The sequence below is a fragment of the Haliotis rubra genome, unplaced genomic scaffold, assembly GCF_003918875.1.
Source record: "Haliotis rubra isolate DU_JTF1 unplaced genomic scaffold, ASM391887v1 Scf410, whole genome shotgun sequence".
NCBI lineage: Eukaryota > Metazoa > Mollusca > Gastropoda > Lepetellida > Haliotidae > Haliotis > Haliotis rubra.
This window is the reverse complement of record NW_025767092.1, coordinates 2,010-146,188: the sequence shown is the minus strand read 5'-3', so window position 1 is coordinate 146,188 and position 144,179 is coordinate 2,010. Positions and strand designations below refer to the sequence as shown.

The 144,179-nt window shown below is 40.9% G+C and overlaps 4 protein-coding genes and 1 long non-coding RNA gene across 5 annotated transcripts in view; all 5 read right to left on the bottom strand.

Annotated features, from left to right (window-relative positions):
• Positions 1 to 15,192: 15,192 nt before the first annotated feature.
• Positions 15,193 to 20,422, bottom strand: LOC124288057 (ras-related protein Rap-2c-like). The gene is made up of 2 exons (XM_046724627.1): positions 20,018 to 20,422; positions 15,193 to 15,237 (listed from the first exon to the last, which is right to left on the bottom strand). Exons 1-2 carry the CDS (start codon positions 20,420 to 20,422, stop codon positions 15,193 to 15,195), a joined length of 450 nt encoding a protein of 149 aa, XP_046580583.1.
• Positions 20,423 to 56,177: 35,755 nt separating this feature from the next.
• LOC124288056 (circularly permutated Ras protein 1-like) lies at positions 56,178 to 112,332 on the bottom strand. The gene is made up of 12 exons (XM_046724626.1): positions 112,287 to 112,332; positions 110,997 to 111,183; positions 110,340 to 110,560; positions 107,471 to 107,549; positions 106,770 to 106,973; positions 100,116 to 100,302; positions 99,079 to 99,324; positions 97,544 to 97,660; positions 90,441 to 90,536; positions 89,848 to 89,939; positions 87,936 to 88,059; positions 56,178 to 56,374 (listed from the first exon to the last, which is right to left on the bottom strand). Exons 1-12 carry the CDS (start codon positions 112,330 to 112,332, stop codon positions 56,249 to 56,251), a joined length of 1,725 nt encoding a protein of 574 aa, XP_046580582.1. The 3' UTR covers positions 56,178 to 56,248.
• Positions 58,656 to 59,698, bottom strand: LOC124288055. The gene is made up of 2 exons (XR_006901364.1): positions 59,539 to 59,698; positions 58,656 to 58,714 (listed from the first exon to the last, which is right to left on the bottom strand). It is a non-coding gene; the product is annotated as an uncharacterized LOC124288055 (long non-coding RNA).
• LOC124288054 (circularly permutated Ras protein 1-like) lies at positions 62,791 to 71,494 on the bottom strand. Its single transcript, XM_046724624.1, has 9 exons — positions 71,450 to 71,494; positions 68,364 to 68,465; positions 67,784 to 67,969; positions 67,402 to 67,584; positions 65,752 to 65,980; positions 64,911 to 65,208; positions 64,254 to 64,474; positions 63,470 to 63,548; positions 62,791 to 62,978 (listed from the first exon to the last, which is right to left on the bottom strand). Exons 2-9 carry the CDS (start codon positions 68,463 to 68,465, stop codon positions 62,906 to 62,908), a joined length of 1,371 nt encoding a protein of 456 aa, XP_046580580.1. The 5' UTR covers positions 71,450 to 71,494; the 3' UTR covers positions 62,791 to 62,905.
• Positions 112,333 to 127,619: 15,287 nt separating the features above from the next.
• The window catches only part of LOC124288050, a gene marked incomplete at its 5' end in the record, with an annotated part of 16,987 nt that continues 427 nt past the window's right edge, over positions 127,620 to 144,179 (bottom strand). Inside the window, 4 exons of the mRNA XM_046724621.1 lie at positions 127,620 to 127,709; positions 130,509 to 130,634; positions 139,512 to 139,627; positions 142,851 to 142,941. Of these exons, the coding sequence (XP_046580577.1) occupies positions 127,620 to 127,709; positions 130,509 to 130,634; positions 139,512 to 139,627; positions 142,851 to 142,941 (423 nt within the window). The remainder of the gene's footprint in view (positions 127,710 to 130,508; positions 130,635 to 139,511; positions 139,628 to 142,850; positions 142,942 to 144,179) is intronic.

The window sequence follows — 144,179 nt, the reverse complement described above, 5'->3', positions numbered from 1 at the left end:
AAATGAACTTGTTCGGTTTTTTCATTTCTCTTGAACGACAAATTAAGTATGATATTGGATGATAAATAGAATCTCACCCGAATGTCTTTTGATTCCAAATATATCACTCGTTGATAAAAGTGAGAAAACTCCGAGCCAAGCTTTAGCCTTCTATATACATACGTAAATACATTACGCTGGAAAGTGATTGATTGAGTGAGTTTAGTTTTACGCCGCTTATAGCAATATTCCACCAATATCACGGCGGGGGAACATCAGAAATGGGATTCACACATTAAACCCATGTGTGGAATCAAACTTTCACTACTCGGCTACCCGACCGCCCCCGCATTTCATTTTATCGTAATGTATTAACGTATATGGAATGATATGAATGTCCAATTCACTTTGACCATTATACACAATATATACACAGAGAAACATCGGTGGATGTATCTGTTTACGGCTGGCTATTAATTACATCTATGTGTACATGGTATTTTCAGTCTCATTTGAGACCTCTGTCTATGAATATATGGTATTGCCAATAATATTTTATTGCGCAAATATTTGTGTAGCGCCAATACCCAGCTTAGCTATTTTGCTTTTCCCTCGATCATTGGATGTCAATCTCAAACGGCACAGCGTATTATCAATCTCAACTCTCTTGGGATCATACAACTCTTGCAGCCATTAGGCGCACCGAGTTAATGTGGCTTTCCCATCCTTCCGAGCTACCCATTCACAACTGGGTGGACTGGGGCACATAGTCACAGTACTTTGTCCAAGTTTTACTGCACGGGGCGGTGGGGTAGCCTACTGGCTAAAGCGTTGGCTCGTCACGCCGAAGACCCGGGTTCGAATCCCCACATGGGTACAATGTGTGAAGCCCCTTTTCTGGTGTCCCCCGCCGTGATGTTGCTGGAATATTGCTAAAAGCGGCGTAAAACCAAACTCAGTCAGTCAGTCAGTACTGCAGGTTGCTGTACCCGCAACTAGGTGTTTGCAAGTATTCATGTGGCCACCATCTGGTCATTTACCATTAAGTACAGAGGGTTCTGTACTGTACATTAGGGGTTGTGAAAACATTGAAAGAGTCTGCACAAAAAGTTGACTCCAAGGTTTTTACACCCGGTCACAGGTGGGCTCGATCCCGGCACCTGAAGCTCTCCGGATCACTCGCCCACCACGTTCATTATCGTATACTCTGGGATTAAACAATACAGTCAATATTTTACCAATATGTGTCGAAAGATTACTTTCAGTCCCTATGACAGGTGTAGGAACAGTGTGTAAATACATGATAAATAGAGTGAGAGAGTGAGCATGGTTTTACGCGGCTTTTTAGTAATATTCTAGCAATATCGGGGACACGGTAAATGTATGATAAATAGAACACCATCGTCAGTATTCTCACTCGTTATCACTGCCAGTGTCAACAGAAAATACATCATCTTACCTCCTCGCTACGATCAAGGATGAAGGTCTGTTTATCTTGACATTGAGGCTCCATATGGTTCCTGTCTTCCGCGATAGAGCAAAGAAGTTCCAGTGGACAGAACCAAAATGTTCGACAGCCAAATATTTGGCTACATCGATCCTTACACATTTCATAACCTAGCGGCTGATAATTGAGTGCTGCGGCGATTCCAGACAAGACGAGAATGGTAAAATGACTGAGCATTGTGGTATTGGGATATGATGCTGAAAATAGAATTTATGCCTGTGTCAGCAAGGCACTGCATGATTCGACATTTATAGTTACTAAATATATACAGGGACAATCATCCAGCATCACCAACATTTTTATAATATATATTTTTATATACAAGTACGAAAATACCTCTTTTTGTTTTATGATTTGAACAGTAAAATCCACGTACTTAGGTGGTGAGTGTATCATATTTCACTCTGATTAAAAGAAAACTGAACTTGAAATTTGGTAACAATTTATTTGCAATGTTAAGGGAAGACACAAAATTGTGATGTCCCTCTGTACGCGACAACGACCGACGGTAACGTGTAGATGGTAGCGGCTTTCATGACACCAAGGCACCCTTGGGGTGAAACGGTATACCGGTAGTATTAGAACCGCGGTGTTTTGCCTTCGGTTCGGTATACCGTAATAAAAAAATTAAAATCGGTATTTTCGGTTTTCGTACCGTCATTTTATTAACCCTTTAACCTCTGTAAACCTTTTCTAAAATTCTAGAAATCAAATTATTTTGTCAAAATCTATGTAGGTTTGGCTCTTGTCAATTTTCTGCACCATGATTATATCTCATATACCGAAACGAAACTGACCGAACCGTACCGTGGTAAGAGCGTACCGTTTCACCCCTAATCAGAAGGAGGCTGCGGACCGCTGGTCTGAGGGAACATCGTCCGGTGAAGCGTCCCCCTTTCGCAGAACCAGGAACGTATGGCGTGGTGCAGAATAACAAATACAAAACTTCATGACATGGCGTAGGGTGCAATGCGGTACAGGTCACTGGTGGAGAGTCGGGACACCCGCTCTTCACTGTTGGCGCAGTTCGTCGACATGGGTCACGAATTGGGACGCCTTTATCACGCTCACTGGACTTCTTCGGTCTAGCAGGTCTTGGACGACCCTTCACTTCCTGCTTACTCTCAAGTCGACTATTAGGGCTTGTAAGTCTCGCGAGGCGCTACTTCCGGTACTAAGCTAGTTCCTGGCTTCCTTTGCGCGCGCCAAATTGCGATATGCAAGATGGGACCCAGCTTACTTCCGGTACCCAGTTTTCTGGTTACAAGCGTATATTCAAGAACCACTTCTCATTATATCCTCCAGATTATCATGGTCCGCAGCATGCAAGCAGCTGGCTTTGCAACCATCGAAAGCCTTGATTCTCGTATATAAGGTTTTTATTTTTCGCAGTTGTTTCTAAAATATTTGACAGAAAAATAGCACCAATTTTTCTCTATGGTTCCGAAATATGGGGAGTTAAATATATATAATGATTCCACCGAAAAGTTCATTCTTTAGGTGTTGGTAAGTATGCCTCTAACAAAGGTATTTTAGGAGAAACTGGTCGCACCAGTCTCTTTGTTTCATCACACTTAAGGGCTGTCAAATATTGGATAAAGCTACTTCGTATGAATTCAAATAGATTTACTGTTCAATGTTATACCATGTTAAACAGATTGGATGATAAGAAAGATTCTTGGGTGTCTGATATAAGAAATTTTCTTTCTATGTGTATTTTCCCTTGCTTGGATATCACAAGATGTTGGAAATGATGAGTTATTTACCTTTATCCTTAAGCAAAGATTAGATGACATATTTTCACAAAACTGGCACTGTCAAATATCATCCTCAAGATTTCTGTGTCATTATGCAAAGATAAAATCATTATTTGTTTCTGAAAAATATGTATCTGAACTACAGGATAGAACTTTAAGAAGCGCTTTCTGTAAATTACGAACATCAGTACACAATTTTAATGTTAATAATTTTAGACAGAAAAATGTACGTGATAAAAAAATAGTTAAGAACGTAAGAAAGTTTATGGATAACAACTTCTTTATTATATATCCATAGTTGTTATCCATAAACTTTCTTACGTTCTTATTAGTCACCAACTTCTAAATGCCAATCAAACAGATAAAAAAATAGTTTATGTCATTTTTGTAATGAAGGCTATGTCGAGTATGAATTTCATGTACTTTTCATTTGTAAACATTACCGATTTCTTAGAAACAGATACCTCCCTATGATCTTAACTGTGTACAAAGATGACCAACAAAGGAAAAACTTGTTAAACTCAAGAAATATCAATATCATATTATCTGTTTCATAAATGAGGTTTGAAATTAGACGGTAATATATGAATAAAGGTTTTGGTTTGAATTTTATAAATATCGATTAAGCTCTACAATAATTCTCTGTTGCACACCTCACAACTGAACACTTGCAACAACAGTTAACATATCTTTTTCATGCAGTCACCTTCCCTCCAACCTGAGGCGCCCTATCAAACGTCTAGTGAGCGAGTGAATGTCATAGACGCCATATTCAGCTATATCACGAGTTTGTAAATTAAATTGTATTTTAGGCAACCATATGGTTCGTATCGGTCAAACTCTTTTCAAGTAAAGGCCAAAGTTTGTGACAGATATCGTTACCAGGATGCGATCGTTGTCAAGAAAAGAGGATGTGAAGCAGTATTTAACATAGATCTCAGACAACTATCATGTTCGGATTGGTCACGCTATCATCAGTTAAAGGCCAAAGATGAGCAGATAAGATTATAATTATTTTTATATCAGATTTTAACTTTTGGGACATGATATCCTTATCAGGATGTTGATGTTGTGACGAATATAGCATATGAAGCAGTACTAATGGGCATTATCTGCTTGCAGTTAGCGATATAGCTGATCTAAAGATTCTATGGTCCAAAACCTATTATCATTCTACTTTTGGAGGCAACATGACCGCGATGTGCTTGTCCATATTTAAATCCTGAAAAGTTAACCGCCTTCAACAATCTCTTTGGGAATGTTACCGTTTCTGTTTTCTAAAAGTTAAAACGCTGTAATACTGAAATATACATAGTTAACCATTTTCTTTTTTCAAAAAATGAATAGCTCAAAACTCTTTGTTTTATGATAAGAGTCCTGCTTGACTGTCTTGATTATACCATCACAAGGGATAAATATTTCAGGGGAAAAACATTGAAGGATCTTTTTAACCATGTAACTATTACTTGATAATTGATTTTCTAAAGGAAATAAAATTGTTAGATAAATTTTGAACAACATTTTTTGTAAATAGATAAGTGGTATTTTAAAATTGGTACTATGAATAAGCAACTGTGATTGTTAGTGGCGGTATCCTCAAAGGAGGTTGAAGTACCGTAAAGTTATTGTCCTCCTGAGAGGGTAGATAAGACCACGTCTTTCAAAGTACGTTTATTTCTACCACATGTTTATTCGTAGAATTTGTGTTTGTTTTTCTTTGGCTGTGATTGCCATATTCGTCAAAATCTGAAGGGACGATGTAAATCTAATTAGGGTCCATGCAGGTAGCATGAAGGGACGGTGTAAATCTAATTAGGGTCCATGCAGGTAGCATGAAGGGACGGTGTAAATCTAATTAGGGTCCATGCAGGTAGCAAAAGCACTGTAAGTCTCCATGGTCCCTTGTGTGGTGATCTACCTTCCATGTCTGGCGACCTATAGCCTGTATTTATATAGTAAACATGTTTTAGATTTACATGCTCGTTTTAATCATCTGTTACACTCTAGCTTTTTTACAGTCCTTGGATGACTGTTATATTAACAACGTGTATGTACTATGTATGCAAAACCTTTCTCGTTACTATATGGCTGAAATATTTCCGAGGTGACGTTAAATTTTAACTCACATTTATGATAAAAAATCAAGTCCCTTACTCTAGTTCAGATGTTAGCCAAAAGGTGAGCGTGTCCTGCACCGATTACATTCACATAACACACAAAGAGCGTTATGCACCTGTACATACAAGGAAACCCATGCTGAACACGTCACGTCAAATACACACGGACTCATTTTGAAATTTGGTACATGATTAGTTTTCAATTACAAAGGCCAAATATTGTAACCCTGGCCAAACAAATATTAGGCTAGACTCCTTCACGAAGGATGTTCCTTGAAATCATCGTTGCAAGAGACAGCTTGAATATGCCTCAAAACTGTAACACAAAGTGGTGCCTGTTATTTCTAGCTCGTGTAGCAAATCAGTGGAAGGGAAGTGGTTATTTCAGCATTATTGAACTGTTTGAGATGTACCTCAAGATTACATGAAACGTCTCGGTCGAATACCTTCGTTTTGATTTTGTAATGCGGGCAACTAAACTCACGGGCGAAAGAAACGTCACCTCGCTTTTTAACATGTCACAATACAACAAACTCAGATTTTGGAAATTTAACAAGCATATGGAGAAAATTAATGCAATTACTAAAATCTGAATTATGAATGTGTGAACTACAGGTATGAATAATCACTTAGTGTACGATTAAAGACAAAAAAAATAATTTTGGTGACGTTTCTTTCGCCTGTGAGTTTGTGTCGATTTATATGCATAAAGAAGCCGAGTGTTATCCCAAACTCATCAGGAAGACTAGTAACTCTCCGTACATTTTAGATGACATGTGGTCTCCTTTTTGACAATATGTCGTGAACCTTTGAACACACTCAAATGGATATCACTGTTTCTATGGTCATGTTTAGTAAAAAATGCCCAATTAAGATAGAATTGAAGTTTTAATTCTATTACTGAAAGATACAAATAACTCACAAGATTTGAAAGGTTTAGGGTAATGGTTTGTTTTTAAAAAGTGAGTGAGTGAGCTTAGTTTTACGCTGCTTTTAGAAATATCCCAGCAATGTCACGGCAGCGGACACCAGAAATGGGCTTCAGACAATATATGTGGGGAATCGAATCCGGGTCTTCGGCGTGACGAGCGAACGCTTTAACCATTACGCTACCCCACCGCCCCGTTTTTTTCAAATATATTTGACATAGATTCTCAAATGTGTACATATGAATAATCGAATGATGTTATATTGTCCTTCGTGATATAGCTGGGATACAGTCTCAGACATGGATTGTGTATTTATATGCAACTACAGTATAAATATGTATCTGTTTGTGAGAATTAGATGCGAGCATGTAATTAATCTGTGTCATGTCATCACGAGACGTCTACAATCCATTCTAGACTTTTACAGTGTCAAGTGTTGATTCCAAAGTTGAAACTGTACGTTAAAGGCAATGATTAAAAAAGATATATGTGAAACATACATACAACAGCGACAAATCACTTCAAAGGCATTACGAAGACAGTGCAAAACAGAGTGGTAGTACAGATTCAGTTGCAGTATAAATACAATCGACATACAGCCTTAAAGCAGAGATTATAACAACAAAGACGATCACAGTCATTTCGCTCCTGGTCAAGGTTCCTAGGAAAAGGTGGGATAGCCTAGTGGTTAAAGTCCCGGGTTCGATTCCCCACATGGGTACAAAGTGTGAAGCCCATTTCCGGTGTCCTTCGCCGTGATATTGCTGAAATATTGCTAAAAGCAGCGTAAAACCCAACTCACCCACCCACTCACTCACTCCCAGGACAAGGCTGCGAATCCAGGATGAAAGTGATGTACACTGATCTGCTGGTTTGCTTGTAAAGTGAGAAGATGGCAGAGACACGACTGTTAAATACATAACAGCCGTTCTGGAACATTCTATAATATTCTGAGTTTGACTATACTGGAAAGGCCATCGTGGGTTTAGTTTGTTGTTAATTCCATATAGCTGGAATATTGCTGAGTGCGGTCTACAAATAATCGAATCTGGACCAGACAACCAAATGATCAAAGCCATGAGCATCGACCTACCCAGTTGTGATACGATGACGTGGGTCAACCAAGTCATGAGACTTAGTACCTTCATGAGAACTGGTCTTTCAAACTAATAAAAAATTTTTACGTCAATATCAATATATGACTCGTATTGTCACTGATAAATGCTAACATATACTAAAATCCATGGCTATTCATGACAGGATAATCATAATTGGGCAAACTCACCAATGAACAGGTTGTGCCACCACTTCGCGTGAATGTTGCCAGTACGCGCCTGTCCAACTAAACAGTGAGATGGTCACGTGGGTGTCATGTGGATGAAGCAAGTTCGCTGATGAAAATAAGGATCAGATTTAGATCTTCGAAAGACGTCTAATCTGTAGACGTCAAAAGACCTGTAGATATCCGAGATTAATCGACTGTTCCTTTATCGACGTTTGAATGTGAATTAACCTTCAGTATCACAACCATTAATAGTTCATATATTTTGATGTTGAGATATCACTAAATCTAAAAATGTTTTTCCTTCAGTATTTATTCATGGTGTCTCTGACTTTCTTGGAATATAAACTTTATCATTTTTATGATCATTTTCGTTTTTGGGTAGAGTGCTGCAGAGTCCTTTTCTATGAAACAAAGAAACCCTTGAACGTGAAATAACTGAAAGGTACGATATTTGCATCAGGATAGATGGGGTTTTTGGTCTGTATTCTGAAAGACCCACATCAGTAGATCCAAACATAGCAATACTTTGTGTTGTGTTGTTTTATTTCTTTACAAGGCGTTTTGTGGTATCACTTGATAGTCTGATCTGATCATCGTCTGCACGTTTGAACCATTTTGCGATGTGTTGCCGAAGGAAAACCACAATACCGCCTCCACCATCCAGAGATAGGTGGTGTGACATAAACGGCCGTTTAATTGAATATACCCTGCATGCCAGAGAAAGTCAATAGAAAGTACATTTGTTGGGAGAAAAGGCCAGATTTGTGGATGGACAAGGTGGACATCATGCATAAAGGGAGATAGCTCGATCCCTAGGTGTCAGTACAATGCCGCCTGCAAATGGATAACCTCTCTTTTGGACCCTTTACAAATGAACAAACTACTCTTTCTGCCTGGACCCTGAGCATGCTTGGACCCTGAGTAGACATGTGTTGATTAAGGCTTTGCCATCCATCCATCCATAGCATAGCATCCAAGATAATGCCATTGTATCAGACAGACCTCATGACATTTCACGGTGTTGATGCTCATTAATCTTACTGTAGTTGTTTATTGACTGAATGTTTCTGTGACCTGAGAGCTGCATTATTTGCTTTGGGGAACATGATTGACCGAAAGTTTTTGGATCAGATATTTCCTGGCGTTATGGTTGGCCAGGCGCTTGGACAGTTCAAGTGCGGATTCTGACATGGATTTCCTCAGGGAGGACAACTTTCGATCACCGATAAGCTGGCGACGAAATCAGATGGTTGTGTCAGTGTGAACCGAATTCGGGCCAAGTGTGTTTGTTGCAATGTAGAAGGGATCACAAGGTTCAGTATAACCACTCGGACGCTTGGCTGCACATTGCTTGCAGATACCAACAACACATCTACTTGGATCATCAACATTTTGCCACATGTTTGGTGTCACATCCCTGTCCCATCCATTTGATTGGCACCCGACCGTGTTTTGGTCTGTTTTTCATTGAACACCACGTATTCGTGGCCATTAGTGTCGGATTTTAAGGAGACACCCCCCAACACATTAAGCGATGATCGTCGACACCCCTGAGTCCGAAATGCACTGTGTTAAAAAACTACAATGTGTTTATGGAATGAGGAGTGTAGCTCCCAAATTGACCACTCTCCCACAAATTGTTAACTTCGTCTGATCCATATGGGATCTGCACGATTTGGTAAGTTACCTCTCATATTTTTTTTCAAATCGAATTGACGAGAAACTTTTGAGAACTCAGTTGAATGAGAAAGGGTGAGGCCATACTCTTTCGTTTTCTTTCGTTTTGAGGTATCTGTCCACACTAGTAAAATGTGATCTGAGAGTTAGTGGTTCGGGGTCTGAGCCGTTCTTTTTCGTGACACCAATAAGAAATTTACACATGAAAGTGGAGAGTTCATTAGGGGGTATAGTTTCCATAGGATGAAACTCGTTCTGTGTCGACAGGTAATTGGTCAAAAGGTTCATAGTTTGGGTAGTCGATTTAGCAGCATTGTTGTTTTCATTGTGCTCAATTACATTCTCAATGTCATCTACTTCTACGGTACGAAACCTGGATTCCTGTGCCGTCTGCTCGCTAACACTGACAGTCGGGAACTGGTGTTGGTATATTCGTAAACCTATGAATTTCTATCGTCGCTTCATAACCCACTCTATGTGTCATTATCAGACATGAATTTTCGTGGATCAAAGCACTGACAGTACCGTAACCACGGCCCTCAATCTGGACACGATCGCCGATAGATGGGCGTGACGCCCTGTTTGTTTACACAATGAAAGTAGTCCCTAAAATTTGCATATGACATCTCTAATTTGCATCGATATCCGTATTATGACCTCAACGGATACCGAAAATGTCCTGCCGAGAACGTTATCCATTGTATGATAAAACGTCAAATCAACTAAGACACTCTTTACTTTTTATGCTAAATTTTATTACCAAAGTGTGACACAGAGTTCATTATTTTCAAAACAACAGAAAACTGTAATATTGAATTAAATATTCAACATGCGAAAATGGAAAGCGTACTTGATGAAACATATTTTGAACAAACAACACCAAATATTCGTATATACTTACAATAAATGACAATGACAATTTAATTTGGTATAGCGGCCACATGGCCTAAAATACATTTAGGGTAGAGAATTATTGTGCACAGCGGTACAAGATAAGATCAAGTTATAGTACTGTTGAAAAGCTATTGTTCATATTGGCAGATTTCTTTTGAGATAAATACTTGAGGATAGTATATGCTCCTCATTAGTTGATGATAACAATTGATAATACTTGACAACTGATGGGTCTACATGGTAATAACGACAACAATAATAATAAAGACAAATACGCAGAAAATGATACTCATCTTCAATTTTCTGTAACTGACACTTGGAGCAGACTAATGCGTTTCTTTCAACATTCTTATTGAACCGATACTGCTGAATATTTAACTTATGTGAAAGACAACAAAACTTACATAACATTCTTCTCAATTTTTTGGCAAGCAAGTGAAGATATGTACATTTCTAGAGTTAACAATGAATTTAACTCGGAATATGCACTGAGTGAATTGTTAATCTTACAATCTTTACAACGTTGTTGAAACTGCTTGATGAATATTTGTCAACATGCCCACAGTCCTGGGAGATAAAGACATATGAAAAACCAGTGTAAAATAGCAATAAACCCTTGACACCCAATCTATTTTTCCACTATCATCATAGACCTTAAGCATTTCATAGCATGACCTTGGGTATCTACTAGATTCCAAACATATCAATCGACACCAGTACTTGATACAGCGAGTAAAATACCTGACACATAGTGGGTGTCTGCCTCTCTCACCGAGGATGGCATTTCTTGAGACTGTTCTACTGACACCTATATATCTCTTAAAGACATTTCCCTGTACTTTCTCTATTACCTCCCCTGGCATAAAGCCCCCAATTTCGGACCCATACAACAAAATTTGGAACAATATTTTTCTCAAAAATCTTTGTTACACTATTAAACTGAATAGCTGGGTATTTTCTCAAAGTTGCTGTATTGGGAAAAGGACTTGCTAGCTTGCAGAGATAATGTTTCACAGGCTTTAGACCAACATAGTCTTGATGAGAATATAATTCCAAGATATTTATAATAAGTTACTATCTGCATTACAGATCCCCTATAATACCATTTTCCGATTGATCTTTAGTAGCCACCATTTCTGAACACAATAATATTTGAATCCGTGAAAGTCCGGGTTAGAATGTGCCTTCAGTTACCCATGCTTGTCCTAAGAGGCGACTAACGGGATCGGGTGGTCAGGCTCGCTGACTTGGTTGACACATGTTATCGGTTCCCAATTGTGCACATCGATGTTCATGCTGTTGATCACTGGATTGTCTGGTCCAGACTCGATTATTTACAGACCGCCGCCATATAGCTGGAATATTGCTGAGTGCGGCGTAAAACTAAACTCACTCACTCAATAATATTTGACTTTGACTAAATTCACCTAAAGTCCCCATTTTCTACAATAACTATCAAGGGTATCAAATTTTCTCTGTAAACAAACGGCACTTAAGTCAATCAATGACATGTCATCAGCGAACATTAACATGATTATTTCTTCAATACTTTCTGTTACAAATATACCTTGTAATCCTAACTGTTTGAGTTCGTTAGAGAGTTCATTTATGAAAAAGATAAACAGTGCAGGACTAAGCATGCATCCTTGTCGTACACAGGAAGGTGTGTCAAACATGGTTGATCTCCAGTTCCCTGATCTAACGCAGGCTTTCACCTGGCCATACATGCATTTTAATATATCAAAGAATTTACCATGCACACCCCGTGTGTGCAATATATATATAATCATTTATGTCGGTCTACGAGGTCAAAGGCCTTACAAATATCTATGAAGGCTGCATAAAACCGGTGTTTCGGTTTTCTTAAATAGTTCTGACACAGAGATTGTAACACAAATATATTATCAAAGGTTGAATGTTTTTCTCTAAAACCCGACTGTGCCTCACACATTACCTGGTTCACTCCGTGCCAAAACCTCAGCATTGCTTCCAAAATAGATGTAAATATTTTTCCCATTACACTTAGTAAAGATATTCCCCTGTAGTTATTTGGGTCATCTGCTCAACCTTTCTTATGTAGGGGAATAATCATACCAATACTCCAGTTACTTGGAAACACACCTTTATCCAAAATAACATTAAACAAAATTTGAAAGTAAGTATGTTGATGAATAAAGAATATGATGACTATCAACACGTTGTTAACTCGTATTTTAGGGCACACGGAAGATCATTCTCAGGTTGAAAAAAGAAAAGTTCTCTAAACCGGCATACCCTCTATACTGGCATTTTTGCTAGGTCCATCCTAATGCCGGTTTAGAGGGCTTCTACTGTACTTACCATAAATGAATGTTTATATAATATAAGGTGGAATGAGTGAATTAAAATGTATCGTCACTTTCGCAAAATTTCAGCCATATCGTGACTAAAAAAGTGCATTCTTAAATATTATAATGTTATATTATAAAATCTTTCGCCTATTTACAGTAAAACAACTAGTGTATCACAGGCATGTAGCTTAACATTATATACTATTTAGGACATTACAACACACAAACGGGCTATCGATCACCAGCAACTGAAGTTTGATCGTCATCCTTGGGACTATGGGGACTTACAGTACGTTTGCTACCTGCATGGACCCTAGCTGGATTTTATCAGGATTTCAAAGAGCGTCAAGCCGCTCTTGCTCGGAAGTTGTTTGATCAAGGTTACAACATTCAAGGCCTCAGTAAAGTTTTCAAAATTTTTATGGTAGACATGTGGAGCAAATTTCCGAATTTGATGCATCAGTGACAAAAATGATGTCCGATGCAATTCCCTGTTTTGACTCATATTATACGTTCCCGAATTATTTCAGGTAAACAAATGTCTAGATTAGGATGCTTACCTTTTCGCGAAAACCTGGTATCATCACTATTTCATAGTGATTCATAAACACATGCTCTGTCATCGTATCGCATGGTGACAATGACCGGCGACCCGTCATAATTAAGCTGTACCTTCAACCCCTGATGACCACAGTGAATACTAAACAGCAAATTGAGCATCAAATTGTCACAGTAACGTAAACATCGGTAATATGTATAACACATATAGTATTTATAATTTGTTTCAACAACGGAATCATTGAGAAAACAATTGTGGTCGGTTGAGTAAATATGAACACAGGTAAGCATTTGGTGCCCAAAACATTCACCAATAATATGTAGTAATAAGCTTTCAGAGTAAACGAATTTATGCAAATACAGGTAAAGCAAATGCAGGTTAAATTTTGTCATATGATAATTGTAAGCACCGCTAACACACCTGGGAACGGGAGACACAGGTACATGTCGATGTAGCATTAACATGAACGCACAATTCCACGAGACATAAATGTGTAGTTTAAAGCGAAATGCCAGCTCAGTCCCTTGTTCCTTGTGAGTGAGTTTAGTTTTACGCCGCTTTTAGCAATATTTTAGCAATATCACGGCGGGGAACACCAGAAATGGGCTTCACACATTCTACCCATGTGGGCAATCGAACCCGGGTCTTCGGCGTGACGAGCGAACGCCTTAACCACTAAGCTACCCACCGCTTCTAGCTCCTTGTGAGCAATGGAAACAAAAAAATGACTAATCCAGGTCTCTGTCAATAGGGTACTGTCCTTTGAACTGGATGGATCGTGACAACAAAGGGTGCAACCCATTCTAAAATGTTACTTATCACGACTACTGTTCAAACCGATCTTAAATTGTCCGGTATGGACAGAATGGTTGTTGTTGATTTACAATCTTGTGTCTTGTATTTTCTATCCCAGATACTAAATTGCTGACGTTTGTTGTTTATGTCCATTTGATCCCATTGTGGAAAAGGTTATTAATTAGTGTCTTCAACTTAATCAAGTTTGTGTAACGATAGGACATTTGAAACAAAAACCAAAATTCCATCCACATGATTACAACAAACTGTTCACGGAATCGTCCACAAGACCACAGTATCCTTTTACTGCCACGAACGTGTGAAAAATTAGTCATTTGACCTACAAAGAGACATCAAACCTTTGCGGAATTCTTTTCCGAATGAGTAATAGAATATAAAGTTCATGGAACAGTTGAGCGTTATCAAAAGGGCTGTAGCATGTGTCAAGTATGTGAAAGCTGCATTTGACACTCTATCAGTTAATACGAGGTGAACTGCAGTTGTGACGTGGGTTATGACAGAGAAGGTTGTAATTGAAATAACGACCATGGTCAACTGGTCAGCTCCTCTATCGCCCGCTCTGTGGATTCCTTGGCCCATTCTTCGCCTTGATATGATCAGAATGATGTTGCTCATTATGAGAATGATCAATGGAATGATGCATCTAAACACCAATGTCACTGGTCCCATGTAAGTATGGTAAGCTCTTGTACCAAATGGAATAATTTCGCATTTTCCAACCTCGAACAGCATCATGTCCAAACGTTCATTCCAATAAGGTCTAGGGCAATATATAAGCCAGAGAGGGATGTTATAGGCAATAGTAAAGATGGTGATGGCACCAAGAATCTTGTTGACGACCGAGTCACGCATGTACTGTTCAAACTGGAATGGTAGAGCCAAAGCTATACTTCTCTGGATAGCTATTAGGACAGTCAGGTAAATCTCAAACATATAAAACGTCATTCCTAACAGGTAAGGAAATGGATCCAGTACCCAGTGTATTGTGTCCATCATGTCAAACCCGATGCTCATCTGCGGCAGTGTTGCTGCGAAAAAACAAAGACAATGACGACGATGTCTAAAAGTGCAAGGTATTTCAGCAATCTCAGACCTTTGTTTATTCTCTGCATTCGATGAAGAACAAAACTTCCCAGAATGTTTCCAATGAAACCGCAGATTGCAATTCCAGTTGATACTGAAGCCAATATTTGAATGGAGAAAGGATCTATGATGGAGGTGGAGGTTTGTGTTTCATTATTGGTGACGTTTTCCTCTTGTGTTTGGTTGGCCATGATGCAGTTCAGTTACAAATGACATCAACGGGCGGTGGTTTGATTACGAGACGTGTTCTTCTGTTAGTTCACGACCATGATCCTGCTCTCGATTGTTTGTGGAACGTGGCCTCCTAAAACAACACTCGCAGGTTATTAGTCAAATAACATCAACGGGTGTTGATCCGAATAAAAGACGTGTTCTTCTGTCAGTTTATGACCATGATCCTGCGCACGGGTTTTATGCACCGTGACCTCTAAAGCAACACCAGCAGGTAACTGGTCATAAAACATCAACGTTTGTTTTTCGAAGACAAAAAGACGTGTCCTTCTGTCAGTTTATGACCATGATCCTGCGCACAGGTTTTTATGCACCGTGACCTCGAAAAAATAACACTAGCAGGTCACTGGACAGAAAACATCAACGTTTTCTTTTTTCGAAGAAAAGACGTTTGTCAGTTTGTGAAAATGATCCTGCTCTCGCTTGTTTATGCAATGTGGCTTCCCTTAAGCAACACCAGCAGGTTCTTGGTCACTATACACGATAACAAGAATCACAATATCCACAACGCAGACACTACACTGAACTCCTCAACATCCACAACAATATGGCAGCGATGCTCGTGATATAGTTACTCATAGTCATCCTCATCCTCATCTCACAATATTTTTGTTATAAATATGTTATTCATTTATAAATATGGCAATGTACTTCCATTTGGTTAATAACATTAGCATAGACGTTTCAACTCCTTTGTGAATTACATGTCGACAGTCCTGATGGAAAAGAAATACATGGGTTATCACTTCAATCAAGTTAAAGTGAAGCAATGTGTCAAGCGTCTGAATCAGGTTATTCAAAACTCTGGAACGAAGTGTTAATGACAGCATGTGTACTTATCCCTCAATACTGTGAGCGTCAGTGGTATGAAAATAAACGTGCGAAATACATAACAATGCAGGAGAGAGCCCCAGAATAGCTACCGTTTGAACATTACCCTTTTAGTGATATTGGTTCTGATGATTCAGGATCGTGTGACCAATATTCATATTTTAAAATATGATGGGTGACTAATGTTTCTGTTGGATTTGTTTCAGTGATTTATCGCCGCTTTTTGTAATGTCTAATATCACCGTGTGGTACAACACAAATTGGAAAATACATAATTCCTGTTTGTCCGCAAGGCTGTAACCTGACAGATAATATTTTTTGCATATGACAATTATGATTTACGAGGATGACGATGGTAAACACTGCGGTCACGATGCAGTCACCATGTCGATGGGCGGTAAGCTCCATAAACATAACCGGGCGCCAAAAAGTGACCACGGAACACGACTCCACACGAAAAGTTCACAGAAATTCAAAATCATAACTTCTCCGGCGTTAAAGGTGTGAGGTGAGGTGAAATTGGGTTTAACGTCGTGCTTGAGAATATTTCGCTCATATGACGACGTGCATGCGTGTGTATGTGTATGTACGGCTGCTTGTACTAGCCCAGACTAAAGCTGGATTAATAGTGCTAGCCCACTGAGATTCCGCAGTGAAGCATGAATATCCCCCACAGACACCTTATACTGACTCCGAGCCGACCAGTCCTTGATGTACCCATTAATGCCGAGCGCCAGGCAGGGACCAACAAGAACCACATTTTAACGTCTTTTGGTATGACTCGGTCGGGGATCGAACCCGCGACCTTCCGTTCTCCGGGCGGACGCTCTTACCACTACACCACGGAGGAGGTCCCGGTATTAAAGGTGTTGGACGCAATGTACATTTACACATTACTATAGATCCAAAACACCGATATGTTTCTTATTTATAAGTATTATGTATGTTGTTCATAAGAATGGTATCATTTGTTGAATGGATAACAAACATACAAACCAACATTTGTTGGATGGAATTACGAGTGCATGACCGGATACTCACTATTGTGACAAAGAATGTTTTCATTAAAATTCAACAGGAATTCGTGGATTTGAACAAAAGAAAATGCCCAAAAGGTCGAAAATGCGCGACAAAGCAGTTGTTCAAATTGCTCGAAATTTGCATGTCATATATTCGAGAGGAATAGGCCAGCCATGTTCACTTTTAAGGTCAGACAACCAGACACGTATTTTTCCACTCAATGCAGTCTTCAGAAGTAAGAAAAACGCCTCTATTCATCGATCTGGAACATGTTCGACAATCCACGCCTATGGGAAAACGACAGTTGACAACGTTCATACAGACACCATCTGGCATTTGTGGCGACGTTTTCATTAAAAAAAATCAAGTTATACACCGTCTCTGTAGGGGCCGTCTACCAGTAACAAACCCATGTCAAGACCAATGGAGTCAAACCACACAATTCTCAACCCTTACAACCCTTACAACCCTTACCATAGACATGGTCTTCAGCAACGTATGCGACTGACGGGATCGGCCGCTCATGATGTTGGATTACTGGATTGTCTGATGCTGACTCGACTATTTACGGACCGTCGCCATATAGCTGGATGGGATTGTAAGTTCGGCTTTAAACAACCAGCAAATAAACAAATCGTGAATCGATATTTTGAATATATTATTTTGTACTGTTAATATGCAATTAGCAGTTAATCAATCACGTTGCCAGGGGCGATTCGCACCTCTCGGTGTTTATAACTTAATGTACATTGCCTTGGTCTCCAGATCTGTTTAGTGATTAAGGCGTACGATTCCCTACATGGGTACAATGTGTGAAGCCCATTTCTAGTGCCCCCCACGGTATTGCTGGAATATTGCTAGAAACGGCGTAAAACTAAACTCATTCACTCACTCACTCAAAGATTGGATCATACTGAAGACAGCTGTCACTGATGTTCTTGCTCTTACTGTCCAATACAATGTCCTACAATGACCAATGTGACTGAGCTACGGATTGAAAATGGAACATTATCAACGATTACGGACATGAGACGCTTCGTACTTGTCTAGGAAATCTTCTGTGCCGCATCACCTGTTCTCTGTGAAATGCTCTGTGTCCACGCTTTGGATGTGACAACACTTCCACCTTCTTTGGACTTAGCAAGAATACAGTCTACAAGGCTCACACGGAAAACATTCAAACCTATCAGTGGATGTCTTAATCCTGAATACCATCAAGGAAGGATTTTCCGATACTCACAGAAAGTATTTGAGACAAGCGTTGTGTTTATGAATCACTTTGAAATAGTGATGTTACCAGGTGTTGGCGAAAAAATTAGCGTACCTTGCCCCATCGGTGGCACCCGTCATAAACATATGCTAAGTCTTGTCAATTGTTCACTTGAAATAATTCGGGAACGTATGGTATAAGTCATAATAGGGAATTGAATCGGACATCATTTTTGTCACTGATTTGGAAATTTCCTCCATATGTCTACCATAAAACTTCTTGAAAGCTTTACTGAGGCCTTGAATGTTGTAACCTTGATCAAACAACTTCTGAGCAAGAGTGGTATGACGCTCTTTGAAATCCTGATAAAAAGACCACGCTCGAGTGTACCTCAAAGTTGTGAAACGCAAGTATGAAAACTGAGTATGGATGTCTTCCCATATTGCAAAACCAGGTGTAAACACATTCATATGTTCATTACATAGGCCGGACCACAAAACATTCTGCACTTTGCAGATATTCCGTTCTTTTTCTAAATGAAACAAAAAAAGCTATCTTATTTCATTCGAGAAATGCATGTATCAGTTACAGACGTAAGTGTATTTATAGGAGATGTTCTTATCATAAAGCACAGAAAAGCTTAACCCAAGAAAGTTAGTAAGTACCGATATAATATGCATGTGGGTTGACTTCACACTTAAAGTCACATCTCAGACTTACTGCCCGAACTTCTAAAAGACTAAGTTAAGTCATGCCTTGATAATAAACAAAGTTATATTATATAATCTGTCGATAGAGGACAGTAAAAGAACTACGCTATCACAGATAACGATTTAAAACTGGCATGCCACTTTAAACTTATGCCATTGTTCAGCACAATACACTATAATTTTCATCTTCACCAGCAGCTGAAGATAGATAACCGTACTTGGGGCCATGGGGACTTTTGGTAATTTGGCTACCTGGTAAACCCTTGCTGAATTTATATAATTCGATCAATTGTTTGCGAATTGTGTGCAAATTAGTCATACAGGAAAAGAATATAGATTTTACGATTGAAATCACGGAGAAAGAATGAAAAAAATGAAAATTTGAATCTCGCATACACAGATTATGGAAAAATATGTTTACGATTTGTTGAAAATGTATTTGTGTTTTAATAATTACAATGAATAATATAGAGTGGCATTACTGTTATGATTTCTCCAAGTGAATTACTGTACGTTTAAGAAACAACAACTTCCAGTGTAAATGCCACGTGGCCTCAATGTGTGTTTCAATGGCTCCTCAAGCTGTAAAGTCAAATTTCACTCGTTACACACAAAAAAATAACCCAAAATCTGACAGCATCATGCCTCCTTTTTGTGTGTCCATTATACACACATGAAAATGAAATATAACGAAATCAAGACTTGTCTAAACATTTTAATCCATCTCTTAACAACAAAGTTCTGCAGAATGACCTTTGAGGTAGTATCGAGGTAGCCTGTATCTCTTTAAATGACATTGAAAGTGTCTCTATTATTAAAACACATATACATTTTCAACAAATCGTACACATATTTTTCCATAATCTGTGTATGCGAGAACTGTGGCGTCTGGCTCGGGCTCTTAAACGTAGTTGGTTAGAAATGAAAGAGCGGGCCATGTTCCCAATATCTCTGAAAATGTCAGAAATGTTAGAGTCGTCTGAGATTTCCCTATACTCGTTTTGCCAAACCGTTGTTATGGACTGTGCGCTGTTCGTCGACATAAAGCGAGATGAGACTGGAGTGTCCGTTTTGTTGCCTACCACTATGATAGGAACACCAGGCGGCTTCTGTTGAACTATCATATCTCTGAGTATGGCCAGTGTCTCGAAGGAAGCCTCGTCTTTAACAGAATAGACCAACACAAAGGCATCAGCATTGGCGATGGCCACCTCTCTCAAATAGGAAAAACAATACCCTCCTGGAGTATCGAAAATGTCAAGGACGACGTGTCGGCCATCAATGTCCATGTGTTTGGTGTAACGTTCTTGCACAGTTGGCCAGTAACATGTCGGGGAGGTACCGTTGATAAATTTGTTGATAAGGACACTCTTACCAACCGCAGCAGCTCCCATGACAGCGATAGTGAAAGAGTCATCTGCGTCGGTGTTGAACGATGTGAAGATGTGAGACGTACCCACAAGTGAAGGACGTGTCACTTGCTGCATCTTCAGAGGAAATAGAAGGCGAGAGCTTCTTGTGTTCTAAAGAAAGCAAGAAACCTTCTATAAAATGGAAGTCCACGTGTAATTTTATATAGATCGCTGCCTTCGCCCTGCGTCTTTCCTGATTGCTTGGCCACTATATAAACTTACAGTTTGCAAAGACACTTGTGTGGTATACATCCGACAGTTAGTGCGACACCACCGGTGATATATGCTGAGAAATGTACGAAATGTGCTAATTTTCTTACCTTTTTAAATCATTTTGCTTCGGGATAAAAAAGTATTTTCAATAAGGAAGTAACCTTGCTAAGGTTTGGTCGTCCCAATCTGATAAATCATCAGTTCATCAAAACTATGTACTCGTGATATTTCTGAAGTAGTGGCCATAGCGTGCTCTTTTGATCAGGATTTCAAAGAGAGTCATACCACTCTTGCTCAGAGGTTGTTTGATCAAGGTTACAACATTCAAGGCCCTAGTAAAGCTTTCAAGAAGTTTATGGTGGAGGAAATTTCCAAATTTGATGCATCAGTGACAAAAATGATGTCCAATGCAATTCCCTGTTTTGACTTATACCATACGTTTCCGAATTATATCAGGTGAACAAAAGGCTAGACTTAGCATATGTCTATGACGGATGCCACCAGGATACGCTCCCCATTTCGCCAACACCTGGTATCATCACTATTTCATAGTGATTCATAAACATATGCTATGTCATCGTATCGCATGGTGACAATCACTGGATTGTCTGGTTCAGACCCGATTTGTTTACAAACAACATCACACAGCTATGATACTGCTGAAACGAATATCTGCTCATGATACAGTCACAATTGTACAATCGACTCTTTCTTATGAATGTGGAAAGGGTTTTGTCGCTTCTATTTAGATATACGTATCTCTATCATAATATACAGCAAGTGACTGGCCAAAACACCAGTTCGTTACATCAATCGTTTCGTTATAAGCGTGTACCTTAAGACATAGTTTACAGTATGGTTAGTGGGTGGACAGGTGAATAAAGTTTACCTTCTGAATATTGGTTGAAAAAACACGAAACGGCTTCCGTCTGGATTCTAATAGACGGGGCTCCAAATTAGGTGACCGTGAAGATCCGGGTTAGAATTGGTCTTCAGCAAACCACGCTTGTCATAATGATATTCGAATACTGAAAGGATCAACGCAAGAGGTTGAAGAGTTCGTGACATTATTAGTGACGTTTTCCAGTTGATTTATTTTGTTAAATTGTCGTGATTTTCAATGGCACAAATCATCAATGTTAAACTGTTTCACCAGAAGTGTTCTGCTGACATCCACTGATGATCATCAAGCACGGTGTTTTGTAGAGAGGTAAAAGAACCATAAGAACATTGTATAAAGTTCATTATATTCCTCCACATCCAACTCATCTCTGGTAAGGATTCCGCTGGTACAGTTACACGTATTCCTGATCATCCTTATCTCACAATTTATAGCAATATTTCAAAATCAGATGGCCTATCATTAGCATTAAATACTGTCTGCTATGAAGAGAGAGGTTGTTGGTTGACGAACGAACTCGTTTTGTCGTGTTTTCTTCGCCATCCCAAACACAAATTTGTTCACACACCACAAACATCCTCATTCTTCCGATATCAGTATAACTATAGAAATAGGACAAATTTTCACATAAACATCTTTAAAGGATGAAAACTAACACTGATGGAACCGTCTTCATGAATATGGCATCTCTCCGCCTATTAGGGGTAGATAAATGTCACTTGTTTCTTCTTAGAAGAGACATCAAACCTTTACGGAATTCCTTACCGAATGAGTAATAGAATATGAAGTTCATGGAACAGTGGAGCGTTATCAAAAGGGCTGTAACTTGTGTCAATGATGTGAAAGCTGCATTTGACACTGTGTCAGTTAATATGAGTTGAACTGCAGTTGTGACATGGGTTATGACAGAAAAGGTTGTAATTGAAATAACGACCATGGTCAACTGGTCAGCTCCTTTATCGTTCGCTCTGTGGATTCCTTGGTTCATTTTTCGCCTTGATATGATCAGAATGATGTTGCTCATTATGAGAATGATCAATGGAATGATGCATCTAAACACCAATGTCACTGGTCCCATGTAGGTATGGTAAGCTCTTGATCCAAATGGAATAATTACACAATTTCCATCCTCGAACAGCATCATGTCCAAACGTTCATTCCAGTAAGGACGTGGGCAATATATAAGCCAGAGAGGGATATTATAGGCAATAGTAAAGATGGTGATGGCACCAAGAATCTTGTTGACGACCGAGTCACGCATGTACTGTTCAAAGCGGAATGGTAGAGCCACAGCCATGCTTCTCTGCATTGCTATTAGAACAGTCAGATAAATCTCAAACATATAAAAGGGCATTACTAACAGGTAAGGGAATGGATACAATACCTTATGTATTGTATCCGCTAGGTCATATCCAATGCTTAATACGTGTAATGTTGATGATAAAAACACAAGTACAATGACGACAATGTCTAAAAGTGCAAGGTATTTCAGCAATCTCAGACCTTTGTTTATTCTCAGCATTCGATGAAGAACAAAACTTCCCAGAATATTTCCAATGAAACCACAGATTCCAATACCAGTTGATATTGATGCCAATATTCGAATACAGAATGGATCGACGCTAGAAGTTGAAGAGTGCGTGATATTTTCAGTGGCGTTTTCCAGTTGATTTTGTTCAGTCGTCATGATGTCCAGTGGCATAAATCATGTAAGGATGTTTTGTTTTTACAAGAAGTGTTCTGTTGTCATCAAATGACCACCATCAAGCACATACGATGTTTTGTAGAGATTTAGAACACAATGCTATCAGATTATCGGTTATTGCACAAAATCGCCAGTAAAGCCATAAGCACATTGTATGAAGTTCACTATATTCCTCCACACTCATCCCTGGTAACGATTCCGGTGGTATAGTTACACATATATCCTGGTCAACCTCACCTCACAATTTATAGCAATCCTTAAAGTTCAAATGGCATTTCATTAGCATTGTATCCATACATCTATCTACAAGATAATAACATTAGCATAGGCGATATAGACCTGTCGTGACATTTCAACTCCTTTGTGAATTATATGTCGACAAGCCTGATGGAAACCAATATATTGCTTAGCTTTCCAATCATTTAGTCATTTGTCAGTAACATAAACTAGGTGATCCAAATGTGAACAGTGTCTGGTGTCACAACAATGAACCTATTCGTCAATTGTAGGATCATCTCCGGAATGTATGAGTGGACAGATGCCAAATACCAAGTGGTGTAGGTAAAAGGCATTAATTCTTACACTAAAATGTTTTCTGCATTTGATGAGCTGGGTTGAATGAAATATCTATCACAAAGGTGCCTTTTCCGTATATGTATCTCGTTGATTGGTTGTTTGCCTGCTTGAGTAGTTGAGCGACAGTTGCTTAGTTGTTTGGGTCGTTGGTTGGGTGCGTTGGGTGCATGAGTGGTTGGTTGAACGTGTGGTTACGAGTGGTTAGTTGGTTTTTGGGTTGAATTGTCGAGTGGCAAGTTGGGTGGGTTTTTGGTTGAGTGGTTTTTTTTATGGTTGTATGGTTTGGCTACCGTGCATGCAATATACAGTCAATACTACCGAGGGGTAACCTCAGCTAATGGCTTCATATAGTGTACAAGTGGGAACTGAGACAAGTTCTTTGGCGCCAAAAGCTAACCATCACTTTGCTGTTCAAAGACAATCAAGTTCCAACTAAAACAAAATATGTTGGACAGAATTTTGGCATATTAGACTATTATTTTGACAATGATGACAAACATCGGATTTAACGTCACAATATATACTAGCCACATAAAGAAACTGTGCACACAGAAAATTCCTTCAGAATTAGAATACAACACAGAAAAGACGACATGATGTAGACACTTTATAAGCTGAAGTATCGGGCCTCAACAACATGTCAAAAGAACATGAACAATATCCGTAACGATGACGTTAGAAGTTCAAAATTGAGCCGGGGGTCACACGTCGAAGTCACTAAGTCAATAACGGGTATGACCATCGACGACGCATAGAGGCTACCAAATTTTCCAAATGAAGGCCTGGGGAATGGTTTGGGACGTGGTCACTGCCGTCTGGAACCTGTGTCTGAGATGAGTCACCCGAATCCATCTGTCCTGTCTTGGCGCCATTACTCGTGGACGCCCAGAACGTGGGTGGTCGGCGACGTCACTACTGTTTCCATAACGCCTGACCAATGCAGATATCGTGTTACGATGGCATTGGGAATGTGCTGCCACCTGTTCTTGGCTCATGCCTGCTCGAACCATTCCAATAGCTTCATGACGTTGAGCAGATGTTAATCTTGGCATGATGTGCATGTGACTTCTCATGTGAATTTGTGAACGTTTGAATGACCAAAGATCAAGCTTTCGACAGTGACAGCAATTTCTGAGTTTCACATGTTTTGTGCAGCTGCACAGGCTGCATGTGCAGTAACACATTGCAAGTCCATAGGCCACCATCAATGACGTCACGTCGCCTGGCACCTGCATGAGCGTTTGATTGTCTCCAATACTTCCTATGTTCACACCTATATTTATGTATAAAGGCGCTGTCTGCCTATATTTATATTTTCTGTGTGCACAGTTTCTTTATGTGGCCAGTATAAAAAACACACACAAAACGTCAGAGGTTTGGAACAGTTTCAATTGAAACTAGTTCGGCAAATGACACTAACGGATATCCTTGTAACCCGTTAGCTTTACCACGGACAAAAACTAATGAATATGTGATTTGGAGTATTTCTTTCGTCTGTACCTTTTCCCACTTTCTTTATGTCGTTATCATATATAACCTCGCTAATCCTGACCTCTGTCTTATATTCGGTCTACTACTCCGTTTCAAACGGATTACAATGTATTTGTTCATATTGTACTGAACTAGCAAAAGGAGCCACTTAAGGCTGTACTAAGTCAAAGCATTTTTAAAACTCAAAAAAGCCATGCCATAATCTACTTGAGATGCATATCTAAAATATTGAGTGTGAGTGAGTTTAGGTTTACGCCGCTTTTAGCAATATTCCAACAATATCAGGGCGGGGGACACCACGAATGGGCTTCACATATTGTACCCATGTGGGGAATCGAATCCGGGTCCTCAGCGTGACGAGCGAACACCTTAGCCACTAAGCTACCTCGCCGCCCCTTAAATGTGAAACATAGGAGCCATGGGGATTTACTATCGAGAGATGCACACATAGCTAGAGGAGTAGGGTCAGGATTTACTCCTGGGAGATGCATCCTTAGCGGAAGGAGTAGTATCAGGATATACTACCGACAGTTACGCACTCAACCAAAGAATTTGTGTCAGAACATACAGCACACATACGTCCCTTAACGAAAGGTACCATGCAGAATCAGGTGTGTATTATATCTAGCGCCCTCATTGAGGATCTTTAGTAAGTTTTCATTAAAGTTTGAAAAGGATAAAGAGGTATTTTTGTGTTTTTTCCATGTGTATTCCTTTCCAACACCATAAACCAATGAGGAACGTCCCACCACACGCAATAACCCAAGTCTCCGAGCGTGATCATCCATTGCATGAAATCACATCTCAAGGCAAGTTGATGCTTCAGACGTTCCAGTTGTAACCGAACCCACCAGGGAGCTCCACCTGTTGATGGTGGTGCGGAAGCACTGAATGTAGTCTGTCTCACAGGCCCTGGCTGAACCATAATATTTTCCCTTGCACCCAACCCTTACTGTAATACAAACACCCTCAATGAGTGAGTGAGTCAAGTGTAACAATAATCCAGCATTATCAGAAGGGGGACACCAGAAATGGGTTTCACTCATTGTATCCATGTGGGGAATCGAACCCGGGTCTTCGGCCTGGCGAGCGAATGCTTTAACCACTTGGCTACACCAAAACCACCAAAACCCACCCACCCACTTCACCACAACACCTCTATATGATGCAAGTCCACATTTCCCAAAAGGTTCTGAATCTCCGACCACTCCCGCCTTTTCACTTCCTGTGGAGTTCGTCTTCTATCAAAATTATTTTCAAAGACAATGTGTTAGACCGAACTGATAGATAAACGAAAATGCACGCAAATTCCTTGGTTTATCATATAATACCAGTTCAAATAGAAACCACTGTTTTGCTATACAATATTCAAGTCATATTGGGTGTAGTGGAGTAGCCAAGCGGTTAAAGCTCTCACTCGTCATGCCTAAGTGAGTGAGTGAGTTATTATTTAACGTCACATCGGCAATATTTCAGCCATATCGTGACGAGAACACTTGACATTGAAATATAATATATATATGTAACCGGGACGTGAATGGAAATACTGAGGACTAGACACTGATTACGGGTTGTGAGATCTATTCTTTATTGACAGACACCGTGAAACACATGTTTACAAAATAAGTGCCAATTTAAGGGCAAACATATAAATATATACAATCATTGAACCTCTGATATCATTTCTAACATATAAGAAATGAGTGTAATATCAATTAATGTCAACAGATGCACATTAGATAATGTTGTTGTGGTAATAGTTACATTGCCATTAACACGTTGACTGAACCACCAAGAACGGTAACTCCTTGGTATTACAATAACGTTTCATATACGTCGTACCAACGTACACATTATGATGAACGTGTTAGTACATTAGACATGAAATCTATCAACTATGTGATAATATAATAACTTTATACATATGACACAATGATAACGGTCATACCCTGTGCGTAACACTGGGGTGTAGAAGATCTACGTCTCCAAGATGAATATACAGCTGCTACAAGAACAAGCAAACCAAAGTCTCAATATTCTAAATATGTATATATACAAATCACAACAATCTGTAGCTATGGTTCAGTACGGGCGTAACTAAGTGTAAGCTATAACAGGTCATACTTAATCATTCGATCATTCTGCATCGTAACTATAATGTAAATCACTGACTGAGTTTAGTTTTACGCCGCTTTTAGCAATATTACAGCAATATCACGGCGGGGGACACCAGAAATGGGCTTAACACATTGTGCCCATGTGGGGAATCGAACCCGGGTCTTCGGCGTGACGAGCCAACGCTTTAACCACTAGGCTACCCCACCGCCCCATAATGTAAATCAAGTGCGTTATGGTTATAATGCACAGTAAATGCACACCTATGCATAAACGTCATTAAATATTTACAAATAAACAAAGTAGCATAGGTTTAAGCATTAGCGTTATTTACTATATCACTGCAAGGTAGTCTGCTTAGCTCTGCATGATATTTACAGTTGCACAAATATACTTTAACCTATTTTATTATCATGAAGAACATTTAATTAGCACTAATAACATTGTTATTTAGTACAACATATATAAAATACTTAAAATATTGTTCCTACCTTTAGATCTGACGTGTTAGTTGTTTGTGCTCGGAACTGCGATCGGATTGAAGTGAAGTGCAATGGCTGACGTGCAAGTAGTGTTTAGTGTTTTAAAAGAACCAATCGACACAAGGGGCCAAGCAAGTCAAAGGGCACAACACAAGCGATGACACAATCTCTTGACACCCCTTATACCCGTAATGGACTTGGCAAGATCTAAAAATAACCATAGACTTACGCTTAAAAAATGATACTGCTTGCGTTAAAACTATAAACAATGACAACTTCAAATGAACCAAATCTTACATGACTTCATACCTGCCACATATAGATAGTACAAAAACCTGCCGACAAAGGACAGTAAAGCAACTAGAGTACCACAGATATACATGTAAAACTAGTAATTGAATCTAAAACATTTTATCTATGTAACCGGGTTTTCTTGGCTTTATCTATTATTTTATACAGATGACACCAAGACAGCTACGGGGTGTGAGGCTTACGTTTATTATATACGATAGTCACCCTGTAATAAGAAACAACAGATAATATAGTATATGCATATTAAACATAATATAATATTATATATCATATCATCATCAAAGCAATACAATCATTTCTGTTACATTACTTACAACTATGTATTATTAGATGATACGATAGAAAATGCTTACAGTACATATTAAGTAAAATGGTTACACATACCCCATGTGTGGCACAAGGGTGAAAAACGTGATACCCTTGAAATGTCACCATTCATGATATGTCCTGCAGAAGAAAGAGCAGGAATAAATACTTAGAGTGACTAAATACACTGAATAACAAAAATGCACAGCTTATGCAATTCCATTAATGTAGATATACTAGTAACTTAGCATGTATACAAGATAATATTAAAATACAGTATTGCTTAGGTTTAAAGTTCAGCCTCTAAACCACATTCATTCAAAACATTAATAGAAATATATAATTCAATGTAAATATAATTACTTCTTAGATGCTTATTTATAATGCATAATCTTTGATTACTATTTAATCCTATTTAGAAATAAAGATGAATTATAAACTAACCTTTTGTGGTGATCTGTGAATACTCCCAGTGCAGTGCATAGTGAAATGGCAATATGGAGTTAGTCAGAGCAAGAAGGTAAAGTTTAAATTTGGCCAATCACAGGATCGCTTGGGGTGTGATTGATCAGCAGAGGGCTGGACAAAGAATGTAGTGGAGCTTGGGTTGTGATTGATCACTGAGGCCTGGGCTTAGAATGACAAACACACACCCTCTGTTGAATAAAGTTCAACAGAAACAAACTTGAAATATATTTATTTACAAAAATAAGACTAAAATACAAATATATACACCTGCTACACACTTCCCCGGGATGAAAATGATGTCCTCATCATTTGCCTAAAACAAAGGAGAGAAATGCATTCTGTACATCAGTACTGTCGTTGGCGAGCATTCCAGCGTTGATAAGAGAACTGAGATACTCAGCTCTGATCTTCCAGTCGGGATGTGGAACTGCAGACATTACATACTCACCGCTAGACATCCACCGTGGCTGTGTCCGAGTCCTCCCTGATCTTCTGGGTTGCTGTGCCGGCACATCTTCAACTGACTCCAGGATCATCTTCCACATTGGCAGGTTCTTCTGGGGGCTGCACCCAGGATCTGCGTCAGTGGTCTCCACATCTGATGTCCTCTGCAGCAGGATCAGCCTCAGCTGAAATATCTTCAGGCTGATCTGGCTGGCTCCCAACTGCGTCTCCAACTAAATCGTCTTCGTCCAATGCAAAGTCTTCAACTTCTGCTCTAGCCTCAGTTGGCCTATCAGCTATATCCGCAGCTGACACTGACGGCTCAGACGATGGGAAATATATGTCTGACTCGTCATCCTCTGGTTCCTCGACTGGAACAGCAAGTCTCTTTGATCTTCTTGGTTTCGGGATAGGTCTCGGTGGCTCTGGTGCTAGTGAATCCGGTACAGGGAGTGCACCAATGGGAAGTAGAAGATTCCGGTGTAAAACTCTCTTCCTACCTTCACCATTCTCCTTTCCGACCACATAGACAGGGATGGAGGGGTTCGGTTGACGAAGAACTGTATAAATGTCACCTTCCCATCTGTCTGCTAGTTTGTGTCTTCCTTCAAAGGCGACGGTTTTAACCAGAACTCGGTCACCAGTCTCTATAATTGCTGCTCTTGCCTTCTTATCAAAGTAGGTCTTCTGATCCTGCTGTGCCTCCTTGCTGTTCTGTGAAGCTAGATGATATGCCTCTTGAGTCGATCTCTTAATGACTTTGTGTACTGCTGCAGTGACTTGGGCTTGCTTGGCTGGATGTCAAGTCAAATGCTAGATCCACTGGAAGTCTTGGGTGACGCCCAAACATAAGGAAGAAGGGGGAATGTCCTGTAGACTCATGCCGAATGCAATTGTATGCATGGACTAAGGGTCCAACATGAGCCTTCCAGTCCCTCTTGGCGTCTGGTTCCAGAGTCCCCAACATATCACATAGGGTCCGGTTGAAGCGTTCACACATCAATTACCCATGGGATGGTAGGGTGTTGTGGACGACCTATTGATCCCAAGCAGCAGGCACAGCTCTGACATCAGCTTACCAACAAAATTGGCTCCTTTGTCGGAATGAATCCTCTTGGGCAGACCGTAATGGATGATAAAGTTGTTGAAAAACAAGTCTGCTGTCGTCTTGGCTGATGTATTCCGACAAGGATAGGCTTGAGCGTACCGGGTGAAATGGTCAGTAATGACCAACACATACTATTGACCACCCTTGGATGGCTCCAGAGTCAAGAAGTCCATGCAGACCAGTTCCATAGGCTGCAACGTCTGGATGCTCACCAAAGGGGGCTCTGATGGATGTGTTTCCCTTCCTTTTCAGACACCTCTCACATATCTTCAGGTAGTCATCTACATCCTTGGTCATACCAGGCCAGTAGAAACGTTCCTTGAGTAGGGATAAGGTCCGATCTCTGCCTGGATGTCCTACACGATCATGCAAGCTTCTGAGTGCTGAAATCCTACATCTGGAAGGTAGCACTAGCTGTTCTTGATCACATCCATCCATGCTGGTGACTCTATATAACACACCTTCCCTCAAAGTCAAATGTGCAAATGTCTTCAATAAAGTAGTCATCTCTGGATCTCCTTGGAACTGAGTTCTGTCAGGTCTTGTGGCATTCTCCAGATGCTCCATGATAACAGCAAGGGATGTGTCCTTCAGCTGAGCGGCGCCAATCCTTTGCGTTGGCAGCACACATGGTCACTTACATCTGCTTCAATTCCTGGAACCACTTCTGTAGACAAGCACAAACTCTCAACAAGATTAGGTGCACAAATCTTGTTACAAATAGCACTCACCACATCACGAGACAGGTCTTCCATCTGGACTGGGTCTTTGCTGGGCAAACGAGACAACACATCAGCATCAACGTTGTTCTTCCCTGGTCGGTACTTGATGGTAAAGTTGTAACTTGCTAGAGCAGCTAACCACCGATGTCCTGTGGCGTCCAGACGTGCTGTAGTAAGTACATACGTCAGGGGATTATTGTCGGTCATTACTACGAAATCATTGCCATACAAATAGTCGTGAAATTTCTCTGAAACGGCCCATTTCAGACACAAAAACTCGAGTTTATGCGCTGAATAGTTCCGTTCAGATCGATTCAAACCCCTACTTGCATAGGCAATAACTCGTAGGTGACCATCATACTCCTGGTATAAGACTGCTCCTAGGCCATGGGTACTAGCATCAGTGTGCAGCTCGAAAGGTCTTGAAAAGTCAGCAAACCCAAGGACTGGAGGTGATGAAAGTCTGTTCTTCAACTCCTGGAAAGCTTCTTCTTGAGCAGGACCCCAGTTCCAAGCAGTTTGGGATGTCTTAGACCTCGACTTCTTGGTGGCACACTTCGGCATAAGTTCTGAGAGGGGTCTGGCGATCTTAGAGAAGTCCTGGACGAATTTCCGATAGTATCCAGCAAATCCCAAGAATTTCCGGATGTCTTCTGGAGTAGATGGTGTTGGCCAGTGCTGAATCTTGTCTATCTTCTCTGGATCAGCTTCAATCCCCTCAGCAGACACAATATATCCAACGTACCTCACCTTTCTCTTAAAGAACTTGCATTTCTGTGGGGCGAGCTTCAATCCACATTCTTGTAATCTTCTAAAGACGAGCTCCAGCCTCTCCACATGCTCCTCGTATGTCCGGGAAAATATGATGAGGTCATCTATGTATATAAGGCAGATCTTCAAGTTGAGTCCCTCTAGGCACTTCTCCATAAAGGCTGATAGGTCGGCTGGGGCGTTTGACAAGGCGAACGGCATCCTGTTGTACTCTCGAAAAATCCGTGAGTGGACCTACAGTAAAAGCCGTTCTCTCCTTGTGGTCATCATCTATCTCAACTTGGTAATAGCCGCTCTTCATATCCAGCACTGAGTAGAACTTGTTCCCTCCGAGACAATCTAAAAGTTCTTCAATTCTCGGGAGAGCATAACTGTCCTTAATTGTCCGGTTGTTCAGCTGGCGAAAATCTATACATAGACGTAAACGGCCATCTTTGCGCTTGGCTAACACAACGTTGGAAGCCCATGGACTATGAGAGTGTCTAATCACACCAGAGGACAACAGTTCTTGAAGATGACTCCGAACCTGATCATACATTGCTGGTGGTATACGCCGATGTCTCTGCTTGAAGGGCACGTCATCATAGAGTTCTATCCGATGCTTGACCATGTTGGAATGTCCAAGATCTTTATCATGTTTAGAAGATGTCACCATATCTCCTAATAACCTCCAGTCCCTGTGCAGCTTCATCATGTGTAAGTCCATCTTCCTCCAACTCAATGTCGTCAATCCACTTCTCAGAGTCTGAACATCTCATGTCTGGTAGGTCTTCTATTGTCACAGGTTGAAGTTCACACAGCAGAGCCTTAGTTGGAACAATCATGGTCTGGGTAGTAACATTAGACACATGAACTTGTATCTCATCTGGTCTGTCATGGCAGTATCTCACAACGACTGGTATGATGTCTAAGTCCTTAGAAATAGTAGAGTCTACAGTTGGCTGTATAAGGGCACACACTTGTGGATATGGAATCCCTTTGCACAGTTGTCCACGGATGATGGCAGAACCATTAGCAGGTATGATTACAGGCTTATATTCAATGGATCTAACAAAGCCCAACTTCCCACCATTCTTCTCTAACTCCTTCTCTCGAAGCATCATACATCTAAAGGCCAGGTACCAAGGTGTGTAGAGGTTGGCCGTCTGAAGGAATCGGATTCCATTAACCTTTCTGCAGGCATCCAAAAGCACTCCAAGAACATTAGTCCCAAGAAGAGCAGGAACTTTGGCATTATAGCTGGTGTCAGGCACAACAAGTAACAAACAAGTGATGTCATCTTGGTCATCACAACCATCACCAATACCCTTGACCTTAACCTCAATGTAACCAGAGTAAGGTAATGAGTTTCCACCTGCACATTCAATATTAAGAAGGCTATCTACTGAATGTATGGGAATATGAGTGAGATACCTATCATAAAAAGAGCTAGACACAATAGACACTGTGGCACCTGTGTCCACTAACGCCCTAACCGGAATATTCTCAATAAGTATATCTACCTCATTTGAATTCCCAACTAAGTCAGTGTGTGCGAATACACGAGGGCTAGATGTAGCACCTACGGGCGCCCCCGGGCCATAGGCGTGGCCGAGTTTAAAGGCCTCTTAAGATGGTCAAGACGTACACGACAACCATAATACAAATGTCCGGGATAGCCACACCTGAAACACACAGGCTCATGATCCGATGCTTGTCCTGGTGTGAGAGATCTGTTGTCGTTAGCTCCAGCCCCAGGTTGATAGAAATAGGAAGGGGCAGCGGCATTCCTTCCCTCGGGAGATGGAGCAGGATACTTGCTGGATCGAGGATCATACATAGCTGGCTGATATCCTCGTCCTCCCCGTCCGCGACCTCTTGTTCTCGATGGCTCTCTCCCATACTGCTGTCCGTGGGTGGTAGAACCAAAGGGAGATTGTTGCTGGTACACTTGGGCTGACAGCTGCTGATGTTGGTCACGTAGGTCGCATACACTCGTGGTCAGATCCTTGATCATCCCCTTCAGCTCAGCGATGTCATCAGGCTTAGAGACGGGCTGGTTACTGGCCATGTTGACGGATGCGGGCTTCGACTTAGACTTCTGGATATCTGATCTGACTCGGTTCTGTTCAAATTCTATCTCACGGAGGCACAGTCTAAGCTCATCAAAGTTGGAGATACTCTCATATTTATGAGCAGCAAGACTCTTCAGTGAAGTCTTCAATCCATCCCAAAGTCTGGACCTCAACATCTCATCCTGCTCTGCTAAAGAAATCTGCTTCTGTTCCGCTAACTGGTATAACAGTCTCTCAAGTCGACAGCTCCAGGCAGTTACATCTTCGTCATTTTGCTGGTAGGAGCTGTAGAACTCCGAAAATAATGAAGAACTTCGGCGGAGAGTACCAAAAGCACTCTTCAACTTCAACAGAACATCCACAATGGAAGCATGATGACCAAGTTTCATCACAATAAGAGCTTCGCTCACCCTTCAGTGACTGACGAATAGCCTGAAGGATAACAGAGTTGTCATGGGCCTTGGACTCCATCAGACAATTCACCCTCATACCGCCAAACATCATAGTCAGCATCCTTGCCGGCCGTTCCACTAAACAAAGGAAGTTTAGGGAAGTGACGATAAGCAACCTTAGAACTAAGTGGCACCTGTTCTGGCTGAGAACCATCTAAAGTGGAGGCTTCTTCCTTCTTCACAACTGGACCACCCTGCGTGGCATACTGCTTCAACCAAGACTTAAAGTCATCGGGGTTATCGGCCTTAGGATGCAACCCCATCTTAGCAAAACTATCAACAAGACTAGCATATTCTTCTCTCAGAGAAATTCATCTTCAAAGGCACAAGACTCCAAGTAAAGAATAAACAAAATCAGACATGGATCCAAGGCATGGATACAATGACTTGATGCAGTAGATGGTGGTTTGTGAATGTGTCAATAGCTACAAAGACGATGTGTTAATCCCATACAAAAGTAGCACATACAGTGAGGGTACAATAATTGTATTTTCAGCGGCAAACAAACAAATTAAAGGACATCAGTTGGGTTTATGTGGCAAATGCAAGTATTACCCACATGGGTAATTAACAAGATTTGACCCTAAGATTAGATTATGCCATGGTTGGCAGATGCAGAATAATGAAATATGTGGACTACAATAACTATGAAGACCACAGTGTGTCGGAACGCGTGACAATATGTACAAAACGGGTCGCGACTCAAGGCAACGCCATCATGATGTAGACATTTCACGACAAACGCAAACGGAGCAAAATCATCGCAAACGCAAAATAATCACGAACGGCAAACGGATACTAAAGCAAAGGATGATAATTACAAATGGACCCTACATAATGAATGAATATAGACCACAGGCAAAGAGGGAGACAAAGAAAGCGAATGAGCTGGTTAGATATTTGAACTAAGTGTAGTGCAGTGCAGTTAACTATGACATTTATATTCTAAGATAAAACTGAAGTTTAATGCTAAGTTTATTTAAAACTAAAGTTTATTTGGCTAAGTTTATTGATTTAAGTATATTCACACAATCATACTCGCACGTCACACCTAAAACAATGTAAATGATTAAAGAGACTACAATATGGAAATAAGCGAGAACACAAGTGAAGCTTGTACAAGCACAACAAAATGCTAACTAACTAAGCTGCAGCTAAGTATAAAGAAACGCAAATTGATATGGATATGTGTACACCAAATGAAAATAAATGCAGTTGACACTACATCTTATTGAGGGTAAATAACCTGCAGGTAATATGTAAACAAAAGCAATGCTACAAACCGTAAAGGTATTTAAAGAAACAACAAGGAGTTATGCCAGGCAAATATTTACAAGTTCATAATGGACAGAAAATTCGAAGATGAAATGTTTACAGACATGTCAAATGTAAACAAAGTCAAAGCAATATTGCAAAAAAAATGTAGAAACAGTACTTACAGTTCAAGATGAACAATATAAATATATCCAATTAAAGACGAGAAACAAAATAGTCCGGAAAATGAGTCACAATTCACAATCACCAAACCAAGTACAGCAAATTGTCAACTTGACCTGCCTTGGAGTCTCTGGGTCAAGGTCGCTGTCAAAGTTCAGTAAGTCCTAGGGTCACAAGACCCAACAACATGGACCTGACAGTCACTCGTGTGATGGCCAAATCGACCATAATTACAGTTCTTTCACAAACTTGCATTCCATGCGGGTATCCAGGCATCACATAAGTTCCTCACTGGGGGCTCCAAACATGTAACCGGGTTTTCTTGGCTTTATCTATTATTTTATACAGATGACACCAAGACAGCTACGGGGTGTGAGGCTTACGTTTATTATATACGATAGTCACCCTGTAATAAGAAACAACAGATAATATAGTATATGCATATTAAACATAATATAATATTATATATCATATCATCATCAAAGCAATACAATCATTTCTGTTACATTACTTACAACTATGTATTATTAGATGATACGATAGAAAATGCTTACAGTACATATTAAGTAAAATGGTTACACATACCCCATGTGTGGCACAAGGGTGAAAAACGTGATACCCTTGAAATGTCACCATTCATGATATGTCCTGCAGAAGAAAGAGCAGGAATAAATACTTAGAGTGACTAAATACACTGAATAACAAAATGCACAGCTTATGCAATTCCATTAATGTAGATATACTAGTAACTTAGCATGTATACAAGATAATATTAAAATACAGTATTGCTTAGGTTTAAAGTTCAGCCTCTAAACCACATTCATTCAAAACATTAATAGAAATATATAATTCAATGTAAATATAATTACTTCTTAGATGCTTATTTATAATGCATAATCTTTGATTACTATTTAATCCTATTTAGAAATAAAGATGAATTATAAACTAACCTTTTGTGGTGATCTGTGAATACTCCCAGTGCAGTGCATAGTGAAATGGCAATATGGAGTTAGTCAGAGCAAGAAGGTAAAGTTTAAATTTGGCCAATCACAGGATCGCTTGGGGTGTGATTGATCAGCAGAGGGCTGGACAAAGAATGTAGTGGAGCTTGGGTTGTGATTGATCACTGAGGCCTGGGCTTAGAATGACAAACACACACCTCTGTTGAATAAAGTTCAACAGAAACAAAACTTGAAATATATTTATTTACAAAAATAAGACTAAAATACAAATATATACACCTGCTACATCTATAGGGGACAACACAATATAAAAATAGGCTATAGATCACCAACAACTGAAGGTAGGTCACCATACTAGGGTCCATGGGGACTTACAGTGCCTTTGCTACCTGCATGGGCCCTAGCTGGATTTATATCATCCCTTCAGCCGCTGGTGATTGAAGTCAAATTTAGCCAAAATGAAAATGACAGAAATGCTACATTTAAAACAGCTGGTGAATTTAAATTTCCGTTGAAAGTTTTGGGACTTACGTACCCTCTCAGGAGGACAATAATTTTACGCTACTTCAACCCCCATTGAGGGTACAGCCACTAACAATCTCAGTTACTAATCTAAACTACCAATAATAAAATATGTATCTATTTACAAATCAGTTAACAAGTCTAATTTTTTTAAAAAGACAATAATTAAATGAGAACTTATATTACTAAAAAGATCCTTCATAGTTTTTACTTTGAAATAGATATCCCTTGTGATGGAATATTCAACACAGTCAAGCAGGACATTTTGACCGTGATTCTTTCATCACAAGGGATACAAAACGGAGGATCCTCACCTTTTAATAGGTACTCATGAGTATATCTTGTGTGGTCAAGACGACATCGTCGTATGATGACCTCCTCAAATCTGGACTGACAACCCAAGTAGGTGTAACCAATGTAGGGTTTTATTGCATGTAATTTATTAATACCTACCTGGGTGTCCCACTTCGTCTGCATAAGATCACGGATGTAAGTTCTAATGCTAGGTTTGTAAACAGATTATGGAATTAGAAGTGGTGTCACAGATTTGTTGAGTGCTGCCTTGGCAACAAGATCGGCCATTGTATTCCCAGAAATGCCAACGTGGCTGGGTAACCAACAAAAGACGATGTTGCATTGGCCAGTAGCAAGCTCATTATACAATTCAATAATTTCTAATAAAAGTGGATGTTTACAAGAAATATTTTTAATAGCCTGAAGGCAAGAAAGTGAGTCAGAAAAGATGATATATTGTTGATATTTAGGGTGTTTTTTAATATATATTAAGGCTGTTAATATGGCGTTTGCTTCTGCTGTAAAAATAGAGCTGTTATCTGGTAAACGAGAAGAGATTGTTCTGGATCCAATGACAGTGGCACAAGCCACCGCGCCACCATCCTTGGACCCATCTGTAAATAAGGATTTATATGTATTATATTTACTTTTAATTGATTATATTCTTGTTTATATTGTAATTCATTAGTTTCTGCTATTTTAAATGTTGTTAATGTTGGGTCAACTTGTGGCCTAACCAACTGCCAAGGAGGAGAAGAAAGAAGACGGGAAGGAGCTATATTTTCCAGCTCAATGCCAGCAGCAGAAATGAATGGTTTAATTCTTAAACCAAGAGGTGGAACAAGAGAAGGCTTTTTGTTGTACAAATCCTCATAAAGAGGATTAAAGACACAGTTGAATGCAGGTTAGACTCGTTAGAATAAAGTTTTGTTATATACTGCAAGGATAATTTTATACGGCGTTGTGTAAGAGATGGTTCATCTGCCTCGACGTAGAGACTGTCAACAGGAGAAGTTCTAAAGGATCCAAGACAAAGTCTCAGACCTTGGTGATGGACAGAATCTAATAGTTTTAAGTTGCTTTTGCAGGCTCCACCATATACGATGGAGCCATAATCAAGTTTCGAGCGGACCAATGATCGATATAGATGTAGGAGAGTGGCTTGACCCCCTCCCCACTTAGAGTTTGAAACAACTTTCAACAAGTCAAGTGCCTTCATGCATTTAGTTTCAAGGGATTTAATATGCGGCAGAAACGTTAAATGAGAATCAAACATTACACCCAAGAACTTGGCCCCTCCTTTACAACCTTGATGGGAGTGCCATTGAGAAACAGTTCCGGGTCTTTATGCGGTTTATATTTTCTACCAAACTGTATACAATTAGTTTTGGATTTAGAAAATTTGAAGCCGTTTTCAAGACACTATTTATTTATTTTATTTAAACACAGCTGCATTTGCCTTTCAATAGTATGCATTTTCTTACCGCGACAAGAAATATTAAAATCATTCACAAAAAGTGATCCATCAATTGAATCATTTAAAACCTTTGATAAACTGTTAATCTTGATACTAAATAAAGTCACAGACAAAATACTGCCTTGTGGGACACTCTGATCCTGATTGTAATGGTCAGACAGGGTAGAACCCACGCGGACTTGAAATTGTCTGTTACTTAAAGGTCACATGCAACCAAAAAATCAAACATAATTAAAACACAATTATCACTTATTCATGACATATAATATACATTGCTGGTTACGAAAAAATATATAAACAAAATTATAAGCGTACAATCGCAAATCGAAAGTGCAAAATTGTGTACTTCGGTTTACTTCCCAAGAAACGAAGCAGCCGGGATACCGAACCCAGTCAGAGCGGGTGGGTGTGCACTCAAGTGTAACGGCTGGTTCATTTGCAGATGCCTTCACGGCTAATTGTGTGTATATATATAGAGAGATGTTGGGTTTTGTAAATACATGCTCATTTTTTGTGTATAACATTTTGCGATCAACAGACATCATAACATGTCATGTGTTCAAGTATCACACCTGCCTGTCTGTGTAATTACATAATGTGACAGAGACCGAACTCGGGCCATAAATCAATGCATTTTGTTTATGGTGTATAGCGTGATTGGTGTTAAGTTCAAAGTGCATGTGGTCAGTGATAGCAGCTGTGTATTGAATATTGTCATTAGCAGACAGGCAGGCAGACACACAGGTGTCAATAAAACAAGACATTGAGTTTTGTCTGTTTCAACGACATATCTATATCACAGTTAGAAATTCTTTCAACGCTAAATAATGACATGACAAGTGACAAGTATCGAACTGAGAAAGTGTCTCGGTAAGAAGAACGTGTGGTGCAATAGACAAATGAAATTATATAAACAGTTAATTTACTGTCATAACATATAAAAAGCTCGCGCCTGTGAGATATCAACAAAACATTAGAAAAATAGCTCACACCAAAGCCTTCACCGAGTATTCACCCGAGAACCCGCTTCCAAGCTGAGCGAACCTATTTACTTGCGCACGTGCTATGAGCGCAGCCCAGCTGTTGAAACCCGTTTTCCCCAGAAAAGTCTGGGGAAAATTAGTGAAACGTTTGAACTCCGATTTCGCGAGTTTTTTTCATCGCGTTATTTTTCAACTTTATAAGTTGAATTTGCATTTTTGACGATTTGTTTCGGTATGTCCATACCGAAAGGTATCAGAATCTGCAAAGTTGTGTTTTACGTTGCATGTGACCTTTAAAAAGTTAGTTATAAATTGAGGCAAAACGGCCTCGCAATCCGAGCTATTTATATCTTTTAAAATGCCATATTTCCACGTAGTGTCATATGCTTTTCCAAGATCCAAAAAGATAGACACGGCGTGTTGTTTATTAATTAGAGCGTTTTTAACAAATGATTCCAAACGCACTAGGTGATCGACAGTACTTCTGTTTTTACGGAAACCAAATTGTATATCTGTTATAAGATTATTTATCATTCGTTCCATGGTTTTGCAAACACTGCTAGTTAGTGAAATCGGTCGATAATTGGACGGATCCGTATGATCACGTCCAGGTTTAGGTATTGGTACTACTACAGCGTCACGCCAGGATGAAAGAAATGTCCCTGACGTCCAAACATCATCAAACGTGTAAGAGCGTCTCTAAACTTGAATCTGGTAAGTGCTTCAGGAGCTCGTCATGCCGAAGACCCTGGCCGATTCCCGAAATGTGTGAAGACGATTTCTGGTATCTTCCGACGTGATATTGCTGGAATATTGCTAAAAGAGGCGTAAAACTCAACTCACTCACTCACAATGAATGGGGATAACTAATGTTGACGGCCATAATGACTGAAGACATTGTATATCGCAAATAATATTTTGCATTGTGTCAATACTTTAATTCACTGTATGATACTTGGAATCACACGAGACGGTAATTACGCTGTTGATGATCTCCACAACAAGTAATAGAACCAGATACTAAGGCCTACAGCGTTGTAGCCGATACCATACAATCACCGCATCAAAGACTGTAAAGGCTGAATAAAGGTACGACGTCATTTCAGTTGATAGAAAAGTTTTTTCATAAATTCTTTCACTACTTCACGTCAATGAGAGTTGTCAATTTTCAAACAATTGAGAATGTAAAAATTAGAGTGATGTCGTGAAAATGGAATTTTAAAGCTAAAATACATGAGCATATCACACACACACGCGCGCGCACGCTCACACACATACAGAGGCACACAAACAAACAAACATTTTGCATATATTAAGCAAACCAGTTTCTTATTGAAATATCATATGTGAAAACCTTAACGAATAATATTAGATTTAATACATTTTACAACAATCAGAGTACAGAAACAACTTTGTTTATACAAGGATATATATAATTATCATGTCGTTTAAACTATGCTGTTTGTGCCAAGGAAGGGCATCCACTGACAAGGTGTGGGACAGTCTCAGTAAATTCATTGCACAATCGACATTTCATGCAAATATTTTCTTTAAGAATAACATTTAGGCGATTGCGAGTGAGAAGTGACTGGTCTTGGGCAGCAAAAATATTATAATTATTATTTTTATATATATATATATATATTTTTACAGATTAAAGATTAAAATGCAGCAGAGAGGGTTCGGGTGATGTATTATTATTATTACTATTATGTTATATGAATATTTATATACCGCTATAGTCCATCCCAACTACATGCATGCTCAATGCGCTTTGTTTTTTCCCTCGATCATTGGATGTCAATCTCAACGGCACATTTTATTTTCAATCTCAACTCCCTGGGATCATACAACTCTGGCAGCCACTAGGTGCACCAAGTTAATGTGGCTTTCCAATCCTTACGAGGTACCCATTCACAGCTGGTTGAACTGGGACGCATAGTCACAGTATTTTGTCCAAGTTTACTGCACGTTGATGTACTCGCATCAACCAGGGCACAAGCAATTGCGCCACCATCTTTCGATCCATTTGTAAATATAGATTTCTTAGTAAGGTAAGTTTTTCTTTATTCAGTATCTTCTTGCTGATGAATCAAGTGATTATTATCAGATTTTTCAAGTTTTGTTAACGTCAGATTGGCTTTATAAATTGCCATGGAGAAGACAAAATGTGAATTTTACATTTAATGGAGAGGTCAATATGAACATCTTCAGTTGTCTCTTATATGTGAAAGTTGTTTACAGACAGTAAGGCGTTAAAGTTGAATTAAATACAATACATGATGAATACAAAGCTGCTGCAGAGTGGTATCTGCTCAACACACAAATAATGTTAAAAAGCAGAAAATGATAAATTGAATATGACCAAACTCAAAATGTAATATAACATCACAACACTGTACATTATCAAATGAGGATGAACTGTACATAGTGTCGTATTATGACTGGCAACAGTATAATACCTTCCAAAGGATAGAAAACAAGGAATTAATTTGTAAGTATTGTAACTTGTAAGCAATGCCTTGAGAATTAAGGCGTGTGATAGATCAGTTACACCTTCACTTCCCTGGTGTACTGACAAAATACATGCTAAAAAATGTAGCAACGCATTGTTTTAACACAAACAGTAATAGGGGAAATATATGTGGTTTATGTGTCAAAAACCTTTCACAGAAAATATGCAATAACACTTACAGATAGATACAGCCACCTTATGGATATAACACTGATGTTAACTCACCCAAACACGAGACATTGATGTGTAACGAGCAATGCTAGCTCAGAGATGTTCCCCACTTCCTTGAACAGTCGATACTGACTAATCCGGATCTCTGTTATTACTGGACCAGGCAACAGTCTTCCAATTGGTCACAACGTGAAAACGATGGATGCCTTTCCTGCTTAAGCTTCACTTGTCACGACCACTGCTTAGTCAGTTCTTCACAAGTTGTTGTGGTCAGAGAGGTTCCTGGTTAACGAGCGAACTTTTGTTTTGTCGTGTTTTGTTCGTCATCCCAAACACACAGTTGTTCACATAACATGAAAAAATCGCCATCTTGTCCATCAAATTTCATTGGAGAAATTGTCATATATAATTAGGCTTCAAATATCAGTGTAACTTTAGAAATGTTACAAATGTTCACAAAAACACCTTTCAAAAGATGAAAATTAACATTGATGGAACCGTCTTCATGGACATGGTATTTCTTCTCCTATAAGGGGTAGATAATGTCAATTGTTTCTTCTCAGAAGAGACATCAAACCTTTACGGAATTCCTTACCAAATGAGTAATAGAATATGAAGTTCATGGAACAGTTGAGCGTTATCAAAAAGGGCTGTAACTTGTGTCAAGTATGTGAAAGCTGCATTTGACACTCTATCAGTTAATACGAGTTGAACTGCAGTTGTGACATGGGTTATGACAGAGAAGGTTGTGATTGAAATAACGACCATGGTCAACTGGTCAGCTCCTCTATCATCCGCTCTGTGCATTCTCTGGCGCATTCTTCGCCTTGATATGATCAGAATGATGTTGCTCATTATGAGAATGATTAATGGAATGATGCATCTAAACACCAATGTCACTGGTCCCATGTAAGTATGGTAAGCTCTTGTACCAAATGGAATAATTTCGCATTTTCCAACCTCGAACAGCATCATGTCCAAACGTTCATTCCAAAAAGGTCTAGGGCAATATATAAGCCAGAGAGGGATGTTATAGGCAATAGTAAAGATGGTGATGGCACCAAGAATCTTGTTGACGACCGAGTCTCGCATGTACTGTTCAAAGCGGAATGGTAGAGCCACAGCCATGCTTCTCTGCACTGCTATTAGAACAGTCAGGTAAATCTCAAACATATAGAAGGGCATTCCAAACAGGAAAGGGAATGGATACAATATCCTATGTATTGTATCCGCTAGGTCATATCCAATACTTAATCCGCGTAATGTTGATGATATAAACACAAGTACAATGACGACGATGTCTAAAAGTGCAAGGTATTTCAGCAATCTCAGACCTTTGTTTATTCTCAGCATTCGATGAAGAACAATACTTCCCAGAATATTTCCAATAAACCCGCAGATGGCAATGCCAGTTGAAATTGATGCCAATATTTGAACACAGAAAGGATCGACGCTAGAAGTTGAAGAGTTCGTGACATTTTTAGTGACGTTTTCCAGTTGATTTTGTTCAGTCGTCATGATGTCCAATGGCATAAATCATCAATGTTAAAATGTTTTGTTTTCACAAGAAATGTTCTGTTGTCATCAAATGGCCACCATCAAGAACATACAATGATTTGTAGATATTTAGAAAACAATGCTATCAGATTATCGGTTATTGCACAAGATCACCAGAATAGCCATAAGCACATTGTATAAAGTTCACTATATTCCATCCACACACATCCCTGGTAACGATTCCGGTTGTATGGTTACACGTTTTCCATGTCATCCTACACTTACAACTTATCGCAATCCTTAAAGTTCAAACGGCCTTTCATTTGCATTATATCCATACATCTATCCACAAGATAATAAGATTAGCATAGGAGATACAGTCCTGTTGGGACATCTCAACTCCTTTGTGAATTATATGTCGACAAGCCTGATGGAAACCAATATATTGCATCAAAATGTGAAGGGAGTGTGGTGTCACAACAAAGCACTTGCTTGTCAATTGTAGGATGATCTCTTGAATGTATGAGTGGACAGATGCCACTGGAAGTGTTGTAGGAAAAACATTCATTCTTACACTATAATGTTTTCTGCATTGATGAGCTGGGTTGAATGAAATATCTAGGTATATGTATGTGATTATAAAGTGATTGAGTTTTCAGTTGTTTTGGGTGACTGGTTGGTTGGTTACGTGGTTTATTGGTTGGCTGGTTGAGATATTATTTTAGTACTAGTTGATTTGTTATGTGCTTGTTTGAGTAGTTGAGCGGCAGGTTGGTTGGTTGGTTGGTTGGTTGGTTGGTTGAGCGGCAGGTTGGTCAGTTGGTTCGTTGTTCGGTTTCTTGTTTGGGTCGCTGGTTGGGGTCGTTGGTTGCATGAGTTGGTTGTTGAATGTTTGAGCAGCTGAATGGTTGGTTGATTGGTTGGTTGCATGCGTGGTTAATCACCGGATTGTCTTGTCCAGACTCTATTTGTTTACAAACAATATCGTCCTGCTATGATACTGCTGAAACAAATGCATACATTGAGTGGCTGTTTGGTCGGCTGAGCGGTTTGGCTATCGTGCACGCTTACTGCAGTGTTTCGCAATGTAAATCAATATTACTTAGTAAAGCACAGTTTCATAAATCGTACTCAGGGGAACTGAGACCAGTATTACCATATAAATCCCATGGGCGCAATTAGCTGTTATCAACAGTGCTATTACATCTGCCATGATCAGTTTGATCTTCAGCAGGGGGTGATGTTGCCAAACAAAAAGGCTACCGATCGATGTTAAGCTCTCCAATCAAGCTATTCAATACCCTCGAACTTATGAAAATGAACGAATGAATATACCTTTACGCCGCACAGGCAGTTGTCAATATCGCTTTTCGCGGCGAGTTTTGAGGTCAGAGATAAGAATAGTGACGCCAGATTTGAACTATTCGTATGGATTCCCGTCTTGCCACCACCCCACCCAAACTGTCAAAACAATACCAAACAGGCATTTTATCAACAGTGGAGCAGTCCTGAATATATACTCATAGGAACGAATAAGGCGACACATGAAAGTACAACTTTTCCTTTATTTCTTTCCAGAATTACACTCACATTGCAATACATACCTTGTGAAGCAACCTGGAAAAGAATAAAGGAACACTTGTACTTTCATGTGTTCCCCTATTCGTTTCCTGGAGTATACTATGATTGAGTTACACGCGTATGTGATGGGATGGTAAATATAAACTGAGGGGCAAAAGAAACGTTCCCGATCATTTTTTTATCATAAAATGATACAAACACGTGCAATTCAATGTTGAAATGTTTTATATAATTGTTGAACATATTATGCAGACTGTCATTACAGAACAATTGAAACAATTTGCTGTAAGTAGAGTTTTTGTGACGTTTTTCACAGGAGGTTCAAATGTCCGGGTTTCGATCATGACAACACATGCACATCAGTACTGACAGAGTGTCTTTGAGTGTCCAACTCCTCAGTAGCGAGTGTGTCCACCTCTTGCAGCGATACATGCTGCCACACGACGTCGTGCAGAGTGCACAAGACGTCTGATCACGTGATCTGGGATGCGACGCCATTCTTCCTGTAGAGCTTGAGCCAAAGCAACAACGTGCTGTGCGTTCGTTCCGACGTCTGTAGACTCGTACCCGACCATCAGCTTTGTTCAACTGGAAGCGGCTCTCGTCACTGAAGAGTACCCGGCGCCAGTTCCGCGGCTGCCACTGCCGAACTCTACGTGCCCAAGCCAAGCGACGACGTCGATGTTCACGCGTTAACGTCACGCCCGGAATGGTCTGTAGGCTCTGATACCGAATCGGCGGAGTCGTCTGGATATGGTCCTTCTACTGACTGGATGGGTAAGGCTGGTTGTTGCTGATGACGTCACAGTCAGGAATCTGTTGCGCAAGTGAAGCACCCGTAAATGGCGGTCTTCCTGAGGGGTGGTTACGGGTGGTCTCCCTGTCCTAGGCCTGTCTGCAGTCCGACCTGTTGTTCTGAAGCGTGTCATCAGTCTGGTGATGGTTTTCTTGCTGCAACCCATGATTCTTGCAACGTGACTGTGAGAAGCACCCAGCTGCAACATCCCAATAGCTCGTTCTCTCTGTTCTGCCGTGAGTCGAGGCATGTTCTTTGTGTCCAACGTATTGAAGTGATGAATTCGAACAGTCGAGCATAATTTTTATACTGTACTTTCATACGGGTATGTTTCCACCGAAGCATGCAAAAAACGTGAATAAAAGCAATTTTCATGCTTACAAAAAACTCCACGTGGATTTCCTTTCTGTGAGACGTGGGGATGCGTTCGGGAGATGTGTTCCTAAATAAATTTCCGTCATAACGACAACAGAAGAACTGTTTTTTCAAATTTTACTTTGGGGACGTTTCTTTTGCCCCTCAGTTTACTATATTAGGAATTATACAGTGTATATAGTGTTATTTTCTAATACAGGATATTTAGCATCCCAGTTCACATAAACTGGAAACCCTTTTAACGTATCATTAATTTCTTTCATCGTAAAGAGTATGCTCAACGTTACCTAAAGGTCTTTTTAATGTTGTATTAATTTACTACCTGTCAGGCTAGTTATCAGTCTATCAGACGTGCAATGTAGTTCGAAGGCATTTAAATTCCAACTAAAACACTGAAACAACGTTTGTTAGAACCAGAAGTTTGGTATGTTAGACTATTATTTTGACAATGATGACAAACATCGGATTTGATGTCACAATATAACACAATAAAACCTACTGAAATATCAAAAAGCCAGTTCAGGCTCTACTAAGTGGATGCAGCCAGAACTAAAGCAGCCATGCCATAATCTATCTGAGATAAAGGAGCCATGAGGATTTACTATCGAGAGACGCGCATTTAGCTAAAGCTGAGTTCACAGAATTAACAATCGAGAGACGCACACTTAGCTAAAGATGAGTTCACAGGATTAACTATCGAGAGACGCACACTTAACTCACAGGAATCGAGAAAGCAGTTCACAGGACAGGATGTACTATCGAAAAGACGCACACTTAGCTAAATGGAGAAAAGAATTTTCACAGGATTTACTATCGAGAGTTGCACACTTAGCTAAAGGAGAGGTGTCGGGGTACTATCGAGAGATGCACACATACTACAGAGGGGAGATGCACACTTACCTAAATGAGTAGTGTCAGGATATACTACTGGGAGATGCACACTTACCTAAAGGAGTAGTGTCAGGATATACTACTGGGAGATGCACACTTACCTAAATGAGTAGTGTCAGGATATACTACTGGGAGATGCACACTTACCTAAAGGAGTAGTGTCAGGATATACTACTGGGAGATGCACACTTACCTAAAGGAGTAGTGTCAGGATATACTACTGGGAGATGCACACTTACCTAAAGGAGTAGTGTCAGGATATACTACTAAAGGAGATGCACACTTACCTAAAGGAGTAGTGTCAGGATATACTACTGGGAGATGCACACTTACCTAAAGGAGTAGTGTCAGGATATACTACTGGGAGATGCATACTACTGGGAGTAGTGTCAGGATATACTACTGGGAGATTACCTAAATGAGTAGTGTCAGGATATACTACTGGGAGATGCACACTTACCTAAAGGAGTAGTGTCAGGATATACTACTGGGAGATGCACACTTACCTAAAGGAGTAGTGTCAGGATATACTAGGATATACTACTGAGTAGGAGATATACTACAGATTACCTAAAGGAGTAGTGTCTGGGGATATACTACTGGGAGATGCACACTGGGAGATGCACACTTACCTAAAGGAGTAGTGTCAGGATATACTACTGGGAGATGCACACTTACCTAAAGGAGTAGTGTCAGGATATACTACTGGGAGATGCACACTTACCTAAAGGAGTAGTGTCAGGATATACTACTGGGAGATGCACACTTACCTAAATGAGTAGTGTCAGGATATACTACTGGGAGATGCACACTTACCTAAATGAGTAGTGTCAGGATATACTACTGGGAGATGCACACTTACCTAAATGAGTAGTGTCAGGATATACTACTGGGAGATGCACACTTACCTAAAGGAGTAGTGTCAGGATATACTACTGGGAGATGCACACTTACCTAAAGGAGTAGTGTCAGGATATATACAATGTACACACAAGGCCTGCTTTAGATGGTAAGGGTTAAGTATTTAGACGATAATCCGAAGATTTGTTGGGCCAAGGTTCTGACAAGGTACAGATTGAGCACAACATGTTTACTGTTGAATCTAAGGCTAAGGCTCACTTTTACAAGAAGGCTTGTGCTTGACAGTTTAAAGCCGGTGACCAAGTTATACCCTATCTGCCTGTCCAGAGCCCCCTCTAAAATGATCACTTCGCTCCTTACACCATTAAAGGCCAGATTAATGATGCAGGGAATGTTATCGGTACACCAGATCAAGGCAGAAAAGACAGAAACTGTCGAGTTAATATGCTGAGAGGATACCGAGCTAGACCCGCCATACAGTGACAATCAGTGCAGTCATCCTAAATGAACATGGTGGTGAAGACGTTATGGACGCCTTTATAAAAGCGATGTCCTCTGGTACCGTTTAAATTATTTATTTATCTTTCTATTCTGAGGTTTTAATTTGCCATCAAGGTTTGGTTGGCACATCTTTCCACATAAAAATCGAGTTTGTTCTTTTTAAAAAGAAAACCACAAAGAACGTCATACGGTTCTTGCTCTGAAGGCGATGGGTCACTGTTACAACATTCCAGGCCTTTGTGGACCCGTGAAGATCCGGATTAGAATTGATCTTCAGTAACCCATGCTAGATCTTAAGGCTACTAACGGGATTGGGTGGTCAGGCTCGCTGACTTGGTTGAAACATGGCATCGTATCCCATATGCGTAGATTGACGTTCATGATGTTGATCACTGGATTGTCTGGTCCAGACCGCCGCCTTAAAGCTGGTATATTGCTGAGTGCGGCGTAAAACTAAACTCACTCCAAACGCTTTGTGGTATTAACATGTGAAAGTCAGTCCGTCGTTTTCAATGGTTCCAGATACAAAGTTGAAGGAAAACAAAGTTCTATGGATAGTCAACTTCTTTATTGCAATGAATGCACCTTTTCTGTGCAGATACTAACACCGTTATCAAGCAAGTGAAGAAAAGTCTAAAAATGCCTCTCAAAGAGGTTAAACAGATACAAGTTGTCCAACACTGTCTGCTTTGTCCATTGTTTCGAACGCTGATTTACTGTGTTGAATATTTTCAACGTTGTTCTACTGTGAACAATGTGCCCAGCGTTCATCCATAGGGTAAAATATGTCTAATGTTGCTCTGCTCTGTCCAACTTGCCCAACTTCAGTCTACTGTCTACAATGCGTATCACGTTCATCTACGATGAGCACTGTGTCAAACGTTGATCCACTGTGTCTTACGTGCCTACTGTAGTTCTCCTGTGTCCAAACTAGATCTACTTGGTACAACATGTTCCTACGTTGATCTACTGAGTACAATGTGTTCGGACGTTGATATACTGAGTACAATGGGTTCAGACGATGATCTACTGAGTATGATGTGTTCAGACGTTGATCTAGTGAGAACCATGTGTTCAGACGATGATCTACTGAGTGCACCGTTCTCAGATGTAGATCTACTAAATACGATGTGTTCAGACGTCCATCTTCTGAGTACAGCGTGTTCAGACGTATATCTACTCAGTACGATGTGTTCAGACGTTGATCTAGTGAGTGCAAAGTGTTCAGACGATGATCTACTGAGTACAATGTGTTCAGACGATGATCTACTGAGTACAACGTTTTCAGACGATAATCTACTGAGTACAGCGTGTTCAGACGTTCATCTACCGAGTACCATGTGTCCAGACGACGATCTACTGAGTACAATATGTTCAGATGTTCAGGCGATGTTCTGCTGAGTACAACGTGTTCAGGCGTTGATCTCTGAGACGACGTGTTCTATCTGAGTACGATGTGTTCAGAAGTTGATCTGCTGAGTACCATGTGTTCAGACGTTGATCTACTGAGACGTGTTTAGACGTTCATCTACTGTGAACGATGTGTTCAACACCTATCAACGTTGATCTTCAGAATGAGTGAGTGAGTGTAGTTTTACGCCGCACTCAGCAATATTCCAGCTATATGGCTGTGGGCTGTAAATAATCTGGACCAGACAATCCAGTGATCCACAGCATGAGCATCGATCGGCGTAATTGGGAACAGATGACATGTGTCAACCAAGTCCACCCGATCCCGTTAGTCACCTCTTCGGACAAGCATGGGTTACTGAAGATTAATATTCTAATCAACGGGTGTTGATCTTCAGAGTACAATGTGTTAAAGCGGATCTACTTAGTGTGACGAGTCCATTGGTGATCGACAGGTTGGACACACTGTGCACAGTAGACTAACGCTGGACACATTGTACTCTGTTTCGGAAACATGAGAAGATTCTAGGACACAGTGTTCCACGATGTTCCATTGTATCTGGTCGATACACCTCTCCGTGTTATTTCTGTATACTGATACACCTCTCCGTGTTATTTCTGATAAGATCCTGTACTGTAGGTGTACTGCCCGATACACCTCTCCGTGTTATTTCTGATAAGATTCTGTACTGTAGGTGTACTAGCAGATACAAATCTCCGTGTTATTTCTGCTAAGATTCTGTACTGTAGGTGTACTAGCCGATACACCTCTCCGTGTTATTTCTGATAAGATTCTGTACTGTAGGTGTACTAGCCGATAAGGTGTACTGGCCGATACACCTCTCCGTGTTATTTCTGATAAGATTCTGTACTGTAGGTGTACTGAGTCGATACACCTCTCCGTGTTATTTCTGCTAAGATTCTGTACTGTAGGTGTACTGGCCGATACACCTCTCCATGTTATTTCTGATAAGATTCTGTACTGTAGGTGTACTAGCCGATACACCTCTCCGTGTTATTTCTGATAAGATTCTGTACTGTAGGTGTACTAGCCGATACACCTCTCCATGTTATTTCTGTTATTTAAGATTCTGTACTGTAGGTAGGTGTACTCCGTGTTAGCAGATACACCTCTCCGTGTTATTTCTGATAAGATTCTGTACTGTAGGTGTACTGGCCGATACACCTCTCCATGTTATTTCTGATAAGATTCTGTACTGTAGGTGTACTAGCCGATACACCTCTCCATGTTATTTCTGATAAGATTCTGTACTGTAGGTGTACTGGCCGATACACCTCTCCGTGTTATTTCTGATAAGATTCTGTACTGTAGGTGTACTGGCCGATACACCTCTCCGTGTTATTTCTGCTAAGATTCTGTACTGTAGGTGTACTGGCCGATACACCTCTCCATGTTATTTCTGATAAGATTCTGTACTGTAGGTGTACTGGCCGATACACCTCTCCATGTTATTTCTGATAAGATTCTGTACTGTAGGTGTACTAGCCGATACACCTCTCCGTGTTATTTCTGATAAGATTCTGTACTGTAGGTGTACTGGCCGATACACCTCTCCGTGTTATTTCTGATAAGATTCTGTACTGTAGGTGTACTGGCCGATACACCTCTCCATGTTATTTCTGATAAGATTCTGTACTGTAGGTGTACTGGCCGATACACCTCTCCATGTTATTTCTGATAAGATTCTGTACTGTAGGTGTACTGGCCGATACACCTCTCCATGTTATTTCTGATAAGATTCTGTACTGTAGGTGTACTGGCATCGATACACCTCTCCGTTTGTTATTTCTGCTAAGATAAGATTGTTCCAGCATTAAGGTTCTATTCACAATGTATCAAAGCAATCTGTAAACAACCCGTGTAGGCAACACAAGACCCTATAGTCCAGTCAAAATGTGACAAAACCTCCAAATAATTGGTACAGAAATGATTTGAGTGTTTTTAACATGTTTAAGTTAAAACTAATGAGTTTTAAAAAGTCCTCCCTTGAAATATGATGTTAAGTCCTATTTGGGGGGTAAAAAGTTTGAAAATTGAAATCTTCAGTAAACAATTTTTAAAATCTCATATTGAAACACAAATTTACCTTTTTATATATATTTTTTCAAAGAGTACACAAGGTACTACCAATCTTTTTCTGCTGTAACCTCATGGAACCGATTGAAGTTCAGGGGACCAGATCATGCATGATGGAACTTCCATGTCAACATATGGGTGACAAATTCTCGCAGTAAATACATTACAGTGTCCTATGTGAGATATTATCTGTCGAATACAACCAGCTGACTTCCACGTGAATATGAATCTGTGTAGATTACTTGACTGTGGTAACCTAATATATGTGGCTTGTTGAAATGTGTACCGACATTGTACGTCTTTGTCTTGACCGCTCACAAACACGTAAGTTGAGCAAATACAGCTTTGACTCTGGGATTCAGGCACGAGGGTGACATAACTCAATACTGAGAATGATACAATCTAGTGATTCATTTTATATTCTACATGAATTGTTAGACATAGTGCAATTTGATTCAGCATCTCCGTAATATATGAACCCAGGACATATTAGCCCATCCCTTTTAGCGCATCAACACCTCCGCATTCTTGGCAAACAGTCACCGAATTGGCAAAAACGTCATTATGCGTTAATCCATGTTCTCAGATTGATCTACATTATCTGTTGCAAACTGAATGAACTGACCCCGTGTACACCCATTTTCGGAAGCGTTGCACTTAGCTCCTTCTTCTGTAACTAACTGTAATAATGAACAAGATATTAATTAACATATTGAATATTTGAGATGTGGTTGCAATACTTTTTCACTTACCGGTACATCGAATTTTACATGATTTCATGACAGTTACCCCCAACGACATGTAATACCATGGGATTTATTGTCATCCCTGTGTCAGTCAGAGATCTTTCCGTTTCCTGAGCAAAATTTAAAGATGGCTGATAAACAAGCATGCACCACGTACTATTTAAGTATTTCAAATACAAAAAGTATTTGTCCATTAGTTATTTCAGTTATTTACCAATATTATTTTAAAGGTTTTACTAGCAGTAAAAAAGACAATGCTGGTTGTGCTTTCAAAACCTTTCTAGAGCTTTGATCAAGCCGCCCAGCACCCGTGAAGATCCAGTTTGAATTGATCTTCAGTAACTCATGCTTGTCATAAAAGGGCGACTAATGGGATCGGGTGGTCAGGCTCGTTGACTTGGTTGACACGTGTCATCGTATCCCATTGGCGTAGATCGATGCTCATGCCGTTGATCACTGGATTGTCTGGTCCAGACTTTTATAATTTACAGACCGCCGCCATAGCTGGAATATTGCTGAGTGCGGCGTAAAAATAAACTCACTCACTACAAAGAGCCTAAGTTAATGATTTTTCCAATTTTAAGAAAAAGATGTTTTTCAGTAAACATATGTGTTATATATCTAATTTATGTGAATCAGTTTCAAGTTTTTTCATAAAGATTTCAGTCAGTTTTTTAAATGATTTTAATTCAGATAAAAAAAATACCAGCTATACTATAAATATTTGCAAGGGTTCATTCAATTCTTATTACATAAGGGGGCGGTGGGGTAGCTTAGTGGTTAGCGTTCGCTCGTCATGCCGAAAACGCGGGTTCGATTCCTGACATGTGTACAATGTGTGAAGCCCATTTATATTGTCCCCGGCCGTGATATTGCTGGAATATTGCTAAAAGCGGCGTAAAAACATACTCACTCACTCTGCTCACATAATAATATGTAGTTGCCAGTTAAAGTTAAAAGAGAACAAACTTATCCTTCAATCACCTTTTGAAATTGTTTTAAAACTAGTAGCATTGAAAATATAAATGGTATCATATTTTCCTAATCTATCATTCTGGCATATGTTTCTTCAGGCTCTTCTAAATCTTGATACAGAATGTCCCATTTATCACCAAGGTGCATTGTCTTACACGACCGCCATATAGTTCTGTGGGCTAATTAAGGGAGCAGAATCACCCCAGTCCTCGTCCTCATCTTTGTTAATTGTAGCTTTTAGCTGTCTTTTTAATCCTTTATCTATTTTGCTAACTATAGCCTCATCAAGTTAGTGTTTTATAAAAGATACAACCTTTCCTTTCCATTTTGCTACTTCAATCTATTGTAAACAAATGGGAGATAACTCTCATTTACTTGTTTCCAGTGTGCTGGAGTGTCCAAAATCACAGTTCAAACCTCATGTCATAAATTTTGTTCAGGTTTGATTTCAATCATTTACTATTTTGTACGCTTCAGTTTTATATTTTGCAAGATGTAATAGCATTTTCTGGACTTATTTTCAGATTTAAAAATAAATAAATGAAAAATACCATTTTTCATAGTTTTTGCCCCCAAAAAGCCATTTAGCATCAACATCCAAGGGAGGACTTTTTATACATTGTTTACATGACGATTGTAAACGATATAAAAACAAAACCATTTCTGTACCAATATTTTGGAGGTTCAGTGATTTTTTCCACTAATTTGACTGGACTACTAAGAACACATTGTAAGAAGGGGCACATCTAGCTCAATCATGTAAGGCCTGCGATTGGTTGTGCGGAGTTGCTTCCCTTGAGCACACCAGGATTCTATGATAGTGGGTTCGAATCCCAATTACTACAGATTATGTCCTTAGGTTTTCCAGCACCATACCTTACCATGGGTTTCACCAAAGTGATGAGATTTAAATGAATGACTAAAACAGCATTAAGCCGCAAAACTCACCAGCTCAGAAGTCAACTATAGTACAAGCATGGAGTACTACAGTGCAAGTGTTGTATGTGTCTCCAGTAAAAAATATGTTCTTTAGTAGTCCCATCCAAATAAATCATTTTCAAATATTCGAAATATTCATTTTCAAAACTGTGCACTATTAGGACCAGAAAAAAACACCTCCCCAATAAAACTAGGTACTGACAGTTGAAAATGTTTTGGGCATGAACAAACTGGACAATGAAAGAAACCTCTTGAACAAATAGGATGGTATTGCACCATCCTATTTGTGTGAACTTGTAAGCCAGTATAATCCAGCCAGAACTCTCAGATCCCAGTCCCAAATTCTGTGCGCAGTGCCTAGATACATACTAAAACGATTCTCTGCCCAAAGATCTCAAAACAGCCAAAAGCCTGCTCTCCTTCAAAACTCTCCTCAAAACGTTTCTATTTAAGAAGTACTATGTCTCACCCAAATAACTTTACTTGTAGCGCCATGAGCATACCAGCTGGCGTGGAGTTTGGCGCGCTACAAAATCACTCATTATTACTATTATTAAAACGTCTCTATCTGTAAAAACATAGAGGGACATTTTGACACATGGCTTTGGCTTACTTTATGAGTGAATATCGAAGTCTTACAAGTTCTACAAAATTATTGATAGCTTATCGGTTTTGTTTCTCTATACATGTGGACATCTGACTGCATATGATGAACTTTAGCACTTATAATTCCGATACCCTTCATAAGCTTTAATATTGCTGACTTGGCTTCTGGACGGCTGCCACTTTCTTCTTTGCTCCGTGGAACCGGTGCACATTGGCCTGGTGTGACTGGTGAGCAATTCTGTGGGAACTATCTGTTGCTTCACCAAATTGCTGGAAAAATACACAAGTAATGAGTTTCCATATCTTTGACCGCAGTGACAGAGTGAGTGAGTTTAGTTTAACGCCGCACTCAGCAATATTCCACCTATATGGCAGTGGTCTGTAAATTATCGAGTCTGGACCAGACAATCCAGAGATCAACAGCATGAGCATCGACCTGCGCAATTGGGAACCGATGACATGTGTCAACCAAGTCAGCGAGCCTCAATGTTTTTCAAATTCTCCGATTCAATATTTTTGAAGATTGGCTGTCTAAAATATTGTGCTATGAAATTGGTGTCCTTTTCATTCATGATATTAGTTGTTTTCTATGGCGTCATTGTAATTTTTATTCATACAGAAACAACTGACACCATTTGAATAAATCCAAACAAAGGGATTAGAATAAAGTGACTCCATATTGAATATTCCTGCCCAGGAGAAAATATTCCAGCATTTCAGCACTTCAGCGCTGTAGTTCCTTGATTAACTGAAGCCTCCAATCATTGGAAAAGTCAGTGAAGTAACAAAAACATGATCGTATGTTTTATGTCAAGTATTTCAATCCGATTTCACCATTATCCTAAATCCCAGATCCAGGCAGAATTGGTCATCACCAGCCCTGCTTGTCATAAAAGGTGACTAACCCGTTGACTTGGTTGACACATGTCATTGTATCCCAATTGTGTAGATCGATGCTCATGCTGTTGATCACCAGATTGTTTGGTCCAGACTCAATTATTTACAGACCGCCACCATATAGCTGGATATTGCTGAGTGTGGTGTTCAACAACAAACCAACCAGCCTAAATACCAACCTTTTTTAAATAACAACCCTGTTTCAGTCTGGTGACCTTCACCTTCGCCATGTCTGCCCAGTTGGATGACCAGGCATTAATAGAATCTTGTCCCCAAATTATCATTCATTTAGCGATTACTTACCCACTCAGCCTGATTGCAGGAAATGTCATCTTCAAATTCTTAAGCATTAGTTCAGGAATGCATATGCTCTCTTCCACGTTGCTCTACAGTCTTTTGCACCTCTTTCAGCATATTCTTGGTTTGCCAATCTGGATCAAATTTACAGAACAGTGAGTTGTGAGAGTTGGATTGATTCCTGCTTTGAATAGTATTTCACAAACATTACAGCATTCAGCTCACAGTACCATCTAGCCTCTAATATCAATATATCTACCAGAAAATACAGTTCTTATGTAATGTTGTTAAAATAGGATATAAAGGAGGCGAGGGACTGTCAATTCAACTGCAGAAATCTAGTCTTACAACATATTCTATGTGGCTGATTGTGGTCCAGTGCATAGAGCTCAGGGCCCACGTTCCTCAAAGCGATCGTGGCGCTAAGATGATAAAGTAACTCCCATGCTTTTAACATAGACTTCACGACAGTCATAAGCTAAGATGGCTTTGAGGAGCGGGGCCCTGGTCACAAATCAGGTGTAGATGTTTGATGTAGATGCGAACATAAAGTAATCAAACAAGTCACGTGTCTGAATCTGGCATCTACACCGTGATTCACGTCGCAACTATTGCAACAAAGAAGTTGTCCTCCATAAAAATATAGACCCTGTACATTGTGGATAGAAAAGTGAAGCACCCTCAATAAAGGTACCAGTGATATTTGTTGCACAGGAGGGTGGGCAGGGGTAGTGAAAAAATAATTTGGTTCCATAAGAGTGTGGAATTACGGAGGTGTGGCGAGGGAAGAGAGAATCTCTTGTAGGTGACTACACACATCTTACTGAAACCATCAAAACACAATGTCTACCTACCACACAACAGTTTTATGTTGTTATATTTTGTAACTACTTAGACCGGGTAAGAACTGATCTTCAGTAACCCATGCTTGTTGTAAGAAGGGACTAATGGGATCGGGTGGTCAGGCTTACTGGCTTGGTTGACCACGTGTCATCATATCCCAATTGCGCAGATCAGGGCTGTTGGGTAGCCTGTTGGTTAAAGCGCCCGCTTTCGTCACGCCAAAGACCGGGTTCGATTCCCCACATAGGTACAATGTGTGAAGCCTATTTCTGGTGTCCCTCGCCGTGATAATGCTGGAATATTGCTGAAAGCGGCGTAAAACCATACTCACTCACTCACTCAATTGCGTAGATCAATGCTCATGCTGTTGATCACTGGATTGTCTGGTCCAGACTCAGTTATTTACAGACTGCCGCCATATAGCTGGAATATAGCTGAGTGCGGCGTAAAACTAACTCACTCACTGAATGTAGTTACTTACAACTGTGCCCTGGCTTCTAGGGGAGCTCTGTTCTTTGTCATCTCAGCTGTCTTCTGCATCGTGGCTAATCCAACAACTGCCACGTTGATGTTCTGGCTTAACACAAACATGAAAGATGTGATCATCCTTCTATAGCAAAATACTTTTTAAACATACGTGCACCAAGTGACTGGAAGCATGTGACCAGGTATGACAAGAGGAAGGCGTATTCAAACACAGACAACATTAAAGCCATGTCGCATGCCTCGGGCCTCTCTAGCTGACATACCAATCTGTTTGTGTTCTAATTACCTGATTCGACTATGGCTGGATTAAGTTGGGTTGGGTTGGGTTGGAGGCTGGATTGAAGTTGGTTGGGTTGGGCTGGGTTGGGTTGGGCTGGGTTGGGTTGGGTTGGGTTAGGCTGGCTGGATTGAATTGGGTTGGGTTGGATTGGGTTGGGTTGGGTTGGGTTGGGTTGGGCTGGATTGAGTTGGATTAAGTTGGATTGGGTTGGGCTGGATTAAGTTGGGTTGGGTTGGGTTGGGCTGGATTGAATTGGGTTGGGTTGGGTTGGGCTGGGCTGGATTAAGTTGGGTTGGGTTGGGTTTGGTTGGGTTTGGATTGAATTGGGTTGGGTTGGGCTGGAGTGACAGTATGTTGGGTTCTCAAATTCAAATAGTAATGAAAGCGTATCCCTGTTCTCACATTTTACACTAAGGAGAAAACAGAGCAAAGGGACACTAAGGAAAACAGATAAAATAACTTGGGATGCCAGTTTTAACTCATTTGAGACATTTATCAGTTTTCCACCTCAAATAGTTTTGGAGGGAAACTTCACTGAGAAACTAAACTAACCAACTACTTCTCTTGTTCTGATATTATATGCTATTTCCTCCATAGATTACGCATGTTCTTCATGAAAGGATTTCCTTACCTCTTCCATCACCTTCCTGTCCTTGGTGAACTTGTGGCTCTTGCACATGACACGGAGACACTTCATACCGTTCTTGCGGGTGTAGGTGATCTGAACCTAAACCAGAGAAAAGAGATATTAATTTCAGTTCATTAGGTCCAAGATAGTAGTAGGATCTGCAGTGTTCTACTTTGAAGGTGAAGGTCAAGAGGTCCTTGTCAAAGAAGACCCCTTAAGCAGTTCTCTGTTTGGAAGCTGTTCGCCTCGAAGTTAATAAGTCTTTTATTGCATCAGTAGGTAGCTAAAGTGAGTGCATATGTCCCATTATGTACAATATAGGCCAAAATATTGTAACAAATGTGTGAAAGTGTGCCTTTTGAGATCCTTGGACATCGTGGTTGTTGGTTTGTTGTTTAACGCCGCAATATTCTAGCTATATGGCGGTCTGTAAAAAATCTAGTCTGGACCAAACAATCCAATGATTAACAACAGCATAAGCATTGATGCACGCAATACATGTGTCAACCAAGTCAGCGAGTCTGACCACCCGATCATGTTAGTCGCCTCTTATAGCAAGCATGGGTTGCTGAAGACCAATTCTAACCCAGATCTTGACGGGTGGACATCAGAGCACTGAAAATGTATGAACTCACTACTAGAAAATCCTGAGGAAAAAATGTTGAACTTGGGGATTCTTTTTTTGCTTTTTAGTATTAAGGGGTGTGATAAAGGGGAGGGATGAGGGTGTAATGATAACTTTGAACTATAATTTTGGGAATAGTAATTTTTTTAAAGGGGAGAGTCAAAGACTTGGTCTTTGAAAGTATGAATACGATGTGTTCGTCTTTTGTCAAAACAGCGTGGGAGAGTAGGGAAGGTTTCTGCTTTGGAGTCCCCGTTCTGAATTAAATGTACAGAGAACACATGTACATATGGATGAAAAGAGACATATACAAAGAACATGGATTACCAAAGGAACACATGCATGGATGAACACAGGTACAGACCAACGTCTGTACAGAGGAATATATGGATGAACAAAGGTACAGAGAACACATGTATAAGAGGAACACATTACAGAAGAACAAATATGGATGAACACAGGTACAGAGAATACGTGTATAGAGGAACACATTACAGAAGAAACATGTACAGAGAACACATGTACAGAACACATGTAGAGAGACACATGGACACAGAGAGAGGAACTCAAGTAGAGAGGAACATACTTGCTGAAGACCATATGTACCAAGGAACATACTCGCAGAAGAACACATGTACAGAAGAACATATGCTCAAAGGAACATACTTGCAGAGGAACACACTGACAGAGAAACATACTTGCTGAAGACCATATGTACCAAGGAACATACTCGCAGAAGAACACATGTACAGGAGAACATATGCTCAGAGGAACATACTTGCAGAGGAACACACTGACAGAGAAACATTCTTGCAGAGGAACACACTGACAGAGAAACATGCTTGCAGAGGAACACACGGACAGAGAAACATACTTGCAGAGGAACATACCACGGAACTACAGTGTCCTCAAATGATTAAACACACTCTCCAGAACATGACAGGTCCCCCTTACCTTTGGATATCCTTCTTCAACAAACACAAGCGATGGATGCAGCAGGAAAGTGACATGAACTGATGAAGCCACGACCTTGTTCTGCCAGATAACTCGCAGCTGCCTGACAATCTCCATGGGGTTGAGAACGTTGATGGTGCCGCCTGAAGCCAGTGCACATGGACTAACATACTGCATCCCAACAGCCTCTCCCTCCACTGCCATGATGTTGATGACAATGTTCTTTGAACGAGCATATCCGCCGATCTGGAATTACAAAGAAAATGTATAAAAGAGAAACTACAGCATGCAGGAGCTAAACTGACTTGTTATGTTTATGTTCACGCTTGCCTCACTTTTAGTCTGAATTGTGAAACAGGAACATACCGAATTAGGAGTGTGGATATTTTTTTTATAGTGTTACATTACTTTTCAAAGTATTCAAGAAATGAAAAATGAATCAATGAAGAATTAATACCACTACTTTGCTCATTATTGAAAATACAGTACACCTGTTAACAAACAAATTTTGATCGTGCTCAAGAATGAACTTCCGTTCCACCAATTGATCAAAGACTTCAGAAACCAAAGTTCTATGATCCACTGGTAACTAGAATCAGTCACAGAATGTAGTTCAGTGCCAAAAGAGACCTCATGGAACACAAATATACCTCAACATGTCTGTCCAGAGCAAGAGAGAGTAACTTAGCAATACATTTTCAAATTTGGATTTCCTTGATTATATTCAGTTTTAAGAGTTTCCAGATACAGAAATCAGATCTTCTTGTCTGAAATCTGTTTTGCATACCAAGAACGCTGATAAAGTTCACCTGATGAGGTGATCTGTTGTGATGAGATCTTCACAAACAGGGGCAGTGGGGTAGCCTAGTGGTTAAAGCGTTCACTCATCACGCTGAACATCCGGGTTCAATTCCCGACATGGGTACAATGTACGAAGCCCATTTCTGATGTCCCCCGTCTTGATATCCATGGAATATTGCTATAAGTGGCACAAAACTAAACCCACTCACTCACTCTTCACAAACACTAAACAATCTGAGGTTAAAGAGATGGAAAATGTGGTCTACTACCAGTAATTATTAAAGCTGATTCACAGCTTACCTTTGTATAGAATGAGTCACGGGTATTGCCAGTCGAGGAACCAATTCCAGAGTTTGGCGCTCCATCAGTACATAGCACAATCTCTGACGAAGGCACATCACTCACAAACCCAGCACATATTGCTAGCGCTGGACCGAGAGCTGTGCATCCTCGTGTGTGAAGATCTGCCACCTTCTCCATCAAATTGCTAGAAAATTTATGAATTTCATCTTAAATTAAGCCTTATACTTTTCTATCATCAATCTCATCATGCAAGAAATTATCCACAATTCATTTTGAATTTAACATATTCTCCATCAAACAATCCATTAACGTAACACTTGGAAAACAGATATTACATGCTATGTCATTGTATCGCATGGAGACAATCATTGGACTGAAGGAAAACCAAGTTCTATGGATAGTCATCTTCTTTATTGCAATGAGTGTGACTTTTTGGTGTAGGATCTAAGCCATCACTTGCTTTATAACGGTGTACTTACACCGAAACTCATTGCAGTAAAGAAGTTGACTATCCATAGAACTTACATGTACTAAAATGGTTAGACCAACACTCACTCGTGAGAAAGTCGCAGAGGTTTGATCTCCTTTTTCTTTGCTTGCTTTTGTCCCTCCTTGATGAGGGCATCAAAGTTAACCCTGTCAACTCCAGTGACCGTCTTGCTGCCTCCAGTCCCATCGCCTACAATCTCAATTTCCCGAGTCAAAGGGGACCAACATGACCTGCTTTTCAGGCTGCTCTTGTTTCAACAGCTCTACTTGTCTGTAACAGATAAGAAATAAAATTTCAAAATTATGTTTGTCACTTTATTTCAAATGCTTATACTTGTAAACTGAAAAAATGCATATATTTCTGTTTAATGTCTGGCAAAATGGCCACAAAATATAATTAAGCTGTTTTGAATATTTAGTCGGGAGATAGTCAAAGGCAACGATGTCATTGTATGACGTCTAATCCCTACAGCACAAAACACATCTTTTCCAAGTTTCAGTTAACGCGAACATATGTTTTAATAATGTTTCAGTATTTACTTTGTGTTTTCAATGCATAAGGTCTTAAGTTTTGTGTTCGGTTCAAAATCAATTTGCCTCAAGTTGACATTTTCACTCACAGATAGCAAGACATTAACTTAAACAGATCACATGTTATCTGACACAAAATAAATAATATCTGCCAGTTATTATGTTTTCCATGATGAAATACCATATCTATACAAAAATCCGAAATTACTGTTTCACTGTCATGAAATGTACCTCATCACGGCCTCCTTGATGCACTCCAGCCGAGATTTTGCCTCCAGCTCCTCTCCACTTCGAGCCTGCTTCCATGCCGCTATTAAAGAGACCCAGAAACAGTTATTTAGACAAATATAAATCTTCAATCGTAACTGCTCAGTTCCAAAAGGGTACATACATATACAGACAAATGCATACAGATAAACATACGTAGAGAGCAACACATGCACAGAGGAACACACGTACAGAGGAAAATATGTAGAGAGCTCTAATGGACAAGGTCTGATGTAATTCCATCTGCAAGCTCTGATGGACAATCCCTCATCTAACACCATCAGCAAGCTCTGATCGACAAGGTTTGATGTGTCTCCATATGTATCTCCATCTGCAAGCTCTGATGGACAAGGCCTGATGTATCTCCATCTGCAAGCTCTGATGGACAAGGCCTGATGTATCTCCATCTGCAAGCTCTGATGGACACAGCCTTCTGTACCTCCATCTGCAAGCTCTGATGGACAAGGCCTTCTGTATCTCCATCTGCAAGCTCTGATGGACAAGGCCTTCTGTACCTCCATCTGCAAGCTCTGATGGACAAGGCCTTCTGTATCTCCATCTGCAAGCTCTGATGGACAAGGCCTGATGTATCTCCATCTGCAATCTGATGGACAAGGCCTTCTGTACCTCCATCTGCAAGCTCTGATGGACAAGGCCTTCTGTATCTCCATCTGCAAGCTCTGATGGACAAGGCCTGATCTAACACCAGCTGCAATCTCTGATGGACAAGGCCTGATGAAACTCTCACCTTGTAGTTCTGGGACATCTGCTTTGGAGTCCATTGAGCCGCTGATATCCATGCAGTACACAATAATTCCTGGCGTGACCTTCTGGACAACCTCCTCCTTGCCCTCCTTCTCCTCCTCTTCTTTCTCAGTTGCTGGACTCAACATGTAGTCAAACATCAACTCTTTCGGTATCTCCTCTGCTGTAACTTCTAGTTTTTTGTTCTCTTTACCGCAGTACTCACTGAAAGGTAGAACACAATACCATGTGATCTCATATCTAATGTAATTCTAAATGAAAATTATGTTGTAGAAACATGGCATATTATTCCGTCAGAAAAAATATTCAATGTAAATCAGACCCTTAAAAACAACCAGACTGGGGAAAATAACCTTACTGATAATAATCTATTAACTCTCAAACCAATACTCCCAGTGCTTCATTAACAAGTAGAATAACATCACATATTGCTCTGTTAGGGACTGTTCATAAGTTATGGCTGGGGTTGGGGGTAGGGGTTGGGGGTGTCACTTACTTTGTACATAAATCTGGGGGGAGATTCACATTGCACATGCTTCTCCATAATAATCATCTTCACCCCCATAACTTATGAATGGTCCCTTATTAATGTTGACAACTGTTGAAAAATGTGTCAATGAAGAAGCTGCTCCATACTGACCATGTCCACAGACGTGTATCTCCATCGTCTACGAGGACTGACGTCTGACACAAAACAGCATCACACTTGCTGCACCGAACTGGATCCCCCGTCACAAGCTGTGGGTCATCTGCCAGTGAACCAAGGGGGATGTGCACGATGTTACCATCAATCTTCTTTGTCTTCATGGGTGTCCTACTCGATGGCGCTGGAGGTGGCGGTGGAGGTGGACGTGAAGCTGCATTGGGCGTTGCCTGGGCCTGCCTTCTTCCACTGAACACTCTCTTCAGACTAGACATGACACCGCCTTTCTTCTTGGCTGAGGGGAAATAAGTTCAGATGGACCTCTATGTTTATCCCTGTGAGTGAGTGAGTGAGTGAGTGAGTGAGTGAGTGAGTGAGTGAGTGAGTGAGTGAGTGAGTGAGTGAGTGAGTGAGTGAGTCAGTCAGTCAGTCAGTCAGTCAGTCAGTCAGTCAGTCAGTCAACACTCAGTCACAGTCAGTTTTAAATATACATATTTTAGCACACATTAATATATATATAATATTATTTTTTACAATTTATAGCACAGGCTGTAAAAATATTATTTAACAATTTACAACATGGACTACAACAATGACAGGCATTGAATGAGAAACGAGTAATTTTAACAATATACTGTTTTGATGGTATGAGCTTCCTTTCAATGTGACTGATATAGCCATCATGCTGCCATTTTGACAATTCCAATGATATTGTTATCCAAACTTTATTCGTCAACACAAGTATTATACGTTCAGAAACGTCTCATTCTCAGTTTTCATTCAAAGCCTGTCAACACAAGCATTATACGTTCAGAAACAAGGGAGGTAATTAGCGTACCACCAAATGAGGCAGCACTCTGTTGTAGTCCACCAAATGCCTGGGATTGAGCAGACGATGAAAACCTCTTTTTCTTTTTTCTTGCCTCCATCTTAGGAAGGCCTGTCACACTGATCATCTTCCTGTAGGAATCTTCAATGGTGGGGTCATAGTTCTCAACAAACGTGTCTTGCACGAGACGCAAGGTGACCGACGACTTGCCCGCCCCACCCGAACCAAGCGTTGCCAGCTGCAATGTTAAAGTGGAATCACATTGAAGGGACTTACCCTCTTACACCACCTGTATAAGCTTATGCACTTCTCATCTCCAACCTCAACCAAAAAACAATTGAGCAAGTGAGTGAGTTTAGATTTACACTGCACTCAGCAATATTTCAGCTCTATAGCGGCGATCTGTAAATAATCGAGTCTGGGCCTGACAGTCCGGTGATCAACAGCATGAGCATCAACCTACGCAGTTGGGATATGATGACATGCGTCAAGCCAGCAAGCCTGACCATCCGATCCCGTCAGTCACCTTCTACGACACGCATGGGTTACTGAAGATGAATTCTAACCTGGATCTTCACAGGTTCAACCAAGGACAAAGCGAGCAACAGTACAAAATATTTTACATCGTTTCTTGCAATAATATTATATAAGCCCTTATCATTCTGTTGTCAGCCAATCAGAAAACAGCAGTCAAGCATGGCTCAAATTTGGAATATATACAAAAAATAACCAGTTACATATGGACTCACATTTTACCTTCACTGTATGCTTAAGTCCCATAATGACAATATGGGCATCATATATCAGAATGATATTGTTTCTGAATGGTTTTGGTTTTGTATGGAAGAGTCAAACGATAAGCGATACCAAAAAGTTTCTTTTCAGTTGAAACGAAGATTTTATGACTGCCTCTCTCAAATTGGCATACCTCGCTTCTTGTAACGTCTAACTGCAACCATTATTCTTCACATAAATCGTTACTAAATGTTGAACACTATCTTCTTGAGATATTCCTTTCTACTATAACAACTACTTTTAAGTTTTATATCCAATAACTTTTGCCATGCTATGGAATATGTCGGTCATACCAGCACAACCAATCAGGAATATATTCCCACAGTAACAACATCCATCCTAAAAAGGTGAGTAAAATCTCCTGTAGCGTCTGATTATCTTTAATTGCAGTATTAATGTGAAAAATGAAATATATTTTCATCACCAACATCAAATTTGAGGCCAAAAACTTAATTTCTGAACATGAGCAAGTTTTTAATCAAAGCTGAATTTTTGTAACGAATGTAGAATAAAACAGTTGAAACATATATTTAAAAAATAATCTTCAGTCACAAATTTCCAAATGTTTCGATCTTCTAGTGCACTTAAAAACATCTGCTCCTTTTCATGGTGTAAGCTATATATATTGTATCTGATCATATTATAAGTTGAAATTATAAGGGATGGTTGTCAGATCATTTTTATTTTTTCAGCTTTCAAAAACTTTAAACTTTGACATTTCCAGAAAAGGGATAAAAGTTATCATCTTTATGTTAATCCTTATTTTATCACGAGGTATCTGTTTCACCCAATTACTAAGGATTTTCAGTGACATGATCAGATCAGATAAGACTTCTCTTTTGTACATAAATAGCCATGCTGTACCTTATATTCAATTCCGTGGCGAGGGATTGTCCTGAGAAGATCATCAATAGCTTCCTTGACGTTGTCCCCTGTTTTGGCTGACGTCTCCCTGAAGGGTATATGCTTCTGGCTGGCCAGGTCGGTACCTTCTGCTGTGGAAACAACTCGCTGGGCATCCAGGTCAGATTTGTTGCCACAAAGGACCTGTGTAATGTAAACAATCAGTAGAAACAAAATATAGACCACTTGCCCCTGTTTACAAAGTGAAAGTGTGTCTAAGTAATACTGTGTTTAGTATTTTTACACTTTTACCAATACTTCAGCAGTATCATGACATTACTATAACGTGGCTCCCAGTAGTTAAACACATTTATTATTTATTTAAAAATATATATATACTTACAGCGTAAAACTTTTCTCCCTGCTTGCATGTTTCCAGGAACGTAAACATGGCCGTTGCCTCATCGAAGGACTCCCTGTTTGTGATGTCATACACAATGATGAAGCCTTGAGCTGACCGTGTGTAAACATTTCTCATTGCGGAATACTCCTCCTGTCCAGCTGTGTCCAGAATGTCCAGCATACATTCCTAAACCAATCAAAATTTGTAACGCTTTTGTGGCAGAAAAAACAAGTCAAATAGTTATTTTTGTAAATCTTATACAAGTCGAAAATGCATCATTAAAGCTCAGACCAACATGATACTTTCACATGCTTTTTTTAAGCGTACTTATCATTTTGACAGAAAACCAAATTCAGTTTGTTTCTGTTGATTTTGAATCTAAATCTAAAAAATTGGAAAAAAGGCGGCCTTAATATTATGAAACAATCAACTAAAGCTCATATTTGTTCAGTGTGACAGTATCATTTGTGGGCATTAATTGATATGTCATTTAGATAGGATCTATCACATATGTACATTAACTGATGCAAATGTAGTTTTTTATTCTGTATTTATTTGTAATCCGTCCCAGATGTCTCACCTTCGCATCTCCTTCTGTTTCCTCTTCCTCTGAAGATGAATTTGAGTTGATTACTTCTTCTTCATCTTCTCCAAGATACACAAAATTGCTGCCGAAATCCATCTGTAAATATTTAATGAAGCAATATAAAATTTCTACAGATGAATATTTATTACACACTAATATATATTGTTTCAAAGGCTTACTTAACCCCAGTCTCTGCCTTAAATTCCAGAACAAATAATACCCAATATCCTAAACAAAAGAGAAAACTTCCACCAACTATCCATCTTAACCTCTTCCACCAACTATCCATCTTAACCTCTTCCACCAACTACCCATCTAAGCCTCCTCCACCAACTATCCACCTTAGCCTCATCCACCAACTATTCACCTTAGCCTCCTTCACCAACTACCCACCTTAGCCTCCTCCACCAACTACCCATCTAAGCCTCCTCCATCAACTAGCCACCTTAGCCTCATCCACCAACTATTCACCTTAGCCTGCTCCACCAACTATCCATCTAAGCCTCCTCCACCAACTATCCACCTAACCCTCTTCCACCAAGTATCCACCTTAGCCTCCTCCACCAACTAACCACCTTAGCCTCCTCCAACAACTATCCACCTAAGCCTCATCCACCAACTATTCACCTTAGCCTCTTCCACCAAGTATTCACCTTAGCCACCTCCACAAACTATCCACCTTAGCCTCATGCACCAACTATCCACCTTAGCCTCCTTCACCAACTATCCACCTTAGCCTCCTTCACCAACTATCCACCTTAGCCTTCTTCACCAACTACCCATCTAAGCCTCTTCCACAAACTATCCACCTTAGCCTATTCCACCAACTATCCACCTCCACAAACTATCCAACTTCGCCTCATCCACCAACTATCCACCTTACCCTCCCCAACCAACTACCCATCTAAGCCTCCTCCACCAACTACCCATCTAAGCCTCTTCCACCAACTATCCATCTTAGCCTCCTCCACCAACTATCCATCTTAGCCTCTTCCACCAACTATCCTCCTGATAGCCTCCTCCACCAACCACCCATCTTAGCCTCTTCCACAAACTATCCACCTTAGCCTCCTCCACCAACTATCTATCTTAGCCTCTTCCACCAACCAACCATCTTAGCCACCTCCACCAACTACCCATCTATGGCTACTCCACCAACTATCAATCTAAGCCTCTTCAACCACCTATCCATCTTAGCCTCCTCCTTGCCTCCACAACCAACCACCCATCTCAGCCTCCTCCAAAAACTACCCATCTTAGCCTATTCCACTAACTATCTATCTTAGCCTATTCCACCAACTATCCACCTTAGCCTCATCTACCAACTCTCCACCTTAGCCACAACCACCAACTATCCACCTAAGCCTCATCCACCAACTATTCACCTTAACCTGCTCCGCCAGCTACCCACCTTAGCCTCCTCCGCCAACTACCCATCTAAGCCTCTTCCACCAACTAACCATCTTAGCTACCTCCATCAACTACCCATCTATGCCTACTCCACCAACTATCCATCTTAGCCTCTTCCACTGACAATCCATCCTACCCTCTACCCACTACCCATCTTATCCATCTCCACCTATATGCCTCCTGTTAACTCCCAGTTTCCCTACTGTTTTATGAATGTATATATGACCATGTAGGTCATCCTACCCGCAATCTGTTCACAAAGATACTCTCCACCCTGCCATCTTAAACAGGGTGTAATACACAGTAAGGATATACAAATTAACGCTATGGTATGCGTCACGCCCATATCGGAATGCCTCTCTATTCAATTGACACACACAGTACTATACTAGACCCAACTGTCCTTGGGCTCATTAGTTTCACCACTGTAGTCAACAGCCCATAACACGACCAACAACATAAATGGATTTCAACTGACACACACAGTACTATACAGTACAGCACAGTACTATAGTAGAACCCGGGCTCAATAGTTTCACCAGTGTAGTCCATAACACGACCAGCAACATAAATTGATCGGCAAAGGTATATGATTCATACATATCTTCGTTCGTTTATCAACGTTGTTTACTCCATGAAGATTTAACATAATATTATATCTTGCGCCAAGATCCTATATATAGTATCTACCGTAAACATTCATGTCGATTTCACAACAACCCGGAAGTTTTTCGTGGAGTGGAAGCAGGCCATGTTGATTGGAGCCTAGTGGTTATACTACACTAAATGAGAATCGCTTGCTCACTGAGCAAGAAGCGTATGTAAACAAATGAAGAGATAGAGACATGTGACAGCTGTGATTGGATGAAATAGTGTAAGATGTTAATGTTTTTTAAAAGCATATACAACCAGCAATTAAAACTGACCACAATTTTAAGTATTCAGTGCTGTGATTTTCATCACCATGACTTATGCTTATTGTGTGTACAGATATTTTCCAGTAGGTGACATTTGGCGCGGATCTGGGGTTGATGTGTTCCGCTTCCTGTGCTCGCAAAACAAGCCGGACAAGTTGGCCATATAGTGTGTTTTTATGGTAGTTTAAAGGCCAGAGTGTACCCATGTGCACATGGAATGGCTGTTGATAGCCTGGATTATTTTTAAAAAAATATAAGGCTACTATAGAAGTCTATGGGAAAACATTTGGTGGTGTGTAACGTAGTTACCGTAACGACAAATATTTTATGCATATGTCACCACTAGCCGAGAGCCGCGATCCGGTCCTATATACAGTCAAGACATGACCCACGCGTGGTGACAAGTCCGGACAGTGTTGGTTTTTTATTTCATCAAATATATAGAAGGTAACTTCAAAAACTGAACAAGATAATGCGAAAACAATTAAACGTAGATCGATATACATTTAATGTCAAAAGACATGTGATTATTTCCTAGAGTAATTTACAGAATTAGAGTATAAACCCGCATTGCCCCACTCCAAGCCATGCTTACTGATTAATATGCCGGCCCATAGAGAATAGATGTAAATAAGTTCTAAATATAGCATTTTGCCAGGTAAACACAATCTAAAGTGTCGCGTCAGCAACTGCGAGCTTATGACAGTATAATAATTATTATCTGACAGACGTATAATTGTAAATGCAGCATACCTTGTTTCTGTGAATATCTTTCCTCCAACACAAACGTTCCTTCTTGTTTGACAGATCGACGATATCTTTTCACCCGAGTTGTCTGTGGCGCAAATATATACTACTCGTCATTAGTTATATTTAGCCAAGCGATTTGATTGGCTGGACTGAATCAGTTGCTATAAATAGATTCAACAACAACTCCACGTGTTCGGCTAAATCGAATCCGGTTCAACTAGTGTCAGCGTGCGTAAAAGGTATATGTGTTCGCTCAAGGTGTTCGAACCGAACTTATATTAGTTACTTGAAATAGATGCAGTACAGTATTTGAAACTGTACAACGAATTAATGACTGCGATGTGTTGCAATAAGAAGGTTTTGTCTGTTTGCTGTTTAACGCCGAGCTCAGCAATATTCCAGCTATATGGCGGTGGTCTGTTAATCGGGTCTGGATTTGACAATCCAGTGATCAACATCGAGAGCATCGATCTACGCTATTGGGGTACGATGGAATGTGTAAATCAAGTGAGCGAGCCTGACCACCCGATAACGTTAGTCGCCTCTTACCGAACAATCAGGCTATAAGATATACTTGTATTATTAAAATTATGTAGACGTTGGGCATTTTTCCGGATAGGGATGGTCGTTATGGTAGGAGTAAGTGCTAACCAAATCTTACCGCCCCTCATCAATGAACTACTACTCCCTAAAGAGAGAGAGAGAGTTAGATTTTACGCTGCTTTTAGTAATATTCCTGCAATATTACAGCAAGGGACACCAGATATCGGCCTCACACATTGTACCCATGTTGGGAATCGAATCCGGGTCTTGGACGTGACGAGCGAACGCATAAACCACCACCTGCCCTACACCCCTCCATAACACTGCACACAGCAGATAAACAAACACGCCACTTATTTTCTTTTTTTCTCTTTTTTGGAATATCGATTCAGGATAAAGCCATTCAGGACAACGGGCTTGACCACAAGCATAATTTGCCATTGAGAATGGTACTTCCGTGTTGGCACCCTGTTGTGCAATGTTTCCTGCCTGCGGCTTCGCGGAAACCTGAAGGGGATTCCCCTTAATGTATTTGAACAGTGCGCAGCAAACCGGCGCATGAGACGCACTTGCGCCCCATTGCCTTAAGCCCCATTGCCTTAAGCAGGGAGACTCTATAAGGTTGTAGAGTATCCCTGCCTTAAGCAATGTTCCAGCAACATCATTGTGGTTCCCGAGGTACCAGAAATGAGCTTGGCAAACTGTACCCATGTCAGGACTCAAATACGGACCTTTAACCACAGGCCCCCGCGTCCTTGCGAGGATTAAAGATTTTTAAAAATAATAAATAACATTTTTATTAGATAACCCGACTCGAAATGCTTCACGGTACAATGAATTACTATGATACCAAACGCCCCCTGCATTGCCAAGGAGACGGTACTTGTATATAATTGCTTAGAATTACTTTTTCCTCTGTTTGCTAAACACTGAAGAATCCTTAAGAACCACGATTATAAAATGAAATTACTTAAAAGCTTTCGTCTCCTTAAATTTTTAGCTGTTCATCAAAGCTGGTTTACAGTTTAATTGTAGAATATATCTTGGCATTTTTAAAGTGTTAAACACTCGAAGGACCTGAGCTGTTACATTCTTACAAAAAAATAATCAGTACGTATACCTCACAACTTATGAGATAGGGACGTATATCATGTGCCGCCTCAATATATTGATATAGTAGCACTGATAAGTTTATTTACCAAAGTGGTTAAAGTCCGAGACCTCCTTCATACTCAATTGTGGTAAGGGGTGAGAGAAAAACACGACTTCTACATATTATCATAACCTGATGAATTTAAGATTATAAAATATTAATACAGCCTATTCAATGAGCTCTGGGAGGCTAGCATTATCATGTCTTATTTTAAATGCTGGGTGACATATGGGGCTAACGTTGCGTATGAGATTATGCGTATATGTGTACGTGTGTGTGGATACTTCTACATATTATCATAACCTGATGAATTTAAGATTATAAAATATTAATACAGCCTATTCAATGAGCTCTGGGAGGCTAACATTATCATGTCATATTTAAAATGCTAGGTGACATGGGGATAACGTTGCGTATGAGATTATTGCATATATGTGCACGTGTGTGTGGATACTTGTACTGTAGTCCAGACCTCCCAGACCCGTGAAGATTCGGGATAGTATTTTAGGTATTTTATCATCTAATGGAGGGTGTTATCGGTGCAGTAAAGCAAGCTGATAAACTTGGTATCCAAATCTGATAACTGTGCAAACTAAGTGAATCCACGAACTACTTTCTCAAAACTCCATACATGTCATGCGAATCCTAAAACGTTTAACATTTCATTGATGTCGCGAGTTTACGTTGCGTGGACGAGTTTGTAAACAAACATGGCTGCCCCCATTATCAAAATTGGTGATTCAGTAAGATTTGATGACAGAGGTTTTGGAGTCGTTAATGCAGTAATTGACTTTGGAAAACATGAAACGGAGAACTTCGTTCAAATTGAAGGTACGGATTATGTGGCACGGGTGACAGGCTATCGTCCAAGAAAGGTACCAACTAAGGATTTCAATCTATGGATCACAACAAAGAGGTCTACGAATCGATTCCGTCAGGTATCAGAAACTGATATTGATGAGGTGACTACCCGCAATGAAAATAGAAACACTACCAAGCAAACCTTTTTGTTGTTCTTTTTAGACCAAAAGATCTTATTATAAGCATGAGTTATGTTTGCACTGTATTAGTCACAACCATATGCCGACGTCATGAACGACCTTCACCTTGGTGTACCGCTAAGTATTCTTACGCGAATGCTCGATTCTCTTCATATATAAATTCACGTACGAGTGGGATCGAGTGGTCAGGCTCGCTGAATTGGTTGACACGTGTCAGAATGTTGACAGAACATCAACAGCAAAGATCGATGCCCATGGTCTCAATCACTGGTTTGTCTGGTCCAGGTGCGATTGTTTAAAGGTCGCCGCCATATAGCTGGAATATCGCTGACTGCAGCATTAAACAACAATCAATCAAATCCGGAAGTTTTACAGAGCCAGCGGAAAGCTAGCCGACCTAACAGATCTTGTTTTTTTAATGTTGGTATAATGCAATTACGGAATGGAACCACCGACCTTCCGCTCACCCGGCAGACGCTCTAATAGACTAACGCTTAGACCCTGAATATATATAATTTTGATAGTAACAAATAAACCCATTTAAATTGAAAAGGAGCCCCAGTGAGTTGAGAGATTCAGGAGGAAATCTAGACTTGCTTCATTTAGGGCTTTAGCGTTGTAGGGAGGGCTAGGCAGTAGGGGGGAAATGTGGTTCAGGGACTGTGAGACACCTTAATGCTCTATCTGATTGTACTTCGATTCGCAGATATAATAAGTCGAACACGCGCATACAGAGTCTTAATGCATTGTTCCCTTTTTGGGATGACTTACATTATATTTCTGACGATGATCTATATATGACTTGTGACACATCTACACAGGTGAAACCAAGCACCGAAGGAGCAGCATTCAGCATGATTTACACTTACGATCTAAGGGACTATGTCACATTCCTGGTGGGGGAATCCCAAAGGGACACATGCTCATTGTTTTAGATAAATATCTTAGAGAAACCAAGCACTGATTAAACCACTTTCAGCACTATTTCAGGTGATCAGCTGTCACTCCAGTGGTGGAACAAATGCCACAGTGATGCATGTTTATTCTGCAGAGATTTACACTAGAGAAACCAAGCATTATTTCAGTTCACCAGCTGTCACTTTACTGGTGGAGCAAATTCCACAGTGGTGCATGTTCATTCTGTTGATATTTTCACTGGAGAAACAAAGCACTAACCACTTTAAGCACTATCTGAGTTTATCAGCTGTCACTGGTTGAACACCAAAAATGGGCTTCACACATTGTACCCATGAGGGGATTGAACCCGGGTCCTCGGCATGATGAGCAAATGCTTTAACCACTGGGCTATCACACCACCCAAATTCTTGAAGAGATATATACACCAATTAATCCAAGGAATGAGCCAGACACTTTAGGGACTGTTTCATTACTGGTGGAAGAAATTCCAGTGACACAGGTTCATTTTTTAGATTTATACCATATAACTAAGGAGTAACCATATGATGCTAACATATATTCATTGCAAATCCAAATCCAGCAATATTCCATGATCACCACAGTAACCTGTCATTTATCAAATCAGGAACTGTATCACTATAAAAGATGTCATTTTTATGAACACCTGAGGTTCTTATCACTCTAGCTATTCGGTTTCACACAATGTCAGGCCTGGCAAGGATTGCCATATCCACTGTGCCACCTCACTGCTTCTTAAGGCAGAAGAAGAGCATGACAAAACAAAGCAGCAAACTCAGAAGTAACTGGATCCTTGTTTATTGTGTTGTTGTTACCTTATGAAAGATCTGCGGTAGAAAGAAATGGCATACAACTGTATATATACATGGTGAGCTAGTCCATCGCAACATATGAATACAAAATCTATTTAGTCAAACCCATTCATGCTAATCCACTGCTCGATTTTGATACAGATACTTCTTCATTACAAACATGGGAAGAACAACTGCAATACCTTTCAAGTTCGGATGCACATTTTAACAATTCTCAATGCTGATTGGTCAGTTGAAACCACATGACATCACAGTTCTTTGTTCTTGAGAAAAATAGAATATGACATCATCCACTGTTCTTGCTGCACATTGAATACATTATGTCATCTGTGTGGGGGAGTGAGTTTAGTTTTACACTGATTTTAGAAATATTCCTGCAATACCACAGCAGGGACACCAGAAATGGGTTTCACATATTTTACTCATGTTGGGAATCGAACCCGGGACTTCAGCGTGACAAGCGAACGCTTTAACCAGCACGCTACCCCACCACCCTTATGTCATCAGAGAAACCGGCTGCTTTCAGATGAGTTTCTGTGTTGGGATGATATTTGATACTTTCAACTCTCAAATGTCCATAAGTATATGGAACAACCCACTTTATACTCAGAATTACTGGTACAGATTGTGGCCATTGTTACTGAATCCAGTAAGTAGTTTGCAAAAGACTAAAGATCAACACCATTCATTCACCAGCGACAGAGAAACCGTAACTAATCCTAGCTCATTTGCTGTAAAATATTTCATGTTGTTTTCTCTCTCTGTCCCCTTCCCAACCCACCCACACTCTCATACAGAGGATCAGTTGGAATATCCTTATCAAAGTTGAGTAGGAAAGACAAGATAGATCATCACATCTTGCAGTTACCGGTAAGTAAATTAAAACAGATTGTGAGGTTTATCATGCAATGAATGGTTATCAATGTATGAACCAATCCAATAAATATAGCACTTTATTCTTAACATATGATATTTATGATACACAAAAAAACAGGGGGGCGGTGGGGTAGTCTAGTGGTATAACGTTGGCTCGTCACGCCGAAGACCCGGGTTCGAATCCCCACATGGGTACAATGAGTGAAGTCCATTTCTGGTGTCCCCCGCCGTGATATTGCTGGAATATTGCTAAAAGCGGCGTAAAACCTAACTCAGTCAGTCAGTCAGACAAAAAAACAGGAGGTTAACGTGGTCAATATTCTCTACAAATCATGCAGATTGGATGCAGTTTTGTTGACTTGCAATAATAACTGCAGGTAAAATATATTTTATCTTCACATACTGTCACAGTTGCTCCATTCACCAAACCTCCACCTGTATGTGTGGGTTAGTGTTAAAGTGTTTGCTTGTCATGCCAAAGACCGAGGTTCAGTTCCCCACAGGTTTTAAACTGCTTGTATCAATATTCCAGCAATATCACGAGGGACGCAAGAAATGGGCTTCACACATTGTACTATTTTGTGATTTGCTGGAATATTGCTAAAAGCAGTATAAAACCAAACTCGCTCACTTCCATATATGACAGAAATCCCAACAGTAACAGTTCAAGGATTTTGTCAGGAATATTCTAACTTTTTCACAGCAGTTGATAGATAATCGAAGAAGAACATGACAAACAGTGGCTGAAAATATTCACAGTTTCATATTTATGGTTGCCTAGCAACAGGTTGGTACAGAGGGCATTGATGCTGGATCCTGTAAGTTCACTTTGGATCATACCTGGAATTGCCAAAATATACAAGATGTATCTTAATACTTGCACAATATAATTGCTGATCCCATGTGTGGAAGCAACACTGAAACCAATTTACTGTGATATAAGTACTGATCCCTGACAGATACCAATGTAGAGTCATAGTACCGCTGATCCCATGTGATACAACTCATCGAGTACTGCCATGATAAATACCCATCCTGTGTGATGTAAGTGCTGATCTAGTGTGATACAACTTGTCAAGTACTGCCACAGATACCCATCTTGTGTGATTAAGTGCTGATCCCATGTGATACATAGAGAGTATACTACACGAGGTCTCATTACATACGAATTATCTGAAGCGAGTGTCCTTCCTATGGTATCTGACCCGGTGGCGAGGTCGATACTATAGGAAGATCACAGTTTCGTATAATTCAGATAATGAACCTCGCGGTGGTAATATTATTATTACCACGTCTTACATGCATTAAATTGACAAAATAGCGTAGTTTTGTTAATATTTTGGTTTCAAAGCGAAACCGGTTTCATAAAGAGGTTGCGGAAGAGTTTTGTACTGTAGTACAATATTTGCATGGCGTCACTGTAATGGCGTCACTGCCTTGGTAACGGCGACGTCACGATGCATGTCAGTTGTCTTAGCCTCGTACAGCCTCCTACAGTAAACTACTCCGTTGCACCCGTTTCTTGGTTTGCAGTTGCTTCATTCGGCTAACATCACTGGTGGAAACATTGCGTTTACGTTTTTTCGGCCGGGTATAATGTCTCAGTTCGACTCACAATAAAACAGCGACGGCAGCGTTAGCGATGTTTACATTCCCACAATGCATTTAGTTGTAGAATGAATGGATCCACGTGTTTGTTATGAATGAAAAAGTAGTTCCGTCACAACATGACCTAACTGAGAGGTCATCGGTTATCCAATCAAATCGTTAGAATCTCAGGTCAAGTCGTTACGACACAGGTCAACGCGATACGACACACGTGTGACGTACGAGATTAGTATGCAACTCCCATACGTTGACCACGTGGGTAATAAAACTGAGTACTGTAACAGAAACCCATATAGTGCAATACTAGTGCTGATCCCACATGTAATACCACTCTGACTATAATCACAGATACCCACCCAGAGTGATATTGGTGCTGATCCAATGTGTGATCCGACTTCCTGCTTGATGACTTGAGACATCTGCTGCCATGGCAACCACTGAACTTGACTGTTATTCCGGCAACAGCAGCTTCAGTGCAGCCAGCGTTTTCTTCTGACAAAATCTGAGGAAACATTGTAACTGATTCAAATCTTAATAAAGAACACATGGTGAGTATTAGCAAAACCTCAAAGGAAAGATAGTGTTTAACACATCTTACCCTCTTATAAAAAGCAATCAACTGCTAAACCCTCTAATACATTGCAATCTTTGCAGTATGATTGCCATTAGACTATGTTAAAGAAAGGCGGTGATGATTATGTTAGCTCTAGGATTGCTTTAAACTGTCTCGTCAAACAAATGAACAGGTGGTTAAACAAAGACATCTTATTGAAAATTCTATTATAAATTGTATATTTATATACTTATCCTATCTCACAATTTGCACTTCTCTCTCTTGCTTCGATGCTGAGTGGAACGAATGAGAACTTTTCCTGTAGGCCTCTCTTGTCCATACGCCCGTGTTCCCAAGGCTGCTCTCTTTATAGGACAGGTCCCTTACTAAGTCCCTGGCTAAGCGTGCAGCACGTTCCCCTGTCTACCCTACGTGACTACCTCAGAGTGATATTCTCTTCTTGGAGCCAATGACAGTTATACGTAACCATCGTAATCTCAGTAGAGGGGAGGCTGGGTGTGCATCAATCGCGTGAGATAGGATAAGTATATATATAAATATACAATTATATTAAAATTTCCAAATTTTTAAACTTATCCTATCTCACGATTTGCACTTATCCCACGGTTGGACGGCGGGTCACAGATTACCCTAAATCAAAAGGCACTGACAGTATATACTGCATAGGCTAATGACAACCGTAGATAGCAATTAACAAGGGAGGACGCTTCTGACTAGCATAGCACTTATACTAGTGATGGGTTCTCGCGAACCCCTTGGCTTACTAGGCATCATCGCTCCTAAGGAGTGGGTGCTCCTGAGCAATGTGGGGTTTGGCCACAGGACCTAGTGATGGGTTCTCCTGAACCCCTTGGTGTACTAGGCATCATCGCTCCCAAGGAGAGGGTGTTCCTGAGTGATGTGGTGTTCAGCCTCAACCCTTGCATACGCAAGAAAATGCAACTAGCCAAGCCACGTTGCTTCGCCATGATTTATCAGAGTACCCCCGTAATTACGATTAGTAATCGGGCCCGTACCTGCTTCGAGACAGCCCCCCAGACCCCATCACGAAGAGGGGAAAAAGAAACTAAATCGGAAAGCTCACAAGTTTAACGTTCACTACCAAAACAACACCACAAGACTTCCACTAATTACCACAGTTAGGTCACAACGGTGTGCTAAGGTACTTAGGAGCTTGAACGCTACAAAATTCATAAGGAAAATCGGGAAGGACTCACTACACTGAAGTGATTGCTCCGTGGAGTAAAGGTCAGCAAGTGAGATTGTCGAACACTTCTACATCCGTAGGAAGCAACGACAAGGTATAGGTCAACAACTACCAAGGTCACTACATGCAATGGTTAGTTCGAACCCATTGACTTACTAAGCACAAGTGCTCCCAGGGACCGGGACTCCCGAGCAATGTGGTGTTCACTCACTACCTTCACAAAAGTGAAAGGACGCAGCTGAGCGAGTGTAATCAGTCACATTACCACGATTTCCAAGGTCTGATGACTAGTATCGGGTCAGCCCCTGCTTTGAAACAACCCCCCACACACAACGTCCCATGGAGGGTGAAGGGGTAATTGAATTGGAAAACTCACAATTCTAACGTTCAGTTACACAACATCATCTTATGACTTCCACATGATGACAGTGCTGAATTCCATTTAGTTGATATGAAGGGCTGTCTCTCCTGATGACCACTGCTAGGCCACTTGATGGAGAAGTGAGCGACCCAGCTTGAGAGATGCATCAACGAACAGGTGTTGAGTCGGTATGAAACATTCCATTCGTTGAGCCGCCAATGAAAGACTGAATGTGGTTGTGCGGAAAGACGAATCAACTCCCTGGGGTTGTCGTCCCGGATGTATGGGCACAGAAACATCTGAAGAGGGCGAAGCTGCAGGTGGCAGGAAGCTTGTTATCGGATTGGGTACCTGCGTAAAAAGCCACGAGGATGTATTTATGCCAAACAACAGGACCCTCCATTTATAATGACGCCCCCTTGAAAGTAAATCGAAGATACCTCCGATAGTCAGGATGTATCGGGATGTGAAGGTAGGCGTCTCGCAGGTCGAGGGAAATGAGAGGTCTAACAACTCTTGCCTCTGACAAAGAGATATCTCCTGAGATAGGAACGTTCAATTAGTCCAGCTACCATGCCAGTACTAATGGAGTGCTGAATGTAGTAGGTTCGGCGCATGGAGATTGCCAGTCAATCTACAGGAACGTCCACATTGTAATCGAATTGAAGAAATTCGTAGGATCGGCGACCTCAGGAACGTTTTGGTTGGCTGAACATAATGATGGTTCGCCAGGTGGAAAAATAAAGGTAGGAGATCGCTGCCTGATGACAGTCCGGACATAACTGCAGTGACCTCTGAACTCAGTGCTTGAGCTAGTGTAGAAAACCGAGTAACCCAGCCACAGTCAAACCGTTCACGGGTGTTTCTGTCTGTCACCCTTGACAAGCAGTCTCTCTACTGGCTGTCGAAATCCCGACACAATCACTCTTACCGGGAATGGCACCGTTCATTGTTACTAGCATGTAAAGGCTGGACTTGATATCCGACTTGTGGGACCAAGACAAGTCTGCCTCGGCACTTCATAGTCACTCTAATCATCAAAATTCTGGTAAACAGACAGTAGTCCGCCATTTGCAAACCTTACCCACGATACAATAGTGACAAAAAACGGACAACACGGTCTTCGGTTAACCGGGCGAGTCACAACCCATAAATTCCGGGCTAAGCTATGCTGGCTACTTGACAAGGCATCACTGCTGGTACCATGCACAAAAACTTGACCCATCTGTCATCTGTCCAGAAACTTGCTGATGATGAAAAACAAAGGGAGCTGAAGATGACGAACCATCTGCAATGATTGCACCCAGCGATACACAAAAACAGCGCCTCACAGATGCCCTGAAAACTAGGATCGTGTTGAAAACTAGCAGAGTTCGACAAATTTGGCCGTATCTAGATGCAAGTTCACGAACCTCGTTGAAGATTAAAACAAAACAGTGTTGACAAGTCCTGATCCTTCATGTTGAATGTAATCAATAGAACATCTGGTATCTTGCTCTAGGTAGCTGTAGGTGGTCGGCAAACCATGCGATCATGTGTGTCGAATCAACCAAAACAATTCCTGCATCTTATAGGCGACTGGCATAGACCGAACCATGAAAACAAAGACGAGGTTCAATGTGGGTTAAGTGTCTTGGGAGGCATCCCAGACACAATTTGCATAGGCTCTGATAGGCTGGTAAGATGCGCCGTGTTGGAAATAACACAAGTGGTGAATCGCCCAATTCGTGAATCAGCTCAATTGGTAGGCAATGTCCGAGGAACGGATTATTGACGGATGCTGACAGTTCAGTGATCTTGTATGGCCAGGTGAAGTGGTTCAGCGATAGGAAGCAGTTCGGACTGGTGAAACGGTACGAGTCGGGCTGGTAAATCGGTTCAGGGTGGTGAGCCCGAACGTTGATGTGATCTGAATCAGTCCGTGATCTGGATTGGCGTTGTGATCTGGATCGGTTCGGTAATCCGAAACGTTTAAATGATCTCAGCTGATGGAGAGATCTAGAACGATCAGATGAACCGGTGAGGCGAGGTGAAATGTTCCGGCCGAGGTGAATTGGTTCAACGAGGTGAATCGTTTCGGTGAAGAGAGCCGTTATGGCGAGGCGAACCGTTTCGGTCCTGTGAATTGAATTGATGATGTGAACCGTTTCGGCGATAAGAAACAGTCTTATATGGTGAATTGAGTCAATGTCGTAATCCAATACACCATGGCGAAATGGTTCAGCCTGGTGAATCCATTCGGTGTGGTGAATCGGTTCAGCGATTTGTCGATGTACATCGGCTGTGTGAGTCAGCTGGCAACACAGACCGGTTCGATGAGGCGGAGTGACGAGTAGACATCTGATGATGTGCCAATAAAATCATCACCTTCCAACATGGGAATCTCCGAACGATGAGCAGTTAATACTGGTAGTTGAAAGCAGGGGCTTTGTAAGGTGATCAACTGTTGAAGTGTAACGAGCTCTGTCTGCCAGCCAACGGGAGCAAGCATGTCTATATGCTCTAAAAACGTCCTTGATAAGGGGGCACATATCGGACAACGTTTGCTCCAGGAACACAGGTCAATACAACCCACACATGACGAGTGGGGATCCGAGGAAGAAAATATTGTTACAGCATGCGCAAAATTATGCTACTTAGGGTCAACTACCCATGATAAATTTCTCATGTTAACTTGTAAGGAAAACTGAGAACTCCCACAATGCGTCCACACAGTGGTGCGACAAGAAGAATTCGTTGGTTTCACAATTCCTTTCAACTCACTGTGCGCATGCCCAGTGCGTGTGAAAAATATCCACTGCCATCTTTCCGGTTTGGTTGTATGTTATCGATAGTATAAATGCACTCTAAATAAAAGCTGTTATGAAACTTATTTACGTTGTGACAACTGTTCATAGCTGAGTATACTTCCATTTGCCTCTGCTTTTCAATAACTCATGTCCTATTTTGGTTGCAATTCCATCAGAGATGTGTTTGTTTAGTTGTGAGAAGGGGATGTGCGGGAAGGACGGTGGTGGTGAGATGTCTTTATACAAGAGCTTGTTAACATAAATGAAGCTATTTATTTAACAAATCCCGGCCTCTGTTTTCTTTGGAGTGTTTACACTATCGATAAACATACGACCAAACCGGAAACATGCCAGTGGATATTTATCGCATGCTCTGCGCATGCAAGGGTTGCGGACGAACACCACATCGCTCAGGAGCACCCACTCCTTGGGAGCGATGATACCTAGTACGCGAAGGGGTTCAGGAGAACCCATCATTAGTATAAGTACTATATATGCTAGTCGGATCCTGTGGCCGAACACCACATTTATCAGGAGCACCCTCTCCTTGGGGCGATGATACCTAGTACGCGAAGGGGTTCAGGAGAACCCATCATTAGTATAGGTACTTATATTTTAGTCGGATCCTGTGGCCGAACACCACATTTCTCAGGAGCACCCACTCCTTAGGAGCGATGATGCCTAGTACGCCAAGGGGTTCAGGAGAACCCATCATTAGTATAAGTACTATGCTAGTCAGAAGCAGCCTCCCTTGTTCAGCGCTATCTACGGTTGTCATTAGCCTATACAGTATATACTCTCAGTGCCTTTTGACTTAGGGTAATCTGTGACCCGCCGTCCAACCGTGGGATAAGTGCAAATCGTGAGATAGGATAAGTTTAAAAATTTGGAAATTTTAATATAAATTGTATATAAATTATATATTTATCCTATCTCACGCGATGGATGAGCACCCCTCTACTCAGATTACGATGGTTACGTATAACTGTCATTGGCTCCAAGAAGAGAATGCTCACTCTGAGGAAGTCACGTGGGTAGACAGGGGAACGTGCTGCACGCTTAGCCAGGGACTTAGTAAGGGACCTGTCCTATAAAGAAAGCAGACTTGGGAACACGGGCGTATGGACAAGAGAGGCCTACGGGAAAAGTTCTCATTCGTTCCACTCAGCGTCAAAGCAAGAGAAAGAAGCGCAAATCGTGAGATACGATAAGTTTAAAAATTAAAGGATCACAGGAAAATTCAAGCATTCCTGTATTATTTTCCAGTTTTCATCACCACAGCGCTATTCAAAGCGGGTGATGAAAACAGACAAATATTAAAGGAACGCTTGAATTTTCCCGTGATCCTTTATATGTTTCTCTCAGTATATATGAGTCATACATGATAAGTGATGACACAATGTTTGAAAAAATCATTTTTATTTAAATTGTCTTATATTACACATAAAACAGGGGCTTTACGATATGCCCACAGCATTGGGTCAGTACTGAGCAACAATATAAAAATTTGCAATAAATGCAAAAATTTACACCATACAATGACATAAACATGAGCAAAATGATTTAATGAACAAAAGTGACAAAACTACTTGTACATAATCATATAAAATTTCTAATAAATTCACTGTAGAAAAACAAGTATCACATTCGATATCCCCATCGAATAGATATGAATACATGAATTCCCTTTGGGGGTAAGCATTGGGCATGAAAAACTTTCCTTAAATAGTGAAAACAGAATTTTAAAAAACAACAAGTAAACAGTAATGAATAATTTGTAGACACGCATCTCACAAAAAACAATATTATTTACAACAGTTTTAACCTTCATAACAATACCTTCTCTGAACTAGACTAACTTAAAAGACATAAATACATCATCATTCGGGTGTCCGAATACATTATGATACATTGGTCTTGGTATCAATGGCTGTAGGCGCATTTATGTCAAATCATGGCATGTCTTTTAGCTTATAGTGAGTGAATATTGTAGACTGAACATGGACAGATATATCCTTAACATACATTGCATCACGTAACTGCGATGCACGAGGCTTGTGTGTTGGCTTACAAGGAGTGAATATTGTAGACTGAACAAGGACAGATATAGTGAAACTTGCCAACACCGGCACCTGTCTAATTCGGCACACTGGCAAAACTGGCATAAAATTTTGGTCCCACCATTTTACAACGATATTGTGATCATTAAAATGTTGTCTAATCCGGCACCTGTCTATTTCGTATTCTAGCATGACTTTCCGGTCCCAACAAGCAATTTTAACTGTAATTAACAATGTCTAAACCAGCATGGGTAAGAGCAGTCCAATCAAAATCAAATAATCCAATACACTAATTAATCCTCTTGGCATGCTAGATAATCAGGAAGTAGTGATTAGGAGGTGAATCAAATGCTCTAAACTGGCATGGGTATGAGCAGTCCAATCAAGGTTCCTTAATCCAATACATTGTTGCACAATTACAAAAGATCAAAGGCACTATAGAGATAACAAGAAGACAAAGTCATCACTATCTCCCGCAATGGCAAAATACTCTTCATGATTATGTCTACGAGTTATGATTATGTCAAATATTTAGGTGTGTATATAGAAAAGTGGAAGGAGAGTATTGAAACATTTTTAAAGTTCTGCTCCAGATAATAGCATTATCACCAATTTCAGTCTATGTCAAACTTGTTGCCATGAAAACACCAACAATATTTTATTCAGAAATCCAAAACTACCAAAAGGCACCAGTACACCACCAGATCTATTTATGTGCCAAGTTTGGTGAAGAAATAGTGAACGGTTTTAGAGTTCTGCTCCGGAAAAGACAAATGTGCACGGACGGACGCACGGACGGAGTCCATTTTAATACCCATGGCAGCCATGTTGGAAAATTATTGTCAATGTCTAAACCGGCATTTTATTTCGGTCCCGTGGGGTGCCGCTTTATACAGATTTCACTTTATATCCTTAACATACATTGCATCACATAACAACATCTGAACAGTTGACAGACAACATTTGGGCCAACTCTAGAAGCATCTTTTCCATGAAGAGAGTGAGTGAGTGTGGTTTTATGCCGCTTTTAGCAATATTCCAGCAATATCACGGCAGGGGACACCAGATATGGGCTTCACACATTGTATCCATGTGGGGATTCGAACCCGGGTCTTTGGTGTGACGAGCCAACGCTTTAACCGCTAGGCTACCCCACCGCCCCTTTTCCGTGGAGTTGGCTTTGACAAATACAAGTCTTTTTAGTGATTACATTTTTGTTTGTTTCTCTAAACATGCAGACATCCGACTGCATGTGATGAACTTTAACACTTATACTTCCGATACTCCTCATACGCGTCCATATTGCTGACTTGGAGCTTCTGGACAGCTGCCACTTTTGAGGTTGCTCCGTGGAGCTGGTGCAATTTGGCCCGGTGTGACTGGTGAGCAATTCTGTGGGACCTATCTGTTGCTTCACCTAATTCCTGGAAAAATATAATATGTAATGAGTTTCCATATCTTTGATTGCACTGACTGAGTGAGTTTAGTTTTACGCCGCACTCAGCAATATTCCAGCTATATGGCGGCGGTATGTAAATAATCGAGTCTGGACCAGACAATCCAGTGATCAACAGCATGAGCATCAACCTGCGCAACTGGGAACCTATGACATGTGTCAACCAAGTCAGCAAGCCCAACCACCCGATCCCGTTAGTCACCTCTTATGACAAGCACGGTTACTGAAGATCAATATTCTAACCCAGATCCTCACGGGTATGAGTGACTGAGTGAGTGAGTTGTGTCATGCCACAAACAAAAGTGTCCTATGTGTCCTAAAGCAGCGAATTATTAAAGCAGCAGGATATTAAAACCAAACTATACTGGGTATACTCACATAACATAAAATAAATTTTCAATGTTTTTCAATTTCTCCGATTCAATATTTTTGAAGATTGGCTATCTAAAATATTGTGTTATAAACTTGGTGTCCTTTTTGTTCATGTTACTAGTTGTTTCTTATGGCGTCATTGTAATTTTTATTCATACAGAAACAAGTGATACCAGTTGAATAAATCCAAACAAAGGGATTAGAATAAAGTGACTCTATATTGAATATTTCTTCATAGGAGAAAATATTCCACCATTTTAGCACTTCAGTGCAGTAGTTCTTTGATTAACTGAAGCCTCCAATCATTGGAAAAGTCAGTGAAGTAACAAAAACATGATCAGTTCAAGTATTTCAATCCCATTTCGCAATTATCCTAAATACAAGATCTGCGTTAGAATTGGTCTTCAGTACCCATGCTTGTCATGAAAGGCGACTAACGGATCCGTAGGTCAGATTCACTGACTTGGTTCACACGTCATTGTATCCCAATTGCATAGATCCATGCTCATGCAGTTGATCACTGGATTGTCTCGAGTATTTACAGACCGCCACCATATAGCTGGATATTGCTGAGTGTGGTGTTAAACAACAAACCAACCAGCCTAAATACCAACCTTTTTATAAAAAACAACCCTGTTTCAGTCTAGTGACCTTCACCTTCCCCATATCTGCCCAGTTGGATGACCAGGCATTAATAGAATCTTGTCCCCAAATTATCATTCATTTAACTTGATTACTTACCCACTGACGCAAATTGCAGGAAATGTCATCTTCAAATTCTTCGCATTCGTTCAGGAATGCATATCGCTCTTCACGTTGCTCTACAGTCTTTGCACCTCTTTTCAGCATATTCTTGGTTGCCAATCTGGATTAAATTTATAGAACAGTGAGCCAGTGAGTTGGATTGATTCCTGCTTTGAATAGTATTTCACAAACATTACAGCATTCAGCTCACAGTACCATCTCGCCTCTAATATCAATATATCTACCAGAAAATACAGTTCTTATGTAATGTTGTTAAATATGATATAAAGGAGATGAGGGACTGTCAATTCAACTGCAGAAATGTAGTCTTACCACATATTCTATGTGGCGGCGTGTGGTCCTGTGCATAGAGCTCAGGTCACAAATCAGGTGTAGATGTTTCACGTAGATGCGAACACCGTAATCAAACAAGTAGTATGCACGTGTCTGAATCTGGCATCTACACCGTAGTTACGTCGCATCCATTGCAACAAAGAAGTTGTCCCTCCATAAAAATATAGACCCTGTACATTGTGGAGGGGGTGGTGAAAAAATAACTTGGTTCCATAAGAGTGTGGAACAAGAAGACAAAGTCATCAATATCCCCCGCAATGGCAAAATACTCTTCATGATTATGTCTACGAGTTATGATTATGTCAAATATTTAGGTGTGAATATAGAAAAGTGGAAGAAGAGTATTGAAAGGTTTTTAAAGTTCTGCTCCATAAAGGAGCACTATCACCAATTTCAGTCTATGTCAAACTTGTTGCCATGGAAATGCCAAAAATACTTTATTCAGAAATCCAAAACTACCAAAAGTTACCAGTACACCACTAGATCTATGTATGTGCCAGGTTTGGTGAAGAAACATTGAACGGTTTTAGAGTTCTGCTCCGGAAAAGTGCACTACCACTAATTTCTGTTTTAGTCCAACTTGTTGCCATGGAAATGCCAAAAATATTTTATTCAGAATTCCAGAATTACCAAAAAGGAACCAGTACACCACCAGACCAGTCTATGTGCCAAGTTTGGTGAAGAAATAGTGAAAGGTTTTAGAGTTCAGCTCCGGAAAAGTGTACTACCACTTATTTCAGTCTAAGTCGAACTTGTTGCCATGGAAACGCCAAAAATGTTTTTATTCAGAATTCCAAATCTACCAAAAGGCACCAGTACACCACCTGATCTATCTATGTGCCAAGTTTGGTGAAGAAATAGTGAACGGTTTTAGAGTTCTGCTCCCGGAAAAGAGTACTACTACTAATTTCAGTCTAAGTCGAACTTGTTGCCATGGAAACGCCAAAAATATTTTATTCAGAATTCCAAAACTACCAAAAGGCACCAGTACACCACCAGATCTATCAATCCGCCAAGTTTGGTGAAGAAATAGAGAACAGTTTTAGAGTCTGCTCCGGAAAAGACAAATGTGCACGGACGGACGGACGGACGGACGGACGGACGCACGGACGGAGTCCATTTTAATACCTCCCGTAAAACGCGTTGCGGGGGGATAATTAGGGAGGTGGGGCGAGAGAAGAGAGAAATGGAAAGACGGAATCTCTTGTATGTGACTACACACATCTTACTGAAACCATCAAAACACAATGAGTAACTTAATAGGAAACCACACAAAAGATCTACGTTGGTCTATTTTGTGACTACTTAGACTGGGTTAGAATTGGTCTTCAGTAACCCATGCTTGTTGTAAGAAGCAACTAACGGGATCAGGTGGTCAGGTTCACTGACTTGGTTGACACATGGCATCATATCCCAGTTGTGTAGATCAATGTTCATGCTGTTGATCACTGGATTATCTGGTTCAGAGTTGATTATTTACAGACCGCCGCCATATAGCTGGAATATTGCTGAGTGTGGCGTAAAACTAAACTCACTCACTCACTCAGCTACTTACATCTGTGCCCTGGCTTTTAGTGGAGCTCTGTTCTTTGTCATCTCAGCTGCCTTATGCATCGTGGCTAGTCCAACAACTGCCACGTTGATGTTCTGGCAACACAAACATGAAAGATGTGATCATCCTCTTATAGCAAAATACTTTGTAAACACGTTGTGAATTATGACTCTTGATAAGCACCAGGTGACTGGAAGCATGAGACCAGGTATGACAACAGGAAGGTGTATTCAAACACAGACAATATTAAAGCCATGTCATGGGTTGGGTTGGGGGATGGGGGGGTTGGTTTGGGTTGGGCGGAGCGAACAAGCGAGTGACATCAGTGTGTTAAGTTCTCAAGTTCAAATAGTAATTAAGAAAACTTATCCCTTTTTTACACATTTTACACTAAGGAAGGGACATAACTCTGTAATAAAATAACTTGGGATGCCAATTTTAACTCATTTTAGACATTTATCAGTTCTCCACCTCAAATAGTTTTGGAGGGGCAACTTCACTGAGAAACTAAACTAACCAACTACTTCTCTTGTTCTGATATTATATGCTAGTTCCTCCATAGATTACGCATGTTCTTCATGAAAGGATTTCCTTACCTCTTCCATCACCTTCCTGTCCTTGGTGAACTTGTGGCTCTTGCACATGACACGGAGACACTTCATACCGTTCTTGCGGGTGTAGGTGATCTGAACCTAAACCAGAGAAAAGAGTTATTAATTTCAGTTCATTAGGTCCAAGATAATAGTAGGATCTGCAGTGTTCTACTTTGAGGGTGAAGGTCAACAGGTCCTTGTCAAAGAAGACCCCTTAAGCAGTTCTCTGTTTGGAAGCTGTTCGCCTCGAAGTTTCAATTATCAATTTCAGGCAAGTCGTAAGGGATAATAAGCCTATTATTGCATCAATAGGAAGCTAAAGTGAGTGCATATGTCCCATTATGTATAATATAGGCCAAAATATTGTAACAAATGTGTGACAGTGTGCTTTTTAAGATCCTTGGACATCGTGGTTGTTGGTTTGTTGTTTGACGCCGCACTCAGCAATATTCCAGCTATATGGCGGCTGTCTGTAAATAATCGAGTCTGAACCAGACAATCCAATGATTAACAGAATGAGCATCGAGGCACGCAATTGGGATATGATTACATGTGTCAACCAAGTCAGCGAGCCTGACCACCCAATCACGTTAGTCGCATCTTATAGCAAGCATGGGTTACTGAAGACCAATTCTAACCCTGATCTTGACGGGTGGACATAATAGCACTGAACATGTATGAACTCAGTACTACAACACTTAGGATGAAAACCTGAGAAAAAATTGTTGAACTTGGGGATTCGTTTTGCTTTTTAGTATTAATGGGTGTGATAAAGGGAGGGGTTATTAGGGTGTAATGATGCGAGAGCTGTAACTTGAGAGTGATGACTTTGAACTGTAATTTTGGGGAATACCACATACAGGGAAATTTTCGAGGTTTTCGAGGTTCCGAAATGCAACCTCGAAAATATTATATCCATGAATTTTCCAAACTTCAAACCTTTGGGTAAGATTTCCTATCGATAAGCATTTCAACTGCTGGCAACCAATGACTTCCTGACATGCGCATTAACTCTGTAATGCCTGTCTACACCTAATCGTATCGTTCAATGACCCTGAATGGCCTGAATAAACAAACAACAGAAATGCGGTGTCGAGACTATTAATTGTAATTGTTGGTCCAGAATAACATTTAAAAAATTTTATACAAACCTGTAGAGGTTATGAATTCTTTGAAGAAAGTCCTCCTTGGGGTACATATAAGCATTAAAATGTCCATTTTAAATCCTACGACAGTTGTAACTATATTTTTAATAAAATATTTACAAAACAAAAAACTCGTTTTGTCTTGTGAGACCACCCCTACAGGGCCCCACCGGACCAACACAGCCAAGAGCAGGTAACTCTCGCCGTCTACCTCGTACCTCACTTTTCATGCTGAACGTGTCAGACAGAATGAGGGGAGGCGGGTGGCCTTACCCCAAGGAGGACTTTCTTCAAAGAATTCATAACCTCTACAGGTTTGTATAATTCTTTTTCAGAAGAAGTCCTCCTTGGGGTACATATAAGCATATGACAGACTCCCAAAGATATTTGAGACGGGAGTGGCATTCTGTCTGGCAACAACTAAACCCGTGGTGGAGTGAAATCTACAACCGATACGGAAATAGAAAACACCGAGCCACCTGACCGCTGATGTCAATCAGACGGGCGGGAACTAGAGAGCCCAAGCTTATATGTCAATTGGCTCAATATCAATGACATAAAACCCCCAACCATTACAATGGAAGGAATGTATGGGGACATGCCGAAACAACTCCCAACCCTAATATAGCCCCAGCCAGACAATCGTGGCGAGAGGTATAAGGGTAGGGAAAGCGTAAAAAATTTAAACGCTACAAAGACAATAACCCAGGAGTCGAGCTAATAAGTACTGCCAACTAATGCTCGAATGCAGCCCCTGTTTGGAAGAGGGCTTGCCGGGACCTCGATAAAACCCAGAGAAATTATTAGCCTCGCTAAAACTTTCTGAGGAAATCGAACGAGTACAAACGCCATGCATTGTACGAGTGAAAAACACCCCCACCAAACACTCTCGGCGTGAGGAGGGTAAGTGTAGGCCACCATCCCACAAAGCTGATCAACACAGACTCCCAAATACCGAAGGCTCGGGAAGAGGGAAAAACTGTAAGCGTACAAAAATCCCCTGAATAGCGAAAAGCGTAGCCGAACATATGTTGGCTCACCATTACACTAACCTGGTCACGTGACATGCGGCTCGAAGCGTGGAAAGCAATATCGCACTGAGAGTGGTAGGTATCCCGGAGTCGAATACGGACATGATCAGTATAAAATACTGTCAGTGTCGGGTCAGTGGGAATCGCATGGATGTACCCGACCCTTCTACCAGAGTTCACCACAACAAGTAAAGTCGTCTTCCACGTCAACAAGTGAAGTGAGAGAGACGATATACTTGAAAAATTAGGGCCAGACAGCCAATTGTGAATAAGTGGCAATTTTAAGGTGGGCTGGGTCGCCGACGAAGGCGGTCGAACCCTGTTCATGCCAGCTACTGACGCGATGTATGAGAGGATGCTGCCTAGGCAGAGCACCATCGACGAGGTGTGAAACGTGGAAATAGCCATGGAGTACCCGGCAATGGTGGAGGTCATAAGGCTCTCAACCAAAAGCGAGGTTATAGTAACTCCAATATCCGAACTAAGTCCGCAGAATAGGGATTATGAAATCCCCTATCTGCACACCACCAGCCAGCCCCACCTATCAACACACTGAGCGGGTGTCTAATCCCAGGCAGAATTGTGTCTGCAACGGTTGCAGGAATTCTGTGTGTTATACCCGACAGAGGCCAAGCCACCCAGTGAATCCGAGGATTCGGGTGTGGCGCCCGTGCAGAGTGAGAATGTCTGGCCGAAGAGGTAATTCGAATCCGGCGTCGCGGGATCGAACACCAACCTGACTGCTGTCAATTCCAGCACATTGATGTGCAGGTTGTGACTTCGTCTCAAGAGGCTGCAGGTCACCCAGAACATCGCCCTAACCCGGTAGGGATGTATCTGGCTGGACTGAGAGCGACGGTGTCTCCAGGGGTGGGGACCCTCGGAGAGACGCCTGACGTCTGTCCATCTGACTGCGTGAGGTTGACAATTCCGCCCAGTTTCGTAACTGATCGTGAGGTCCCCAGACTCAACAGTTATCTGAAACCACGATGAGTCAGTCGCCTATGTACGGGTGACAACACCGGCACTGCGATCTGGCTATCTGAGCTGTAATAAACCTCAATTTGGTGAACACCCTTGGCACCGTAATGTAGCCTAAGGAGAGCACCACGAAACTGGTAGCACGTCCGTCAAACAAGAAACCGAAGGTAAATCTTGAAATCAGGGTGCAATGGAACAAGGAGGTACGCGACCTCGAGGTCGATTGGCGTCGCCAATCCCTGTCTCGGCAGATGAGATCACCGGTAGCGGTGTCTCCATCTTGAAGGACAGTACCTCTATAAACTTGTTCACTCTCAGATGAGAATGGGTCTGAACATTCCGTTCGTAATGGCAACTATGAAATAAGTGGAGTCAAACCCACATATTCCTGACCATTGGAAACCACCACACTGGTTGCCTAGCCCAGCAAAGACTGGATCTGGGCGCGAGGTATTGTCGCCGTCTCGGGAAGCCGACACAGGAGTGTGTCGCTCCGCCCGGTGTTCGCGGCAGAATATAGTAATTCCCAGCAGTCGGCAACTTAACGTTTGCCGATGCCTGGGCACCTGAGGAAGTAAGCGAAGCTCAACAGACTTCCGTATTCCTCGAAACTGTCCCGGTATATGCCCATAACCGCCCTCATCATTTGACTGGCACAGCTACAATGCAGTCCCTAGCCAGATGAGAGTTGCCCCGTCAGATGCAGCCCAGAGTCGCCGACGAAAAAATTCCACCCGGGCTCTCTCCCCTTTCCACCAGCTCCCTCAGCAGCTGCTGAGATGCGCCAGTGGAGCATACAGCGTTGAGCTGTGAAGGGGGAAAGAACGGCAGACTTAAGGGAGAGTGTGAGGCCTTGTCCCGGATGCCGTGCTGGAAGCAGTCTTCCCTCCGGGAGGCGAACTCCAACGGTTCGGGTAGTCGACATGGACAACACCTGAGGCAACACAGCCGCGATTCTATCTCGCACTTGCCCTCAGGGACGAACCTACTTAGTAGTAAGTTCAAAGTAGCGAAATGAGCCGAAGCTCAAATCGACTTGTCCACTGTACGAGCCTGAACCCCGATTCCGAGGCACATGTGAGAAGCCTGACAATCAAGGTTTCACAAGCACTCAGACAGACCTCGGAGCGGCGAGGTGACAGTCACACCCGGCACACTCGATGGCATCTAGGTCAATACGTCGATAGACATCAGGCCGAGACCTGAACTACCGGAGTCGGGAATCTGCGCCCTACCAGTGCCGAAGCCTGGATCGGCGCTACCCACGGGGTTCAGAGAATCCGCAGAGCCGAAGCTCAGCTGTTCTAGACCGAACCCCGATCCCGAGACACGTAGGAGTAGCCTGATAAATCAGGTTTCCCCAAGTACTCTCCAAAAGCGCACTGAGCGTATAGTCAAACATAGCCTATAGCGCTATATAAATACCCATACATACACATGTATGTACGTCAGTGCTCGGGTCGGCGGTTCGAGTTCGAACCCCGATCCCCAACACATGGGAGTGGCCTGACAATGCAGGGCTCCCCTGGTGTAAGTGCACGGGTAGACCTCGGCGCGTCGAGGTGATCGGCAGCTCGTCACACTCAACGGCCGCTTGGCCAGGGCATCGATAGACATCAGGCCGAGACCTGAGCTAACAGCGCCGGGGATCTGCTCCGTACCGGGGCCGAAGCCCAGGTCGGTGCTAGTCCGATCTGCAGTCCCGAGACACAAGGGAGTAGCCTGGCAATGCAGGTTGCCCCTGGTGGACACAGGTAGACCTAGGAGCGCCGAGGTGATCGGCAGCTCAGTGGAACCCAGACCGGGGCGCCGAGAGGAACCTGCCGATATACAGGTTTCCCGGGCAACCCCGACTGACCACGTGGCGCCGAGGTGTCCCCGAGCCAACCCCCCCAGATGCGTCCGATCCACCCCCGACGACAGGCATGCTGAGCTCCTTGCGGAACCCAGACAGCACCGTGTCAATCGGGGCGGGAATTTCACCACAGACGACACCTGGTGAACTTACCTTCGAGATCAACACTTTGCGAGCCGAGCTCCTTACGGAGCCCGGACATCGCGCTATCAATCATCGAATTGACATTATGTTGAAGAATATGTTGCTGCAATAGTGAAGCAAATTGAGTCATATTTAAGTCAGCAACATTGTTTGCGGGGGAAACGATAAAGGGATTTCCTTAGAAACCTTTTATCAAATATTATCCCCCGCCTGAAGCAGATTAGTGAAAAACATAAAATCTGCGTGTCGGAAAGAATCGCCGCGAGGCGCAGAAACCCAGACAAAAACACAACCTCGGCCTATGAGCCCGCGTTGTGTGTAAGCGTATGAAATATGTATCATAATACAACATAATGTAACAGGAATATTGACGCAAAAAGCGTTTATTATGAGGATCCTTGATCGCCGTGGAGTGGCCCTCGGCTAAACACCGGAGGCACACTTTATAACCATCCTGTGGCGGTAGTGTGCATGGCACAACGCACAGGGCTTAAACTGCAACAAACAGAACCACGCCAGTGTTACTAGCAGGAACTGTGAAGCAGCAAACACATAAACACAAGTAATAGCAAGAATAATCCGCCGCGGGCGATATATAAATGCTACAAGCTACAGCCATTTAAATACTAAGCATACAATGCAAAGCAGAAAAAGGCTAGCCACCCCTGCGTGTACTAGTGATAGAGTAAAGTTGGTGATCTGAAGCGAACACTATCAAAATTACTCAACAACGACTTACCACAAATTCGCTGAAAGAAAGAGAATTTAGGCAAGCCTACCATATAATATGCAAACATAATATATGAACTCCCTACTACAAGCTACCAAGAACATATAGCAAGGAAACCACGATCGCGGTCCGCCATTTTGCCTGCCACATGGCTGGAAAACAGAGAACCCACGGCAAAGTTACAACAAAAGATGAATGAAAATATCCACATATGACGTCCATCTAACGCCCGTGCGTAGAGAAAGGAACCATACATACAGATTGAGACTCTTTTACACTCATCGTATCGGTAGGAGAGCAAACTCGAAACGAACACCACGCACGTCTATTCAACAGAACGACAGCATGAAAAGTGAGGTACGAGGTAGACGGCGAGAGTTACCTGCTCTTGGCTGTGTTGGTCCGGTGGGGCCCTGTAGGGGTGGTCTCACAAGACAAAACGAGTTTTTTGTTTTGTAAATATTTTATTAAAAATGTAGTTACAACTGTCGTAGGATTTAAAATGGACATTTTAATGCTTATATGTACCCCAAGGAGGACTTCTTCTGAAAAAGAATGGGTAATCCAATCAGTGTCTTACATGTGAAGTCAAACCAACTGTCAATACTCTTGATGTCACTCTTTGAGGTCAACTTCTCAGCTTTCTAACAACAACATAGTTTCAGCAGAGACCCATGCATACATGCTTTTAGTTAGTTGTTAAGAAAACAAAACTGTCTGAGAAAAAAATGGCGTCATGTTTGAACTCTGCCGACAGAGTGTTTCATGAGTCATTTATCACAACAAAGGATCAAACATTTGTTTTCATTACTATTATTGCTGCCATGGACTGGTATACCTGTAGTTATAAGTCAGACAGCATTTATCACTGGCTACTAGGAGTTTTGCCGATAGCTCAGTGCGTATTGGTCCAGCAAGTGATGTTTCTCAGTTTCTGGCCACTTTCTTCTAACCTCGAAATTAAAATTGTCTAAAATATTTATATATTTTAGGTCCCCAAAACTCGACATTTAAATCACCTTGAAAGCTCTGGGGGTGTCAAACCTCTAAATTTTAGTACCTTGAAAATTTCACGGTATACAGTATTTTTTTTTTCTAGGGAAAGAGTGAACGAGTTGGTCTTTGAACGTATGAATATGTGTGTTCGTCTTTTGTCAAAACAGCGTGGGAGAGTAGGGAGGGTTTCTGCTTTGGAGTCCCCGTTCTGAATTAAAAAGTACCTGGAAAGGCAGTTCCTCAACATCTGGGATATTGTTCGAATCTTTGAGCTTGAAGTTGAAAGTGAGGTCCGAGTCCTTCAGGGCATTGCCCACCTCCTTCACCAACCTACTGCAGTCCTGAAACAGAACAAGAAGGGATAACAATGTGTGAACATGCAACATTTTATTTTTGATTCAAGCATCTGCAACATGCAGATGAATTCAAGGTGAGGCACATACATGGAGAGGAACTGAGGAACAGAGGAACATACACTGAGAGGAATATGTGGACAGAGGAACACGCGGACAGACCAACGTATGTACAGAGGAATATATGTACAGGAATATATGTACAGAGGAATATCATGATGTACAGATAAGTATACCAAGGAACACATGCACAGAGGAACATGTGGACAGACCAACATAAATATATGTACAGAGAACACCTGTACAAAGGAGTATACCAAGAAACACATGCATAGAGGAATACGTGGACAGACCAACTTATAAACAGAGGAATATATGTACAGAGGAACACATGTACAGATAACACATGTACAAAGGAGCATACCAAGAAACACATGCACAGAAGAACACGTGGACAGACCAACGTATGCACAGAGGAACATATGTACACAGGAACATACATACACAGAAAATATACGTACACAGAGGAATATATAGATAGGGGAACTCATGGACAGTGGAACACATGAACAGAAAATCATGTACAGAAGAACACATGGACAGAGGAACACATGAGGAGAGGAACACATATACTACTACAGAGGAACACATGTGAAGAAAACAGAAGATTAGACATGTACAGAAGAACACATGTATAGAGGAACACATTACAAAAGAACACATGGATGAACACAGGTACAGAGAATACGTGTATAGAGAACACATTACAGAAGAACACATATGGATCAACAAAGGTACAGAGAATACGTGTATAAGAGGAACACATTACAGAAGACTGACTGACTGACTGAGTTTAGTTTTACGCCGCTTTTAGCAATATTCCAGCAATATCACGGCGGAGGACACCAGAAATGGGCTTAACACATTGTGCCCATGTGGGGAATCGAACCCGGGTCTTCAGCGTGACGAGCCAACGCTTTAACCACTAGGCTACCCCACCGCCCCCATTACAGAAGAACACATATGGATGAACACAGGTACAGAGAACACATGTATAGAGGAACACATTACAGAAGAACACATATGGATGAACAAAGGTACAGAGAATACTTGTATAGAGGAACACATTACAGAAGAACACATGGATGAACAAAGGTACAGAGAATATGTGTATTAGAGGAACACATTACAGAAGAACACATATGGATGAACAAAGGTACAGAGAACACATGTATAGAGGAACATGTATATAGAGGAACACATGTACAGAGGAACACATGTAAAGAAGGGACATACTTGCAGAGGAACACACTGAGAGAGAAACATGCTTGCAGAGGAACATGCCACGGAACTACAGTGTCCTCAAATGATTAAACACACTCCAGAACATGACAGGTCCCCCTTACCTTTGGATATCCTTCTTCAACAAACACAAGCGATGGATGCAGCAGGAAAGTGACATGAACTGATGAAGCCACGACCTTGTTCTGCCAGATAACTCGCAGCTGCCTGACAATCTCCATGGGGTTGAGGACGTTGATGGTGCCGCCTGAAGCCAGTGCACATGGACTAACATACTGCATCCCAACAGCCTCTCCCTCCACTGCCATGATGTTGATGACAATATTCTTTGAACGTGCATATCCGCCGATCTGGAATTACAAAGAATAAACAAATGTATAATAGAGAAACTACAGCAAGCAGGAGCTAAACTGACTTATGTTTATGTTCACGCTTGTCTCACTTTTAGTCTGCATTGTGGAACATGAATATTCTGAATTAGGAGTGTGGATAAAATTTATAAGGTTACATTCCTTTTCAAAGTATTCAAAAAATGACAAATGAATCAATGAAGAATTAATACCACTACTTTGCTCATTATTGAAAATACAGTACACCTGCTAACAAACAAATGTTGATCGTGCTCAAGGATGAACTTCCCTTCCTCAACTGATCTAAGACTTTACTCATTATGGAATATATATATATATAATGAGAGTAAAAATTCCACAACAATATCTTAGCAATACATTTTCTAATTGGGATTTCCTTCACTATATTCAGTTTTAAGAGTTTCTGACACAGAAATCAGATCTGCTTGCCTGAAATCTATTTTGCATGCTAAGAACGCTGATTGCCTGATAATAAAGTTCACATGATGATCTTATCTGCTTTGATGTAGTCATGAGATCTTCATAAACAGGGGCGGTGGGGTAGCCTAGTGGTTAAAGCGTTCACTCGTCACGTCGAAGACCCGAGTTCGATTCCCAACATGGGTACAATGTATGAAGCCCATTTGTGTTGTCCCCCACCTTGATATTGCTACAAGTGGCATAAAACTAAACCCACTTACTTTATCTTAACAAACACTAAAAAATCTTATTCTAAGAGATGGAAAATCTGGTCTAGTACCAGTAATTATTACAGATGATTTGCAGCTTACCTTTGTATAGAATGAGTCACGGATATTGTCAGCTTTCGAACCAATTCCAGAGTTTGGCGCCCCATCAGTACATAGCACAATCTCTGACGAAGGCACATCACTCACAAATCCAGCACATATTGCTAGCGCAGGGCCAAGAGCTGTGGATCCTCCTATGTGAAGATCTGCCACCTTCTCCATCAAATTGCTGGAAAATATGTGAATTTCATGTTAAATAAAGCCTTATACTTTTCCTATCATTAGTCTCATCATGCAAGAAATTATCCACAATTCATTTTGAATTATACATATTTTTCCTTATCCTGACTCATTCTTATTGCTTGTTGAATCCGACGGAATTGGTGGTGGGTCAAGCCACTTCTGGATTCCTTAGTGATGAATTTACGTCCTATTTACCCCCCATGGGAACTTCTGATGGCACTGCTGCTGCTGTTGATCCATATGTCGAACTTTATCTGGTAAATTGGGGGGACCATAATATATCAAACTCTTCTGTAACCGTACATGTGGATTTCAATAACTCCAACTCTTGATGTTCGTAATAAGTGGAGCAGCGACCCTATCCGTGTACAAGTAATTCCTTACAAGTACAGGGTCTAATATTCATGCTAGTCTGTTCTAGCCTTGGAGTATGAGCTTTGCATGACATGCGATAAAAGGGCCAGATACATCTCAGAGCCTTTGTGGGACCGTCAGCTGTCACTGCTACAACCAGAGGCCCAAACTGGTGGATACCGGAGACATCCTCGGTAGCGATATCTCTGAGGTAGTGGTTAGCAAATACTGTCTACGATTTCCAAAAACACCCTTCCATGATCGTGGATATTGAGCAGTTTCCATGTAGAGCGAGTGTAGAAGCCAATGCTCTAACTTCGTGTGGGTTGGAGGCTCGTGGAGGCTCAAGTCCTGCTGCCTTGTAGGCTCGTAGTATGATTGCTCTCATCCAAACTGATATCGTAGTACGTGAGATCTCTGTGGGTGTCTCCGACGATATGGGGATGAAAAGGCTTTTGAATATGCGTGTCCTGGTTTTAGACTTTTGTAGATAGAATTTCAGTGCTCTGACTGGACATAAGGATAAGTCTTGAATATCCTGTGGTCCAAGCATTGTAGATAATGCTGGGATGGGGAATTGTCTGTCCGGTTGACCTGGCAGTTGATTCTTGGTTATGAAATCCCATCTCAATCCTAGATGAACTATGTTGTGACATGTGTCAAAACGTATTCGTTCGAAGTCCAGAGCATGTATTTCTGACATGCGCGCCGCTGTTGCCAAGGCGATCAGAAATAGCTTTTTCTGTGTAAGAAATTCGTAACAACTTCTTTCTAGTGGTTCGTACGCATCACTGGAGAGATATCGTAATACCACGTTGAGATCCTAAGCCGGCGCTTTAAATTTCCTTTGTTGTTCTTCCAGTTTAAAAGAGCGTAGCAAGGCCAGTAACTCTGGCACTTTCGACAGTTTCACGCCTGTCTTCATGGTGATAACTGATCTGAGAGCCGCTAGGTATGTAGATAATGTAGAACCTTTTAATCTCTTTATTTGTCTGAGATGACAAAGATATTCCGCCACTTGAGGATGTGTTGCTTTCACTGCTGTGAAACCTTTCCTCGATGCATATTTCTCAAAGCTTTGCCACTTATCGTCATACAAGTTACGAGTAGATCTGCAGAAAGCTACTGTATCCTCTTTTCGACAAGCAAGTCGTGATACGTTCCATACGTGTAGGTGGAATGATCTGGGATACTTGTGAACTTGCTTGGTGTGAGGATGAATTAGTAGGTTCGACCAAACTAAGTTGTATTGATGGTTTTCCGAGTTCTTGTAAGAGAACGGGAAGCCACGTTCCTGCTGGCCAGTAAGGCGCGACCAAAATCAGTTGTAGGTTGCTTGTCTGCCTGATTTTCTGTAATACCTGTGGTATTAACGCTGGCGGAGGGAACGCATACGCGTTTAGTCCTTCCCATGGGATGCTTAGAGCGTCTGTCGCCCATGCTTGCAGATCGGGAGTTGGAGAGATGAATGTTGCAAGTTGATTGTTGAATCTTGTGGCGAATAGGTCTACGAGTGGAGACCCTATCGTCTGTATGATGCACCTGAATGCTTGTGGATGTAACATCCATTCTGTTGGGGATGGTTGATGTGGTCGAGATAGCGCATCTGCTATTACATTCTTGGCTCCCGGAATGTGAAATGCTTTCACATAGATGTTCAGATTGTCTATTATGTTGAAGAGTTGAAAGCTGAGGTCTAGGAGATTCCAAGATCTTGTTGATCCTTGTTTCTTTATGTAGAACGCCACTGTTGACTTGTCCGTATGGATCATCAATTATGCATTTCTTAGTATGTTGGACCAATGTAGTAGGGCATTTACTACTGCTTTCATCTCGAGCATGTTGATCTGCAGATTCGTTTCTTGTTTCGACCATTTCCCGGCAGCCACTTCGTTGTCGAAGTGTGCTCCCCATCCTTGCAGTGATGCGTCTAAGTAGAGGTGGACGTTGCACTCCGGCTCTATTAAGTAATTTCCGCCGCAAACATTCGACTTCTGAGTCCACCATAGTAGATATGGTTTTAGTCTGTCTGGTATTTCGAAGGGGTCCAGACTGTATAAATGAGTGTTCACAAATCTCTGTAGTGGGCGCAGTTGTAGTCTTCCTCTGTGCGTCATGTCTTGAGCTGACGTGAGGAGACCTAATAGGCTCTGCCATTCTCGTAGTGGTAACGAAAAGAGTAGAACTTGAGAGATCATTTGTTGTATCTTGATCCAACGATCCTCTGGAAAGAGAATGCGATTCTTCGTTGTTATAAGCCGTATTCCTAGGAATTGTAAGTCCTGAGTAGGCTCTAGTTCCGACTTGAGGAGATTTACTAGCCATCCTAGTTGAGTGAGAAGTCTAATGGTGAAGTTCAATTGCAGTCTGAGTTGACTGGGATCTTGCTGAGCTTGAATCCCGTCGTCTAGGTAGAACGCACTGCGTAGACCTCGACGATGTAGATATATATTGATGGGCTTTGTCACTCGAGTAAACAACCAGGGGGCCGACGATATTCCAAATGGCAGGACCTTCCATTGGAAATGACGTCCGTTGAACAGGAATCGAAGATATTTCCTTGACTCCGGATGGATCGGGATGTGTAATTATGCATCCTGTAAATCTATGCTGGCGAGGTAGTCGTGGTTATGGAAGATGAATCATCTTGAACTTTGCGGTTGTTAGCAGGTAATCTTTGTTGAACTTCCTCATGTTGTAAATGAGTCGGAACTTGTTTCTTTGGAGTTTTTCTTTGGTACCAGAAAAATTGGGGAGTAGAAACCTGGTGTGACGCAGTGTTTTATCTCTTCTATTGCGCCTTTCTCTAGTAGAGATGTGATGGCTTCTAGTAGATTTCCCTTCTGGTCTGCAGCGTAGTTGTGAACCAATGGGTTGATTGTTACTGGTGGTACTGCTTGTAGCTGTATCCTGTAACCTTTGCGTAGAATCTGAGATACGAAGTCGTCTTGAAGAATTCCCCAATTCTTCCAGTAGAGTTGCAGACGTCCACCCACTTGTGAAGGTTGTACTGGAACGGCTGGGGGTGGAAGACTCCAGTCGTTCCGAACCCGTTTTTCTTCGTCTGGAACTTCTGGCACCTCGAAAGGGCCGACCTATTCCGTAGTTACCTCTTGGAGCTGCCGATGGGCGACGAAAAGAATCCTTATTCCCTTTAGTGTTGCCTAATTTCTTATCCCTTGCTCTCTGGATGCCTGCAAACTTCGATTTGCCAGAATAACGTTGGGAGGTCTGACGTATCACACTGGCCAGTGTATTGATAGACTTGATCATCATCACCTCTCTGGAATCTTTAGCGACTTCTTTGGCGACTTCATCAATTTCTCCTGCGAAGATGAATGGTGCTGACCAAGGGGCTCTGTAGAGTGTCTTGGTAAATTTCTCGCTCAAAGTACAGGGAGATAACAGTCCTTACCTTCTTGATAACGTTAAGCCTGCAGAAATGGATGATAGGTGTTCAGACATGAACTGATGATCCTTTTTCTGTGTAAGTAGAGCTGAATAAACCATTCGGTCTCCCTCTGAAGTTGAATTCTTAAACTTCGAGATGAGGGTCTCGTTGATAGCTCTTGACCTGGCTAGGCCGAAGAAGGTTTGTCTGGTTACTGTGTCTAACTGTGCCAGCTTTTCATCTTCTATCTTGCAAGATTTCGTCCGAGTGTCGTTGATGATCTTATAATTCTCGTTTATCTCTGGGGCCTTCATGAAGGGTTCCATATTATATGGTGTAGAGAGAACTTCTTTGCGTTGAATGACGGAATACTCTGAGTCTGGTATTTTGTTGCCTTCTTGAAGGCTGTGCTGAGGTTGTCTGGAATGTCTGAGACAGGGTCGATAGGTGGCATCGTAAGTGTGTCTATATCATCATTCAACATCAAGTACGATAGTGCTTCGTTGGTCTCCTTGGAGGGTGATACGAGTTCCAAACCGTTGGCCATCCATGACTTGATTTCCGAGTCAGAAAATATAATTCCGCCGTCATCTTCCTGCTCTGAGGATAGATGTCTTCTAGTGTCGTCTGAACGAGGAGATCTGTAAGATCTGTATGACGATCTATGTGGTGACCTGCGTGGTGATCTGTATGGAGACCTGCGTGGTGACCTTCATGGTGAACCATACGTTCGTGAATGTGTTCGTGACTTCCTTCGTGGGGACCTGCGTGGAGATAGAGATGATCGTGCGCGCCTTCACGCGAACCTACGTGTAGGTGAACTGCTTTGTCAAGGGTTGGAGTCTTGTGACAAAACTCTCTGTGCCTTCGTACGGGTGTTGATTCTCTTCTTGGTAATGAACTGTTACGTGCAGGTTCGTTACGCTTGTCCGTATCTGAAGTCGATGATGATCTACGTGGGTTTGGTGAACGTCTAGTCCTTTCGCCGGACGTAGTCGGTGCAGGTTCTACGTTGGTATGGCTGCCAGATATTCGTGCGGACGTGGAATCTTCATGTACTCTCTGCAGGACGTTGGTTCCCAACGGACGTGGTGTGCAGCTCAGTTGACCTTCACTCGGGTTCGTCGCAGCTCTCTCGCGTGCGAACCGTTGTTCCATCAGATCCAACATCTGTCGGGTAAATTGCTGCATAAAGGCGCCCGGGTTGAAGGTCTGTGTTGTCTGTGGTAATGACGACGCATCTGAGACGGATGAGGCTTCTTCCGAAGGGGCGTTGAACCTCTCTGCCGAACGTCTGCGTTGAAAGGTTGTCCTGCGTGGTCACGGTAGAAGACGCCTTCGTCTTCTTCTTAGATGTGATCTCAGGGATGAGGATGGGCGGCTCATCGTAGACATCTTTTTCATCCAGAGGGACGATCTCAGCTATAAAGGCCTTGTTTTCTGCGTTGCCCCATGTGGAGACTTCGACGAAGTCTTAGCTGTAGCTGACTTCTTCCTCTGGGAAGATGATGCCCTAGTCTTCTTAGACTGCGAAGAGGAATTATCAGATGTAGATGACCTCTTCCTGGCGCCATGTCTATGGCAGCGACCTCCTCCGTAGACGTTCTCAATAGACCACTGGAATGGTGAATCTGACAGACACCAACTGCCAGTCCTCTGCAAGCTTAGCCGGTTTAGACATGTCATGTAAATTCGTCTGGACCTGTCCTTTGCACGTCTAGACAGATAAAATGAATATTTATAAAATGCAATATCCTACAGGTGAAAACACAACTGACAACGAGAGTCAGATAAACATACGGGCTTGCAATTAGGACATAGGTTATGTGGATCAACAGCAGACAATCTATACCTACAACCAGAACAAGATTTCATCAATTGTAAACAATCTGAACAGTCACGTAAAAACGTCATAAAACAGAGAAATTTGAGAATTAATTCCGTAAAATATTGTACGTAAACGTTAACTAAAGCCTTATACAGCTAATTTAGAAGAAGGGCCTCAATAATAAAAGGATATAATGCCGTATAGCGGACCAGGTGCTCTCACAACCGCCCACTCGGGCGAATCAGGGGAGATTGAGGAGCATGGGTGACAGGTGGCGCCGTTTCCCGCCAGAACCTGGGGAGGGGAGATGACTCCTGGTAAGTGATTTTACGTCCGCTTTTTTAGGGAACTTCAAAAAGGGGATTCAAGTGTTCCACTAGCATTCGGAAGGAAAGGGAGACAAGCAATAAGCATGAGTCAGGATAAGGAAAAATAACATGTATTACATGCTATGTCATTGTATTGCATGGAGACAATCACTGGACTGAAGGAAAACCAAGTTCTATGGATAGTCATCTTCTTTATTGCAATGGGTGTGACGTTTTGGTGTAGGTACTAAGCCATCACTTGCTTGATAACGGTGTTAGTACCTATACCGAAATGTCGCACTCATTGCAATAAAGAAGTTGATTATCCATAGAACTTGGTTTTCCTTCATCTATACAACTTCTAAAATGCCTCTCAAAGAAATCACTGGACTGTCTATTCCAGATTTCATTTGTTTACAAACAACATCATACAACTGTAATGCTGCTGAAACAAATATAGGCTAGTGATATAGCCGCAATTGTACATTTGACTCTGCTTTTAGCAGAGATTTGTTATGATTTGGTCACTTCCATTTACATGTATTAAAATGGTTGCGAAGACCAACACTCACTCGTGAGAAAGTCGCAGAGGTTTGATCTCATTTTTCTTTGCTTGCTTTTGGCCCTCCATGATGAGGGCATCGAAGTTATTCATGTCAACTCCAGTGACCTTCTTGCTGCTTCCAGTCCCATCGCCTACAATCTCAATACGTGAGTCAAAGAGGACCAACATGACCTGCTTTTCAGGCTGCTCTTGTTTCAACAGCTCTACTTGTCTGTAACAGATAAGAAATGTAAATTATAAAAATATGTTTGTCACTTTATTCCAAATGCTTATACTTGTAAACTGAAAAAATGCATATGCAAATGTCTGTTTGATGTCTGGATAAATGGCCACAAAATATAATTAAGCTGTTCTGAATATTTAGTTGTGAAATAGTCAAAGGCAACAATGTCCTTGTATGGATTCTAATCCCTAAAGCACAAAAACACATCTTTTCAAAATTTCAGTTAACGCAAACACATGTTTTAATAATGTTTCAGTATTTACTTTGTGTTTTCAATTCATAGCTTCTTAAGTCTTGTGTTCAGTTCAAAATCAATTTGCCTCAAGTTGACATTTTCACTCACAGATAGCAAGACATTAACTTAAACAGATCACATGTTATCCGACACAAAATAAAAAATATCTGTCAGTTATTATGTTTTCCATGATGAAATACCATATCTATACAAAAATCCAAAATTATTGTTTCACTGTCATGAAATGTACCTCATCACGGCCTCCTTGATGCACTCCAGCCGAGATTTTGCCTCCAGCTCCTCTCCACTTCGAGCCTGCTTCCATGCCGCTATTAAAGAAACACAGAAACAGATATTTAGACAAATATAAATCTTGTATCGTAACTGCTCAGTTCCAAAAAGGTACATACATATACAGACAAATGCATACAGATAAACATACGTAGAGAGCAACACATGCACAGAGGAACACATACAGAGGAAACTACAGATGAGACTACAGAGGAAAATATGTAGAGGGCTCTGATGGACACGCCTGGACGTTACTCCATCTGTCAGTTCTGATGAACACGGCCGACATAACTCCATCTGTAAGATCTGATGGACACGGCTGGACGTAACTCCTTCTGTCAGTTCTGAACTCCTTCTAACTGTCAGTTCTGATGGACACGGCCTGATCTAACTCCATCTGTCAGTTCTGATGGACGGCTGGAGGTAACAGTCCCTGATCTAACTCCATCTGTCAGTTCTGATGGACACAGATGGAGTTGAGGTCCATCAGAACTGACAGATGGGTTGTGTCCGTGTCCATCAGAACTGACAGATGGAGTTAGATCAGGCTTTTCCATCAGAACTGACGTCAGGCCATCAGAACTGACAGATGGAGTTACGTCAGGCTGTGTCCATCAGAACTGACAGAAGGAGATGGAGTTAGATCAGGCCGTGTCCATCAGAACTGACAGATGGAGCTGTCAGGCTGTGTCCATCAGAACTCACAGATGGAGTTACTCCATCATCAGAACTGACAGATGGAGTTACCTCCAGCCGTGTCCATCAGATCTGACAGATCCATCTGTCAGAACTGACAGATGGAGTTACGTCAGGCTGTGTCCAGGTAAGGCCTGATCTAACTCCATCAGTTCTGATGGACACGGCTGGAGGTAACTCCTTCTGTCAGTTCTGATGGACACAGCCTGACGTAACTCCATCTGTCAGTTCTGATGGACACGCCTGATCTAACTCCATCTGTCAATTCTGATGGAAAGGCCTGATGGAGTTCCATCTGATCTAAGTCATCTGATGGACACAGGCTGGAGGTAACTCCATCTGTCAGTTCTGATGGACACAGCCTGATCTAACTCCATCTGTCAGTTCTGATGGACACGGCTGGAGGTAACTCCATCTGTCAGTTCTGATGGACACAGCCTGACGTAACTCCATCTGTCAGTTCTGATGGACACGGCCTGATCTAACTCCATCTGTCAGTTCTGATGGACACGGCCTGAGGTAACTCCATCTGTCAGTTCTGATGGACACAGCCTGACGTAACTCCATCTGTCAGTTCTGATGGACACAGCCTGACGTAACTCCATCTGTCAGTTCTGATGGACACAGCCTGACGTAACTCCATCTGTCAGTTCTGATGGACACGGCCTGATCTAACTCCATCTGTCAGTTCTGATGGAAAAGGCCTGATCTAACTCCATCTGTCAGTTCTGATGGAAAAGGCCTGATCTAACTCCATCTGTAAGTTCTGATGGACACGGCTGGAGGTAACTCCATCTGTCAGTTCTGATGGACACAGCCTGACGTAACTCCATCTGTCAGTTCTGATGGACACAGCCTGACGTAACTCCATCTGTCAGTTCTGATGGACACAGCCTGACGTAACTCCATCTGTCAGTTCTGATGGACACGGCCTGATCTAAGTCCATCTGTCAGTTCTGATGGAAAAGGCCTGATCTAACTACATCTGTAAGTTCTGATGGACTGGAGAGTAACTCCATCTGTCAGTTCTGATAACTCCATCCATCAGTTCTGATGGACACAGCCTGACGTAACTCCATCTGTCAGTTCTGATGGACACAGCCTGACGTAACTCCATCTGTCAGTTCTGATGGACACAGCCTGACGTAACTCCATCTGTCAGTTCTGATGGACACAGCCTGACGTAACTCCATCTGTCAGTTCTGATGGACACGGCTGGAGGTAACTCCATCTGTCAGTTCTGATGGACACGGCTGGAGGTAACTCCATCTGTCAGTTCTGATGGACACGGCTGGAGGTAACTCCATCTGTCAGTTCTGATGGACACGGCTGGAGGTAACTCCATCTGTCAGTTCTGATGGACACGGCTGGAGGTAACTCCTTCTGTCAGTTCTGATGGACACAGCTGGACGTAACTCCATCTGTCAGTTCTGATGGAAAAGGCCTGATCTAACTCCATCTGTAAGTTCTGATGGACACGGCTGGAGGTAACTCCATCTGTCAGTTCTGATGGACACAGCCTGACGTAACTCCATCTGTCAGTTCTGATGGACACGGCTGGAGGTAACTCCTTCTGTCAGTTCTGATGGACACAGCCTGACGTAACTCCATCTGTCAGTTCTGATGGACACAGCCTGACGTAACTCCATCTGTCAGTTCTGATGGACACAGCCTGACGTAACTCCATCTGTCAGTTCTGATGGACACGGCTGGAGGTAACTCCATCTGTCAGTTCTGATGGACACGGCCTGATCTAACTCCATCTGTCAGTTCTGATGGAAAAGGCCTGGTCTAACTCCATCTGTAAGTTCTGATGGACACGGCTGGAGGTAACTCCATCTGTCAGTCCTGATGGACACAGCCTGACGTAACTCCATCTGTCAGTTCTGATGGACACAGCCTGATGTAACTCCATCTGTCAGTTCTGATGGACACAGCCTGATCTAACTCCATCTGCAAGTCAAGTTCTGATGGACAATGCCTGATCTAACTCCATCTGCAAGTTCTGATGGACAAGGCCTGATGTATCTCCATCTGCAGGTTCTGATGGACAAGGCCTGATCTAACTCCATCTGCAAGTTCTGATGGACAAGGCCTGATGTAACTCAATCTGGAAGTTGTGGGCATCTCACCTTGTAGTTCTGGGACAGCTGCTTTGGAGTCCATTGAGCCGCTGATATCCATGCAGTACACAATAATTCCTGGCGTGACCTTCTGGACAACCTCCTCCTTGCCCTCCTTCTCCTTCTCTTCTTTCTCGGTTGCTGGACTCAACATGTAGTCAAACATCAACTCTTTCGGTATCTCCTCTGCTGTAACTTCTAGTTTTTTGTTCTCTTTACCGCAGTACTCACTGAAAGGTAGAACACAATTCCATGTGATCTCATATCTAATGTAATTCTAAATGAAAATTATGTTGTAGAAACATGGCATATTATTCCGTCAGAAAAAATATTCAATGTAAATCAGACCCTTAAAAACAACCAGACTGGGGAAAATAACCTTACTGATAATAATTTATTAACTCTCAAACCAATACTCCCAGTGCTTCATTAACAAGTAGAATAACATCACATATTGCTCTGTTAGGGACTGTTCATAAGTTATGGCTGGGGGTTGGGGGTAGGGGTTGGGGTGTCACTTACTTTGTACAGAAATCTGGGGGGAGATTCACATTGCACATGCTTCTCCATAATAATCATCTTCACCCCGACAACCTATGAATGGTCCCTTATCAATTTTGAAGACTGTTGAAAAATGTGTCAATGAAGAAGTTGCTCCATACTGACCACGTCCACTGTCGTGTATCTCCATCGTCAACAAGGACTGACGTCTGACACAGGACAGCATCACACTTGCTGCACCGAATTGGATCCCCCGTCACAAGCTGTGGGTCATCTGCCAGTGAACCAAGGGGGATGTGCATGATGTTACCATCAATCTTCTTTGTCTTGATGGGTGTCCTACTCGATGGCGCTGGAGGTGGCAGTGTGAGAGGGTGAGTGAGACAGTGAGTGAGACAGTGAGTGAGTTTGATTTTATGCTGCTTCTAGCAATATTCCAGCAATAACACAGCAGGGCTGTGAGGATGTACTAGTAGATTCGTACACTCTGGTAGTTGCAGTAGAGGCAGTCCTAGGTCTTGTATGAGAATAGGAATTCATATTCTCGCTGGTCAAAAGGCGTGCCCCAAATAGTTGTGGGTCTCTCGCCTGACTGATTTCTGCAATACCCTAGGTATTAGAGCTGGTGGAGAAACACGTAAGTGTTTAGTCCTAGGCAGGAGATGCTTCGCATGTCCGTTGCCCCTGTCCGTGGATCTGGTATTGGTGAGATGAATGTTATCAGTTGACCCTTGTGGGGAAGAGGTCTCTTAAAGGTTCAACCATCTCTTATATGATCTGTTTGAAGATCTCTGAATGTAGCATCCAGTCTGTTGAGAATGGCTGCGTTGGACAGGATAGTGTATCTGCTAACACATTCTTGGTTCTTGGAATGTGGCATACTCTGCTGTGGACAGTCAGGTTGACTGTTATACTGATCAACTGAAAGCAGAGGTCCAGAAGGTTCGCCAACTTTGTTGATCCTTCTGTGGATGTAGACCGTCACTGTGGAGGTGACTGTGTGTACCGTTAGATGAGCATTTTATAAAAAAGCTGATCCGGTGGAGTATGGCGTTTATTGCTGCTTTCATTTCCAGCATATGGAAGTGCAGATCGTCTCTGCTATGGTCCATATCCCAGCTGACACATTGTTGACAAGGTGTGCTCCCACTCTAGGAGAGATGCGTCCCCATAGAGATGCGTCTTGTACTGCGACCCGCTAATTAGGTGCGTCTGCAACCCTCCTTCATACGGAGTTCACCATATATAGATATGGGTTATAACCTCTCCGGATCGTCCGGTTGTATATTCATGAAGACCAGTAGTGGGCGTAGTTGTAATTTTTTCTCTGCATGTCATGTCTTGTGCTGACGTGCGAAAACCCAACAGATTCCGCTACTTCGTAGTAAAAACGGAGAGAGTAGTGCTTGAGATACAAGAACTTGTATCTATATCCTACGATCTTGACACCCTTACCGTGTCTGTAAGGAAATGAAGCAATGGCCGACTCGGTGACTGCCATCGTTGAGAACTCTATGTAAAAATCGCCTGGCTGCCACGCCCTCGTCTTCAATGATGACAGGGGAGGTCTCTAACCCCATGAAGGCAGCCAAATCACGAAGGTCCCGTCTAACTGGACTGTAATGGAGGCGTTGCTCGCTCGCTGACGACCTGCGTGAAGACCTTCATGGAGACCTGCGCGTAGACCTGCGTGGAGACCTGTGTGGGGATCTGCGTGGAAATCGGCGAGGAGATCGACGTGGTAAATAGCCCGACGAACTGTGCCTGTAGGGTGACCTGTGGGTTCGCGAAGGTCCTGGTGAATCCCTCGATGATCTATAGGACAAAGATGGGTCCGATTCTGTATCCGGGGATGGCGATTCCTCCTTCGAGAACGCCTTCGCGAATGCTGATCGTCCGTGTCCGCCGCAGGGGATGTAAGGCTGGCCTGTAGTGTAGACCTGCTGCCAGATGTCACGTTGATGGAGGGTCCCTCAGAGACGACGACTGCGTTGGAACCTTCGCGAAAAGGCTCGGGACCTCGTTGTGGGCTGTGACTTCTACTCCAGGCCGTAACGCTGTTCATCTCCTGCATAAGGTCCCCCCGGTTTGAAGGTCTGTTGTGGTAGTAGCGCTGCCCTTTCTGCGTTGATAGCGACGTGGCCCACAGGACGCTCATCTGTTGTCATCGTAGATACCTGGGGTACCGTGGAGATCTGCGCTGAAGTCACCGTAGCTGACTGGTCGTTACTTGTGATGAACCTCTGGGAAGATGATCGGTTGATCATCGGAGAGTACCTGTACCGTCAACGGAACAATCTCAGCAGAGAAAGTCCTTGTAGTCTGCGCAGACGTCCCCGTAGAGTTGTCGTCATCTAAGGGGTGTGTAGCCTTCTCTGGGTAGAGGATGGCGTCTATACATCGTCTGCGATGATTGTAGAGCTGCCATTTCTGCGTTGATAGCGATATGGTCCGGAGATCGCTCATCTGTCGCCTTCGGACTGCGTGCTGTATCTCTGGGATGATCAGCAGTGGCTTATCATGAAGCCCTCTCACTGCCATCAGGATGAGGCTTCATTCTGCGTAGAGGATGGCGTCTTCTACGTCTGCGTTGAGGGGTTGTCCATTGTAGAAGCCAACGTCTTCGAAGTAAGGCGTACAACATCCCACGCCCATCCTCCGAGGACGCCTCCGGCAGGTCACTTGATGGTAGTTAGTCGTCTAACAGCAGTAGACAGCTCATGAGGGACTCAGCCAGTTTACCCATGACTTGGAAGTCACCTGGATAGTTGATAGTACGTCTAAGTACGGAGAAAAATTATATATTAATTTGAATTTCAATTAAAAGCTGATAAAGATTACAGCTATAGCTGGAAGTACATATTGTTGTGCAGCTAGGGCACAATCAACGCGGGTCTGCAGCAGCGAACCTAAACCAACAACGAAAATAGGTTATCATGAAATGTAAACAACTGAACAAATACGGACAATACCGTGAATAAACAGTGCTAGATTAAATATCCAACCATATTGTTGTAGGATACTAACTAAACCTCTATAAAAGTAGAATGGAGGAGAATAACTAATTAATTAAAGGATATAGTGCCGTATTGGAGACACAGGTGCTCTCACAACCTGCCCACAGGGCGAAGAAGGAGAGAGTGAGGCATGTGGGCACGGTGGCGCCACAGTTTCCCGCCTAAACGGCTGGAGAGATAACTCTTGGTAGGAGTGATTTTACGTCTATTCTTTATTGAAGGGAGCTTCAATAGGAGATACAAGTGTTCCACTATGTTCGCAAGAAGAAGAAGACAAGCAAAAGAGCATGAGTCAGGATAAGGAAAAATATAACATGTGTTACATTTGACCACTTTCTAAATGGCATTTTGTATTCATATGGACATTTAGTTATCCTGAGAGCACCATATGTGAGCATATCATACTCTAAAATAGAGTGGAGTGTGGACTATCATTTCAAGACACTGATCAATCTGATAATGGTAATGAATATATATAGCGCCTGCTTCCAACAAGTATTTGCTCAACGGCACTAAAGAAGAAAGTCTGAACAGGCTATGAGAGGGATATTGTGAACAGATGGGTTTTACCTTATTAGAACACATATCTTCAACACTAAAACAGTCCAGGTGGCTGGTTCTCATGAATTAAGTCTCTGTTACCATTATCAACAACCAGTTTGGGCACTTAAGTTCAATCGACAGTACTGTCTCTGCTGTACAGGCTAAGTCCACACACTCTGATGTCCTTCTTTCATGTAACATGTACAGGTAAATAGGATACACTGCCATATAGTTCCTGGCAAGACAAATAATACCTAGGTAGTTACTGTACTGTGTGTTAGTGGTCTGATTTGCATTGCCAGACCCTGATATCTTGATAAACTCTTCCATGTAAGGGTGACTGCTTTCAAATGAGGAGGGAAATCCTTACCACCTAATGAAACCTGAATATACACACACAAAAACTTTTTTTTGATAACTGAGGTATTAAAATATCCTTGATTGCACATTGTCACCAACTGTTGTCTCGCTGGACATTTGTCAAGAGAGTCCAAGATGTTCAATAACACTTCCATGCATGTAAGCTATCAGTGTGCCCAAAACAGACAATTAACAAATATGATAGAATTAACATATTCTTCTTGTAAAAAAATATGTATATAATTTTCTGTCAAACAGCATACAGTGTATCTGAATGAAGGCCTATGGTTCATATACAAAGAAGTGCATCAAAATAACCCCCAGAGATCATACAAAAATGATAAATCAACCAACAACCATGTCGTTGCAATACAAATTTAAAAATATTTCCGTTTTTCTGACATTTGTTATACAAAGTGTCATTCATTTTATAATAAAGACATTTATGATTATTATAAACATAGCAAACTGTAAATTATACACAATCTTCTGTAATCTTGCCAAATCATCATAACATGAATATATCAGTAAAAAACTTGTCCTCTATAAGATTACTGCAAGCTGGCCATATTCTAAGTGATTTTCCTACATGTAAATATCTTTGTTGTTTTTATATGAGCAGTATTTACCTGTGTGTCGATCCGTACCCTGACAGCAATGTTAAAGAGTTACCTACGTCCAGCTGTTATTCCGGCGTTTATCACTAAATTACCAGCAGGCTTCTCCCCTATAGGGCGTATGTTGACCCAGGTCAACTGACAAGACTGGCCGATATACACACCTAATGTGATTTATATTCAATACAAACTGTTTCATGGACTTCATAACAAACAGTTAGGATTTCTGCATGAAAGTGTTTATGACAAGTGCTTAAGATAGCCTCCAGGACTGTTTGACCACAATCAGTTAATTAAATCACTGATGTCTGTTATTAATGAATAACACAACAACATACATTAAATCTTCTGGGGCCATAACACTTTTTGCATTTGGTAGTTTTCTTGAGCATATCGACTCAATATTTATGTTTACCTACTTTTTTGTTCATACATGTTTGGATTAAATCTGGATACTTAGCAGCTGCCATGCATTTTCAATATAGAGCTCTGACACTATTCCCCAAATAGTTTTGTTGTTTGTTAACTCCACATTCAGCAATATTCCATCTTTATGTTGGTGTGTAGATAATCAACTCTGGACCTGACAATGTAGTGAGTAACTACATGAGCATGAATCTATGCAGTCGGGATACGATGACATGTGTCAATCAAGTGAGCAAGTCTGACTACCCCATGCCATTAGTTACCCTTAACAAGCATGGGTTGCTGAAGACCAATTCTAACCCGGATCTTCAAGGGATCCCAAAGTGTTATCCTTGTTTAAGTTAACACAGTAATTGATAAAGAAGTACTTCCAAAATTACAACCCAGTGGAATTAACAAACCTAATTATAAAATGCCAGATCCATAAAGAAATATTGACTAATACTAGTACTCTTACAGATGTCTTTGAAAATTGTTCACTACCATATAAATAAGCCGTACTACCATATAAATAACTTGACCCTTGAAATCGATATGTCTGTTACATTAACCGGACCAACAGTGCATGTATATCTTCTCGTCATGATCATTCATGGGAAATAGAATATCTACACATCCACATTGCAGTACACATGTTAATCCAGTTGTTACACTATCTCATAATAAAACATTGTTCTTTGCATATCTGGACTTGTATGTTTTGTTTGTTTTTCATTTTACTCAAAAAGTCATTCAATAACGTTCCTATTACTTGCAGCAAAATCACATGTCCCTCAGATACTTACAACTTCTATTGACATTATTGACATTATCACAATCATATTGACACTACACATGTCTCAAAATGAACAGTAGTCGACAGAAAATGGATACATACAAATATTTTGTCTTGTTAAATGTCATATTACTTGTCGCTGGACAATCAACAAACTGTTTTTGCGACGGAAATAACAAGATTGCACAAAACCACAGTGGCGACAGGTTAAAAAGCATCCGACAATATACAACAGGGTTGCTGCATAACCATAATCATAATTATAATGTATCAATACAAGAAGGACTTTATTCATGATGTAAAATGAACATTTATCAGAAAAACAAACTGCTTTTAGAATATCTTACTCCACATCTGATTACATTTTCACACCCTTTAACTGAACTGCTTAAAGCATGTACTATGCAGTTCTTTGGTACTTTTAGAAATTTTCAAGAAGCTTTAGTTCGTGTACAGAGATTGGACTTTAGAATATATTGATCAATTATGGAGCACACAGAAAGTGTCATGAGTAATTATGAATATGTATAAAGGTATAGATTCTTGGACTCTTACTGAAAATGAAATATCCGAGTTCTTTCTTTGTTATATCGATGGATGACAAAGCAAAAGAAAACATTTGTGGGCTTTTATCTTTGTTCCTAAATGTAAGAGACTTATGTATAAGAAGATGTGCCACAGGTTTGTATTCACAAATTGTGACTGTGTGATTAATGATGCTGTACGCTTGATACTACTGCTGTGTGCAGATGATACTGTCATGGTGTAAGACGATGAAACCAATCTCCAGTGTAGCAGGAATAGGTTTGCTGAACATTGTAAACAAAACAGATTCGTTATAATTTCAAATATACACTTTTCACATTTAATGGATCTAAGGTAAAGTACAGGTATGTTTGCTCTTCTACAAATATAAACATGTACAACTATTTACATGTGGCATACTATTTAAAAAAGACTTTGTAAAACAAAGTAAACATCATCCTTTTTTATATGATGATGTGATGAGTGGGTTTGATGATGGTGTCATTTATGGATAAATATGCAAACATAAAATGACAGGCAGGCACTACCTTCAAACATACATTTATCAGTTATTGATCAGGGTGGGACTGACCATCCATTTCTGGACAAATTATGAGGATACTTGTACTAGAGTATTTGCTATCATTATCAAAATATAGCCTTAGATACTGAAAATGAGTATAAACCAAAGACATAGCTGAGGTATTCTAAATGTTCTGGCAACAATGCAGACATAAATTAAGAAACAATTGAGTGAGGACACAAGTGAGACAGGTTCAATATCTGTTCTTTTCATCAATTAAAAACAACTGGATGTGTCTCGAAAAATATTTCAGAATTATATCCTTGCTTCAGTTTTTCACTAGCAGACATCTGACTGCAGTTCAGTACCCTATGACAGAAGAAGCAGATTCTGAACGAAGTGGAGTCACAGAAACTAGAATAGCTTCTCTCTGATAAAGGGCAGTTACTCTAGCAGGTAGAATGACTGTTTGCCAGGAAAGGCAAGGAGATAAAATATGAGTAACCCATTGTTGTTTTATCTATATGTACTATGCCAACATATTAAAATAAACCAGGGTTTCAGTTAGAACTGTATCACTAGGTGTCACTGATAAATCAGTGACGATCTGATGTAATACATGTTAATACATGGTTTAGGAACACTTGCAATGTTTATGCATCATTTGTGAGAGATGAGAACAGGTGTTTAGACATGTACATCTTGTACAGTTGTATGGTTCTTACACATAGATTTAGAAAACATTTAGAATCCTGTATGAAATATTATTTGCAGTGTAGCATTACTGTCTGTTCTCTAAAGACCACCACAATTTGTATTTGAATATTCTTCTAATACCACTGACAATGGCCTCAATGCAGTCAGTTTCAGTTCAGTTCATAAGTATACAATTACATATAGCAGAGTAGGTTTTGAGACATATTCATATGCATGACTTAAAGATAAGTGACAAAGCGCATCGATACACTGGTGAGATTGTGAAGGTGGCCACTACTTGACAGGAGGCTTACAATGGCAGTTAATTTAAACTCATTACCGTTAACCTCCTATATGATGACATACTTGTGTTGTGGAGATGCCATTGCGGAAGAACCAAAATAAATATATGTACATCATTTTGATTCTGAAAACAAAACCAACTATAATGTTCATAAATGTATTGTATTATAAATAACTTGCTTTGGACTAAAAATATCAAAATATTTCAAATGCTTCAAAGCTGTATAGTCACCAGCCTTTCTTAAAATATAAAGCATAACCTTATCATATCCATAAAGATATATTTTTCCTTTGAAATAATAAACTGGAGGAGTATGAGCCCAGCAAGACCTTCGCCTTCATATTCTATAATGGGGACATGATGGATCACATTTGTCATCTTGTCAACACCGCTTGAGATAGTAAGAAGTGATTGATGTAAATCTGTGCACCCATAGAACATGAGATAGCTTCTACCTGTGGGTGTCTTACTTCTACCTACTTTACCAAGACCATGCATCACCTCCTCGGACACTTGCATTCCTGGACAGTACAGTATTCAGCTGCTGTAGTATACTTGACACTCACATGAAGACTGTGTATCAATGGTTGAGCTTTATCACTTGTTACATTGACACAAATGTGCAAACATTATCAGCAAGCTATCACATTAAGATATGCTTCAATGAGAGTGTTATCTTATGCAAACTTTGCATGATGCACTTCATAACAAACTTTATATTCACCAGGACATAATAAACTTTGAACAAATACACATCTCCCATCTTCAGAACTGAGCAATAACAAGATCATAATCTAAGCTCATACAAGCTAACACCTGTTAACCAAAACAAATTACAATACATTACCACTCAAACCCAAGATGAAATCTAATCCTTGGGGATTACATCTTTGTGGCATCGGAATCAGCAGGCATCAAACTGGGTCAGGTCTGGTACTCTCCAGGTGATAATCAAGATAACATCCCAGGGATGCAATAAGCTCCTGGACAGGTCACTTCAAAGTGTAGTGGTCACTTGTTCCCCCTGGGTGGTTACTGCTCCAGGTTGTTCCATGTCCTCCCCATCCACACATACAGTGCAGCAGTTCCAAGCAATGCTAATTGGTTAGGTATTTCATGTTGCCAGGGCTGTAGAGGAAACCTGATATTGTCTATACCCTCCACATATTCCTCATTATTACACACTGGGAAGGTTATCCCCTGTACAAGGGCGAGGATGTGACCACTCCGCTACTATAGCAAGGTCAGGTGTAAGATAATCACCACTTCTTTATATCCCTGGCAAACCAGACAGATGTATCGCTTCAACTTAAACATTTTGCTCCATAGTTTGAGGCAGGGAAGAAAGTTGTGAGGATTTCAATATGCCGAGAAAGTCTTCAAACTAACATTTGTGATTCAGTATGAATTTATTATATGTACCATGTAAGTCTTGTGCCCCATAACAGTGACGTCAAATCTTGTTGATCTACCTTGTTTGTGAAACATATCTGACACATGGATCTCCAAACCTCATGCACTGCTTGCGTGTCTGCATGGAAGAAGCCGTAGTTTCAATAGCTTGTACAGTACACTCTTCCAGCTTTTCTCCTCAAAATGTAAAAACGTTAAGGCAGGCACCACAGATGATAACTGTGTAACAGCTCTCAATTCTCATTTTTAACATGAAACAATGGTACAAAGTTGGTTCAAGTGCATGTTTTTGCATTTGGGTGAATTTTGAATTTTTTACACAATACCATTACAGAGAGAGTGTATTTTTAACCCTTTTAGCCAGCTACACTTTAAGGAATAATGTAATGTTGATATGACAAACCAATGATGGAAAACATGAAGAACAAACCAAGTCACTGGGTCACAATGACATTCAATCATTCAAGTCACCTTGATCAACTACCAGGTCACTTCAGGGCTTGACATTAAAGGGGTCGTTGAGTCCTTGAGGCCTAAAGTATCAGAATCTTATCCCCCAAAGTCATTAACTTTTAACATTCTAGTCATAACAAGGACCCTTAACTTTTATGCTCTTTAGCAAGCTCACAAGAATAGCGTATGATAGAGGGCTCCTAGACCAATAGGAGTTAACTATAAGTTAGGAGTTGACAGTAGATCAATGAAGAGTATCAGTTGTAAGAACATATGTGGACACAGTGCAATAAATCAGAGTAGAAAAACAATCATCAGCATAAAACATTCTTCATAAAGAACCATTTCAAGGAGCACGGATGATTTACTAACAAATTTGTTCTCACATGAGTACAAGTGTGAATTTTTATGTATTTTTTTTCTAGGACTAAAATCTCTTGTCATCTCTTTCTATTCAAAGAATGGTCAGACCCTTGAACATGGTCTCTAAGGATATCAAAGTGTCAAAGACCATTGTAGCATATGTATGGGGCTTATAAGAGCCTCTTTGGACCTGGTTAAAATAGAAACAAGAATGAAAATGTAAGAAATTAAAGTTAATCAAACATGGCTTAGAAACCTACAGTCACTGACAATGAAACTCAGTCAGTTGTGTCAATAATACAAGCAATCAACCACTCAAAATACTTAAGATTGTAGGCACTGTGTCGATCACCTTAGCAACTAGTGAATGTTTACTGTGAACCTTCATAAGCCTTGACACCACCTTCAGGGTAATATCACTGGCAATATATACATTATGCTAATTATTTGCTTTTTTAATTCATGAATTTGTTAAATCTCATTAGCTTTAGTCTGTAGTACTACAGCTTCACTATATGACATTGCCAAGCTTCACTTTCAGCCACACTGTCCAAGTGAGCAAAATTTCTGTTAACAACAATTGGAAATATTGTAAGTAACAATGCCTCATTATATTTGATACTCAAGGAGAGAGAATGAGAGAATTTGGTTTTATGCTGCTTTAAGCAATATTCCAGCAATACCTAAGTGGGGAATCGAACCAAGGTTTCTAGTGTGATGAGTGAACGCTTTAACCACAAGGCTACCTTTTATACTAAGGATGTACAGGGGAACATGACCATGTCTTACAACCACAAGTAGCCAGGTGAGCTAATTTCAAGATATAAACAACTATAACAGAACATGACTGTATGTAATAGTGCCTCACTTTATATTATACTAAACACATGAACAGGGCCATGTCACACACACACCTACAAGTAAACAGCCAGGTGAGCTAATTTCAAGATATAAACAACTATAACAGAACATGACTGTATGTAATAGTGCCTCACTTTATATTATACTAAACACATACAGGGGAACAGGGCCATGTCACACACCTACAGGTAGCCAGGTGAGCTAATTTCAAGATATAAACAACTATAACAGAACATGACTGTATGTAATAGTGACCCCTCGCTTTATATTATACTAAACACATACAGGGGAACATGACCATGTTACACACCTACAGGTAGCCAGGTGAGCTAAGTTATAAACAACTATAACAGAACATGACTGTATGTAATAGTGCCTCGCTTTATATTATACTAAACACATACAGGGGAACATGACCATGTTACACACCTACAGGTGAGCTAAATTTAATGTATAAACAACTATAACAGAACATAACTGTGTATCTGCACAGACCCCCCTCCTTGATGCTGGGGTCAAGACAATAAAACATGCACAGTACCGATGATGAGCTCTATGAAGCCTATTACACACAACATTAACATGGAGGCGTGGAACAAGGAAGTAGTGTATGCCAGTAATGTTTCCATTAACTATGTAGCAGTGGCCAGGAGCTGTGGGGCGATCATGTTACATGCTGTGACTCCCAGCTCACACTGCTGCCTTTAACATGATCACTAACACAAACATACTCATCCATTCCTAGCATTCAGAGCTCTGCTACAAAAACACCACCTCATCTTTGATGATGGGGAGTTTGATTCAGTATTTTGGTTACTGTTTGTCCTGCATATTATCAGATTGATCTCATGTTTATATATTTTGCTGGAGTTATACTTGAACTCTGTGAATTTCAGAATCCTTTATTGTGATGTCAATTCCAGCCCCTTTGCCATAAATATCTGAAGGAATGTTTTGCTGTTTTAAGAAATATTCTGTCACTTGAATTCAATCAAAAGATCAAGAGAGACTCTAATTAGACTGATGTTTACATGGAACAGAAAAGAAATGCACTGCACTAGTGTTTTGTTTGGTTGGGTTTGTTTTACAGGCAGCATTCCATGATAATCCAGTTGTATGATACCGGACTTTCAATAATCAAGCCTGGATCAGATGATCCAAAGATTGATATCATAAGCAACCAAGTCACTTAGTCTGACTACAAGGGTCCCAATCAACAAAGTGTTCGGAAAGTTACGACCTATCATAACTTTATACTTTATCATAGGCTTACGATGGAAGAAGATAGAGGTGGATTGGCCATATTCTCTGGAAGGAGCCCAGCAATATTATACGCACTGCTTTACACTGGACCCCAAAAGGACGACAGAAGCAAGGAAGGCCAAAGAACACCTGGCGATGAACAGTGGAGATTGAACTGAAGACTATAAACCACACCTGGGATACAATTCAGCACCTAGCCCAGAACAGACAAGAGTGGCGATCCTTTGTTGCTGCCCTACCGAAGTAGGTAATTAAGTAATTAAATAAGTAAGTAAGTTAGTAAGAAAGTAATAGGCTTACGAACTACATAGTGCTACAAACATTGTGTGAATCAGGCCTTTGATCCATTAAGTATAGGTGGCTTTGGACCAATTCTACCAACACACACTAGGGATTAATCACTGAAAGATGCTATTTCTGGGAATTGAATAGATCTTACCAAATTATTACAGATATTAAGAATATGGTCATTATCAATGGAACAAGGAACGCTAATGAACATTACTGAACTGTAATGTGATCAGTAACGATCCAAAATACATAAACTGGAATCACATTTCAAGTTCAAATAAGAAAAGTGTTATAAGCTAGAATTTCTAGATCACAACAAACAGATTAGATAAATTTGCAAACACTAATTCCATCAATCAAGAGCCTGCCAGTCAAATCAACCTTTAAGGTACTTTGTATTGAACAGTACAGACATATTTCTCTTTGAAGAAATCTGATAGGACAGTTTAGTAACATCAATATCAAAAGAAGATCTCTTCTGTAAGAATTAGCTCCCTTTGATCAGATTACAGTAATCACTGAAACTGCTCTGGTATTCGTGTCTGGACAAGGTTGTAGGAGGCTCTAGCCAGGGTTGCACTGATATGTGTCTAAATGTCTGCTAGATGCCCCTTTGTGCTGTAACAGTAAATTCTCCCTGTCACTATGGTTCATACTGATCAGAGTAGGAACTGCAGATGGATTGAGTTACTGAAATTACTTCAACATACACACACAGTATGTGCAGAGGGGTTGGGTCAACAAAGAAACAGATTTTCTGTTTACTGTAGAAACAATGTGATTTTGCAACATGCTACTAACTGAAATTTGAAAAGGTTCCCATTTGACCATGTGGGTAAATATATACCTTTGTAATAAGAACAAAGGAAGGATTTCAGGTAATTCTATTTAAAAGTCTACATAAAAGTACTGACATGTTGAAGCCAAGACTAATGGATGTATTTTTTATCCGATGTATAAAATGATTATAACAAGATATTTTTAAAAAGAAAATATTTCTGACAGAGTTCAGCTTTAATACCCATTTCTTGTTCTTCTGAAGGAAAGCTGTCTCTGACTTTCAAAGGTCCTTTCACTAAATATATTCACTGTTAATTCACTTTCTTAGAGGTCGCTCAAGTGCCTGAACATGTTTCATCATGTGACTCAGAGCAGTTTTTAAGTTCATAGGAATTAGACCACAGTGAAGATTAAGACAAGGTCCCTCAACCAGTCATGAACAGATATTTTTAACTTGCCTGAAGCGTGTATTCCGTTCACATGTAGTAAACCTGTGGCCTCAGTCTCTAAATCCATGTAAAAACATGATCCTTTTTGGAGAGGTTATAGGGACAACAAATACACTAAGTGGTCAGTCTGCTAAAAGTAAGGATATACATCAGAAATCTCAGTTGAATTACATACAGTCCAGAGAAGTTTTAATGGTTGTGGTATGAGCTGTAGTAATTTGTGGGAGTATATGTTTCCTGTAGAGAGTTAATGAGAGCACTGATGCCTGAATCTCTGGAGAGAGTGTGACAACTCTACTCTCAGGTTGTACCTTCTGCCGTTGATTAGTTGATTAACTACTTGAAACTGCTTTTTCTCGGCGATAAGACAAAAAATGAAACCTTTCTAGCTTGTGTCTAATCATTGCTGTGTGGGGCAGCCAAGTGGTTATTTCTTGTCATGATCTGGGTTTGATTCCTGACATGGTTATTATGTGTGGAGCACATTTCTGTTGGGCTGTGATATGGCTGGAATATTGTTATAAGCAGTTTAAAACCTTACTTATTCACTCAATGATGTGCTCTATGTTTCTTCGTAGAAAGTATGCATGTTCCCTCATCAAGTTTAAATAGAAGTTATTTTGATATATTTTTGTTGTTGGTACTGTGAGACACAACACTCAGCAATAATACAAATATATGATAGAGATCTGTATATAACTGAGTCTGGGCCAGACACAACACTCAGCAATAATACAAATATATGATAGAGATCTGTATAGAACTGAGTCTGGGCCCAGACACAACACTCAGCAATAATACAAATATATGATAGAGATCTGTATAGAACTGACTCTGGGCCAGACACAACACTCAGCAATAATACAAATATATGACTTCTGGGCCAGAGATCTGTATAGAACTGAGTCTGGGCCAGACACAACACTCTCAGCAATAATACAAATATATGATAGAGATCTGTATAGAACTGAGTCTGGGCCAGACACAACACTCAGCAATAATACAAATATATGATAGAGATCTGTATAGAACTGAGTCTGGGCCAGACACAACACTCAAGCAATAATACAAATATATGATAGAGATCTGTATAGAACTGAGTCTGGGCCAGACACAACACTCAGCAATAATACAAATATATGATAGAGATCTGTATAGAACTGAGTCTGGGCCAGACACAACACTCAGCAATAATACAAATATATGATAGAGATCTGTATAGAACTGAGTCTGGGCCAGACACAACACTCAGCAATAATACAAATATATGATAGAGATCTGTATAGAACTGACTCTGCCAGACACAACACTCAAGCAATACAAATATCTGGGCCAAATATATGAAAGAGAGACACAGACACAACACTCAGCAATAATACAAATATATGATAGAGATCTGGGTATAGAACTGAGTCTGTATAGGCTGAGACACAGACACACACTCAGCAATAATACAAATATATGATAGAGATCTGTATAGAACTGAGTCTGGGCCAGACACAACACTCAGCAATAATACAAATATATGATAGAGATCTGTATAGAACTGATGGGCCAGACACAACACTCAGCAATAATACAAATATATGAAAGAGATCTGTATAGAACTGAGTCTGGGCCAGACACAACACTCAGCAATAATACAAATATATGATAGAGATCTGTATAGAACTGACTCTGGGCCAGACACAACACTCAGCAATAATACAAATATATGATAGAGATCTGTATAGAACTGACTCTGGGCCAGACACAACACTCAGCAATAATACAAATATATGATACAAATATATGAAAGAGACACTCAGCAATAATACAAATATATGATATCTGTAGAACTGAGTCTGGGCCAGACACAACACTCAGCAATAATACAAATATATGAAAGAGATCTGAGAACTGACTGGCCAGCCAGACACAACACTCAGCAATAATACAAATATATGAAAGAGATCTGTATAGAACTGAGTCTGGGCCAGACACAACACTCAGCAATAATACAAATATATGATAGAGATCTGTATAGAACTGAGCAATAATACAAATATCTGGGCCAGACACAACACTCAGCAATAATACAAATATATATAGAGATCTGTATAGAACTGATCAATAATACAAATAGATCTGTATAGAACTGAGTCTGGGCCAGACACAACACTCAGCAATAATACAAATATATGAAAGAGATGATAGAACTGATCTGCCAGACACAACACTCAGCAATAATACAAATATATGATAGAGATCTGTATAGAACTGAGTCTGGGCCAGACACAACACTCAGCAATAATACAGAGATCTGTATATGACTCTAGAGATCTGTATAGAGACTGACTCTGGGCCAGACACAACACTCAGCAATAATACAAATATATGATAGAGAGATCTGTATAGAACTGAGTCTGGGCCAGACACAACACTCAGCAATAATACAAATATATGATAGAGATCTGTATAGAACTGACTCTGGGCCAGACACAACACTCAGCAATAATACAAATATATGATAGAGATCTGTATAGAACTGACTCTGGGCCAGACACAACACTCAGCAATAATACAAATATATGATAGAGATCTGTATAGAACTGACTCTGGGCCAGACACAACACTCAGCAATAATACAAATATATGATAGAGATCTGTATAGAACTGACTCTGGGCCAGACACAACACTCAGCAATAATACAAATATGATATGATAGAACTGATCTGTATAGACACAACACTCAGCAATAATACAAATATATGAGTCTGATAGCCAGATCTGTATAGAACTGACTCCCAGACACAACACTACAATAATACAAATATATGAAAGAGATCTGTATAGAACTGAGTCTGGGCCAGACACAACACTCAGCAATAATACAAATATATGAAAGAGATCTGTATATAACTGAGTCTGGGCCAGACAATCCAATGATTGACATCATGAGCATCAATCAATGCATCTGGGATATGCTGACCAGATGTTTGCTGAAGAAACTATACTTTCATGTATAGATAGTAGCCATAATGAGAAGTGTTAACTACAGTGACTTGTGACCTGCGAAAATGAAAGGACATGTGTAGGAAATATAGAGGCAGGGGTCCCATATTGATAAGAAAAGAAGGGCTAATGGGTTATTTCTGGGTCAATAAGCAGACTCCCTGGTAATCTGAATCACTAATGATAATGAAGAATGATGCTGAAGTCAGTTGTATGACAGCAGCCTGTGAATAATGGTCACAACTATGAAACTATCAAATTCAATGGTTGTCTCTGTATTGTTGGTACAGGTACAGAGGGTCCGCCATAGTCTGTCTCACAGTCCCTGAACCACATTATTTTCCCTCATGCCTAGCCCTCCCAGCATTGCTAAAGACCCAAATGAAGCAAGTCTACTCTTTTTTTTCAATTTAAATGGGATTAAGGGTTACTATCAAAACTATATATATTCAGTGACTAAGCGTTAGTCTAGGTCAGCCAGGAAAAAGCAGCAGCTGACAGAACAAGCAATGAATCCACATCTTTAGGGTGCAATGATCAGACCGGGCTGGGAGGCCTGATCCACAATCCATCTGAACAACTACAATATTTGTAGGCTTATAATAGACTATATAGTTACGACAGCTTATAACACTACGAACACTTTGTGGATGGGGCCCTTGTTCGACAAAGTAATCAAAGTGCTATGACTACCTGAGCCCATGTTAAGGTATAGGAGCTACAACCATCTTAGCTCATTGAAAGCATTGTGGAATAATGCCCAAGTCACATTATGCATCTACAAAATCTCAGTTTCAGCTGCTGTTATGACAAGAATAAACCACTGAAAACATAATCTACACCCATATACCGTAAAGGATGAAAAAAATGTATATGCCACAATTAGAATCTGTATATAATGAAACAATAATGAAATCGGTCATGTAAATGATAGATCATAATTCAAGATGGAGCCTGACCCTTTGTCAGATGGGAATACATTTGTGACAATAAGCAGAGCCTACAAGAGGCTTTAGTATTCACTTACAGTTCTCCAATACCTACCTGACAATAATCCACCGCTACAGGAACTGAATGATTCTTCCACACTATTTAGACGACTGAGTAAAAATAGAAGTAAAAACAATACGGGCCCACCTGGAAGGGTGAGATTGATGCTGTAGACTACATCCTCAGAATAAGGCCACCATGGCAACAGGAACTTGCAAACTGTTAGAAAATATCTAGATGTACCATATTTTGTGTGTATAAAAAGGAAAGCGAGAATCAGTCACCATGTAGACTTATTGTCACCATTGTAAGTGTTAGTAACATTGTTTATACTAATCTAAATATAAGTGTTGTTTCTTTAAGAGACCATGTCATACAAGGCAACACTGCTTGTCTCAAGACTCAACTAACAGGAAGGTAGTCAGGCTCAGTGAGTTGGGTGGTTATCGTATCCTAATTGTGTAGCTCAATGCTAATAATGTCAATCCTTGGATTATCTGTTAGACTAAATTATCTCCAGATCGGATGGAATGTTCCTGAGTGTGGCATTAAACAACAAACAACCTAATGTCTTAACAATAAACTGGATGCCAGCATGGAATATTAAATGACTAAATTGCAGTATACCAGATACCACAGCCTTGTTCTTTTACAACTGTAAATGACAAACACAAATCACTTCTTTACCCTGAACATCATGTTTTCAGCTGCCCCTTGGCTCCAAGGTGACACAGTTGGAGCAGGGACATGAGTGGATATATGTGGGATTTGTGGAGCTTTATCCCCTAACACACAGCTTCAACACTGATTTGCTTGTTTGTTAGCAGTTTGGTTAAAAGTAACAAATAAGCAGGAGAAAGTCATTCATAAATGAAATATAGATATAAAATAATCCTTGAAGAAATGATTATCATAAAGTGCTTCATATCGCAATTGGGGTTCTTGCCGATGACACAGGAAAATGAAAATTTCTAGGTAATATGGGTATGACAGCTGTACATTTCTGTTACCTGCCATCTCTTTCCCAGACATTAGTCACGTGACCCTTTGTCTTACAGGCCAAAGGGCATAGGTAGTTAAAGCCTTTCTCCAAGGCTGTAGTGAATGATAGAGCCATGGATGTACATAGGAATTCTATCCTCATAATTCGCAAGTCTAGATAAGACGAGGATACTAGTCTCTTAGAACTCTTATTCCGATTATTTTTTAATCTAGGAATTATGTTTCAAACAAATAATCATTTCTTTAGAGACATGCACCAGCTGAAGCCATTATATAATAAAACAATCACCCTGATTCCATTCTCATACCCATCTCAACTATAGCAACCTATGTACATCCCATTGAGGGTTCCCTTATAGAATAATTGTAACCTTATTGGGGCTGCATGTGGCTCTACTTGATGCAATGAGTAACAATATCAGTGTAAAGCTCTGACTGAAGAGCAGACAATGAGTTCAGATATATGATATATAATTCAAAACAGAAATCAACAATACCAGCATTCATACAGTGTAGTTTTTCACTGACAGAACATTAGTTGGGAGGCTCTTTTCAATTTTCCTCATGAGGGTATATCTGTGGCTGCATATGCATAATGAGGCAACTGTGACTACAAACCATCAAATCTGTTGCATAACTAGAAAAAGAGCAAACATCAAAGAAGCTGGCATTCAACTCATCTGTGATATTCTGATGACATGTCTATTTTCCATGTTGCAACAGTGATGGAAATTTATAAAGAAGCTGGAATGGATCCAATCCCCAAGAATCCAAGCAGTAAATGTATGGAAGAGGGAATGTAAACAGTGAAGTATGTTCAGAGCCTAAAGCACATCTCTTGTTTAAGTCTTGCATGACGTTATCTGTCAGAATGTACCACCCATCTCCTTTGGGTAAGCAGTGACAGCCTCTCCCCTACAGCGCAACAGATGAGAGATTCCTCTCCCCAGCAGAGTAACAGATGAGGGATTCTCCCTCCCCACAAGGCGGCAGATCACTGCTTCACACCAGAAACATACACACTGACGTACCTGTCTCAGTTTAGCCAGTCTAGATGGTGGCTTGGATTTGGGGGAAGCCTTAGGAGAAAGGCGAGGTTCTTCCACCAGACCATTCTCTGGACTGTTTGGCACCACAAGCGATTCTTCAGCTCTTGTCTGAAACATGTGATGTTTCATTCAGTGACGAAATAAAACACTTACATCAAAGGTAAACAGGTCAAATGCTACAATAATTTAAGAAGGCCAGGTCAGTGTTTTTGCAGGTGCTGTGTTTGCTAGAGGATACATGCAGGTACTCCACATATTTCTTCAGTAGTTGAGACTGCAAGATAAATGCACTGATAATAATGTCACATCCATGTGTGTCGGAGAATTTGTAACTATGTTTGTATAGAGATAAAGCATGCTAATGTACAACCTCAGAAGTAGGCTGGGGGTTAATCTCACCTAACTCATATTTTTTACTTTCTGCAAACTAAAGCTCTAAGGTGACTGAAACATGAGATGACATTTTGCATTTTTCTCTCCAGATATAGGTTTGGCCCCCAATAACACGCATTAGTGTGCTTGATGCCCAAACCTGTCCACTTTGCATGTTTCATTAACATTAGCAGATGACAACAGAGCAGCACATAAGTAAAACATTTGGATGTTTTCAGTATCCAATGCAACAAAGCATAATTATGTTTGGAAGAATTGAAAACTATACATCATGTGCAAGAATATTATGAAAAAAAATGGAAAATACTCCCACACTGTAGCTTTTCTGGTAGACAAAAGTCTCTAAATATATATATATTTGAAAGAAAGAAACATTTTCTTTTAAATTGAAAAGGAACCCCATTGAGAAGGGAGAATCAGAGCCTAAGGAAAACTATACTTGTTCAATTAGGGCGTAATATTTGCTGACAAACTTCCACACAGACAAACTGTGAGTTTATTTATTGTCTCAAATTCCACAACAATAAACTGTAAACAGTCTGTCTATGTATTCATATTTGTACTATAAATTGTTTAGTCTGTCCATACACTGTATAAGGATGCAAATTGGCTTTAAAATCGAATTTATGAGTATTCATTGAAAATTATGTTGGTTTACTCAAACCAAAACCCAAATCATAAATGTCCACAATTAGAATTACAACAAGGATCATTTCTTGTGCCGGAGATTAGAGATTCTCTGAATAGATTCACAACCATCTGCAGTATAAACATATTGCGAAACATCATAAGGTAGAACATCACAGACTAACATACAGAACTGGCAACTAAAAAATAACTATCAAAATAAGATGAGTTAAAATAACTGAATTTACCATAACTGGACAAAAACAAATATATTCACCTAATGGTTAATCACATTAGTATGACATGTATATTAACATTCATCTGATATATAAATGTCATAGACAAGAGCAACCTGACTTTTTTAGCAAGGGTGTCTACAACAACATCCTCTAAAGACAACACCAGTATTTTATCGCTATGATCACACTAAACTAATATTATGCTGTTCTTTACAATACTGATGGGCGGTGGGGTAGCCTAGTGGTTAAAGCGTTGGCTCGTCACGCCGAAGACCCGGGTTCGAATCCCCACATGGGTACAATGTGTGAAGCCCATTTCTGGTGTCCCCCGCCGTGATGTTGCTGGAATATTGCTAACAGCGGTGTAAAACCAAACTCAGTCAGTCAGTCTTTACAATGCTGATTGTCCTTGGAAATATGCAGATTCTAGAGGTGTGCACTTGAGGATTTTACCTTAACCTGCCTATGTAAACAAACTTGACGCCTGAAACAGCTCTGGTTTTAAACAGCGATTCAGGAAATGGCAACAGGTGAAAGAGTAAGTGAGGGCGTTTATGTTTTTACAGCCGGCTTCATCCTGTATTGATGGTACTCAGCTACATCTGCTGTCATTGATGCCAGAAGTAGACTTGCTTTAGTTCTCTATATCAATGTTAGTACCTTCTTGTATTGATTGACGAGTGTTCATGAGAACTATTTTCGTAACATACAATATTTGTGCATGTTAACTCAAATGCAATTATTACTTCACAGATATTTTCAGTTTCAAGCAGTGCTTTTGATGGCATTTATGAAAGAAGTATCATTTAATCAGATCAAATTCAAACATCACACAAAGAGAATGAATTAACATAAGCGATAAGATCGATCATAGAAAATAGCACAGTCAAAAGATCCATCAAATCCACTGCAAAAGAACTTATTATGAATTTCAGGAACAATCAAAGTATTCCAAGTCCTGTGTGTATCAATGGTGATGATGTGGACATTGTCCATGATTATAAATAGCTTGGCACAATTATAGACAGTAAATTGAAATGGAATGCTAATACAGATGCTGTTTTAAAAAAATGTCAACAGAGATTACATTTCCTGTGCAAGATGCAATCTTTTAACGTAAATAAATGTGTATTATCCCTCTTTTATCATTGTTTCTTTGAAAGCGTTTTAACATTTTTCGTTCCAATGTTGGTATGGCTCCTTATCTCTGGTTAACAAATCTCGTTTAGAAAAAGTTGTTTTAATCGCAGGTAAAATAGCAGGAGTTTAAAAATCTGTTGTATCTTTATGACAAAAGAGTTTTGAAATTATCTATAAGCTTCCTTCTGGAAGGAGATATTTATTGCTGTCTTTTAAAACCAATAGAGGTCAAAACACATTCATTCCTTTCAGCATTCGTCTTTTAAATGATTGTTAAAGATACATGTATGTATGTCAGGTGCGTTTGTTTTATGTATCATTTGTTACTTGTGGTGTTGCTTGTCCTATATTTCCTTTGTACAAGAACTCTGTATTGATGCAAAATGAATTGATTTCGAGGTAATAAAGTATTATTATTATTATTATGACAAAGAGCATTACTTAACAAGATCCATTAAATCTATTCTAAGGAAAAACATCATTCAACAAGCCCTATCAAAGGGAAGCATCATTCAATAAGATGAACAACCATGCATAGTTAGATTCCAAGCCTGGCTGTACTGAATGCTGAGCCCATGGGTGTATGGTAGTTCTATCCCCATGTATATTTAAAAAATGGAATTTGAAGTTGCAAAATGTAATTTTCTGAATAAAATTGATATTTTATACTTATCCTGACTCATGTATTTTTGCTTGTCTCCTTCCTCTTGCGAACGTTAGTGGAACACTTGTATTTCCTTTTTGAAGCTCCCTTCAATAAAACAGATGTAAAATCACTACTCACCACGCAGTTATCTCCCTCGCCGCTTTGGCGGAAAAGCAGCGCCACCCGTCTTCCCACGCCTTCACTCTCTCCGAATTACTAGCCCGACACTTTAATTTACAGGGAAATCCAAAGTGTCTGGCGAAGAGATTGGGAGGAGCTTACCTCATGAGTCAGGATAAGTATAAAATATCAATTTTATTCAGAAAATTACATATTTTTCCCTTATCCTGACTCATGTATTTTGCTTGCAGAATCCGTCACGGTTGGTGGTGGGTCAAGCCACTTCTGGATTCCATGTAGTGATTTACATCTTGTATACCCCTATAGAACTTCTTGTTGGCACTTCTATTTTACTGCTAGGCCCTGCTGCTGCTGTAACCCTTTACTTCCAGCTTTCTCTGATGGGGGGACCACAATTGTTAACTTTTGGTCCTTGCTTCTGTTAACATTTTATGTGGATTTTGCAACTCCATCTCTTGATGCGAGCATCAAGTGGAGAAGCGACCCTTTCCTGTCACGAGTATCCTTACAAGTACTGGGTCATATCACTTATGCTAGTCTGTCCTAGACATGCATATAGACTCTAAAGCTGAACTCTCCTGAGTGTAGGCTTTTGCAAGTCATGTGATAAAAGGGCGAGACTCCGTCTCAGTGCCTTTGAGGGACTGTCAATTGTTGTGCGACAACAAGTGGGCGTCAAAATGGTGAATGCCGAGACGCGTCCTGCGGTGGCGATGTCCCTCAGGTAATGGTTGGCAAACACCATGTCCGATTTCCAGAAGCAGCCCATCATTATCGTCCTGATAGAGCAATTCCCATGTAGAAGCAGTGTTAGCATGACGCAGAGCTCTAACTGCGTGTGGGTTGGAGGCTCTTGGAGGATCAAGTCCTGCTGCTTTGTAGGCCTGTAGTACGACAGATCTGATCCAGATTGATATCGTAGTGCGGGAGACCTCCGTCTGTGTCGCTGTTGACATCGGGACGAAAAAACGCTTGAATTTCCGTCTCCTGGTCCTGGATCTTTGTAGGTTGACTTTCAATGCTCTTACTGGGCACAAGGATAGGTCCTGCGTATCCTGTGGTCCAAGGACTGATGATAGTGCTGGGATGTGGAACTGTCTGTCCGGTTGACCTGGCAGTTGATTCTTTGCTATGAAGTCCCATCTCAGTCCTATATGCACAATGTTTTGATTTTCATCAAATCGTGTTCTCTCAAAGTCCAGAGCATGTATTTCCGACATCCTTGCTGCTGTTGCTAAGGGCGCATTAGGAACAGCAGTCTTCTGCGTCAAGAACTCAAAAGATGTCCTATCTAATGGTTCGTAGAGGCGTCACTGGTGAGATGTCGTAAAACTATGTTGAGGTCCCACCGGAGCTTTAAATCTCTGTTGTTGGTCCTCCTCAGTTTAAAAAGAGCGTAGTAAGGCCAGTAACTCTGGTACTTTCGCCAGTTTGCACTCGTCCTCATGTTGATAACTGAGCTCAATGCCGCTCGGTATGTTGAGAGTGTTGACCTTTAACCGCCGTTTGTCTTAGGTGACAAAGGTAGTCCGCCACTTGAGGGGTATTGTCGCTTTTATGGCTGTGAAGCCGGTCCTCAAAGCGTATGTCACCGTTCCTCCGAAGCTTCGCTTGTAACTGTCGCGTACAAGTTACACGTGTAGACTTCTGGCGTGAGAGAGCTAGTGTGACTGCTTTCGCTGCCCTGGCGGAATATCTCTCTTGTTCAAGCACGCTTGCTGATACAGTCCACGCGTGTAGCCGAACACCTCTGGGTTGCCGTCATGCCTGCTTTGTGTGAGGATGTACTAGCAGATTCGTCCACTCTGGTAGTTGCAGTTGAGGCGGTCCTAGTTCTTGTATGAGAATGGGGAACCATATTCGCTGGCCAGTAAGGCGTGACCAAAATCAGTTGTAGGTCCAGCCGTCTGACTGATTTTCTGCAACACCCTTGGTATTAGAGCTGGTGGTGGAAATGCTTGCCGCTTAGTCCTTCCCAGGAGATGCTTAGAAGCGCCCGTTGCCCATGCTCGTGGATCTGGTATTGGTGAGATCTAATATTATCAGTTGATTGTTGAATCTTGTGGCGAAGAGGTCTATTAGTGGCTCCATCTCTTGGTGTATGATCTGCTTGAAGATCTGAGGATGTAGCATCCATTCTGTTGGGGATGGCTGGCGCTGGACGGGATAGTGTGTCTGCTATCACATTCTTGGCTCCTGGAATGTGGCATGCTCTTATGTGGATGTTCAGGTTGTCTGTTATGCTGAACAGTTGAAAGCAGAGGTCCAGAAGGGTTCGCCCGACCTTGTTGATCCTTCTGTTTATGTAGAGCGCCACTGTGGAGTTGACTGTATGTACCGTCAGATGAAAGCATTCTTCAAATGCTGGTCCAGTGGAGTATGCGTTTATCACTGCTTTCATTTCCAGCATGTTGATGTGCAGATCTTTCTCTTCTTTGGTCCATATCCCAGCTGACACTTAGTTGTCGAGGTGTGCTCCCAACCTTTGAGAGATGCGTCCACATAGAGATGCTAGTCTTGCACTCGCCTCTGCTAAATAGGTGCTTCTGCAACCATTCGGATCTCTGAGTCCACCATATTAGATATGGTTTTAGTCTGTCAACGGAGTCGAAGGGGTCCGGATCGTCAGATGTACATTCCACGAAGACCTGTAGTAAAGTAGTTGTAGACTACCTCTGCGTGTCATGTCCTGTGCTGATGTGAGAAGACCCAACAGACTCTGCCACTTCAGAGTAATAACGAGAGAGTAGTGCTTTGGAAATACAATGGCTTGTATCTAGATCGTGTGGAAACCCTTGCCGCGTCGTAAGGGAAATGAAGCGATGTCCGACTCTGTGACTGCCATCGTTAGAAGTCTATATAAAGTAGTCTGGCTGCCGTCACCCAAAAGTCTGTCCAACGATGTTGCTGCAATTAAAATCTGATGAATGCGCTCTTCAATGGTGACAGGGAAGGTCTTCTAACCCGATGAAGGCAGTCCAATCAACGCAGGTCCCATCTAACTGGACTGTAATTGAGGCCTTCCTCTCGTTGACAGGTTGTTGTCACTTGTAACCCATTTCCTGACATGTGAACTACACGTCCGACCTTCTAAGGCGCGAGGGCATTGTCTCTCATGGTCCAATCAAAATAAAGCATTTTGATTCCTTTGGCTTCCCGCCATGTGACGCCACGGTGTAGCGGGAAAAAGGTCCTTGTAGAATCTAGTGCGCCGCTGATATCTTATCAACACTCGGTCTTGTCCATAGCCTTCGAGTTACACGAAAGTGACCACGCATCGAGGGTTGAATGGTAAACGTGCGAAATATTTTGCCTCGTAATACCGATGTAGGTAGGCTGTTTTCCTGGCTGCTGTGACTGTTACTTCAGTCCTGAAGATAATGCAGTCGTCCTTTTATACAGATGATCAGCTGAAGTCTTCACGTCCTCAGTGCTGCTATTTATAGACTGCATACATCGATCTCAATGAAGCGTCATAATTGTAGAGTTGATGCTGAACTTTGTTGTAAATTCTACCCAGGGAGTCGTTGATGATTTTGTAGTTTCCTAGCCTTAGCAAGGCTGCTGCTGAACTACGCCACTGTGAATATCTGCAGATCTGTACGGAAGTGAAGATCTCTATATGGCCATGAGTCCCATTATTTTCTTCTGATGTAGATATATCTATCTATGTGAATCCCGTCCTGGATTCAGTCTGAAGGTCCGCGCCGGAGATGAATTCGGACAAGAGTACCCCTCTTGAACTTTAATACATGTCCCTCAGTCTTTGCTACGGTGAAGATCTTTCCCTTCTAGGGTGACGCTTAGGTCCAGTCAGAAAATGATGATACCGCCATCGCATGTCCACTGGTATATGATGGTTGAATATCCTTGGAGATCTGCGATCGATCTGCGTGGCGGTCGATGGTGCTGTCTGTATGGCGATCTGCATGTAGGTGAGCTTCCCCTAGTCGGGATTGCCTTCCCTGGCAATGTATTCCTAAGTGGTGAATCCCGTGATGATCTGCGCAGGTGTTGTTGGCGCCCTTGAAGATAACTCAGATGACCTTCGGCGCAGGTGAGAATTTTTGTTGAGGGTCTGAGTCCGAGACGTCTCTCTAGTCCCTTCTAAGGTGTTGTAAGGTAGCCTAGCGTGAAGGTCCTTTATTAGGCTCATCATCTGCTGACGGTCTCTGAAGATTGCGCGCCGCCCTGCGGGCAGGTTGCTGACGCCATGTAGCATAGGTCTGCTTTTATGACGCCAAATTAGGTCCGGGAATGTCTATTTCTCCTTCATGAAGGCTTTCGTCCTGCGAAGACCTTGGCGCGCGAGTAGAGAGAGGTCTGTTGAGCATCTGAGTCCTGAGGACGTCTCTCGTTGCTAGATGGCCTGCGCAAATGCTCTTCATTAGTCTCATCATCAGATGACGATGTATCTCGGTCGGATGAATGTCTCTTCCTTCGCGCAGGCTCGTTGATGTCCTGTAGAGTAGGTACGTGAGTGCTGCATTCTCTTCCTTGACATCATGTAGCGTAGATCTGCTCTTGATCCTGGAGCTAGCTTGGCTGGAGGGCCTCTCCGATGTATCGTCAGTGTTGTCCTTCGTGCAGGTCTAGGTCGTCTCTGCGGGTGATGACTTGAGCATGAGAGCCCTGTGGCTGTCCATCATGCGATGCTCTTCCTGCGGGAAGCGCTTCTCCATCATCTCCATTATCTGCTGAGAGAACTGCTGCATGAAGGCCCTGGGTTGAACGTCTGCGATGATTGTAGAGCTGCCCTCTCTGCGCTGGTAGCGATATGGCCCAGGGATCGCTCATCTGCCGCCAGTGTAGATGGTAACTCGGACTGCGTGCTGTATCTCTGGGATGATCAGCAGCGGCTCATCATGAAGTCATCTCTCTTCCATCGGGACGATGTCGGCCGAAAGGTCCTCGTAGTCTGCGCAGAAGTCCCTGTAGAGCTGCAAGACGTCTTAAGGGTGTGAGGCTTCATTCTGCGTAGAGGATGGCTTCTTCTTCTTCGTCTGCATTGAGGGTTGTCCGATGTAGAAGCCCTTCTTGAAGTAATGGCGGACAACATCGAGCGCCCATCCTCCGAGGACACCGCAGGTCACTGGATGGAAGTAAGTGCCCGCCTGACAGCAGTAGACAGCCTCATGAGGGACTCAGCCGGTTTATCCATGACTCTGTAAAAGTCGCCTGGATTGTCGCTTAGCACCCTAAGTACAGAGAAAATTATTTATGAAATTAAATTTCTGTTAAATGCTGATAAAGATTACAGCGAGAGCTGGAAGTACATGTTGTTGTGCAGCTAGAAACAGGTTTTCATGAAATGTAAACAACTGAACAATCAATGCACAAAACCGTGAATAAAACAGTCAAAAAATCACGAATAAATTTCAAACCATATTGTTGAAGGATACTCCCTAAACCCCTATAAATAAATAATCAAAGGATATAGTGCCGTATTGGAGACACAGGTGCTCTCCCAACCGTCCACTAGGGTGAAGAAGGAGAGAGTGAAGCGTTGGAAGACGGGTGGCGCCGTTTTCCCGCCAAAACGGCGAGAGAGATAACTTGTGGGGAGTAGTGATTTTACATCTGTTTTATTGAAGGGAGCTTCAAAAAGGAGATACAAGTGTTCCACTAACGTGCGCAAGAGAAAGGAGACAAGCAAAAATACATGAGTCAGGATAAGGAAAAATGAAAGAATTTGGATCTCTTTTTTCCCAATTTCCCCAGCATATAAAGAGACATATTCCTCAAACACAAAAGACTGTTGTAAGTTGGTAATACATCTGTAAACATCTGTACATGTACCTGGGGTTTCTTCTCTGATGCCTTGGAACTGGTTCCCTTTGGAGAATCTGATATGACTAATGTTGTTTTCTCCATAGACCTGTCCTTGTTCTTTTCAGGTGTCTGCCCAGTGTCACCTGGAAACGTAAGGAATGAAGCATGTACTTTACCTTGATACCAATGCTTATAGGATACTAGTTTACCTCCTTGTTTGTGTGTCAGGTAGTCATCTGGAACCTGCAAACATTGGGAGTCCTATCAAATATTGCTGGAATTCGGCATTTTCCTCTTGCACTTTCGTCCATACATGTTCAGATAGATTGTAGATGTTCTTGACAAAGTGTGATAGTATGTGACCATCACCTTCATAGAACATACCTTGTCACATGCATATGATACAGCTGTCTCTTCAGGGTAGCCGATATATTATCTCAATATCAAGGCTAATAAACACATCCGGAATCACAAAAGCCTCAACACGAGCATGAAAACACTTAGGTAGGTAGTTTAGTTTGAGAGTTATAGCACTCATGTTTTGCAAGGTATTACATAAGCTCCTCTTACACCAGTGAGCTGATCAACTGTTTACACAGTTAGTGAATCACCCAACAACTCACTAATGTGGGTGTGCACGTGTGTTTGTGCATGTGCATGTGTGTTTTTGTGTGCGAGTGTAAGTGTGTTATTTAAAGAATCACTCAACAATCTTCCAGTAACATGACACAAACCTTAACGTAGTAAATAACCGAGTTAGTGAGAGTTTGTTTCGTTACACGCCGCTTTTAGCAATATTCCAGCAATATCAGTGGGGGACACCAGAAATGGGCTTCACATAGTGTAAAACCTTGTCCGTGCAATATCAAGGCCATTTCAAGACCACCTGATAGTTTGAGCCAGATAAAACATCAGTTGACTGCAAAAGGTGCAATCTATGCTTGAATATCCAGAAGGTGAGATTATTTTGATACATGAAATCGTGTGATGTACAGAACTATACAGAACCTTTTAAGAATATATTTGGTTTCAAACAGTTCTCTGAGTGAGTTATTACATAAGAATACTATACGTTCTACAGCTACTTGCACAATCAGCATGCTGTGCATTCAAACCCTACAGGACCGCCGCCATATAGCTGGAATATTGCTGAGTGCAGCGTAAAACTCAACTCACTCACTCACTCAAACCCTACAGTTTTAGACAGTAATTAGAACCCAAACTTACATGCAAATAAAGAAATATGTTTTTAATGTTTACTGATGCAAGAATACTGTGTACATTTCTAAACTGTTTGAAAGAGCTGTTACCTGTGTGTGTATCAGCAAGTTCCATGTGATGCCTGACTACTACATCAAGACATGGAGTCAGTAGCAGCATGTTACCATATACCAACAAACCATCATTTACCTGCCTTCAGCTATCTGCTCCAGACAGATGTGAACACTAAGTTTACTGTTTCATGATAAGAACTTCTTTAATAAACCTGTCACAACATTATCAATACATCGACACAGAATAGTGCCTCACACTGAATGGAATACTAGTTTCACTATTAAATGAGGTATGATATCTAAAGACATCTTTAGCCTCCATAAATATATTTGCTGAAGGCATCTTTGATTCAGCATAGCAGAGACCACAAAGTACGAGGGGCGTTTAAAAAGTAGTCAGCCTCACCTAGAAAAATATACAATGCATCTGTTTTTTTGTCTACATATTTTCTGTCAACCTCAAGCAAACTGGTTTTGCTATGTTCCAGCCTCATGATCCCCATTTTGTTTCACTTTTTATCTTGGTACCCCCAAACACAAAACCCCAAAAACATCACAAAATCTGCAAAATGTGCAAGAAACATGCTAAATGCATCACAAATTTGAAACTACAATCACTTGCAAAGTGACCACCCCCTTCATGTTTTCTGAAAGAGCTTGTTTTGGAGACACTACCCATCCCCTTTCAGATGACGTAATCATAAGGACATAACTTATTCTAATGTTTTCACTTATTCATAGATGATGCCAAGGGTTCAAACTAAATACTGAATGGTAACACAAGTGTCAGCTCTCAATATACTGTAAACAGTGCCAGCTTGAATATCTGGACACAATGATTTTGAAAGATGAAAATGGGGGTGTCCTTAAAAAACCAAAACAGCCCCTGTCTAAATATAAATCAAGCAATCCAAATCTTTGAATGTTGATTATCACGGGAAGTCATCCAATACTATACTGAATATATTTTATAGGATATTATAAATATCATATATATCATACCATTATCCAAGAGGTACCATTTTTCATTTTCTGCAATTTTTAAAGAAATATTATACCCCAATGTGTTGTGATGCCTAATATCTTGTTAACCACATTACCCACATATGTGAAATTTTGGATATGGCTTTGCTAATGATTACTTCAAAATAAAATGGAAGCTTTTCAATCATTGGACATCGAGAATATAATAAGGCTGACTACTTTTTGAATGCCCCTTGTATATGGTTTATTATTAATTCAAGTTGCAGTCGATGTACAAGTGTCTTCTTGTCATGAATATTTCTGGCACTGCAAAGGGAGGTAAATCTTCTTGAACTTATTAGCCTCACTACTGTAATGAAAAACATCTTCCAATTTTCACATCCTAATTAAGCACCACATGGATAAGCCAAGAATGCAAACCCATTGTTAATTTCAACCAGAAGCAGCCTCATCTCTAATGAATTTTTAACATAATCCCAACTATTAATTTCTGACTGATTTTTGGGTAAGAAAGTTTATAAGAAACATATCTAGGTCTGAATGAGTGAGTGACCTAGTATGGTTTTACACTACTTTAAGCAATATTCCAGCAACATCAAGGCAGGGGACACCAGAAATGAGCTTCACACATTGTGCCCAAGTTCTGAATGAAGAAAAACTATACAATGTACTCATATTTTATGAGAATAATTTATGTAAGCTATTAGGATATTCTGTCTGGCTCTGTGAATTTCTGAGATCGGGGCAGGTGAAAATATACAGTGGATTAGGTGGTCATAGTGTGTGGTTTGGCTGATTGTAATTATATTTCACTGGTGTTGATTGCTGCTCATGCTATTAACCTGTGGAATGCGCATCTATTGAACATGTTGCATTTTCAAAGAATGTAGAGGAATCATATCTTATGAACATTTTTGTTTTAACCCAAGTTAAGAAACAAGGAAACAGTTGATCTGGCCTAAGCGATGTTATTACAAATTGATACATATATACCAAGGATTCTTTTGTTTAGTTGAGAAATCTTGAGTAAACTGAACTCTCACCTGACACTTTGTCTGATCCCACTAGGTGTCAGTTTATAGAAACAAGTCTACCTAGTATTACCTACCTTGACTAGTTTTCTTGTTTTTCTTGGCTTCTCTCTCCGGCTTCGTCTCCTTGACTTGAGTCTCTGTCTCCCCAGGTTTTGGTGTGGAACTCTGATGAAACAGCAAAGGTAAAAATTATGAGCATTTACCAGCCATAATATATTTCAAGTAGTAGCAACTCAAGTGTGTCCTTCAGTCAGCCCTCCTCATCAACACCTCATCAAAGTCAAGCTAAACTTGCCCCTCAAACACTGACAGCTCAAATTGGAATGTTCACAGGAATACTTCAATGCAGTATGTTGAAGTACACCTATTCCTCCTAGTTATGTCACAGCCACCTCCCTCCTTCTCTGATTACCAAACACCAGGATGTGTACCTGATGAAGACAGACTAGAGTGTTAAATACTACAGTGTAGTGGGACACACCCATAACTTACATGGAACATCAGTTAGTGTGATTGCTGTATCCTTGGGAGGGGGGAGATTACATGTGGGTGGGAGGAGGTTTGTGAGGGAGGAGGAACTGGATGGCACTTACAATGATTTGCTTCATTTCAAGTAAACCATTACAGACATGGAGCACGGTGCTTGGTAGGTACTTTCAACACTGAGAAGCTATTCTGCAGAACATGAATGTAAACATGTGGTGTGTGTGCTCTCAAAGCCATTCTCTCTGTTTACATCTGCTATCTTCATTCAGGTCTTATGTGAAGATAATGATAAAAGAATTGAAATTGTGAGAAACATTGTCTTAGTAGAGAAAGCTATTTATTTAACTTTTTTAAGCTCTTGTGGTATTTCTGTTTGACGCAATAAGTTTCTTTTTTGCACAATGGAAATAAATCAATTCTAGGTTTGGCTCGATTAGTATGAAATGTACAATAAGGAAACAGGAAAAAAACTTCTCTTTCAGAATGGTCACATATATTTTTATGAAAATAAATACACAATGACAGAAAACTCCAGAAATTTATCATCAGCATCACACATTATAGGTGATACAGATCTGATTAATCAAATTATAATCTATTAATCAATCATTTTTTCCAAAGATCAATAATATAAATTATGTCCATAATCAGAACAACCACAACATAAATTCTAGAAAATACAACAGGCTACAAGCAAAGATTGATCAGTTTGGTAGTCAGGCTTCAGTCTGATGAATGATAATGACACTTTTTCAGTGATTTCAAACACAAAATGTAGAAAGTTACCTCATTTTATTCTACACTTCTATCAAGAAAGTGATGACAACACAGTCACAGGTCAAGCACCAGTACAGTGTACACAGTATTTGAGAGTGTGTCGCAAGTGATTATATTTTAGGGCTGAGAACATTGTTAGA

Bases quoted from the DNA above. Each gene is read 5' to 3' on its own strand.
- LOC124288057 (XM_046724627.1), bottom strand. From the start codon at position 20,422: ATGCAGCAAGTGACACGTCCTTCACTTGTGGGTACGTCTCACATCTTC. The intron at 15,238-20,017 runs GTAGGCAACAAA...GTGTTGTTTTAG, and splicing joins CTGGTGTTCCTATCATAGTG to GAGGCCACGTTCCACAAACA.
- LOC124288054 (XM_046724624.1), bottom strand. From the start codon at position 68,465: ATGGATTTCGGCAGCAATTTTGTGTATCTTGGAGAAGATGAAGAAGAA. The intron at 67,585-67,783 runs GTAAGTATATAT...TACATTACACAG, and splicing joins AGGGAGAAAAGTTTTACGCT to GTCCTTTGTGGCAACAAATC. The intron at 63,549-64,253 runs GTGAGAGTTTCA...TCTCTTTAATAG, and splicing joins AGATGTCCCAGAACTACAAG to CGGCATGGAAGCAGGCTCGA.
- LOC124288056 (XM_046724626.1), bottom strand. From the start codon at position 112,332: ATGGCAGTCACCGAGTCGGCCATTGCTTCATTTCCTTACAGACACG. The intron at 90,537-97,543 runs GTACTTTTTAAT...TCTCTGGTTTAG, and splicing joins TTGAGGAACTGCCTTTCCAG to GTTCAGATCACCTACACCCG. The intron at 56,375-87,935 runs GTAAGTAATCAA...GTATTTTTCCAG, and splicing joins CCTGCAATTTGCGTCAGTGG to CAATTTGGTGAAGCAACAGA.